General features: G+C 38.2%; 21 protein-coding genes and 1 non-coding gene across 29 annotated transcripts in view; 10 read left to right on the forward strand and 12 right to left on the reverse strand.

The window, feature by feature from the left end:
• Nucleotides 1-12,368: 12,368 nt before the first annotated feature.
• Nucleotides 12,369-17,110, reverse strand: LOC143463020 (collagen alpha-1(XII) chain-like). 3 transcript variants are annotated; one of them, XM_076961376.1, is made up of 10 exons: nt 16,953-17,110; nt 16,223-16,308; nt 15,540-15,641; nt 15,207-15,327; nt 14,975-15,037; nt 14,678-14,860; nt 13,949-14,060; nt 13,371-13,519; nt 13,044-13,207; nt 12,369-12,723 (listed from the first exon to the last, which is right to left on the reverse strand). In XM_076961376.1, exons 1-10 carry the CDS (start codon nt 16,996-16,998, stop codon nt 12,529-12,531), a joined length of 1,221 nt encoding a protein of 406 aa, XP_076817491.1. In that variant the 5' UTR covers nt 16,999-17,110; the 3' UTR covers nt 12,369-12,528. The 3 variants fall into 3 exon arrangements, with proteins under 3 accessions (XP_076817491.1, XP_076817492.1, XP_076817493.1); XM_076961377.1 differs by lacking the exon at nt 14,975-15,037 and having other exon boundaries at nt 12,372-12,723; nt 14,678-14,863; XM_076961378.1 differs by lacking the exon at nt 14,975-15,037 and having other exon boundaries at nt 12,374-12,723.
• Nucleotides 17,111-20,504: 3,394 nt separating this feature from the next.
• LOC143461703 (proteasome activator complex subunit 4A-like) lies at nt 20,505-27,491 on the forward strand. Its single transcript, XM_076959535.1, has 2 exons — nt 20,505-25,754; nt 25,887-27,491. The coding sequence occupies exons 1-2, from the start codon at nt 20,769-20,771 to the stop codon at nt 26,736-26,738; spliced, it is 5,838 nt and encodes a 1,945-aa protein (XP_076815650.1). The 5' UTR covers nt 20,505-20,768; the 3' UTR covers nt 26,739-27,491.
• A 66-nt stretch (nt 27,492-27,557) lies between these two features.
• On the reverse strand, nt 27,558-29,103 carry LOC143461704 (DNA-directed RNA polymerase I subunit RPA49-like). Its single transcript, XM_076959536.1, has one exon. The coding sequence runs from the start codon at nt 28,909-28,911 to the stop codon at nt 27,694-27,696; it is 1,218 nt and encodes a 405-aa protein (XP_076815651.1). The 5' UTR covers nt 28,912-29,103; the 3' UTR covers nt 27,558-27,693.
• Nucleotides 29,104-30,485: 1,382 nt separating this feature from the next.
• Nucleotides 30,486-33,151, reverse strand: LOC143463283 (sentrin-specific protease 3-like). Its single transcript, XM_076961724.1, has 5 exons — nt 32,426-33,151; nt 32,100-32,208; nt 31,591-31,981; nt 31,172-31,249; nt 30,486-31,097 (listed from the first exon to the last, which is right to left on the reverse strand). Exons 1-5 carry the CDS (start codon nt 33,120-33,122, stop codon nt 30,936-30,938), a joined length of 1,437 nt encoding a protein of 478 aa, XP_076817839.1. The 5' UTR covers nt 33,123-33,151; the 3' UTR covers nt 30,486-30,935.
• Nucleotides 33,152-36,816: 3,665 nt separating this feature from the next.
• LOC143462537 (beta-1,3-galactosyltransferase 5-like) lies at nt 36,817-38,185 on the forward strand. The gene is made up of 3 exons (XM_076960745.1): nt 36,817-36,920; nt 37,064-37,286; nt 37,354-38,185. The coding sequence occupies exons 1-3, from the start codon at nt 36,824-36,826 to the stop codon at nt 37,919-37,921; spliced, it is 888 nt and encodes a 295-aa protein (XP_076816860.1). The 5' UTR covers nt 36,817-36,823; the 3' UTR covers nt 37,922-38,185.
• A 5,149-nt stretch (nt 38,186-43,334) lies between these two features.
• On the forward strand, nt 43,335-47,734 carry LOC143463337 (beta-1,3-N-acetylglucosaminyltransferase lunatic fringe-like). Its single transcript, XM_076961804.1, has 8 exons — nt 43,335-43,918; nt 44,078-44,126; nt 44,367-44,409; nt 45,006-45,065; nt 45,166-45,295; nt 45,441-45,529; nt 46,139-46,313; nt 46,552-47,734. The coding sequence occupies exons 1-8, from the start codon at nt 43,577-43,579 to the stop codon at nt 46,702-46,704; spliced, it is 1,041 nt and encodes a 346-aa protein (XP_076817919.1). The 5' UTR covers nt 43,335-43,576; the 3' UTR covers nt 46,705-47,734.
• Nucleotides 47,735-48,854: 1,120 nt separating this feature from the next.
• On the forward strand, nt 48,855-50,967 carry LOC143462390 (4-galactosyl-N-acetylglucosaminide 3-alpha-L-fucosyltransferase FUT6-like). 2 transcript variants are annotated; one of them, XM_076960535.1, is made up of 5 exons: nt 48,855-49,128; nt 49,189-49,214; nt 49,528-49,713; nt 49,813-50,047; nt 50,166-50,967. In XM_076960535.1, exons 1-5 carry the CDS (start codon nt 49,000-49,002, stop codon nt 50,748-50,750), a joined length of 1,161 nt encoding a protein of 386 aa, XP_076816650.1. In that variant the 5' UTR covers nt 48,855-48,999; the 3' UTR covers nt 50,751-50,967. The 2 variants fall into 2 exon arrangements, with proteins under 2 accessions (XP_076816650.1, XP_076816649.1); XM_076960534.1 differs by having other exon boundaries at nt 48,856-49,214; nt 50,166-50,966.
• Nucleotides 50,968-51,182: 215 nt separating this feature from the next.
• Nucleotides 51,183-52,941, forward strand: LOC143462573 (alpha-(1,3)-fucosyltransferase 4-like). The gene is made up of 3 exons (XM_076960793.1): nt 51,183-51,363; nt 51,465-51,699; nt 51,784-52,941. The coding sequence occupies exons 1-3, from the start codon at nt 51,344-51,346 to the stop codon at nt 52,486-52,488; spliced, it is 960 nt and encodes a 319-aa protein (XP_076816908.1). The 5' UTR covers nt 51,183-51,343; the 3' UTR covers nt 52,489-52,941.
• A 285-nt stretch (nt 52,942-53,226) lies between these two features.
• On the forward strand, nt 53,227-55,692 carry LOC143462640 (alpha-(1,3)-fucosyltransferase 7-like). Its single transcript, XM_076960871.1, has 5 exons — nt 53,227-53,845; nt 54,118-54,198; nt 54,274-54,453; nt 54,555-54,789; nt 54,908-55,692. The coding sequence occupies exons 1-5, from the start codon at nt 53,727-53,729 to the stop codon at nt 55,490-55,492; spliced, it is 1,200 nt and encodes a 399-aa protein (XP_076816986.1). The 5' UTR covers nt 53,227-53,726; the 3' UTR covers nt 55,493-55,692.
• Nucleotides 55,693-55,706: 14 nt separating this feature from the next.
• On the reverse strand, nt 55,707-62,699 carry LOC143462641 (beta-1,3-galactosyltransferase brn-like). The gene is made up of 4 exons (XM_076960873.1): nt 62,540-62,699; nt 58,066-58,190; nt 57,022-57,250; nt 55,707-56,916 (listed from the first exon to the last, which is right to left on the reverse strand). Exons 2-4 carry the CDS (start codon nt 58,091-58,093, stop codon nt 56,451-56,453), a joined length of 723 nt encoding a protein of 240 aa, XP_076816988.1. The 5' UTR covers nt 58,094-58,190; nt 62,540-62,699; the 3' UTR covers nt 55,707-56,450.
• A 1,409-nt stretch (nt 62,700-64,108) lies between these two features.
• LOC143462644 (beta-1,3-galactosyltransferase 5-like) lies at nt 64,109-67,200 on the reverse strand. Of its 2 annotated transcripts, XM_076960878.1 has the most exons (5): nt 67,009-67,200; nt 66,852-66,887; nt 66,578-66,708; nt 65,580-65,802; nt 64,109-65,512 (listed from the first exon to the last, which is right to left on the reverse strand). In XM_076960878.1, the coding sequence occupies exons 3-5, from the start codon at nt 66,687-66,689 to the stop codon at nt 64,963-64,965; spliced, it is 885 nt and encodes a 294-aa protein (XP_076816993.1). In that variant the 5' UTR covers nt 66,690-66,708; nt 66,852-66,887; nt 67,009-67,200; the 3' UTR covers nt 64,109-64,962. The 2 variants fall into 2 exon arrangements, with proteins under 2 accessions (XP_076816993.1, XP_076816992.1); XM_076960877.1 differs by having other exon boundaries at nt 66,852-67,200.
• Nucleotides 67,201-70,054: 2,854 nt separating this feature from the next.
• LOC143462642 (alpha-(1,3)-fucosyltransferase 7-like) lies at nt 70,055-72,974 on the reverse strand. 2 transcript variants are annotated; one of them, XM_076960874.1, is made up of 5 exons: nt 72,834-72,974; nt 72,661-72,723; nt 71,866-72,045; nt 71,531-71,765; nt 70,055-71,311 (listed from the first exon to the last, which is right to left on the reverse strand). In XM_076960874.1, exons 1-5 carry the CDS (start codon nt 72,950-72,952, stop codon nt 70,727-70,729), a joined length of 1,182 nt encoding a protein of 393 aa, XP_076816989.1. In that variant the 5' UTR covers nt 72,953-72,974; the 3' UTR covers nt 70,055-70,726. The 2 variants fall into 2 exon arrangements, with proteins under 2 accessions (XP_076816989.1, XP_076816990.1); XM_076960875.1 differs by lacking the exon at nt 72,661-72,723 and having other exon boundaries at nt 72,834-72,972.
• Nucleotides 72,975-72,983: 9 nt separating this feature from the next.
• On the reverse strand, nt 72,984-77,740 carry LOC143462643 (beta-1,3-galactosyltransferase 5-like). The gene is made up of 4 exons (XM_076960876.1): nt 77,519-77,740; nt 75,704-75,873; nt 74,890-75,112; nt 72,984-74,783 (listed from the first exon to the last, which is right to left on the reverse strand). Exons 1-4 carry the CDS (start codon nt 77,638-77,640, stop codon nt 74,213-74,215), a joined length of 1,086 nt encoding a protein of 361 aa, XP_076816991.1. The 5' UTR covers nt 77,641-77,740; the 3' UTR covers nt 72,984-74,212.
• Nucleotides 77,741-87,109: 9,369 nt separating this feature from the next.
• Nucleotides 87,110-90,330, reverse strand: LOC143462645 (beta-1,3-galactosyltransferase 5-like). The gene is made up of 4 exons (XM_076960879.1): nt 89,726-90,330; nt 89,464-89,661; nt 88,996-89,218; nt 87,110-88,600 (listed from the first exon to the last, which is right to left on the reverse strand). The coding sequence occupies exons 2-4, from the start codon at nt 89,609-89,611 to the stop codon at nt 88,009-88,011; spliced, it is 963 nt and encodes a 320-aa protein (XP_076816994.1). The 5' UTR covers nt 89,612-89,661; nt 89,726-90,330; the 3' UTR covers nt 87,110-88,008.
• A 2,568-nt stretch (nt 90,331-92,898) lies between these two features.
• On the forward strand, nt 92,899-94,351 carry LOC143462648 (protein Hikeshi-like). Its single transcript, XM_076960884.1, has one exon. The coding sequence runs from the start codon at nt 92,983-92,985 to the stop codon at nt 93,598-93,600; it is 618 nt and encodes a 205-aa protein (XP_076816999.1). The 5' UTR covers nt 92,899-92,982; the 3' UTR covers nt 93,601-94,351.
• A 122-nt stretch (nt 94,352-94,473) lies between these two features.
• On the forward strand, nt 94,474-96,111 carry LOC143462647 (optic atrophy 3 protein homolog). 2 transcript variants are annotated; one of them, XM_076960882.1, is made up of 3 exons: nt 94,476-94,840; nt 95,074-95,239; nt 95,440-96,111. In XM_076960882.1, exons 1-3 carry the CDS (start codon nt 94,772-94,774, stop codon nt 95,832-95,834), a joined length of 630 nt encoding a protein of 209 aa, XP_076816997.1. In that variant the 5' UTR covers nt 94,476-94,771; the 3' UTR covers nt 95,835-96,111. The 2 variants fall into 2 exon arrangements, with proteins under 2 accessions (XP_076816998.1, XP_076816997.1); XM_076960883.1 differs by lacking the exon at nt 95,074-95,239 and having other exon boundaries at nt 94,474-94,840.
• A 263-nt stretch (nt 96,112-96,374) lies between these two features.
• Nucleotides 96,375-102,653, reverse strand: LOC143462646 (centrosomal protein CCDC61-like). Its single transcript, XM_076960881.1, has 11 exons — nt 101,944-102,653; nt 100,368-100,450; nt 100,049-100,218; nt 99,714-99,866; nt 99,311-99,404; nt 98,562-98,678; nt 97,906-97,988; nt 97,545-97,781; nt 97,346-97,453; nt 97,038-97,208; nt 96,375-96,840 (listed from the first exon to the last, which is right to left on the reverse strand). Exons 1-11 carry the CDS (start codon nt 102,095-102,097, stop codon nt 96,639-96,641), a joined length of 1,572 nt encoding a protein of 523 aa, XP_076816996.1. The 5' UTR covers nt 102,098-102,653; the 3' UTR covers nt 96,375-96,638.
• An 800-nt stretch (nt 102,654-103,453) lies between these two features.
• On the reverse strand, nt 103,454-108,923 carry LOC143462649 (E3 ubiquitin-protein ligase DTX4-like). Of its 2 annotated transcripts, XM_076960886.1 has the most exons (9): nt 108,792-108,923; nt 107,740-107,963; nt 107,316-107,545; nt 106,319-106,447; nt 106,099-106,234; nt 105,917-106,014; nt 105,633-105,738; nt 104,826-104,965; nt 103,454-104,182 (listed from the first exon to the last, which is right to left on the reverse strand). In XM_076960886.1, exons 2-9 carry the CDS (start codon nt 107,942-107,944, stop codon nt 103,964-103,966), a joined length of 1,263 nt encoding a protein of 420 aa, XP_076817001.1. In that variant the 5' UTR covers nt 107,945-107,963; nt 108,792-108,923; the 3' UTR covers nt 103,454-103,963. The 2 variants fall into 2 exon arrangements, with proteins under 2 accessions (XP_076817001.1, XP_076817000.1); XM_076960885.1 differs by lacking the exon at nt 108,792-108,923 and having other exon boundaries at nt 107,740-108,034.
• A 2,043-nt stretch (nt 108,924-110,966) lies between these two features.
• Nucleotides 110,967-111,048, reverse strand: Trnas-uga (transfer RNA serine (anticodon UGA)). Its single transcript has one exon. It is a non-coding gene; the product is annotated as a tRNA-Ser (tRNA).
• Nucleotides 111,049-115,148: 4,100 nt separating this feature from the next.
• LOC143463328 (oxidized purine nucleoside triphosphate hydrolase-like) lies at nt 115,149-116,889 on the reverse strand. Its single transcript, XM_076961792.1, has one exon. It carries the CDS (start codon nt 116,370-116,372, stop codon nt 115,818-115,820), a length of 555 nt encoding a protein of 184 aa, XP_076817907.1. The 5' UTR covers nt 116,373-116,889; the 3' UTR covers nt 115,149-115,817.
• Nucleotides 116,890-119,147: 2,258 nt separating this feature from the next.
• On the forward strand, nt 119,148-121,271 carry LOC143462389 (uncharacterized). Its single transcript, XM_076960533.1, has 5 exons — nt 119,148-119,438; nt 119,615-119,814; nt 119,977-120,055; nt 120,233-120,385; nt 120,516-121,271. Exons 1-5 carry the CDS (start codon nt 119,280-119,282, stop codon nt 120,915-120,917), a joined length of 993 nt encoding a protein of 330 aa, XP_076816648.1. The 5' UTR covers nt 119,148-119,279; the 3' UTR covers nt 120,918-121,271.
• Nucleotides 121,272-122,344: 1,073 nt separating this feature from the next.
• LOC143461768 (uncharacterized) overlaps nt 122,345-136,751 on the forward strand; it is an 18,440-nt gene continuing 4,033 nt past the window's right edge. The window contains exons 1-7 of the mRNA XM_076959632.1: nt 122,345-122,647; nt 122,791-122,931; nt 123,061-123,246; nt 132,692-132,823; nt 133,007-133,133; nt 134,156-134,368; nt 135,503-135,678. Of these exons, the coding sequence (XP_076815747.1) occupies nt 122,417-122,647; nt 122,791-122,931; nt 123,061-123,246; nt 132,692-132,823; nt 133,007-133,133; nt 134,156-134,368; nt 135,503-135,678 (1,206 nt within the window). The 5' untranslated portion in view covers nt 122,345-122,416. The remainder of the gene's footprint in view (nt 122,648-122,790; nt 122,932-123,060; nt 123,247-132,691; nt 132,824-133,006; nt 133,134-134,155; nt 134,369-135,502; nt 135,679-136,751) is intronic.

Raw genomic sequence — 136,751 nt, forward strand, 5'->3', positions numbered from 1 at the left:
GGAGGTAAATTTAACGCCATCTAATGGTTACAATTTGAAGTTTTAGCATCATTGGAAAATTTTTAGTCGGCAAAAATACTAAAATATGACTGACTGACACAGCATTGCAAATAAAATCGATTTTTTCCTGGAAAATCTCTGAAAATAACTGGCTAGAGAACTAACACAGATGCGTTCTGGGCGTATCTATGCAAAAAAGCAGCTTATTGAGAACCACAAACTCATTTATAAAGTAGTTCACTGTTTATACGTGGAGGCAAACTTAATAATTTATGACGCAACCGATCGCATGCTGCTATATTCTATAAACCGTCGTTGAAAATTTATAAACAACATTGTGAACGGAAAATATTTTTTAAAATTAATAATACGAAATCGAAACAAAACCTTTCAAAAATACTTCTGTATAGGAAGCAGTCAACAAGAAATCAAATAGCACTAAATATACGCGAACTGCGACTCAAATTCAGTAAACCGCACTAGTCAATGAACGAAAAGAAAAAAATCCGATCCTCCAATTTAAATTAATTCCTCTTGTGCTGTTAAAAGGCTTGACCTAAAAATTGAGCGCCATTGTCTTGATTAAATAAGAAAATCGAAATAAGACGATAACGAGAAACTTAACTTCGCGATTTCCCACCATTTAATGACATTTAAAAATGATTGAATTCAAACGATAAGTTGCTCGTTGCCCGGAGGCGTTTACAGCTTCATGACGTAATCGATTAAAGGCCGACAATTTAGACTGGGTTCCTCATTCGTTCATTTAATAACGTTAAGATTTCGCCATTGACATAATTACTTTTAATTGTCTGTAAAGTGGAGCAAGCCACGTTAAAACTTTAACAACTACTCTGCTGCATTCTTTCAAGAATGAATCGATCACGAAATATCTTGGTCATATATGGACTATTATAATATCCAGCTGAGTAGCCTACACTACAGACTAATGTATAACGAGAAAGAGCAGTATAAATTATTAAGATATATCAGCATCTCCACAGACATTTACCAAGAACTACAGTATAACCATTATTAGCCTTCATCAATCTGTTGACAACCGCGTTAAATTACATCACAAAAAACTTCTTTCTTGTATACGCTTAGCTTTCTGTTCGAACTATGTCACCTTTTGCATATGTCATCCACGTAGAAAGTAGGTAGGAAGGCAACATTAGACAAATTGCTTCAAAAAACCACGGTTAAAATAGCATCAGTTTTTCTTTAAACCAGTCCTACACAATCCTAGGCTCCTGGACGCGAATAGGCTTTGTGTCAGATGCTAATTCGCCGCTCAATAAAATTAATTCCGTTTTATCTCTAACTTTGGACTCGAGTCATTAAAATGGATTACCTCGCTAATAAGACGGCTGTCGAGCCTTGTTCATGGCAAGTCCACGAACTGAATGGTTTAGATCAGAACATCCTGCCACTACTAAATAAGCAAAAACCGACGATGTACTCTCGACTGCTCGGCGTGTTGTCTTTGTCCGTTGCTTACCAGCGGGTGCTATTGTTGGCCTTCGACGAAGCAAACGATTTTAAGAAGCGGGTTGGCGCTCTGTCAAAACGAAATGGCGTAAAAGCGCATTAATTTAAAACGATTTTGCCCGCTTTTTGACGCCCCGGGCAAAAACCGCTCGCGGATAGGCTTGGTAACTGTGTAGACTGGAGATAGGGCTTCACTAGTATTGCGGTTTTGTTTTCACGTTGTTCGACCATCAGTTAATTATGTCCTTCTAAGAAAACGGATTTTTATCTCACTTTTGACTTCAAACAAACTTCAATATTCTTATGCAGCCACATTTTGCCACAATGACGTCATGTAACAGCATTCTTTATACAGATCCAACAAACTAACAACATATGTTTCTCAACTGGTTCACAAGTCCTATAGATCCAACTGCGCGACGTGAGTCGAATTAGAGCAGATTTTACGACGCTGCCCCCTTCCAATGAGATCCATAAGATCAATGTTTAGGAGGAAATTTCTCTTACAGCTTTGCCCACAACTGGGTCAGAAATAACTGGAAAGTTGTTTAAGAAAACAAAGAAAAACTTACAGATTGAAGACAAGTTAAACCATACTTCTGAGCTCGAAAATTTGTTATTGCGCCGCACAAAAATTTAAAACTTTATGCTTCCCTCCCATTAAGATGCAAGAAAGTTATCGATGAGGTGACGTCATAAAACTTTAAATATTTCATGATCAACGTTGTCAGGCGATCACGCTTCCAAATATGGTAATATCTTCTAAGATTGGGAGAAAGTCCGGTATGGAAAAGAGAAATGCTAAGACATCATCCTACGCTTGCCACTTTACTTTACGTCACAATCACATGATTATTACCTCATCATTAAATCACCTTGAAGAATCATAAATAAATAAGAAAAAGGAAGTTTCTGTACAATAACGAAGATGAACTATGATGTAATGTAAAAGAAAAAGCAATTCTTGGTCATTGCCCTGAAGACAAAAGCTGGTCACGTGTTTACGTAGCATCAAGGTATCGCTAACCATATAACTACATGTAACTATATTAAATTACAAACGCATACTCATTGCAATTATACCTACTCGCCAAATACAAGCTATTTTGAAGACTTCATTTTCGGTGAACCAGTTCTATACAATTAGAAATTGAGAAACAGGTGATTATTTTCAAACATACCATGATTATATGCTGTAGGCCTTATACTGCCTGATAGAAACAAGACTGCAAAGTAGTGTTAATGATAAGATTTAAACAACGTGTGACAACGTCTCAAAGTCACACCCATAAACTATATATACTGTTAACCAAGACAGTCGATACGTTGTTGGTTATACAAGCTCGGTGGTTTATCCTCAGCCAATTCATCTCTGTTATTCAGATACAAATGTCTTATATTAACAATTTATCTAACCACCACATACAACATAATGAAATTGAGATTAAGGTTTTTAAATGCGGTTGTTAATTAGAAAAGTTAAACAACCAAATTAAATCAAACATCGACAGTCGCAATAATCAAAGGCCAGGGTATGTAGCAATTTGATCGATTTGAAACGAACTTGGAAACAATTGTGTAATTCTTTCAAACCCTGTGGCGAAATTTTGGTCAATTGTCAACCAATGATCGAAGTGTAAGTGTTTCAAGGAATTTATGTTCGCTCACGAATTGAGCTTATTCCCACGAGAATACGACAAATAGAGAATTATTCCTTGAGTCGATTGGTCAACAAAAATGTGCTTGGGATTCACGGTTTCACGCCGCCGGCTTCAATTTCACGTGGTACGCATGCTGGGAAGAAAAATAGCGCGTGACCTCCGGCGGACATATTGCATCTTAAAAGTTTTTTTTTTTATCGAGAATTACATTCTCAGACAAGACGAAAACATTACTCCATGTTAATCAACCCTATTTTCAGGATAAATATGGTTTTCATATGCAGTGCAATGTAAAATTACTCGATATGACCGATAGGCAAATTGTTTTAAAGCATTTACCGTATCAGACTAACACACAATTCCAGCGAACCGCACACAGAATGCAATTATATTTTTTAAAGCGATCGTCAGACTTTCTACAAGTCCTAACTGAAGCGTCGCAGTGCAAACGGCATCATACACGCTAGAGACATATTGACAGACCCGACTCTACAAAAGAATGTATAACTGCCGACATATTGAGCGCTGTAAAGTTCTATCCGCACAGCACCAAACGACATCAAAGGCAAATGAACTTCGACGTCAAAACACGTGGACCAGTAAATGCCTGCTCAAGGCTGTAAAACTCGTCCTGTCAAATCCTCACAAAGACTTCGTTTCTTCCAAATACTGGAGTGTTGTCTTCTGTCACAGCTTTTACGTCATCGCTAGTCCACTGGTTCAACTGCACTGACTCAAAAAAAGGCCCTGGCGTGGGAGCTTGTGTGGTTCTCTTTGGAACGAAGCACTCGCGGCAGAAGTGGGTCGAGGGTTCCTTTGTTGCAATAACCGGCTTCATGCTGCGAGCATTTTGCGACGGCGGTCGATTGAATAATAGACCAGAAAACGCGACATTGTTTTTCTTTGGTGACGTCATCTGCCTGGTGGACTGAAAATACTCCATTTTATAGCGAATATGCTTCCAAGGAAATTGCGTAATCGAATACATTAAAGATTAGGCACTTTGGAAAAAGCACTCAAATATGTTTCTGTTTGTGCGCGGCGCCCCGTAGTTGCAGTTAAAGCGAATTGAAGTTGTTTTCACTATTTAATGGACCAGGGAGGCACGGCGCCAAGTTATTTTTAAGCACGCAAGATATTGACAATAACTTATACTCTATAAGTTACAGTAAATTTAATTTGAAATATTTGTCGAAAATAGGCCAGAAACTTGTAAATACAAATGTTCTATAAATGTTAGTTAAAACAATATTTACAGTTCTCTAGAATCTACCAAATCTAGGTTTTTGAGAGAACATGATCGCGAACGTGACATTGTTGATGTGAAATGCGTCTTCCAGCCTCACCGCTTATGATGAATTTCCACTGCAAAGTTATACATTTTTGAATATCGATTTTTGACATCTGGTGTCATCTACATCTATCTACATATATATCATCTATACGTGACGAGCTATGTGCGTCATATGCAACTTGCGTGGACCGCGTACACTTCAACGAGGGCTATGGTTTTGTGTGTAAAGTGCAGTTTGTGTAGTTTTGTGCGTCAAGTACGTTACATGCCTTACGAGCACTACGTGCGGGCAATAGGGATGTCGAGTAAAGACCTTTCTCAGTCTGACGGTAAAAATTCCAAAACCTTGCTACGTTTCATAGCACTTGAACTTACATGTTCGTATGTTCAGCATTTTATAGTTTAGCTGCTTGGCAGAAAACAATCAGTCATCGAAAATGCACATTTAGTTTAATGTTAAACTACGGTTATAGCAGATTAAATGGTAAAGCTTGAAGCGCACAAATTTACGGATTAATACTGAAGCCAGGGCACATGAGTGGGTTCCACGACATATGGCCGCGGGAAAGTGGCCGCGAACAAACTCACCGGGGTCAACTGAACGTGACGTAAATTGACCGCAGACAAACTGACTGTGACATAAACTGGCCGGCGATCAAATTAACCGTCGATAAATTGGCCGGCGATCAAATTAACCGACGACAAATTGGCCGTCAAAAGGTCAAAATTCTAATTCACTATCTAGTCACTTCTGTTTATTTCAATAAACGTTTCAATGAGTATTGAAATAAAAAACAATTTTGTTAAAAACAAAGGAAATAGTTACAAACAAATATTTACTTTACATATCATATACTACCGAGTTTAAAATTTTGACCTTTTGACGGCCAATTTGTCGCCGGTTAATTTGATCGCCGGCCAATTTATCGACGGTTAATTTGATCGCCGGCCAGTTTATGTCACAGTCAGTTTGTCTGCGGTCAATTTACGTCACGTTCAGTTGACCCCGGTGAGTTTGTTCGCGGCCACTTTCCCGCGGCCATATGTCGTGCTCCCACATGAGTGTGTGGTGAAGTTGCAGAAAATTATAAGTTGTAAGCACTCGATTTTTGCAAAAATTAAAATTCTGAGAAGCCGCCATTAATTGATAAACACTATCTTCTATTGGAATTGAACCGTAAGATAAATTCATCCAGAAGTCGTCCAAAGAGCATTTTAGTCCTCATTTAGCCCAACTAAATCACACGGGTCTCTGCAGATCTGTTCCGTGATTTCAATCGCAAAAGCATCGTTCAAACTGCTAAAGCCTCCATCTACGAAAAAGTAACGATCTCCTGCTCCTGCGATGCTCAGAAGATCGTCTTCGATGTTAAAATCGACTCGAGCGCCTTCCGGCCGGATACCGATGGCGTAGGTCTGTGAAAAGCAAAGGTATCATGATCTTGAAAGTTTACTGTAAGTTCAAGTAACCTTAAACACTTTCCACGATCACTTGAAAAAGACGATATTTGGAATTTACAACAGTCGTGATATTTGTTATATTCGGGATTCGAACGAAGATTTACGATTTTAGATAAAAGGATTCTGTAAACAACCGTTTTGGAAATCTTTGTCAAAAGTTGAACAAAATTTCTTTTCGATTCCTATTTAGATCCAATATCCATAAAAAACCAACAAAACGGCTTAAACTTTTAGCTTTGCAAACAAGCGCTTCAATTTCTACTCTCACCGCCTATCTTAAATCTCAGGGACCGCGGAAATGAAGAGAAAAATGCGACCGATGTCGCGTGATTTCATACGTACCAGAGCCCCCTCATCTCGGAGGAGTTGCGACGGGATGGCTACGTCATCCTGGGATCTCCCGTCAGTGAGAACAACCACGAGATCGCGGGCAGAGGGGCGATGGCCATGACCTTCGGCTAGGATGACCTCCCTCGTGAAGTTGATCGCTTGCCCGGTTCTGGTTCCTATGAAGTTATTGTGACGTCATTATGACATTGATTATCTGCCCTTGTTCATCATGGTTATCGTCTTACAACATTTCTTATCGATCTGCTAATCATACAAATACTTGGTATAATGTTGTTATTAGATCTATTTCATATCTCTAGATACCTGATCCATCGTATGGCAAGTTTCTGATCGCGTTAAAAAGTTCAGTTTGGTTGTAATCATTATCAAGGTCAATTTCATTTACTGTGTCCACTTCTCTGTTGTATCGGATTACGGCAACCTCCAAGCTATCGTGGCCCAACGTAAACTTCCTGCGAGAACAAAAATGTTGTGTTTTAATTGCAATTAACTGACACCTAGTGAACGAAAATTTAGGAATAATATTGAACTTATAGTTAATAATAATGGAATAATAGAATAATAATTCCAGTTAATAGCTGTTGATAGTTAATGATACTGTATAATAATGTTCAACTAGTTAATAAAAGTTAATTTCGTGAGTCGTGTTAAAAGCGATCCTGACCTTGGTAGCTATTACACCCAGTTAATAGATTGCAGGCTTGCTGGCAACAACCTTAATTACATGTGCGTGTGACGTAACAAAGATGACGAAGACGTAAAATAAGAGGCCGACTCACGATATAAGAAGCTCCGTGAAGGCGAGCATCGTTCGCCATCCGTCTTCACCAACGGACGAGGAGGAATCGAGGACAATCACCATGTCAACCACAACTTGCTCCGGGCAAGGTTCTAGGAAAAAGCATTTTAGCTGATGTCGGAGATCCTATGCATTCATCTCACAAAAGCTTTGACTATGTTAGCTCCAGATTCAGTTGAACCAATGGGTTTAAACAGTTATCCATAAATTAGCACTTTAGCGGTGCCCTTATTATAAGACGCTGGTATCAACTGAACCCAAATTGAGGCCAGTTTTATGGTCAACGATGACGGAAACTTTTTTAATATGGGCGGGTCCAGTTAATGTATAACTTGGTAACCAAATTTCTTGACTTGAGTTTTGCTGTGGATCTGCCAATTTTGAACACGTATGGTTTTTAAAAATTGAATGAGCTAGCCCGACCTCTATCCTCCGATCTATACTTAGGGTTAAATGTTGGCATTGTACTTGCGCAACAGGGCGTGTCCTTGTCCCATCGTCCGTCGTTGAGACAAACATTGCTCACGACATCTGGCGGATAGATTTCGGACGGACTTTCGCAAGTGAACGTGCAACTGGACTCGAATAAGTTTCCGTTCGAACATGAAATATTGCCGTTTGTGTTGGCGCCTTGATCCGGGCAAGATATCCCTGATTATAAATAGTTGAATATCCATAAATTTGTGGTTGACATTAAACTACACAACTTATTTTGTGCAAACCAACACAACAAAGTCAGTTTCTAACATCCATGGCTATCCTAAAACGCTTGATTCACATCCTAGCAGTACAGGCAGGTCATGATTTATGAGTAAACTTACGGTTACATGAGGTTTCTCGTGGTCCGGTGGGAGTGTTAGTGCTCCAATCAGCGGCTTCAAAACCGTTTGGCTGGCAAGTTGAAGTTCTCGCTCCGTTCAAAGTGAAGCCGGGATCGCACGAAAATCTGAACATTGTGATGTAATGATATTAACAACCGCAAACGCTTCCATCATTCTTAACTTGCGTCTGTAACGTTTCAAAGGTTGTTCATAGTCTTGTACAGTAAAATCTTTTTAACTTCTACCGCCAAGCACGTCATTATTTACGTGCAAACGCTGTTAAGAATGTTGCGTCTGCTGCACGAGATCGCCCCGTTGCGGAGAGAAATATGCGGCGGGTTGCACAGCGCTTGGGCACAGCGAGGCGCTAGACTGCTCCAGGTCCCGTCATCGTCTATATAATTGAAAGTAAAATTCTCTAAAATTTTACCGAAACAACTTAGACCTGAACTAGCTGGCCATGACTTGCTTGAGCCAGACCAATGGTTCCCTAAGTGGGGTCGGGAAAGCAATTTGAAAGTTTTGCGAAGGTTTCCCCAATAGTTGGTACCGGCATAAAAGGTCCTCTTTTAAACTGATACATTAAATTTTATTGACTTGAAATTTAAACAAGAGTCAAATTTACTTGGTAATGGCACGATTAAAAATATTTTAGCTTGCAGCTAATTCGTTTTGGATTACACAGGCGTATGCAAATCATGAAATATAATTCCAGGGTCGGTAGCGCAAACTTTTTGAAAGCTTTGGGGACCACCGAGCTGTAGACAGACACAAGCAAGCGGATAATTTGAAACTTTTCACCAACTTACTACAAGTGGATGTGACTGAACCGACCAGATTGTAACCATCGGGACATGAGAAGGAGCACGCACTTCCAACTCTGTTGCGGTTCGAACAATCAACCGATCCCGGATTCGGTGGGCGATGACGTGGCCGGCATGCCCTAACTGTGACGTAACAGAAGACCAATTCACGAAAAAAGTTGTTTGTGGTTCAGGTCAGTTGATCAGTCGGATTTTTAAATCGATTTATCAATTAGCTATAAAATGTCGAAACAATGCAAACGCGGCGAAGACAACCAGTTATTTGTTTAATTCTTTCAACGATGGCTACAAAAAATTCAACTCATAGATTTTAAATAACGTCCCAGAAATGTAGGCCACACAATCCCACAAATTTTCGTTAACGCCCCACCTGGCTGTCTGCCAAAGCACTGATGTGGTCCAATGTTACACGCGTCAGACTGACAGCAACAACGACACACCATATTAGGAAAGTTGCTGTTGCATTGTGTTGGCCGCCAGGCTGGCCTGTTGTTCTAAAAATCGTGACGCAGGTTTAGTTTCAGTGGAATAGGTTCGACCGATATAATCTAAGGTACGTTTGTCGAACATTCTGTGACAGAAGTGTCGCTTATTACAAATTGTTTATTACGTTTTAACAAAACAAACAATTGTCAGAATCTAAGTCACTGAGCATCTCATGCGAGATGCGCGTCCTTTTACCTGGACTTGATTGTTATCGCAAGCCAGTGGTTGTTTGCAATGTTTGAAAATTATTCTTTCTGGTCCAAGGTTAATTTTTCGTTCTTCGATTGCGCAAGCAAGCTAAATGTAGAAACAACATCGACATTTTGATCTATGCCCTTTAATTTTCTTTTACTATAAAGTTTGGTTCTTTTACTAAGTTGTTTTCATCAAAAGTAAATGTAAAATAAATGTGAAGAATTACACAATTTTAAACACGGTGTCCTCAGTTTGTACTTAAACTTACATAACTTAATGGAACTTTATGTCTGCCGTGAAAATAAGCGTTAAAAACATGGGACACTTTACCTCGTTAGGCATGCATTCCTTCATCACTCCTCTGGTATCGCATTCTTGGTGAGATCGCGCATTTTCACAAGTCATACAACGAAGACCTAATACAACGAAATATATCAATCACGAATAGACAAAGAATCCAGTGTTATGCATCTATAATCTATATAAGTATATAAGTTAGTATAATTATGATACTAATACCACTATGCAGCTTTTTCATGTACGTTTATAATCATATGACAGTGACGAAAATAATTCATGAGTGACATTTTTACTGTATTTTCTAAAATTGAACAAAGCGTCTTACCATTTACATTTGTGATTAAAATAGTAGTGAATATTACGTTGACAAAAATCATGTCAAACCTTTTGCGAATCTATGAAAATAAATCAGAAATATTAATTAATTAAATGAGACGTGTTTACGGTAAAGAATTCTCATTAATAAATTAATTTCAACCAACAAAGTATTAAAAAATAAATGTATTTTTTCACCGAACAGTTTTAAGACTCCTCCTAACAACTACAAATTTAACGCTTGATTCAACCCAAATCTTCCAATGTTACTATATGAAGCAATATTATCAAGGTATACCGACGTTTTATAACCCAATACTTAAGTGGGGCAATTACTTTTTTCTCCTCTTTTTTTGGGACTGCGAGGTGCAGTAAAACCGGTTTTGCTGAACTACCGCGGTGATTTACAAGATTCTTTCTTTCGGAAATAAAACTTCACTGGTTCAACATTAAGATTTATTTCTTTGATAAAACTTTCCTCGCTTTTCTACATTTGAAAAATTCACTTTTCTTGACAGCTAATTGTACGCACTTGCTTCTATACACAACATGCAGTCTTGTTGTAGTTATAAGCACTACCAAGAATTCGTTGGTTGATCGAGATCTTTTCCGATCTTTTCTTGCGTTTCTTCTTCACCTCAGAGTGCATCAGAGGTTTTTTCTGAAAGGAAACAGCAAGAATCGTTCTGGGCAAATGTCGAATTGATCTTGAACATAACATACAACTTATAGCAATCTCATTGTAATTATTCTCAATTCTGCATGGTCTGATTTTCAGAGGACGTTTTGAAAAAGAATACTTGCAGTAAAAATGAAAATAAAATACAATATATATTATATAAGGTGGCACTCTTCAGGTTAACTTTAATTTTAGTTCTTCTACACGAGCTTTCGCAAGCATGAGGTTGTCTCTTCAGGTGTAGTAAGAAAGAGTGCATAGCAAAAATACCTGGGCATGTTTTCTAAAAATATATCGGCTTTATTTTAAAATGTTTTTAAAACCCTTTGTTTCATGTAAAGAATTATATTGATTATTAGCAAGTATAATGTCGGCAACGATTTTTAAAAAGGAAAAAAAATGTGAATTATTAGGTTGTTAGAATACTTGATGCTTACGTAAAAATTATTTTCGGTCTTATTTGTGACAATATCCCAAAAATGTGGCAAAAACGACGCCAACCTTAGTTGAGATTCAGTGTTTTCTGAGATGCGATACTTGATTTTTCTTGATATCTATATCCAAAGAAATAAAAGAGTAAAGTTCACTTACAAGAGAGTTTGGTGGTGTTATTGCTCTTATCAAACGATGTTCTGGTAATGTTAACCAATTTGTAACTTATATACTTTACGATTAATGAACGTTTTGTCCTTGTAAGTTTTTTTGTATCTACTTTCTTTACGGAATAATGTTACTAATTTCAATTTTTCGCCAACCAATCATTGGGTTGAGTTTCGTTTTCAAGTCGAGGAAGAGGCTGTTGTCTAAAAGTTCTAAAAGAAAACTTACTCTAGATGGGAAATGATGGCACTTTTCCATCTCAGATTCCTTCATCGCTACACCATTTGCGAAACATGAGCATACAGTAATATTTTTCTAGCTAAGTTCATCCGGTCAAGTTCTTCAATGACGATCAAGCTTTTCGTCACCCTTCCTGACTCTTAGAGAACACCGAAATTCATTTTATCGATTATATGACAGATAAAGCAGTTCAATATGTACACCGTGTTGCCTGATATATTTTCTTCCAGGTTGGTTTAACAAAACTATACCTGCATAAACTATAACATATATATACATATATACCTGCAGTGTGTATTGCGCTAATGTTTCGTTTCATCTGTCTTTCAGTTATGGTTAGTTATTCCTATAGGAATACCTTTCAACGCCATAATAACTCTAATTCCACAATAAGAATAAGAATCCTACAGTGACTAAAATATGGAATTTATTTTCAGATTTTTAAATGTCAATACTCAAGCTCAAAATTGTCTGAAAACTCTGAAATTATGGACAATTTTCCATTTTTAAATCTGCCACCTCTCATGTGTTAGGATTATTCACATCATCGAACTTTCCTTTAACTTTCGCTCTCAGACACAAAACGTTTGTTAGAATCTAAATTCAGAATTTTGAGACGTGTTCTCGAAGCCTCACAAGAGCGCAATGATATGAATACAAAGGCGTAATTGGCCGCTGGGTTTCCAGCTAAGCACAGACACACAACATTGATGTAACACACTTATTCAACCAAAACATTTAGGACATTTTTCGCAAAGAACGCTATAGTCAGTTTTCTAGTTCGGGGCGAGTCGAAATGGCTTCATTGCAGAACATTGCTTCGATAATAGCAACAAGCGCGAAAATAATGTTGTGCGTTGTTGTGTTACGTATTGACTAAGATGTTTCGGGCCTAAGGAAAAACAACTAAGTTTCTATAATCACTATCAGTTTATTATCACCCAAAGTAGTGCATTAGTTTGCACAATCCACATACACATATGACCATCGTTACAAGTTCAAAGTTCTTATTTATAAATGGGGGGTAAGACCGCATGGATCACTGCAGATCTCTCTCGTGATTTCCTCCGCAAAATCGGCGTTCAAACGGCTGAATCCGTCTTCTACTACAAAGAAGTGGTCCTCGGACCCGGCAATATTGAGAAGATCGTTCCTGATATCAAAGTTGTCAGGAGCCTGGTCGGGCCGGATTCCAATGGCGTAAGTCTGCAAAGTGATGCAACAATTCAATTGAAACGTATCGACGTCATCTAATGCAATGGCGATTATTCGTTTTAACGATTCAACCAAAGAACAACTAAACCCCGGAGTGATTCAACCCAATGACTATTCAAACCATGGATATTGGTTGGGTCGTTCTGGGTTTAATTGTCCGTGGGTTGAACCGACGTTTTATGTACACACGTATAAACAACGACTTGTAACTGGAATATTCCTAATTAATAATGTATTCTCATGTTTGCATGATGTCCATGGGCATGTGCCGACAACATGCAGTGGGAGAGTTAACTATATAAATGCTTTACCATAACTCCACGTTCACGAAGAAGTCTGGAGGGGACAGCGACATCGTCCTGTGACCTTCCGTCTGTAAGAACGACCACTAAGTCGTGCGCGAACTCTCTATGTCCATGACCATTTTCCAGAATGAACTCGCGCGTAAAGTTTATCGCGTTACCGGTCCTCGTCCCTGTCCAGAAACTTCTGTTGCTTCAATCGCATTTTCGCTACCTTGTGATGTCTGACTTATGTACTTTGAACGCTCATAATGCTACAAGCGGTTTGTTGCATGATAACTGCTTACGTCATAAAACACTGTCATGCTTTTACACTTCTCAACGATCGTGACTTACCGGATCCGTCGTAAGGTAAGCTCGAGATGGCAGCAAAGAGCTCGTCTCGGTTGAAACCATTATCTAGCGGGATGATGTTATCCGTGTCCACTTCCGCGTTATAACGGACAACAGCGACTTCGACAGAATTATTTCCCAGAGTGTAAAGTCTGGTAGCGATAAATTTATGGTGAAATATTCTATCGACAGAATAATTCCGTTGCCGAAACAAAATCACAAATAATAAAATATTGTCATCGCCAAAAGGAATTAAACAACAGCATAGTGAGGTAACAATAGAAGAGATGGACGAATTCATTTTACTGACGTGGTTAGGCTCAACAAAAAATAACATCCCTAAGAGGAAGTAAGGCTCTTAGCAAGCCTTGACGTGAACTTACTAAAGTAAAAATACCGGTATATAAGTCTTAACATATCACTCATCACCTTATAGCTGCAACTTATGATCCCTAAGGTGAGACTTAACGTGACCTTATATAGTACCGGCAATAATATTGTATAGTAGAATAGGTCTTAAACGTAACTAACTAACTCGTAACATGACTTTCAACCAAAGACAAGCAAGAAGCAAAACTCACGATAAAAGGCTTCTGGTAAAAGAAAGCAAAGTTTGCCATCCCGCCTCACCGACAGAAGAAGAAGAGTCAAGAATGATGACCAGGTCTACAACCACCAGTGACGGACACGGATCTAGTGACGTCATTGCCAAACAAATGTCAATCGTATACTTGCTTGTATGATATAGGTTGCATATAGACCAAAAATTATATGTTCTAGAGTCTAGACTACCGTGATATAGCATAGAATGGTTATCTACATATGCTTGTGCTAAGCGAGCTTTGTTGTTCGAGAGTGATAGGAAACAGACTACACCGCTATATATTAACATGCAGCCAGCTGATGAAACGCACATGGACCAGTATATAGGAAAAACTTAGTTATTTACAACATAAATTGTTAACGTTCGTTTCTTACTTACAACATAAGAAAGCTGTCAACATATAAAGGAACTCATATTTCTATGTCATCCTGCAGTTTTAACATTCGCAAAAAATGGAACATATCTGACTTTAAAATGTATCGTAATCCGTATACAAACCGAGTGAGATAGTTCTAATTTGATTTCTGTGTAAGTGCGCACAATGGATTTATTTGTTGTTCTCTTAAATATGTTCCAATTGGTGTCAGTGCCTGATACAGTATTTTCTTGAAACGCAGAACGAACTAACACCATATTATTTTGCTCCTAAGTTCTACTTTTAATTCTACCCAAGGGCAAAAAAGTTATTTATTTGATGTCTTTTTACTTGCACAACACGGCGCCGGTTTGCTCCAGCTTCCGTCTTCCAAACACACGCTACTAGAGGAGTCTGGAGGATAAATCTGGGCAGGAGCCTGGCACTGGAAGTCGCACTTTGATCTAAAACGGTTTCCATCGCTGCAGGTTGTGATACCGCCACGTACGACTTCTTGATTGCCGCAAGAGATCGCTGCTGAGCATAAAATGACGTCAATCTGACGCTAATTTTCTAAGTTATATAAGAAAGATATTTAAAGGCAGCAATCAGTAAGAAAAAATAAAGAAAAATCACGCAAACATTCACGTCCGCATGTGGGAGCTGGTGAGCTCCATAATAAGATTCCATAATTTCTGTACGTTTTCTCGTCTTTTGTAGCAATAAAAATAAAAGGAGGCAAAAATCAGTTCCTCTTTTTAAAGAAAAAAGAACTCAAAGAGTTAACGTAGCCAGTTATGGTCAGGTAACCACTCACAAAGCCATAATTAGAAGTATTATAATGACCACGATTAAACAAAAAGCAAAAAAAAAACTTTACCAGCTTTCCCAAAACATCTTTCGTGTCCAATGTTACATTCGTCCTCAAAACAGCAGCATCTGCAGACTGAGTTTGGAAACTTGTCGTTGCACTGTATGGGCCACCAAGCAGGGCGATCATTCTTTAAAAGAAAATTAACAAAATGTTGGCTTTAAAAATTGTTATGACACCTAAAAAATTTATGCAAGTTTGAATAATTTGTGATGGATTAAGTTTTACACACCAGAGTTTTCCTTTATTTTAGCATGAATATGATTATTCACTCAGAAAGTAAGTTGTTACAAAAAGTTTGCCGGACGTTTGCAGATTGCGTGCATTCAAACACCATTTTACCTGTATGTAGTTGTTGTTACACGCCAGTGGCTGCTTGCAGTGTTTAAATATCAAACGACCGGGACCGTAATTGACCTTTCTCTCTTCAATAGCGCATGAAAGCTGCAGTCATAATATTTCGCTAAGATGCTCGCAGCATGCATTTTGGCACGCAAGAGCACATGTATTTATAGGCCTACTTTGATCTGCTATACGCTGTGTAGATGTACGGTGGTAAGGGATGAGCCGCGAGGAAGATTATTCTGGTTCGTGCGAACCCGAATATCATGAAGGTCGACACGAACGAATCCCGAATCTATTCGTATTAGAACCAAACAATAAAATTTCCTCCAAAAGCTGTCAATTTTTTCTTCTAAAATGACGTAATCGATAAACAAATCGCTTTGTTTTGAAAAATAGTGCTTAAAAAACGATTGAAAAAGCAAAATCGTTAGGAACACGACCTTCATTGTAAGTACTATTGACTCTAGTTTAGCTTTGTCAGGAAACTAGATCCTCATTTTTAACAAAAGTTAGCAAATTTATAAGTAATTTTGTATTCGGGTTCGTCATTGTTGGTATTCGTGTTCGCCCAAATCTTCCATAAAGGCGATATTCGGCGAATCTATTCGGGTTCGGGTTCAGGTTCGTATAGGCCCATCCCTATACGGTACCATGGAATACTAATTGACTGCGATTATTACTTCATTTTCAAGGCATTCTCTCATTACTCCTTGGCTGTCGCAATCTTCGTGCGATCGCGCATTTTCACAAGTCATGCAGCGAAGACCTGGCAAAGTTAAAAAACGGTAAATGCATGAAAGTATACAGCAAACGGTTCCACGACATATGGCCGCGGGAAAGTGGCCGCGAACAAACTCACCGGGGTCAACTGAACGTGACGTAAATTGACCGCAGACAAACTGACTGTGACATAAACTGGCCGGCGATCAAATTAACCGTCGATAAATTGGCCGGCGATCAAATTAACCGACGACAAATTGGCCGTCAAAAGGTCAAAATTCTAATTCACTATCTAGTCACTTCTGTTTATTTCAATAAACGTTTCAATGTGTATTGAAATAAAAAACAATTTTGTTAAAAACAAAGGAAATAGTTACAAACAAATATTTACTTTACATATCATATACTACCGAGTTTAAAATTTTGACCTTTTGACGGCCAATTTGTCGTCGGTTAATTTGATCGCCGGCCAATTTATCGACGGTTAATTTGATCGCCGGCCAGTTTATGTCACAGTCAGTTTGTCTGCGGTCAATTTACGTCACGTTCAGTTGACCCCGGTGAGTTTGTTCGCGGCCACTTTCCCGCGGCCATATGTCGTGCTCCCACAGCAAACTATGCCGTCTAAAACCTTATGGGTAACGAAGTTAGAAATAAAGTTTGTTTTGATAATTGTAAGAGAAGCATTACCTTGGGCAGTAGCAATTAATGACAACATCAATAAAACGGTATTCATGCTTTATACTAAAGGCAGACAAAAATTATTCTGAAACACCAACCTAGAAAAGGATATTGCGATAATAATAACTATACCATCGTTTAACTAACCTAAACAATTAAGCCAACGACTAATAAGAATGAAGGTTAACACAGTAAAAACCAACTAACTATAGACATTACAAGTTGCCCAACCTGACCAACAAATTGAGTTAATTCTTGAGCAAACGTTGCTTTCTGCTCAGTTTTATAAGAAACTTCAAAAAAAGTTCACACCATTCTAAAAAAAATTTTGTCATTGTGTCATAAAATTATTTAACGCCGACCCACAATGACCTTCAGAGTACAAGTTTATAATGAAGATTATGGCCTTGTGTTTTAAGGTGGCCTTTTGGCCATGACCGAACTTTGATAAAGGTTGATTGATTTAAGGTTGCACGTGCTTTTATACTGCAAGTTTGAGTTTAGACGTTCACACCTTTAACGACCCATAATCAAGGTTGTAGGTTTCAATGACTTAATTGTTTTGTTGCTGTTATACGATATAAATTTTTAGTTTTGACAAATTTTACAAGCACATTTTTACAACTTTATTTACAATGACGTATAGATTTAGATTCTATAGATACCATACAAAACAATTTTCTTAAATTACCTCTAAATCTACGCTTTTTCAAAAGTGTCATCTTATTAGTGAAAGGAGGAAAAGTGTGCTCCGTTACTACAAATTTGTGCAGCTCGGTTATAAAGTGTTTCATTCTCAGCTAAAATCTGACGTCTCACACAATGCCATTTTTCTCTGTAGGCCATAACGTTACCCTTATCATCAAACGTATATCACAATGAAGATCACTTTTGCCGAATATTTTAGGCCGGTAATGGTCAAAATTCTGAAAACTTTGAAAGACTTAACAGTCATCCAAGTCTGCCGAATTTGATTCCATAATAAATAAAACATCAGAAGCAAGACCGGGTCATTTAAGCTACTACTCTTTACTTCGCGAAAACATAGTTGGCCTATTAAATTAAACCAATTCAACATTAATCCATTATCAATTAAATCAAGTTATTCCCGCTACAATCAACCCATAAGCAAATAAAAAAAAGTTTGGCGGTCCTCCAATTCGAGCCGGCGGCCAGGTCAGCGTCGAATCGCCTGGTTACCGAGCCAGCAACGACATAATAGAAAGTACTCAAGTACCTATGCTGAGTAATTGGTACTTGCCACATGGCATTGTACTCGAAAGTTTTTTTAAAATAACCTAAAAGTACCTGTGCCACTTATTTAATACAAGAAATTGGTATCGTGTAACTACTCGTATTAAAAAATATGTTTCAGATCTAGTTGTTTACAATAACACAGACGTTGTTACAATTTTTGTTAACTTCCTTGTGCAAACTACCCTATCGGTTTTGTCACTTTTTCCCGTTCATTGGCGCGTGTTAGTAACAACTGGATTGACTTTTTATCCCCACCGCAGTTTTGACGAAAAATAAATTACTGGTTGAATGATTGATACAAAGGCTTAAGAAAGTATGCTGAACAAGGTGCTATGATACCTTGCATGAACAGGAAAATATATATTCTTTGCGTTCTCACGTTACGCAACTGTTGCATTCAGCTTGTTAAGGGTGAGTCAGCTATAATGAAGGACGATAGACCCGTCATGAGTTCATTTTCGTCATATGCTAATGCAGGTTAAACCCCTTTTTAACCAGAATATTCTATCGTTGTATAAGTAAAGCGTTTTTTTGCTTCTAACTTCGAAGCTTGTGTTGTGCGAGGTTTGTGGAAACCCTATTTTTGTGTGTTATGGCGTGCTTTATCAGTTTTATAGGCTATAAGGCTGGTGCCCGTGATGGAAAGTTTGGCACTTGTACGTCCGAGGTTCATCAATTGGTATGATATATAATAAAAAACATTACACTACATTAAGAATATTAGGTTGCTTGAGCACCAAATTATGATATACAAACAAAGAATTAAAACTTCTGTGCATCGCCACCACGACGAAAAACGTCTGAATGTGTCTTTGGAAGCACAATCCAGGCTATCTCTTGAAAAATTGCCATTTTTTTCCGGTCGGGTGTAGGCTTGACATGATGTGCGCACTTTAGGTTTGTATATTGGTAGACCTTGTTGACTGGGACAGTCTGACAGAAATTCCGTGCACTCAATTCTGCAATTTTTAACTCATAAAGAGATTGAATCAGTCAATTTTTTTTATTTGTGCACTTTATGTGCGTCTGGCCATTTTTCTGCACCCGCACTTGTTATTTTTAGTTGTTTTATAGTTTGGTGCAAGCAAAATTTTGCTGAAAACGGCTATATTCTGCAGGCCGGTAAGCTAGCCTATGTCATCTGGATTTTTCCTATCTGACTGTAGAGAGGGTCAATTCTTCAGATCATAAAGTAGTAAACTTTTGTTAGTCAAAGGCCGCATTTCAGTTACTGGGAATTTTCCTTAGGCCTAGTTCATTTCTAAGCAAAGTTTGTGAAAACTTGTATTAAAATTTTTTCGAAATGACCATCTCACTGGCGTTTGTTTACCAAATTTACTGAATGGCAATATATTGACTGACAGATACTCACTTATGGATTTATCCTCTTGTTTTTGACTTCTATATAGTTGCTTACTAATAACATTTTTACTTGGGGATTTTACGTTGTTACGAAATAACCTAGGTACATGTGATTGTTATGCATAAGATATATAATTATAAGAACAACTGGTAGAACCCTGAGTTAGGTATATGGGGTTCCATGACAGTTGCAATATTAATTATGGGTTTTGCTACAGAACAGATTTGGAAAGGACTGTGCGAAACTGACCTTTGATCTTTAACCTTTGATGGTTTTCAGGACCTACTTACAGTGAAATAGTTGCTTGCTTTTTCTTTTGTTCCTTTTGTTTAAGGTAACTTGGTTCAAAATTGTTTTTTGATCACAATACAGTAGAACTTGCCGCATATATATTGCTTCGTTCTGGCTAAGATCCTATTGTTCATGTATTATCAAGTTTGGCTGATTGTGATTGGAATAATTTATCTTAAAGTTAATCAAACCTCTAAAAATTGTGACATTGCAAACTTTTAATCTGCTACAACTACACTAAACTTGTTTGCCAAGTTGTATATGATTATTGCTGATTTAACATAACTCCATCGTGCGTCACAACGTGTGTTTATAGACACACTATTTTGTCACTTTACACTGCTTTTATCAGTCCAAACAAAAATCACTTTCGTTTAAGACAATATTGCATTTGAGAGTTTAAATGAACACTACATTGTTGTACAAGAAATTAAAAGTGCTTTTTTGCATTACTCAAATCCCAAATATTGAGCTTTTGCAGAAAAAGGGTTTTTAAGTATGTGTAGGCCAGTGTATATCAATCTGTTGTTTGCCAAAGCCACCTTAACTTGGTGACTTTGGCAAATTCTACTGTAATTTATTAGGCTACCTTCTTAGCTTGGTATGCTGTTGAAATAATTATCCTCGGAAAGAGGAAAGATTTTGATTGCATTTGTTTACCAAGAATGCCTTTATGCATTGTTCAATAGATTTATGTCAAAACTGCTTTGCATAATTTTGAGTGGGACAATGAGAATTTGCTGCATGCAAATAATTTTATCCTTGTTCCAATAATTCCAACTAAACATGATAAATAACAGCTGATGGGAGTTCCAAGTTAGTTACAACCTGATGTTGTAATTTTAATGCATTTCAGCGCCTTAGTGCTTATGTTTTATGCTAAATAAGAAAATTTGTCATTACGCTGGTTTGTGATGGAAGATGAACAAGTCAGTTATTTCAAGTTACGTGAGAAGGAATTAGGATTCCGACCGCAAAATGAAGTTGTTTATAACAGCATCCTCCCCTATTCTGATCACATAGATGAAGAATCAAAATATGCCCTCACGGCCATCAAAAGAAACCTTACAAAAGCTGTCTTGCTAAGGGATTTAAGGCCAGGAGTTGCATACTGGACAAGCCAACTAATTAGATATATTAGACTGTACGGGTTAAAATTTTCAAAGTCTGATCATGTCCATTTTATCAAGTTATTTTATGAACTAGTTACGTCACCTGGATTGGAAGGTGTTTTGGTTGAGCAGATATGTGGGGCCATGGGGAAACTTCTCAAAAAACGCCATCTACTCAGCAGAAAAGATTTACTGCTGGATTGGGTCCCACTTTACAAGCTATCAGAACAATTGATTTACTCCAAAATGGAACCGATGGGCCTCGAATGGATTCCTCCAACTGTCGGCAGCAAAATAAATGGATTGATTCGAAACTGTCGCTCGTATTTTCCACCCGCGTCCACTCAGGCTATGCTGGATGAGTGGAGACCACTGCTTTGTCCGTTTGATGTAATAATGAGTAAAGCTTGCAAGTATTTGGATCTTTTTGTACCCACACTTGTCTTCAGCAGAGAGGAAAGTGAATCATCATGGCGTTTGTGGATTAACGAAATCCTTGCTTTGTGGAAATCTGCCCAAAACGGTCCCACTTGGGAAAAGAACTTAGTCCATCTTTTGGCTCGCTTTGCACACAACAACATTGGCTACTTTGATTGGGAACCGTTTGTGAGCCAACTATGCACTCGGTTATTGAGGTCAATGCAACTCCCAGTTGGAAAGCTACAGCACACATCATCATTAACCCACCAATTACCGATAGAGACTGCTAGCCTGTGGTTGATTTCGATGATGGGTAGACAATGCAGCAAGATTGTATTGCAGCATCTTAGACACTTCTTTGATGCAACAGGGACCTACTTTCATCCTTCCAACACTGGTAAGTGGTGTGGCAGCTTGCTGAACTTCTTGCAAAACATTGCGGCCAAATTTGCTGCGAGGGTACATCGGGAACGTTACAAGACTCAGAGATGGGAACCGAAGGTACCAGAGTCACATTTGTTACAAGACAGTGACATTGAAGAATTTGTTTTAATTTTAAAGCCCGTTGCACTTATGACCCTTTATAGTAAAATAGGTCCCACAATGGCTAGTAAAGTTTTACTGATTTTGTCGAATTTAAGACCCGATCTAATCCTGCCTGAACTCGTGGATAAAACTTATATTGCCTTGGGAACTCTGACGGAACCACACCAAGTGCGTTCTTGTCTTTCGGCGTTATCTTGTAGCATTTCACCAGGAATAAGGGAGTTTCCAGAGGTTCGTAAACACATCATCCCACTGCTCTTCCAGTGTCTTCCTGCACTTGATCCTAATGATCTGACAAAGTCGTTGCTTGCGTTCCAATTTATCAGCACCGCCCTTTCCATGATCCCGGTGGTAAATTGCAGCCGCGCGGTGCAACTCCGAACTGATCTTAACGAAGAAGAGCTTGAACTGTGCAACATGACTGATCAGTTTGAAGACTTTGCCAGTCAGTACATGGAGCGTTTATTTGTTCTACTCGAAGGTCTTAGCCAGGGTATTGAATCTCATAGCGTCGAATCTTCAGATGATCGTGATGTAAGAATCACTCAGTCTGAAGGAATATCCGGAATGATTCTTGTGACCTCGACAGCAATTTTGCTTCAACAGTCATCGACTGATATCTACAGATTATGTTTGGACAAAGTTTTTCGTTTTGCCACGACTAATCTTCTGGCTGGCTTCGTTGCCATGTCAACCACTGCAACGTTGTGTGCCGCAACAGTGAAGATCAATCCAGCAGAGGGTTATGCAAAGTTTGTGCCCTACTTATGTAATGAGATATTAGAATATTTTGCTGAAACTCCAGAAGCCAAAACAGAAGAAAAATTGGACAAAAAGCTTCTATGGGACTTGAAAATCTTGTCTGAAATCTGCCACAATGGAACCGAACATCTTCTTCAGTATAAGGACCTTCTGTACGATGTTGCCAGCCATGGCATTGAGATGACTGCAAAGGATGGTTACCAGACAGCGATTAAAATCATTAAATACTGCATCAGAGGCTGGACCATTTTCTTCTGCAGTGACAGAAGAAGCCTCTCTTACAGCATAGACCAAGACCCAGCTGAATACCTTGCCATAAGGGACTGGGGGAAGATTTCAAACCCCCGAGATTTAGACATGAAATGGCACATTCCATCGGAGAAAGAACTGAATGCAGCTTTTGAGTGCTTTGATCGTTTCTTTATTCCTGCATTGCAAGAGTTATCTGATTTCAACGCTGACAAGTGTGACTTAACCAAAGAAGAATTGCGTAAAATTCTGTACTTAGTGAAAGAAGTTCTTATGGTTGCCTCTGTCTTGCTCCCAGAAGATGATTCAGGTTCGGTTTGTCTTGAACGGGACTCAGTTGTTAGCCTAAGAAGTTGGCCCGTGCTCACAACAGAGCTGTTACCATTTTATAACTCATGTATTCTCAAAAGCGGCCATAGCAACATTCGGAAAAGAGTGTTCGAAATTACCCATGGCACACTGCAAAAACTTTTGTCCTGTCGCGAGGACGATGTTAAATCAGTCTGCTTCATCGTGGATATCTACAGTCAGTGTTCGCTGATGCATGAACAGCAGAAAGCAGAGTTTGATCAGCACTGGAAAGTTTTTACGACCTACAAAAATGCCATGAAAAATCCTCTAAGACAGAAAAAGCAACGGGAGAGATTATCTTTGATTGACAGGGCTGTATTACAGCATCAGATGAGGGTCCTGGCAATAGAACGGTCAAACTACACCAGTTTACATCATGGTGTTATGTTGGATCTGATTCAGCTATCGACATCACATTACATGAAAGTGAGAGGAAACGCCCAGGCTTTATTTTTTCACGGACTCACGTTAGTCCCATCTTCAGCTTACAGGCAATATCTTCCATTGATTCTAAAACATCTTGACAAGGCCAACACTGTTAGCCATCAGGAGTTAAAAGGTGCCCTGTATCTTCTTATCGGAAAGCCGAAAAGCAGGTCATTTCTTGGTTTTTATCACCGGTGGGATGCCATTGCAAAGGTCTGGCCTGCACTTATTGCCGTACCACACTCTGAAAAGCCGTCCATTGCTAAACTGTACGACAAATTAGCTTTAAAAATTCAAGCCTATTTCAACAGCATTGCTATAGAATCTGTTGTATCCAGCGAGTCTGTGCAAGCTGCGGTAGATTTCATTCAATCAAATGATGTTCCTGAAGCAGCAGACATAGATATCAAAAATGTCATTGAAGAAGGTGAAAAGCACTCGAGGTGTGTCGGCGCAAAGAATAAAGGCTTGTACGAATCCCTGGTAAACTCTCTTATTGACTTATATGAAACGGGAAACCTCACATGGAAGTACGTTGAGCTAGTGTTGGGAATGCTTTCACTGCTTCTACGACACGACATTCAAATACCACGACTTACCAAACTCTTCCTATCCCTACTGACTGACGATGTTATCTCTGTGAGAACTTTGGCACTTGCATGCGTCGGATCAATTATGAAGCAGCAGAAAAGAAAACACGCCGTGGAGATGTTGTCCCTCGAAGACATCACGGGCCACAATGATACCACCAGAGCTCAACCTCATCCAGGTGATCGGGTTGACAACAGCTGGCATCAGTATAACAGCAAGGATCTGCCAACCAACCAAAAGAAGTTCGACAACACAAAGTTTGTTGATAAAACGCACTGGGGTTACTATGCGTGGCCTAAATTGATAAAGACCTATGCTCATTATGAGAAGCAACCGAAACTTGACCGGGAAAGGGATGAACTGAACGAAGGGGAAGTTGCCGTTTATGATTTTTTCACCAATTCCAGCTCTGTGGAAAAATTGATCAACTTTTTGTGCTTGGAAAATGTGAAAGGAAAGGACAAGTTCGATGACAAGAGAATGGATATGTTCAGAGGTTTATTTCGAAATTATGGCGATACATTCGTTCCGTTATTTAAGCCAAACATTTTAAGGTTGGTTGAAGAAAAGCAAGAGAGTCACCAGCGATGTGCCGCCGAAATTATTACAGGGATTGCAATGGGTTCGAAGCATTGGCCTTTTGAAAAAGTTAACAACATGTGGGATTGGATGATACCAACTCTGAAGAAAGCCGTTGCCAATATTAGCACCGAGACGACAAAAGATTGGGACAAAACATTCACTCAAATTGTCCAGAATCGCGATCCACGCCGGATTTATTGGGTTTTGGATTTTCTTGCCAACGAGCCTGCAACTTTGAGCAACACTGTCCTAGTCGAATCGAGCAAGTTGTTCATCTTCCAGGGCGGTATCCATCAGCAGGAGTGGAGAGTGCCAGAAATTTTGCAAAAGATGTTGAACCACGTCGAACCACTTTTAGGTCACCAGTACAAGAGTATTCGCAATCGTATCGGGAGTGTTCTTGCGAGTATTTTTCTCTACGACGTAGAAATTCTTGGCAAGTCTCAGAAATGTCAACGCACGCCGTCAGCAGCTGAATTTGTTAAGCGCGTGCTGCCAAGGTTGGAAATTCTTTTATCGGAAGACACTCCCCCGTTAAGTAATGCTTCTTCAGAGACATCTGTTGGTTCAATTTCTGAGGCTGCAGATCAAGAAGAACTCGTAGAGGATTATAGCATGCCATTGGGGATACCAGTAGCAGGCGGTGCTAATATATCAGGAGTGGAAACTTTACCTCCTGAAATCATCCATCAAATTCAGGAAGGATTAAAGAAGTTGCTCCCACCTGGCTCACCGATGCCTGATCTGATGAGAGCAAGAGAGTTACAAGATCACCTTCCTGTTAACTTGGTACAGGGTTCGATGATTCAGAAGGCAAGGAAATCCGGTCTTCTCCGTCCAACAGTGGATGAATCAGCACAGGTTAGCCCTAGTTTGATGATGTAATAATGTATCAATTTAACATATATAGAGCAAGTGGAAGCTTTCAATTAATTGTGATTTGTTAAATTTAAGGGAATTTAGAAAACCTAATAATTTCTAACCATTTCATAGACGGGAAGTGATACGGAGCGCAACGAAACAATCCGAATCTACAAGACAGTAATGAAGTGGATAGTGAGCGCGCAACGCAGCACGATGCAACCATTTCGTTCGTGTTTCTTGCAGCTGCTTCCTTTGATATGCAAGTTGTATCCAGTGGATAAGCAAGGCTCAGATGAAGAGCTGCACCGGGACACGCGCCTCTGCCTATCCTGTCTGGCGCAAAGCATCGTGCAAGATGACGACATCTCAAAAGTTGTTGACACTATTCGTGATATAGTTGACATCAACTCCTGGCACGCTCGCCATACCATCCTCTCATATATACAAGTCTTTGTTTACAGCAACCTGTTCTCAGTCGGGCAAAATAAATCGATAATGTTGGAGTTGCGAGAAATCATCATAAGTCTCCTTCAAGATGATCAGTATGAGGTGTCTCGCATGGCTAGCATCACACTCAGCGGATTGATCCAGTGTGGAGCAATAGATTTGGACGATGAACTTCTCCAGCTCGGATACGACATGTGCAGCACCAAATTGAAGAGAAAGAAAAAAACAGGCGCAAATGATGTAGAGGACGTAAATTTTCAGAAGAGATTGCTGAAACGACACGCCGGAGTTTTAATTTTGAGCGCCTGCGTTCTCTCTTCACCCTATTCAGTACCTGACTGGATGCCCAGGGTAGTGATGAGATTGTCGGATCATCTCCACGACATCCAGCCAATACAGGGAACAATCAAGAGAACTTTGTCCGACTTTCGTCGAACTCACCATGATAACTGGCATGAAGATAAATTGAAATTCTCCAGCGATGAATTGGCCGTTCTCACGGACTTGTTGGTTTCGCCAAGCTATTACGCATGAATTTAGGATCGCGTTATTCATGAAGGACTGTGTTTTTATTTAATGTTTTTTTGTATCATCATCCTGAGCGCAATTGTCTCTGCAGTTGATGTTTGAACTTTGCTATTTTAACTTTGGAATCTGCACAACAACAAATCTAAATTTTCTGAATTAAGCAATTTTTCATAGAACCAAATCTCTTCGCTCAGTTATACAACAGCTATGTATTTGTTAGATGGAAAAGCAGTTTTGTGTATTTGATTACTGTCATATCTTCCTATTGTCTTAAATCTTAGTATTATTGGTGACGCTTCTTTCAAAACAATAAATTTTCTTTAAATGCATTACTTAGTTTTAATGGCAATTTAAATGACTGTTCGGCCAACAACACATTTGCACCTGAAGTTGTGGGAATTCTTTTTTTGTCAATATTTTAGTGGATTTATACCAGTCTATCACACCTTGCTGTAAACATAAGTCTGGTCTTGGTGATCAGTTTTTGTCATATTTATTGTTAGGCATATTATTCAATACATATATAGTCATACAATACATCGCGGGTCTCTAGTTAAATTGATCGATTGTGTTTTTCTAATTTTTTTCGCGTACGTTCACCGTCAAATTCCGATGGATATCATAATGGAAGGAATTGTTTAATTGACTTTTATCATTATTGGCAGTTAAAACTGATGAGCTTTTCATGTGCCGTTTTGTCGGATTTATTTTGCTGATGATTTTTATGGATTCTAGGAGGAATAAACACCCGCTACTCTGTTTAATTTTATGATTTTTAACGCTACGTGCATGACGCATAATATAAATGATATTTCACGCAGCCTATCACCAGTGTGCTAACTTTATTCAGCAATCGAATAGAAATCAAAAATGCAAGGAAAGGACTTTAGCAGAGTCAGTGCGACAATAAATTAAAACAAAGCGTGCCAGAATAGCACAAAAATCTAAGATAAATTTGTCTTTACTTACGACCTCTCGGCCCTCGTTCAGTTTTTGGAAATTGTAGTGGGAGTGACAACACAGCACTTTCTTTCCTGATCCCTCCGCTTGTGTGGACTTTAATGGAGCCACCTAGTGCTCGAACATGGAGTGACAACTTTTTACTTGAAATCGCAAAAGCTTCCTTAAACAATTCTGCGTCAGTAGCAAACGAATCAATGTTCCACGCTACGACCAGGGCCACAGCAAGCACTTTGTCTTTCATTCTTTGTGGCATTTTCCTCTCTCTCCCATGACCACCCAAAAAGAATTCACTGAGCAACCAGTTTTTCACAGGTTCTGCCATATCGCTGAACAAGTCACGACTACGTCTGAATTCGCTGCTTTTTAGTTTAAAAGTTTTAATAAGATATGCCATTAATTGCAAGCAGCATGCGTACTCTGTGTGAACATCCGGACTTTGCACAATGGCAAGAGGAGGATTTCTGGCATGTTCAGTGATCAATCGCCATGACAACGCTCCACCTTTACTTTGCCACTGTTTGATAGTTTGTAGAGTTGGTCGGATAAATTGTTCAGCTTCAGGAATAAGGGCCTTGCTCACCTCCTCGGGAACAATTTTTCCAAGAGGGTAAATGTCCTCAATGACATTGGCATCTTTGTTGCAAGGAATTATGGTCTGGGCGTCAGACGGGTCTTCTTCAGGCGACATGAAACCAGATGTCTCCATCAATGCTTCAACTGAAGTCTGGACAGCCTCTGTGCTATCCGCAACTTTGTTCCTCAGTCTTGTAACCATCGCTCGTTTTCGTTTGTGACTTCCGAAAACCTCCGTCAAATCATCCTGTTTTTCAGAAAATGAGCGCTCATCTTGCTCACTTTGCTTCTTAGTTTTTTCTTTTTCTTCATCGTCCCTCTCAACATCTGCAACCATAATTGGTCTCAACTTGAAATGATCAGCTTCAAACAGTTGGGCAATGCCGGTCCGTTTGTCCACTTCAGCGATTACATATTTATGAGCATAAGGATATTCTTCGCAAGTTTCATAATTGTTTCCAACATATTTCAAATGAAGTCCATCTGCCAGTAAAATTTTTCTCTTTTTAAGCTTCAGGTTGTTCGTCTGTTTGTGTTGAAACAACTCACAGCTTAATGTGGTCCCATTTTGAAGACAACCGTTGGAAAACTCTGCTATGAGTCGTTTACGTGAGTTTGGGTTGTGTTTAAGTACAAGAGACATTGCCAGACAGGTATCAGATTTTACAGTTTATGTAAAAATACGTGCTGACGTGTCTCTTATCCACTTAGGCTATAGCGTTGGTAAACAAGAAAGTTTAAATACATTTTAAGATTCAAAATATAACATTTCTATTTAACAACGTCGGTTAAAGAAACAAAACCGGGAAACTTGCCTAAAACGAAATTCGTCCAATTACACACCATTTTACAATAACTATTAGGATATGAATAAGTAGAGCTACTGAGCTACCCTAATAACCTATGTACTGTAGTCCTAACCTATCTCTTTCTCTTGCAATCAATAGTCGAAATAAGTCCATGCTGAAAAGACTTAAACAGTGTTGCCAATTTAACATTTCAGAAAGAGTTATTTTTCTTGCAAAATTGATTTTTGGTCTAAACCAGTGATTCTCAACCGTGGCTCTCAACTGTACATTTTGCGGTTCTTACTAACTTCGTGAAAAATTAATCAGTTGTACCAGAATTGCAACAAAGGAAGTAAAAGAAATCAAGAATTAGCGAATTGTCTCAGCAAAGATCCCGTGTATGAAGTATCAATGTTACCAGGTTACTACTGTTCTTCTGTGTAAAATCATTTTGAGGTTTGTGACGTCATAATATATTTAGTCCTGATCGTTAGCTGTAGCAATAAATGGCGATGACTATGGCAGCTCCTTACAAACCTTAGGTTTGAAATTTGGCTCTGGCACTAAAAAGGTTAAGAATCACTGGTCTAAACTCTAAAGTGTGCATTTTAAGAACTTGGTCACCCGAAGATAAAAAGGACGAAGTACTTTGAATAAACTAAAATCGCTGGGAAATAAAAAATATTTCTAAATCTATTGCCACAACTAAAACTCCAAATGTTATAATTCCGGTAGCGCGGATGCAATTTTACATTCTCAGCATGTTGCTTACATAGCATTAATATTGTTTTAGATAAATTTTGTCAAAATATTTTAGAGTAAGAGTTGGACTGCGAGCTAGATAAAAAAAACCTTGCTCATAAGTAACGTAAAAAAGAGTGTAATTGGCAAAACTAATTTTTTGTCAACCCGGATGGTGGATGATTGACAGATACACCATAGCTAGGGATTGGAACGCAAGGCACATTTTTCTCTGCATCCTTGGTATCATGCAGATACCTAGCACCTCGTTCAACACACTTTCGTAAACCTCGGTATAGTCTGCAAACGGCAGTTGATAAAATTGCTAAAAAATTTGTTCCATAATTTTCAGTGCTTACCGTTTTTTTCATTACGTCACGCGTTGTGCATCGTCGTATATAAGATTAGAATTTTAAGTATGGGTTAATTTTTCTTGCTAAAAATGGGCTGTAGCCTATGTATCCGCTTCAATACCGTTATTAAAACATGGAATTTTCTTACCCAAATTCTATTCCACATGAAGGTACATCCGAACATCAAAGTGGCAAAAAAGTTGTGTGGTGCTATAGTCTGGTCGAAGTTTAAGATGTCTAGTTGCAGTTAAACACATCCACTTTGGCCAAAAAAATCGTGTTTTGTCTATTTTTCACAAATCATACTTCATAACAGTTTCTTTACCCACACCAAGTTTTGCCTGTGCCAAGAAACATGTTCTATGGCAATAACAACTTTATTTTCCTGAAAACATTGCAATCAACGAATCTTAAATTTTACATAAGTTAAAGGGTATAACAGGAAAAGGACATAATAAACATAGGACTAAAAGTATAACATAAAATCCCACAACGCACCACTCCATACAGGAAACAGATTTTTCCCTTACAAGCAAATATCTTTCAAATCATTTAATTTTTATAGAACTTTAGCATTGAAACACATCACATTTAAGAACGGTCATTTATGCATGGAAATTTACCTTGACGACCTTATTACTATTTTTCTTGTAAATTCTTATCATGGATTTGAAAGCTGGTCTGAAAACACTTATGGTGTTAAAGCAAAATATAGGAGAAAGTTGACTGCAACAAAAATAATACTGGCAAAAAAATTAAACTATAATTATACACAGTTTTCAAGTTTATCTTTTAATCTTATTGTCGATGAGTTCTTGTCGAAGCCATTCGCGGAATTCTGTTACATTGGAAGGAAAAATTAATAAAGTCAAATTGTACAAAATTTTTCTTGCAAACATGCACACGTATACCCCACAGTCATATGCATTCTGCTGTTGAGGAAGGTTCTGGAACACAGAGAAGAAGAAACAAATGTACTTGAATGTATCGAACTAACAGAAAGAATTCACATTTTACAAACCGGTGAAGTTGAAATTGTCCATGAAAATTTTGCCTTAGTGATTTCATTGTATTCTTTTTCAACTGCGGTGAGTATCATCTGTTCAAAATATTCAAGCCAAATAAAAATTACGAGTTTATGAGTTAGGTGAAAGTTATTGAATTAAACCTAATGCTGGTAACTCACATGTAAAATCAAGTTTGAACATAATACCGAGAAAAAAACTATAACATGTAACAAGTTTAATTGTATGGTTGATTTCATCAAGAAATTATGAACTACCGTTATGAACGGTGGTAAAAAGATAGAAGTTTTAAAGTTAACTGAAGATTTAACAAACACATAATCTTTCACAAGCTTGCTTAGACACATGTGCAAAAATATTTCTGAACCTAAGCTATGATGTGCTAAAGCCGACACCAACAAAATATCACACTCACTGCAACGCATTCTTCTTCATCAGTGGTCATAGGCATTGAGTTATAAACCTCAATTGTATGACGATTTGGTCGAGCACAGAGAAGACTCCAATGTGAAGCGATACATATCGGTATGAGAACAAACGACTGCTTTTCCCAGTTTTGTGGCAAGGTTACTTTGTAATTTTTACGTAGTTCCTCGTAAAAAAAGCTGCTCACATAACAGGTGCTTGGCTTCTCCTTTACAAGCAGCTTCAAATACTCATTGATTATGACATCATTAAGCCATTCACCTGGACTTAGAGTCTGTAAATCAATGTATCGAATTCCAGGTCTCACTTCCTTTAAATCATGTTGAGAAGATCGTAACTTAGCTTTGGCGGTCTGAAGACATTGGGAAATTTCTTTAAGTCTGCAAAACGATGTTAGAAAACATGCACCGGTATGTTAAGAAATGACCTGTTAAACCTCAAATTGTATCAAAAAAGTGGAAAAATTCCTGAGCTGTTGTCAAATGAGCAATGCAATACCTTGGAGTAAAATCCTGATGATATAAGTTGTTCATTCGCCGAGCAACTTGCAGTGCAGTGAGGTTTTCCAAAGGGTAATTCTCGTCCATCATAAAGTTGTTGACAATATCTGTGATGAAATCAAAACTAAATATTTAAAGGAGTATTCATCAACTCCGACCAGTTCCATTGAAGTACAATCGAAATCTGCTATAAAACTCTTGGCTACAATTTGTACTACATGTATTTCTAATATCACAAGAAAATACTGGACGTTAATATAATTTATATGTATCAAGTACTTATCACTACTACGTAAGACAACGTAAAATACAACAAGTTCTTACTTTTAACAACTCGCTTAATATCCCAAAAAGTAAAGGTTACATTTTGGTCGACTTTGGACACAACTATTAAGTCGTCATCGTCATTATTCGTAGTTTTCTGGCTTTTAGGGCTCAGTTCTTGACGTAAAAAACGAAAAGCTTTCATAAAAGAAGACTCAGATTTATGCGATGATATTGTTTCTCCCTGAATGGAATCATGTGCTGATCCAGCACTGGTGTTTGGTCTATCACGGTCGCCTTCTACGGAATAGGCTAAAGTTTTGGGCTGATTGCCTAATTGGTTAGTGGATGTACCATTTTCTGTTGATTTAATGCAATTAGATGTATCTGTCGGTTGATTGTTATATTCAGGTGTGCAACTCATTTTACAAGAATCATTTGAACTGGGCTCTAAACAGACTAAGTTTGATGTTCCACCATTTGTACTAGTAGCGCTTTGCACACCACTTTTGATGGGTGAGATGTTGCCAAATCGTTTGTGTCGATTTTTCCTAGATTTCACTTTCAACCCGCCTTCTATTCCATCAGCAAAATGAGAGAGATCGGGTTGGGTGCTAGATTGTGCATGCAGTGATCTCCTTCCGTGGATATTGGACTGGGGAAGTTGTTTGCCTTTCAAATTAGGAGAGTATTTTTTGCATAACTTATTACCAGAGTTCATTATTAACTCATTGCTAAGTTCAAATGAGCCTATCATGATATCTTAGCTGCAGAAGCAGAACACATGGAAAAAGTTAACAAGGATCTCACTTAAGAGATTGAAATGATTAACAGTATATAGTTAACATATAAATATAGTTAATTTAGTTATACTGTATATACAGTTGATACATACATTAACCAAACTAAACATTACAGCTTGCATTACTATAATAACTTTAACCCCAATGGTGCTACACCTAAACAAATCTGAACAATCTTCATGGTCACTCTATGCATATAATTTCACTATCTGATTATTTGCAGCCATCGTATCTATAACTGCAGTTTCAGCATAAGTAATTATAAAAAAACCTTCGGTTTCAGTGATTTTTAGTGCAGTATTTTCAAGTATAACTATCGATGCTACAGTTCCAAAACTCCAATACTGTGCTAAACTGAAAATTATAAATTGGTATTCAAAAACTAGCATTTCTTTGTTTATTTATTATAAATTGGCGAAAGGACAAAACATTTTAGCGTGCACGTTGATGAATTGATTGCGTGCAGGTGCCATACTTTCCACTAGACACCAGGAACCGAGTTCTTGTCCATGAAGGGTGGGTTTCTTTTCCCACCCACTGATATACAGCACTGAAGCAATTTTTATTCATTAGTTGCTTCAACACACCACCTGCTCGTTTGCTTAACTTTCGTTTTTCAACTTATGTTTTATAGATTTAACTAATTATAGGTTTAGTGGTCGTGCTAGTTGTTACCAGCAAATATTAACGTTATTTGTCTTGCGCACGTTTTAAGCCTTTTCGACTTTGTCACTTTTTCTTGTTCATTGGCGCGTGTTAGTAACAACTGGCTTGATTTTTCGTCCCCACCGCGCTTTTGACGAGAAATAAAATGATTGTGATTGATTGAAATATTTATGACAATCGGAACTTGCACAAAGGCTATAGACTAGCTCGGTAACCGGGGCTCAAGCGATGAAGAATCATCGCCGGGTTTAAGTCGTGCAAAAACCATCCTCCGAAGTTGAACATTATAATACAATAGGCCTACCATAAAAAGCAGTAATATAATACCGTAGCGTATAGCCCACCAGCTTTAAGCTTAGGCCTACCTGAATTTTCTTCTAGGACAACAATAACTTACGGAATGAGGAAACTGAGAAACGCGCATAGACATAAACATTGTTCATATTATATTTCCGATGTCTATGGGTACGCGAATCGAATTTAAGGAAAGTGAGGTACTACAGAATATATTTTCATAATTTCTAGCGATTGAAGTCGCAAATATACTTGGTATTATTTAGCTTCGCCTGCTAACTATTAAAATAGTTTTATCGCAATGCATTTGAAACCATGTATAATATTCAGAAAAATATTTTTCAGAGCAGTGATTTATTTATTGTAGTTTTTACGGAATGAGGAAACTGAAGAACGTGACATTAATTTACGAAAGGTGAGAAATTACAGAATATTTTTCTTAAATATTTGTAGTTATTAAAAAAGCAAATATACTTGGTATTCGCGTGTCAAGTGTCAACTTTATGAAAAGTTTTTTTGTCGCAATGTATTTGAAACAATCTGCAGTAGAGGTCAGAAAAGATCTTTGTCAGTAAAATGATTTCTATAGCAGTTTATAAACCTACATGAATATAGCAACTTTTAAAGAAATTCCAAGACGACTTCTATGTTTTGCTGTGCGTTTTATGAAACACTTTGTGCACGTACGCTGTAATTATGTTTTTCCGAAATATCTCGAATGTCCTACAACTTTATGACAAACAATATATCGATTGTTATTCATGCCAAAGCCTCCATTGACCCTCCAAATATATGAAACGTCTTTTGTCGAAAATAGAATGAACAAATAATTGCGAGTTTTAAAAATTAAAATTACGTTGTCGTTTATAAGCCATAAATAAACAAAGTGCATTAAAGCCATCATTTCGCACATAATATTTATTACCACTACATATATGTGGCGAACACATCGCATTGCTGCAGTTGGTGAAAGTTAATAACTTGTTATTTTCTGCCGGTGGTCAGTAAGCCTTGGTCACACGAGGTGTCGCCCGAGCGAAGTCGCAGGTTTGATTATACGCTGAAGTGCTCACAAGCGATTACTATTCAAGTCAAATGGTAACTTACAAAACAGAAATTGTTGGCACCCCAAGTCACCAAACGTTCGTAAACTGGCACACTGCATTCGAAAGGTTACGGCGTACTATTCTACATCGTAATAGAATATACGGCGTGTAGTGATGTCAATTAACACTTAGTGAACCGGTGTGAAAGGTCTTTTACGGTCAACTTTGGCCTGTATAGAGTAACGAATTTGATTTCATAATGTTATAGCATACAGCTATACAATGTAACAGCATGTGCAGTATAAATCTTTGCATTGTGTTTTGCTACTTTTACGGTTATTAAAACAGCTGGTAATATTAAATAATATGTATTACATTCCGATACCGTATAGGTTAGGCAAAGGACTGTCATGGCCAAACAGAACCAAACAAAAAAATTTCTTCCCAAACCCAGATTACTAGCTTCATAAACCAACGAACTTATCGAAATGGGTAATCTTACACGGCTGGCTTCTCCACTGAAGCTTGGTGAATGTGATGTAGTAAGAGATGCTTTCTGTACTGTTTGCGTATTGTATAAAACCGTTAGCTGACCGTTAGCTTTAAACACTGATAAATGATTTAGATCACGGCAAGCCAGAGTGGTGTCCAGTATTTACCTGAACTTTTTTAAGAAAGTAATTATTTCTTCTAAATCAAAGGAAATATGAGAAAAATCATAACTGTACGTAACTGAAACCGTCAAAGGTGAGATGTGATTCATAGTCATAACAGAAAGTTGAAGAGATAGTGTTTAGTTGAACATGACTGTAGTTAGTCTAAATCAAGTTCTATCTCAAACCCAAGCGAGAAATAGGTCACTTTACTCGATCTGGTTCATACAAATAGGCTACAGTTAAAATTGGATACATTTTAACTGCATTAAACTTCTAATTAATCTCAAAGATAATAACTGCTTCACTGACGTATCGAAACGTTTAGGAAACTCTGATACGCAGTAAAGCCTGTAGCCTATAACATGCGTTGGTTGACAAAGCTTGCAATATAAAGGGATGTAGTCAGATAAATTTTAATGAAAGCTTCTTTCACAATGACTTCCAACGTCCTAGTTTGTACATAGTTGCTAGAAGGAGGCGAATTAACGAGACAATCATCATACCACTCCATGTCATCTGCAAAGCCCTTAAAATGTAACCGGGACTAAAATCACGAAAACCACAAGAGGAAGGAAAAGCGCAATTGCCTCGACCTATTAAAATCATCAGCTATTTTTGAGCGTATGATATGATCATATGTTTATTTTTATTGCAGAAGAAAATTCACAAAATGTTTAAATTCATTTTTCAAGGCCCTGTTTCGAGGCCTAAATACCAAGCCAAGAAGCGCCTGAGTTTGCATTTTGTTACTACTTTTATTTTTCTCACGTTCTTTTTCACATGGGTGCTTTTGTTTATGCTGATAACAACAGAGAGTACAAGAGAAGAAAATAAGAACAACAAATCAAAGGGGATGAAACCGACGTAAGTTAACTCAGTGTTAGCCGACTTGTTTCGCAAAATATAGGTGACTAAGGATAACAGGAAGATTTCTTTGTTCACAGCCTGAAAACAATGGCAGAGTCCACTACCCAAGAAAATAAGTGGAAGCAAATGACCATTGACAACGACAACAACACAAAGTTTGTTAAGGAGCCTGAGCTTTGGCATCAGATGGATAGCGGAGAAAAATCTTGCAACTTCAACGACGGTGAAGAAAAATTAAGCTTTTAGCTGTGTTAACCTTAGGTTAACTTCAGCCATTTAAATAACAGCGAACTTGCATTAAACGTACAAAGCAGCCTATTCCAAACGAAGAGGGCGTGAATTTTTAAAAACTTAATCTTTTTGCAGACTCAATTTGGACGATGGTAACTTTTGTTAAGTCTACAGCAACTAATTTCGATCATCGCAACTTACTGCGCAGCACCTGGGCATCGTTGAGAAAGATCGAGAATCGTTCATTGTTCACTGTCTTTGTCATCGGCAAAACCGACAGCGACGTCCAGGCTCTAATAGACGAGGAACACGAGACTTACCACGATATTCTGCAGACTACAGAGCCTAAGAACTACAAGTAAGTTGAGCGCATGTCCTGCTGCATTAATTTACGATGAGGTTTACTTGATGGTTGCGTTTTACAGAAACATCGGTTTAAAAACATTAGCCGGAATGAAATGGGCGGCAGAAAACCTTCCAATCAGCTACTACTACTCCACATCAGATGACGACATGTGGATTGATATGCTTAAAGTGAAAGAACTGATTGATCAATACAGGGGGGTTGTAGTGGAGAAAGACTGGCCGGAATTTCCCATCATTTGCACTTATAAATGGTGGAGAGGTTCTGCAGAACCACTCAGAAATCAATGGGATAAAAATAGTGTGTCCAAAGAACAATATCCTTGGCCTTATTGGCCTGCGTTCTGCTTCGGTGGCATGTACACCACCAGCGTTAACGTTATCAAACAACTTTGGGAGCTATCCACAAAATCTCTGCCGTTTTATAATGTTGATGACGTATGGATCACGGGGCTATTACGTCAGAAGCTACAAATGCCAAACGAGATGGTGATTCGACCAGACCAGCATGCCGCCAAACACTATAGAGAGTTTAAAAAGACTAACGCCAAAAAAGTTTTAAAGAAATTTACTCAACAATGGCGCAGTTTTTTGAAAACAATTGAAAACAAAAACGTATGTTGGTGGTAGAAAGACTTATTTGCACAGCACCTTGCAAAAATCTTCAAGTCCTATTTTAGACAACTTAAATTCTTTTAACTATGCGTCTTTATGCTGTAATAGATGTTTAGCTTTCATTTTATTCATCGCGACATCATTGTGCTGTGCATAAATTATTAAGATGTTTGTGCATTATGACTAAATTCATTTTTAATATTATACCTCATCAATTGCATCGAAGTGTTTTAAACTAATGTTTGCAACGTATTTGGTACAATTACAAGTGTTGTTTTAGTTTTAGTTTATGCCTTTTTTAGGATAAAGGTGGCAGGCTACTAAGTTCGCGTTCAGTCTAAGCTACGAGCGTCTGCTGGAGCAGGGAGTAGTTGTCAATTTATTACGCAAGATTACTCAAGTCAGTAATACCACTGCTTATAAGATGTCTATTGAGTTGCAAACACAATGACTAGCGTAGAAAGCTCATTTGCTTCTCTCTTTGTCTCTTATTCTGGTCGCTGGTAGAAGTGCGAGCTTATAAAACGTGAAGCGATGGGAGTGAAAATGATCGACAAGAAAAACGGAGCACTTCAAAACATGTGCAGCGAAGTAAACAATGTGTTGGCAATGGGACTCGAGAGTAACATGTAATTGAAGCTGACGTGTAGATAAATACAACCAGTAAAAAGTTAATGTGGCAAAATAATATTTCGCACCATTGTTTGTTTGTTTTTCGTGTGTTTTCCCACGCTTTTATTTTTGTTAGTTAATTATCAGTTAGCTTTTATTCTGTTTGTTATCACCATGATTTTTCTTGTCCACTGCTTTATTTTATGTTGTTTTCTTTGGCGCCTCAAGTGTTTCGATGTGGTCGAACGCGGAATCATTACGTGTCCTTTTTCGGTTGGTGTCCCGCATTGGCTTCAGGAGGGAGTGGTTGCCTTCCTAAAAAACGTGGACTTCGATTCTTCGAAGCAGTCTAGATACGAGCGTTCAGGACAAGGACTTGTCGTTTTTGTTGGTCTCTCGGATCTGCTCTGGTTGTTTTTATTATATTTTATCAACTTAATTTGAATGTGTGTCCTTGACGCTAAGCCTCGAAGGGAGAAGAATTTTTTTTATCTCTTCTGAAAATACAATCGAGCTTCATTGAAAAACGTTCGTTGGCTTTGAGTGGGCCGTGAAAGCGGTAGAAAACGTACCTGGCAAAAGAAAATCTGTAACATTAAGAAGCGGGCATTTGCAATAAAGATTTCTTATCAGCACAGGTACTGGAAACAATCTGGTGATGTACTAAAAAGAGTGTTCACACGAAGTTATTCAGAGTTAGTTTCCAAATATTAAACGACAGTTGAAGTGTTATCAAAAAACAAGTTCATAAACTTCAATCAGTAACTAGAAAACACTACTCCAAGAAATGATGTAATGGTATTAAAAATGCCTGCCAGGCCGCTACAACACTAGTTCCCGCTGGGATAATGGAAGTTTCCTTGACTTGAGTATTAGCGTCAATGTTTTCCAGATGATACCGTTGTATCTCTCAACTTGGGAATTTCCAGTGGGGTGATATGGGGTTGATGAACTTGTTGCAATTCCCAAGTTTCGAAGGTGAGTGCGAAGTTCGTGTGATATAAGAGAGGGTCCACGGTCAGAGTGATTGTAACTGGGTAATCCAGTGAGGGTAAACAGTTGATTCAGGCCCTGAATCACTGTTGTCGAGTTCATATTTGGACACGGCACAGCGAACGGAAATCGTGAGTACTCGTCGATTATGGTTAAGATATACTTGTTCTTAGAGGATGAAGGTATCGGTCCTTTGAAGTCGATGCTAATTCGTTCCATTGGCTTTGTAGCTTTTATTAACGTCGTCTGGGGAGGTCTGTAAAATCGTGGTTTATTTTCAGCGCATATCTTACAGTTCGAACATATCTTCCGTATTTCGTCGGTTGAAAAGGGTAAGTTCTTCATGCGAATAAAGTGAAACATTCTGGTGACTCCAGGATGGCCCAGGTTATTATGGATGTCTTTTAGTTGACTTGTTTGATTGATAGAGGCGCTAGTTGATCTTGAGAGACAGTCTGCGACCGGGTTCATTTTGCCAGGACGGTAGCGAATTGAGTAATTAAGAGAGGCAAGTTTCAAACGCCAAGTTTGGATTTTATTGTTTTTGATTTTCGTGCGACGACGATTGTCATGCATGTAATCTACAGATCGTTGGTCAGTTACTAGTTCGAATCTTTGGCGTTGTAAAAGATTTTTCCATGTCCGAGTAGCTTCGATGATTGCAGTCGCTTCTTTTTCTATAGCTGGATACTTCAATTCACTTCCGCGCAACATACGTGACGTGAAAGCGACCTTTGTTAGAGATGCTGATACAGCAACATCTGAAGCGTCGCACTCGACAACAAATGGCGTAGTCTCATCAATGGATTCTAACCAGGTGGTGGCCAGTTCCTTTATAAGCTGGTGAAACGCTTGCTCGGCATCTTCACTGAGGGGAAAGGACTGGACTGACGTTAGTAGTTTCACTTTGTCGGAAAACCGAGTCGAATAATAAGACAGGAAGTCAAGAAGGCGTTGTAGAGCCTTCTTGTTCTGTGGGAGAGGATATTCTTGAAGTGGCTGTAGTTGGTCAGGATCTGGTTTGATTGTTTTGTGTTGGACTTGGTAACCAAGAACGTTGATTTGAGAAACCGATTTGACAGTCTTGCTTTCATTGAATGTTAAGTTTCGGCGTTTGAATACGCTAAGCAGTTTTTGGACATTATCGTCATGTTCTTAATTGTTGTGTCCTGCCGCAGACCGTGACATCATCTTGGTATGCGAAAACGTCGTTCCGATTTTCTTAGTCAAAGATACGGTCAATTGCTCTCTGGAAGTTGATCCCTCCGTTTGTGACGCCATACGGAATTCTTTTGTATTGCCATAACTTGGGGTCAGTTTCGAACGCTGTGTAGACACGGTCGGTTTCTAATATCGGGAACTGATGATATGAGGATTTCAAGTCTAATCTTGAGTACTTTGCAACTTTATCTATCAGGTCATCTATTCTTGGAAATGGATATGCATCTACGTTTGTGAGTAGTCCACACACATTCGTGTGTTTCCTTCAGTGCGAACAACTACTATCTGTGCGCGCTACGGAGACCGACTGGGTTCAATTACATGAACATCTTGCATTTTTTTGATTTCTTCTCAAATCAATTGTTCATCAGGTTTGATATGTCGTCGTGATTTGACTGCAATGGGTTTGCAAAATTTTGGTAAATGTGGAAATAAGGTTGAATAGTGGCCGCTGGTAAGGCACAGACTATAGGTTTGGATAAGGTAAAGTCTTCCTCACTACCACCGTATTTGATTATGAGCCGATTATGCCGTTTTTAGAATGCTTGGCCAAAGATCACGTCGCTGCATAAGTTGTCCACGACACCTAGTTGACCATGACGAAAACGATCAACGACTATGTCGGTTGCGCAGGAACCTAACATGTTACATCTTAATTAAGCTGCCTTGTGCCATAGATACTTCTTGACGTGTTGAGGTTATTGGAAGATTTCATTGATTTTGCGGTGACGGCATTTAATGTAGTTATCGGGAGTCCAGAGTCAACCAGTGCGCATAGGTTTTGATCACGTATTGATATCATTAGCGTCGCTTCAAGTAGGTTGTGCGGATAAATGGCGCACAAGGTCGGTGTAGCTTTTGTACCGACGGTTTTCGAAGGATGTTTACTTTTACATACCGTATTTTCTTGAATAGAAACCGCGGCTACTATTTTTTATTTTTGAACGTTTTCTGCGGCTTCTATTCGAAGGCGGCTTCTATTTTTATTACATGAAGTACCGGTAGTGTTGATTAGGTGACAATAAAATTCTGCGCTCTCTTTTGACAAAAAGGTTTTATTCTTTTACTATCCGATCAGTACTGTAATGTGACAACTGCTGTTTTTCGCATGTGCAAGCTCTCAATGACAGCCTTTATATTACACTGTAGCGATTTCAGCATTGTCTTCTGCTGCTTCTATATGCGAGGGGGCTTATATTGTTTATTTTTAATCAAATCGTGTGGTTTCTATTCGAGGGCGGCTTCTATTCAAGGGCGGTTTCTATTCAAGAAAATACGGTACCTTCAGGAAATGTCCAATTTTCCCACATCTGTTGCACGTTCGTTCTTGCTGGACAAGATTTCCTCTCATGGAAATCATAACCGCAGAAATAGCACCATTTCTTAAAAGAATCTGCGATGCACGTCGTTGTCTCGCTAAGCTGCTTTCCTTGATCCTTTCTTTCATTTCTGAGATGAAGACTTTGCGTGTTTGCGGAGGCCGATGAGCATGTTTGAGCATGTTGTGCTGTATGCAGAGGCATTCTTGATCGCCATGTCTAATGCGTTAGCTTGGTCTAATGCTGATTCGAGAGAAAGGGTCGTATTTTCTAGAAGTCTTTGACGGATCGAGGGAGATAAGAGACCGTTAATAAATGCATTTCTACAGAGTTCTTTGCGATATCGTTTCCGCAGTAACATCTTTGCACTGGCAGTTTTTGCTGAGTATTTGTAACGTTTGCATAAACTGCGTTGGGGACTCGCTTGGTTGCTGCTTTGTAGTTGCCAATAAGTGGCGAGCAAAGATTTCGTTCGGTTTCTTGACAAGTAAATTCTGCAAGATTTCAACAGCAGAGTCGAATGTATTGAAATCTTCTATGAATTAAAATATCTCCGCGGAAACAAAATTCGTCAATAGTTGCAATTTGTTGATAGGAGGAGCTGTAGGACTTTGTTGTCGTGAAAGTTCAGCTAGGAAGTTATCAAACGTTCTTTTCCAATGCTTCCATAGTTTGCTGGCTGTTTCGCAGTTGATGTCAACTTCTAGCTTGGCAGGTTTCAGCGTACTTGTTTTAGACATGTTATTTAGCCTATAAATTACGTTTAATAAATTGTACTAAATGATGCCGTTATACTTAGCTTTATTAAACGTAAAATCATTCATCTGAAATAATAGAATAAGGATAAGCAAAGCAACACAACCTCACAGCTCAAAAGATGTTTGTTTGTCACAATGCAAACCGTGAAATTGTCGTGGTTTACAACGAAGAAAAACACACTTGCCCGTAGCAGAAACAAAACACAAGAAATAATGAAGATAAAACGAGGCGAATTAACAAACGAATTTTCAATACAAGTGCGTTCACCGATAATCAATGAATATGAAAAAGTGTTAAAGCGTGAAGGCTTAAAATAGAAATCTGTTAAACACAGTGAGGCTATGACGTCGGAAGGTAACAACGCAGTAAACCATTCTTACCAGCAGATATCAGCGATTTAATTGTACCGGTGTTGCTATCTGCTGTAGACTTTGTCAACAGTATATCGGCAAACCTGGATTTTAGAATTTGATTTACAATCACAGAATTGGTTTCAACTGTTTCTAGACATAAAAGTTAAGATATTTTTGTGAATTGAAGGTTTAGTTTAGTGGTGTCGTGGTGAAGATATAGCAGAAGCGTATATCCACTGCACTAAGCTATGTTACAACTATCAATTAGAAATTTTGTTTTCAATAACATCTTTCATTTGTACAGGTACAGAATATAAACCACAGGTAAAATAACACCTTGAACTACGTTCGTGTGTTCATTATTTGAGTAACTTTCCAACTTTTACGAAAATTAAAAGATCTGCATTTCAATAATGATCACCAAACATACGCAAGCTCTGTTTGCTGTACTAAGTTTTACAGGCTTGGTCGCCTTTTGCCTTATCGCCGGAAAGGGCCTATTTCCAACCAAGTTCAAGTATTCAGATCTTTGGATACCTTCAGGTGTTAGATATTTTCAAAACGAAACCACTTCAAACGCAAACGGCCAAGCCGTGGTAAGTACAAAACCATGGCAGCACAAAATCAATACAACTAGTGCAAGAGCCCCTCTGTCTTTTGAAGACGTCTTAATCACGATCAAAACAACAAAGAAAAATCATGAAGGAAGGATTAATTTGCTTCTGGACACATGGTTAAAAGCTGCCTTACCCCAGGTATCGAGTTTTGAATTATTCAATAAGGTTACTCAACCGGGTTATGATAAGGTTATTCTGGGCCATGTTTTCTTACTTCTAAGGGAACCCTATCTCTTGCCACAGACGGGCACGCAGCCAAAAATTATTGTATAATTTTCTTTTCACTATGAATTGCAGGTTTATTTGGTCACAGATGAACTCGATAGCCTCACCAGTGATAAAACAAGTAAGTCTGTGACATAGGACACAATTTAAATATAGGTAGCCTATAGACTATAGAGCGTTGCCTTTGTTGATTGTAAGTTGCATTAGATCTGACAAACTAATCGTCTTTCAAGGAGAATTAATGTCGGGTGTTATTTAAAACATGGAAAATCCAGTGCAAATGTATTTAATGGTACAATATCATCTTCCATGGTGTATATGTAGAACATAAAAACAAATCAAGTTGTTTTTTGTGGTGCAGATGGACACCTGGTAGCCACAAAATGTGGAAACACATATTTCAGGTAAAAGCTTCTTTAAAAATCTGATACTCTGCGCCTATAAATGAGAATGTTGTCTTCTGTAACTTATAAGCATGTTAGTCATACCTCACGAAAGCCAGTTCGATCCAGTACTGGTACCCTGGTTTCTCATTCGATTATATTTCTAATATCGATAAATATCTATATCCGAGATTGATAAAATGAATATAAATAACTCAATGGGATTTAACAATTTCCCCATGTAAACAAGTAACTGAATTAGAAACGACGTAACTGGTAACCAAGTACATGTTAATTCGGGGTGAGGGCAAATATCAAGTGTGTTTTCTTCCAGGCTGTTTCCTTCGTGATACTTTAAATGGTTTAACGTTTTTCGAAAAGCGATAGTCAGTTGGACAGCACATACAGTGCGGCATAGATATAAATCTACGTAGTTTAGGTTAATCATTAACAGCAAGATTGTTATTTGACTAGCAAAAAAAACTGTGTTTGTTTATTATAAGTTCACTTTGATCGTTTTCAAACTAAGTACAGCGCAAGATAGAAAAGATGTTGCTATACTCTGATCTATAATTGCAATTTCCATCCGATACGCTGAAATAATTTTCTACTTTTAGAGATCATCTTTGTTGTAAAACTGGAACTGAATTTGATGTTTTCCTCGAAAAACGCGAAAAGTAAATTTAAAAGTAAACTTTTTGGAATAAAATTAATTAAAATAAAATTTCTTAAAGTTTTTGTTTTCGTTTTACGTCACCCATTGCTTCACTTGTCCAGATGGTGGTGTCATTTCGACGACGACAATTACGTCAACACAGAGAGACTTGTGGCTTTGTTGGACAACTTTAACTATAGCGAGAGTTTCTACATCGGCAAGAGAAGCAGATATCCTAAAGATTATATGACAGTAGGGAGATTGATTGTATAGTGAGTAGTGTATTGTACATAGAAATACTTGAGAAATGCTTGAGTAGCCTACTGCTCATGAACAAAGCAGCTGTATTACCAAACAATGCTTATAGCTTGAACATGGAATATTATTGTTTTGTTAGTACAAAGGGCATCCGTATGTGTTTGGAACTGGAGGTGCCGGGTACTGTGTAACTCGTGTTTTGGCTCAATTAATGGCACCGAGTGTCAGGTAAATTTGCATTGTTTCTGACTTCTCTGCACATGCCAAAAACTTAATTGTTAGATGTTTGTGGATAGCCAGTATGAACTTGAAACTATAGGTCAAGAACACAGAGGTTTCGGCTTCTGTGATTGCCATTTGTTATGGCTCGCCGGCTAGCTCTCACACTTTGACTGACTTGAGCAAGTTCGAGATCAAGTAGACCTACCGCTGTAACGCCCTTGAGTTAGACGTTATAAAGACACTTATAAAGAGCTGTTTTGTGGTCCTGGTGAAGAGTCCAAAAGTCGGGCAGTAGGTCACGATACACAAAATAAAAAGAAACAAATAAAAATGTATGTATCTGTCGGGACCTGCGCAGAAGCTGGCTTGATAGAACCCATACCCGAGCGAACAGGAATCATCGCCGAGTTTAAGTCGTGCAAAAGACCTTTATCAGTCCGAGGAAAATGATTGTGGTGCTTCACCGTGCAATAACAAGATCGAGGAAGCCTCGGTGTGGACCCAGCAGTTGGGTTAGGCTAATATAGTTAGTTAGCTTTCTTAAAGCGATAGCAGAAATAGATGATTTGATTGATGGGCAATGAAAACATATTGACATTTGTACTGTTTCAAAAGTCAGGGAGGTCTTGTTAAAGCTTGCCAAGAGTCAAACGCAGCTGACGACTGCGCCATCGGATACGTCGTGAACTACTTGCTCAAAGTTCCACTCACAGAGTCACAATTGATGCATAGCAGTCCTAATTATGTGCCCGAGCAATCGGAAATATATAAACAAGACTTACCTAAACAGGTTCGGTTCAATTCGCCTTAATAAGGTTTTATTGCCTTTATGTGTAGCTGTGTATTAGAATTCTTGACATGCCTATGCCGCTGCCTCTTCATCAATAAGTTAGAAAGTTCCTTATTTTTGGTATTTTTGAAAGTACATTTATGATAAAAATCATTTTTATTATCTTAAGGCTCGTTAATGTAACGTTGTTTTGTAATTTAAAGTGCCTTTGAATTTATTTGTTCGTCTACAATGACAGGTCAGTTTTCACTACGGTATAAACCTGGGACTTTACAAGAACGAAACCTTCAAACCTCTCTTCAACAAAACAGAAGATCCAACCGGGTTTTATTCCCTGCACTGTATTCTTCATCCTGAAGATGAGATTTGCTCCAAGGATAACGCATCCTAGCCAAGAGCAGCGCCGGAGTACAGTAGTTTCACTATTTGCCCCATTAAGTTTAGCCCAGTGTCGTGATTCTGCCGATTGCCTTTGCGCTGGCACTACCCGGTGAACGATGTTGAAACACAGTGTCAAAAATTTAACATATTTGCTTGTGGCACGGGATTATTTTTATGCACCCATTTTAGAGTCATCACATTATACACTGTTTTTACGCACCACTCTTATAGGTTGATTTAGTATTTTAGTCAAAGTGTGGGCCAACTTCTGTTTTTATTCGCATTGTGTCATTTTTATGCATGCTCGTCAGGTTTTATGTTTGCTCACGTGCTGCCTTATTTTACTTGTTTATATGTACGCATATTTTTAGTCGATCTCTTGTGACGTCTCACATCGCTCCCTCTAGGGCCTAATTAGTATTCAGCGTCCCGCGTATTCTCTCATTGCGTGGAATTTGTTTTGGTGTGGTGTTGCGCTCGGCTGGGAAGTGCTGGGCGAGTGTTGATTTCAGTTACGTTTGGGTTTTATAGAAGAAAGATGGGTGCTTTTATCGAAGAAAATGCTATCAAAAGTTATTAAAGCAAAAAAAGCTAATTGACTAGCTGTCAAGCGGGAAGTTTCCTGGCTGAGAAAAAGTTTGGTTACACTTGAATGCTGCAGTTTTTTACTTGCATTGCAACCAATTATACCCTAATTGGTGATCAGGCTGAAATAACTTAAGCCTCAAAACTTTGTCTTGAAAATCTCGTTATATCTCACTCTTATTGAATCGTCCATCCGCATGTGCAGTAAATGTATGTTGCCTTCCACAGCTCATTTGACCAGCTTTCATCTTGTATCTCGCTTTTGTTCAACAAGTTTATTATAAGTTACCTTTAAGGGGTCATACATCAATATTTTGTTAAACCATTTTAATTTATTGCTAACTTTTTAACTGACTTTTTTTACTATTGCATTTGTGTTTGAAAACTGTTTCATGTTGTAGAAATAATGACTGCTGAGAACTTGAGAAACATTATAATTATAAAACAAAAATTTAGATTTGGCAGTGCCCCTTCGTCAACACTTTGTGCATCTGGTAACCAATTTCTTACTAAAAGAAGCAATTTGTCGAATTAGAAATACATTTATAGTCATTAGACATTGAACGCAGATAAGGCGGTGCCTTATCAAACACCGGTGGAGTTATCTAATCAAAATAAGGTACTAGCAGGACACAGCGGCCAAGGATATTGAACATAGTTAACGTTGCTGAACGTTAGGGCGGTTAGGGTTCAGTATAATGTAAAAGTTTTGGTCATTACTAAACCTGCGATGTGTTTATTGGATAGACGGGTCCTTAATTAATGCTCTGGTGGATTTGAATTCGGTGCAGGTAGACACGAAACTTGTGACCCAACGCAACTATTCTTTTTCACAGTACAAGACGTTGTTGTAAAAATTCACCATAGACATCTCAGACTTGATAAGATATGAAAAAAATTAAAATTAAAATATCATATGACTTTAAAGTCTCGTCTTAGTAGATAACAATGTATGGGACAAGCAACACTTTTTTGGTAAATAAAACTGTATTATCACATTGTTCTGAAAAGGACCCGTTTTTATTTGCGAAAAGACGTTTGTAGCTGTAACATACATGTGGAAAATAAAGCCGTTGGTTTTGTTTCTTCGTGTTTAAGAGGAGATAGAATAACACGATAAAAGAATGATACAATAGTAATCTTTTAAAAGAAGATTTCTATCTTAATTAAACAAGCGGCGAAGTCCCATTGAATCCTTCATAGGATCAAGTATCAAACTTTTCGATAAAGAGCTGTTATTTTAACACTGCTGAGTACAATTTGCTTCGCACTAAGTCTACAGCCAGCGCCGTCCTAAAGTTACAAAGTAAGAAATAAGTTACAGACTTGCGAAACGACAGATTAATTTTTATTCCAAACCATTATTACTGCGAGTAACGTAAAGAAAGTCATGATTTTTTCAGAAATGCAATAAACAAGCAAAATTAGAAACACCGTACAATGGGGAATAGAAAGCTAAAATTAGTCGAATTAAAACTTAATATGTAATCAAAGAAAATGTAGCAAGAAAGATTTGAGCAAGTGAAATCAAAAAGCGAATTTGACAAAGTTATAGGCTACAGTCTTAAATATTTATATCAATAGATATCTACAGAAGTATTTCTGTATTTCAACAGTTACTATCTACTTAGTATGATTTATATGGTTCTCTTATAAATAGGCCAACTGCGTATATGCTCAGAAAACGGTTACAAGGCGAAAATTTAGTTTTAATTTTAAAATGAGACTGCATAGGATGATGAAGCGATTCACAAAAAGGACGAAGTTTGTGCTAATCATCATCTGCAGCGTCATTATAACTTTACTTTATGTCAAAGAAAGAGACAATCTCTCGCAAGCCACTCAAGTCAAGCCACTGTCGCAAGCAAGCCACAAAGTGAAGCCACTGTCGCAAGCAAGCCACAAAGTGAAGCCACTGTCTCGGTTACGTGACAGGTAAGTCAAAGCTGAATTATTATTTTTAACTTCGTTCGTTTTAAATTTTGTTAGATTTGGAATCGAAATAAAGTAGGTTTTAATTCAAAAATTGAATATTGAAACTTAATTCAAAAAAATAAACAAAGCGGATAGTAGTAGGTTTTGTTTTATTGTAGATTAAAATAGGTCAGTTTATAAACAACTACACTTTCCAGAGGTCCCAAAAATGTTATTCACATTTATTGGAAAAACATAGTGAGATTTGATTTCATTTGTATTTTATAAACAATTCTTAATTACACTTTTGATGCTACGTATAACCGCTTTCCAGCAACCGGAAGTTCATACTTTTCTGGGACCATCCATGGTCTGTGCCAACTGAGGAATTTTCAATTGAAGGCTATGTCATGGATGGCTGCTCAGAAACATACGACCGCAGTAAGCTTCCTGAAGCTGGCGCTGTTGTATTCCACTACTCAAACCTGGACGAAGAAACCATGCCTTGGAAACATTATAGGTGATTTTTGAAAAAGCCAAACACAGATCAGTCAAAAGTAAAAAGTGGGTCAACTTTCGAGAATTTGTTTTAAATGATGCAGCGCTTGTTGCGTCACAGGGATCCGGAGCAAATATTTGTCTTCTTCTCTCATGAAAGTCCATCCTACATCATCCATTATGAGCATCTACAGGCAATGACTAAATTCGACAATCACTTCATCAACTGGACCATGACTTACCGGACAGATTCGGACGTGTTTGCTCCTTATGAGCAGTCCAAGATCATCAACAAAATTATTAAAAAAGGAAAGAAATGGGTCGATAGGAATCTCGCTAAGAAAAAGAAAGTTGCGGTGAGTAATTTAAACTTTTCAAAAAGTTTCAAAAGTTTGCCTTCTTCAATGAGCATCCCTTATTTTAGTTTATAATATTCGACTTACAGTTGCTTCCAATCGTTTTGTTTCTTTGCAGTTATGGGTTGTTAGCAACTGTGGTTTGCTGCCCGGTAGTAAAATACGGATGAATTATTCCAATGCTTTGGTTGAAGCTGGTCTGCCTGTCGATCGCTTTGGAGGATGCTTCAACAACAAAGATGATTTTAAAAAGCTTTCTGCCGATGATTTCGAAGCCTATAAATTTTACCTGTCATTTGAAAACGCCCAACACTGCAAGGATTACATGACTGAAAAATTTTGGCTGAATGCTATTGCTTATGGAAGAGTTCCAGTGGTGTGGGGACCATCAAAGGAGGATGTCGAAAAACTTGCTCCTACCGGTTCCTTCATACACACCGACGACTTCAGGACTCCAGAAGATCTTGCAAAATATCTGCTCTACCTGGACTCGAACGACACAGCTTACAGGGAATATTTTGAATGGGTTGAAAACCCAGATGAGAAGACTTTGGAACTTGCAAAAGCTTACGACCTGACTAATTTAAATAGACTTTGCAAGATGATGCTTTCTAATGACGGGAAGAAATCTTATCATTCTGTGACTAAATTTTATTACGACGAAAAACAGGATTGTGTTTCAACCAGAGAAACCGTAAGGTGACGCCATAGGTTTCTTTGGTCATTGTATGAACTTTTAAGGCGCGCACTGAATATGTCAGTTTTTTATTTTTAACTAAATGAAAATGCCCTTTGAGTCCCGTACTTTTATAACATACCGCAGTTTGTGCCAGAGCGAGTGTGGCGAAATAATATTTCGCACTATTGTTTGTTTGTTTTTCGTGCATCTTCCCACGCTTTTGTTTTCAAAAGTTTTGTTTTCGCTTTTTCAATTCAAAAAAATAAACAAAGCGGATAGTAGTAGGTTTTGTTTTATTGTAGATTAAAATAGGTCAGTTTATAAACAACTACACTTTCCAGAGGTCCCAAAAATGTTATTCACATTTATTGGAAAAACATAGTGAGATTTGATTTCATTTGTATGATATAAACAATTCTTAATTACACTTTTGATGCTATGTATAACCGCGTTCCAGCAACCGGAAATACATTCTTTTCTGGGACCATCCATGGTCTGTGCCAACTGAGGGGTTTTCTGAAGGCGACATCGGAGGTTGCACGGCCACATACAACCGCAGTAAGCTTCCTAAAGCTGGCGCTGTTGTGTTCCACTACTCAAACCTGGACAAAGAAACTATGCCCTGGAAATATTATAGGTATGTAAATGCCCTTTTGAATGATAAAAAGCTGAACGCAGCAAAAGCTTTATATTTTTGCTTGTGCTACAAAATTTTCATGTCTTGTATATTTTTCAAAGAGATCCGGAGCAAATTTTCGTCTTTTTTTCTCATGAAAGTCCATCCTACGTCATTAATGTAGAACATAGACAAACTTTGAAAAAGTTTGAAAATCATTTCATCAACTGGACCATGACTTACCGGACAGATTCCGACGTGTTTGCGCCTTACGGGCAGTCCCAATTTGTTCAAAAGATTTTGAAAGAAGGGAAGAAATGGGTTGATAGACATCTGGAAAAGAAAAAGAAAGTTGCGGTAATTTTGTTGTGCGGTTGAGATACAAATCTCATACTAAATTCGCTAAACATTTGATGATGTTGAACATGTTTTTCTTTACAGTTATGGGTTGTTAGTAATTGTGACGCCGTTCGGGGTTCCAAGATGCGAATGAAGTATTCCGACGCCTTGGTTGAAGCAGGTCTGCCTGTGGATCGCTTTGGAAAATGCTTCAACAACAAAAACGATTTCAATGAACTCTCTGCTGATGACCTGGATGCCTACAAATTTTACCTGTCATTTGAAAACGCCCAATACTGCAAGGATTACATGACCGAGAAATTTTGGCACAATGCCATTGCTTGTGGAAGAGTTCCAGTGGTGTGGGGACCATCAAAGGAGGATGTCGAGAAACTTGCTCCTACCGGTTCCTTCATACACACCGACGACTTCAAGACTCCAGCAGATCTTGCAAAGTATCTACTCTACCTAGACTCGAACGACACAGCCTACAAGGAATATTTTAAATGGGTTCTTGAGCCTGATAAAAAGACTTTAGTACTTGGAGATGTTTTGGAGCAAACTGGTCCAAAGCGTCTTTGCAAGATGATGCTTTCTAATAACTACAAGAAGTCTTATCATTCAGTGAGTAAATTTTATTACGATGAAGGCAATGCATGCACCTCTTGTAATTCCAATCATGTTTCGTTTCCACATTTTTATTTCTGTATTACACTCGTCTTATTCCTTGTTTTAATGGTTTTCTTAAGCACCGTTTTTAAATCGAAATTTTTTTTCGGCAACCCTGGATTTTGGCACCGCGAGTAGGCTATATACCTGTTACAGAATAGTTTAACAACTCAAGTGGAAAAGTATGGCACGATGTTCGAACTTTTTAGATACATTTGAAATTTTTCCAAGTTTTGTGAATACTGTAATTAAAATGAATTTCAAGAAATTGCCACAATTGCTTAGTTTGGGTTGTTATTACGTAACTTATTACATTAATCCGACGTCGAGAGTCGGGCATCCGCTGCCATCGTGGCTCACTTGTACTGGATAATACAATGTCACAGTCAGCCTACACGCCTGACCCATGCTGGTCATCGTGTCTGTCGCATTGAGAATCAGCGTCGGAAATGGAAGTACGAAACTTCAATCCTTTCCTACAATTAATAGATATTTTACCTAAAGGTTTTCTGCGTGCTGTGTTAATAACAGTGAAGTGTCTTGATTCTAGTAGTCGGACATGCTTACTGTGGCAAAACAAATATATCTTGGAGCAAATGAGGCAGAGCATTTATCAGGTGAGCAAGAGAAAGGGTATCTCCTTTCTGGTGACGCCTAGCTGGTAGCTACGTCAAGCCAGCTGGTATCCAAGCCACGCCAAGTCAAGCAACAAGATGATTGCTATGATGGGTAGATACAGAATACAGAATATATGACTAATACAGAATATGAATCAAAGCTAGTAACATAGAATAAGAACCAACCGTTCCATTCAAGTAAAACGTAGCCTACGTAGTATAGCGTAACATGAAACCATTTATCTCGGTCTCAACAGTACGAGTAACCTGAGAATGGGCGATCCATTTTGTATTCGTTTGGAGAACCGTAAGACCGTATCATTCGCTAAAACACCAGCATGCGACTAAAACGGTTGAGTTTGAAATAAAAATGCTAAGCCAAGCGTCAGCCTTCATCGGAATAGACATATAGCTGTACAAGGTTCATTCGCAGCAAGCAGTAGTCGTTGTAAGCTAACGTATTCGCTGTTGTCATCGCATATACCTAGCTAGATGAATATTACATAGATAGTGTGTTTTTTGCAGTTGCGAAAAACGTTTCGTGAAACAACGACTATCAAACACGTGGTTATTTTAGGCACAGGTAGCCTACGCCGTAGGTAGCCTGTATGTAAAATTACAATAAAGTTTTCGGGCTGTTACTTTAAAAACCAAGAGCAAAGTTAGTGTTTGAAAAATCTTTGTGTAAATTACAGCTGAACACTTTGTGTACGTTTTACAAACAATCAAATTTGAATGGATTGACAACATTTTAAAATTATGCAATTGTTTACAAAACGGAAGGCTGTCTTCGCGGTTTGCATCGTCACCATTATTACGACATTATTTTACATCTATCAGACTGAATTCCGGGAGAAAACAACGATATCAAAGTTTATGTAAGTCGGTTTTTTGTTCAAGAAATCTCATATTTGATTAATTAGAAAGGGTTTGATCAAGCTTTACTGTAGCTAATAGTATCCAGATCAAAACTTCTACAAGTTTAAACCAGTATCTAACAAAAATGACTGTGAAGTAAGTTTGTCGATTTGGGCGGGAAAAGGTTACAACGTCATGAAAAACAACAAGCGACTGCTTGATTACGTACAGAGGTGGTCTTTTTGTTTCAAAACCTCATGACTAATCTTAGTGGTGTTTGTGCATTTCACAGATCTCTGAAGCAAACATGGATTAGAAATCACTCAGTGGCGCATACTCGTAAAGTGACTCGGGAAAGAGGAGGGTCTCCAAAGTAAAATGAACTGAAACAAAATTTCTTACACAAATTTATGTCGAGCGAGCGTTAACTTTCATGGCAAAATTTTAGCAACAGGACTTGCATACTGTTCTGGGATCATCCATGGTCTGTGCCAACTGAGGGGTTATCTGAAGGCGACATCGGAGGTTGCAAGGCCACATACAACCGCAGTAAGCTTCCTAAAGCTGGCGCTGTTGTGTTCCACTACTCAAACCTGGACAAAGAAACTATGCCCTGGAAATATTATAGGTATGTAAAAGCCCTTTTGAATGATAAAAAGCTGAACGCAGCAAAAGCTTTATATTACTGCTTGTGCTACAAAATTTTCATGCCTTGTATATTTTTCAAAGAGATCCGGAGCAAATCTTCGTCTTCTTCTCTCATGAAAGTCCATCCTACGTCATCCATGGGGAGCACCGACACGCAATGACTAAATTCGACAATCACTTCATCAACTGGACCATGACTTACCGGACAGATTCGGACGTGTTTGCACCTTATGAACAGTCCAAGATCGTCAACGAAATTATTAAAGAAGGAAAGAAATGGGTTGATAGGAATCTTGCTAAGAAAAAGAAAGTTGCAGTGAGTAATTACAACTTTTTAAAAAGATTCAAAAGTCTACCTTCTTCAATGGGCATCCCTTATTTTGGTTTATAATATTCGACTAACAGTTGCTTTCAATCGTTTTATTTCTTTACAGTTATGGGTAGTTAGCAACTGCGGTTTGCTGCGCGGTAGCAAAATGCGGTTGAAATATTCCAATGCTTTGGTTGAAGCTGGTCTGCCTGTCGATCGCTTTGGAGGATGCTTCAACAACAAAGATAATTTTAAAAAGCTTTCTGCCGATGATTTGGAAGCCTACAAATTTTACCTGTCATTTGAAAACGCCCAATACTGCAAGGATTACATGACCGAGAAGTTTTGGCTCAATGCCATTGCTTATGGAAGAGTTCCAGTAGTGTGGGGACCATCAAAGGAGGATGTCGAAAAACTTGCTCCTACCGGCTCCTTCATACACACGGACGACTTCAAGACTCCAGCAGATCTTGCAAAGTATCTACTCTACCTAGACTCGAACAACACAACCTACAGGGAGTATTTTGAATGGGTTGAACACCCAGATGAGAAGACTTTGGAACTTGCAAAAACTTACGACCTGACTGGCTTTAATCGTCTTTGCAAGATGATGCTTTCTAATGACGAGAAGAAATCTTATCAATCTGTGACTAAATTTTATTACGACGAAAAACAGGATTGTGTTTCAACCAGAGAAACCGTAAGGTGACGCCATAGGTTTCTTTGGTCATTGTATGAACTTTTAAGGCGCGCACTGAATATGTCGGTTTTTTATTTCTAACTAAATGAAAATGCCCTTTGAGTCCCGTACTTTTATCACATACCGCAGTTTGTGCCAGAGCGAGCAAACAACGTTTACTTTGTGTATGGCGTTTAAAAACCTTACCGACATGGGATAGTGACTAATGCATTCAAATTTGTAGATTGTAAATTTAATACATTTATACTGATCTATCTGTTGAGAGTTTAACGTCCAAGTAGGAAACGAGAAAGTTTTTTCAATGGATAATGAACATCTTTTTATTCGTTTAATTAATTGCAACAGTTTAGTATAGGAAAAACTAGTTCATCTTTAACTAAGTAACCTTTGAAGCCCATGGCATGTAAGATATTAAGCAAACTATGAACGCTAAATCAAAAGTTCTTTAACATCTTTTTCTGAGAAACGCAAAGATGAGAATGAAAGTAGACACGCAGTCACTGAAAACGTGTGAGTGAACAATTTTCAAATACTTTCCTTCAGGTTTTTGAAAAAAAAATTGCCAGATTTCAACCAGAAGCTTATCATGTTTTGTCAGGGATTTGTGACTCAACGCAAATAAACTAAGCACGCAAGCACGCACATACGCACATACGCACCCACGCACGCACGTAAAACAGATAAAAAGTTGCGTCAGATTTCCTTCAGGAATGGAAGAAATGCAAAAGGAACATTTTACTACAGCTCCAAGTTGTAATAACCATAGATGAGTTTGGTATTTCGGGTTAATGGAATCCAATAAGTGATAAGTAAGATTTAATTCTCATGGAACGAGCAAAGCCCTATAAAGCCCCATAAAGCACCTATAAAGCACTAGCACCGACATAAACTTCTATTGTGCATTTGTTACAGCGTGTTTTTCCGTTCGATAAAATTCACTACTTAATTGAACTCTTCTATTCGGCAGTCAACGGTAATGCTTTGCGGCGTGCTCCTTCGGCCGAATCAGCATCTCATCTGGCATTTCAAGTTGATCACGTAACAATCCTGTAATCCAAACGTCGTTGGCATTGTAAAGTAGAGGCCGAGATATCGTGGATAGCTCCCAAAGTTGTTTGATGACGCTGACGCTGGTGGTGTACATGCCACCGAAGCAGAACGCAGGCCAATATGGCCAAGGATATTGTTCTTTGGAAACATGATTTTTGAAGTTTTTGTCCCGATTCGGTTCATTAAATCCAGTGCCAAACATACAGATGATGGGAAATTCCGGCCACTCTTTCTCCACTACAACTCCCTTGTATTGATCAATCAGTTCTTTCACATAAAGCATATCAATCCACATGTCGTCATCTAAAGTGGAGTAGTAGTAGTTGGATGGAAGGTTTTCTGAAGCCCATTTCATTCCAGCTAATGTTTTCAATCCATTAATTCTGAAAAAATACTTTCATCTTAATTAGCATTCAGTCTACAACAGAATGCAGTCTGTGATAGCAGCAATCCTAAAAAAACCTGGCAGACAAGACTGCAAAACTCACTGATAATCTTCTGGAGTGCTCATTTGAAGAATATCATGATGCAGTCGTATTTCCTCTTGGATTGTGTCCTGCAGCGTATCGTTCGGCTTTCCAATGACGAAAACAGTGTAGAAGTTGTTTCGATCAACCTTAGTCAAGGACGCCCACATGCGGCGAAGAAACTTTCGTCTCTCTATATCGCGAGCAGCTGATTTCACCAAAGTCACCATCGCCCAAGAAGGCGGCTCTGCTAAGGAATGTCAAACACAGACTGTTTACATTTCTTTATACAAGTGTAAAGGTAGCATTTGTCGTTAATACAACTAAATGCATTGTTACATCCGTCTGTAGTGTTGGATTTGTCATTGAAGTATTACAGATATGAATCTAAGTACACAAATTTTACGGATCAAATCGATTAAGAATGTAACGTATTGTAGATGTCTGATGCGCGTAGTATGCTGCCGAGCTGGCTATAGTAGCGGTGAGTGGCTTAACTCCGACAAGTCTCTGACTTTCTAGATGTACGTCTCCATCCCAGCTCACATGCGCCTTTTATCTAGTCAATCGCAAAGGTGGTCTATAGTGCTACCACAAGTGTAGTCAGTGTAATGTGTCCGATCTATAGTGAATGGGCGAGGAATACAATCAAGGCGCATTCCAATTACGTCATAATTACAACACAAACATAAACATCTTAAAATATACAACTAAATAACAGAGGGGTGGCAATGTACGCCACAAATTCAAAGAGTTCGAATCCTAATCGATCAGCCACTTACTCTAGAAACTAGAAATGAAAAACTTTTTCGCCATGTGGAAAACAATCAACAACATCGGAACATAAATATAAATTTTTATTCGTTTGATGTAAATGTCTCGTTAAATAAATTTTTACATGCGCTTGCATCAAAAATCGAAGTTGTATAGATGGAATATTTAATCACTGTATATTTCTGATCTGATTTTATCGTTCAAACTAGACAACACAGCAAATATATACGAGCAAGGGGAACGCAAACGGTTTAGGTTGCTGTAATTTAACCAATATTCTCGCCATCTTACCTTTATTTTTACTAGTAGCATCAGTCATTATGCAGTGCTTGTTACGAAACTGTATGTAAGGCTCGTTCAGGAATTCGATGCCGTGGTTGTTTCTCGGCTGCGATTGTTTAGCCAACTCTTTCAAACTTGAAAAAGAAATTCCATTACATTATTTTTCGTCTGGGAAAATAAACATTTACAGGTTTCCAATCCAATGGGAGAAAAATGCGTTTGGTAGTTACACTGTACACGATATTTGACTTGGTTTTGACAACCAAGATTTTCTGTCAAACGTATTACCAAATAGTTTAAGTTATAGATTTTTCACAACAACCTAACTATGGTAAAACGATTCGATTCATCGACATAAAGACAAAAGTTGAATCCTACTATACAGTATATTAGTAAGTTTTTAAAGCATATTTACTTACAAATCTTTAATACGAAATTGTTTTTGTGTCGCGCACTGCCTCCATATTAAAATAACAGAGCACACACAAGCAGTAATGAATAGAAAATATACTAAAGCTCTTTCGATTTTCATTCTTTTGAGAACAACAGACCCCTTCAAACAAAAACTAACCTGGTGTAATTTGTAACTTTGCCGCTACTACAACTATATACTGTCGAAAAAGATAAGATGATCAAGTAGGTCATCACTCTATCTCAGTAATTTGCGTCCTTTATTTAAAATACTGTAATGTTTATAAAATGGATATTATTTTTAAAGAACTTCAAGTTTCTATTCAATCAACCTTTGTATTTTTCAAAAGCAATTGTTTTTTTGATTTCAATATATCCTTAATATATTATAATGAATCAACTATAAACTTATCAATCAACGACTATTTGACAAATTTCGAAAACTGACCATTTCAATTTATCAAATTTCTTCTATTTAGGCAACAATTCTTTCAAAGTTTTTTGGTTCGTGACATCATGTAGCTGAGCTTTTCTAAGGTTTCAAACTTGTAAAATGAAGACTAACTGAAACCCCTTACTATAAGAATAAAACAAAAACCGGCTTTCAATATGGATTCCGGCTGTTAACTAAAAATGTAGCAACTTTATCAACTTTTTTTCTAGTCTAGTTAAGCTTTCAAAATTTCAGGTCATTCTGCGCAGGGGATTGTTTGAAATTTCCTTGCAATGTGATACCTAACCACCATCGTTGCCTTAAAGAATTGCTTCCTGTAAAGAACAGAGTGAAAGCAGACAATACAAACATCAGCTTGTAAATAAATATAACAAATCAAGTGTTGATTAAGTTACAACGGATCTCGTCTGAATAAAAGAACTCAAATTACAAGCTCATTTAAGAATGAGCATAATTTTTAAAATTAAAGAAAATTTCGGTTAAGAAAAGCAATACCGATTGAAAACACATTAAACATTTCGATCCATTGAATGCATTTGTAACTCTTGTAAAGATAAAAAATGTTCTGTTAAAATTGAATGAATGATTTAATAATACTTTACATGTCTCTTTGGTCGAAGAAAAAACCACTTTATATTTTGTGGTTGGCATTAAAGATTGACATATCTTTATAGTAATAGGTCTATGGGATACAGTCGCTGTCTTTGCGAACGCGTGGCCGGGTGAAAAAAATATTCGACAGGGGTCAATTTTATTAATTAATTTTCAATCTGTCTGAAAGCACACACAATAGCTTTAAAGGAATGCCCATGGTTTCAAATACTTTCACCTCCCAGTGACGCTGCTACATTTAAAACTCACAATTAAAACAATAAAACACGATAAACGAACGGGACAAGAGTAGCTAACTTGTGTGAGTTTCTTTCTTCCCATCAAAAGAGAGATTTCATTGCATCCTTCAGAGGGTCAAATATCATGCTAATTGCCAACTTATAAATATTTATTGTCTTATTCTTCTATTTAGCTATTTACCTCTGCTGTTATTACGTATACTATTCTATATATCGAATCGTCAACAACTAAATAAGGCGATTTTAGTTATTTAAATAAAAATTTGCGTTTAGCTGTTCATTTATTTTGCTCTTTTATTATCACTGATGGTTGACCACAAAAATGCTTGATAATAATTTACCTCCTTATTTTAAACCCTGCCAGCGCCACCTTAACGATGAAAATGAAACGAGAAGATACACTTAACGTAAAGATTATCTTTCGTTTAAAATTATTCCTTGTAGGCTAAATAAACAAAAATTAAGAAAAAGTCCTTACTGAAGAAACAATATTATGAAAATGAATACTATGTGGTATAATGCGAATTAAAAACCAAAATGGTTACAGTGCAAAATTAATGGTTAGAAAGAAACAAGAAGATTTAACAAAAAAGAAACAGGTTACATGATTGTTATTTGCGATAAAATGCCCTCATGTGGTTTTGGGAAAACCGTACGTAAGATGCAACACACTGGTGATCTCAAGAGCAGTACCTTAGCCATTTATGAAACGTTCACAACTTACAGCTGCACAGAAGACGAAAGCGTTTTTGAGCGAACTTCTTGATCCTGAGAAACGATCAAAGAACCCAAAGAAACAATCCAGAACTATGACGAAGGATACACCAAAGACAAAATCCAATGTCACAAAATAATCGGACGATACGTCCCGCACTGGAGAGGTTAGTCAGGAGCAAGTGCACGAGCGACCGGAAACTTCCGGGCATTCTTCGCGAGATGGAAACGTGTCTCCAGCCCCAGATATTTCTAACTCTGATCACGAAGAACCAGACGGTGAATCAATTGCTATCATGAGTGACGGAATGCATGATTCCCGTGGCAATGACGAAGACGTCGACTGTGTTTGGACTTCGGAGATTCTTGCAACAACTCCGGTGGTCAGGAACGCCGTACACCCAAAACCGTAAGTATTCGTTTCAATTCTTCCAATTTTACCTCTCGTAGTAGTGCATCTAAACCAGTTTTAAAACCTGGTGTTAAGCTGTTATCCCCATTTCCTAGGGACAATATTAAAGTTTGGTTTAGAACAGCCGAAGCTAATTTCTCTTATTATGGTGTGACTCAAAATGAGGACAAAGTACATTCTGTCCTTACTGCGCTGCTTAATGCATTAACGGCTGACATTGCTGATTTGTTGGATAAACCCCATGCAGTTATGTATGGTGTGTTAAAACGGAGATTGCTTAGCTCTTCTACCACACCGCTCTCTGCTCACTTTAATGCTTGTGTCGATGTCACGTCTCCTTCGTCAGAAAGTCACAGCATAATTTTACATAGAATACGTTCCCAATTGGATAAAGCTATGCCCAAAGTTTATATTAGGCAGTTTTTTATCGCCAGCTGCACCGGGAAATTGCCAATGCCATCGCGGTTCTGCCTCACTTAACGTTAAATGAACAGGCTGTTGCCGCTGATGCATTGCATGAGTCTCGGTCGATTTTGATGATCCCCTAGACAAGTGTTACTTTTCAGATATTCAGGTTGTTCAGGATTTGATAAAATTCTTCGAAGAAATGCGACGACAGAAACCGCGACCTCATCCTGAGTTGAACACCCGAACGTTTTGGGACCCACCGCTTGACAAATGTGACAAGGTATTACTAAGAGTAGACCGTCATAGGAACAAAATGCAACCTTTCAATATAGGCCCTTACCGAGTTCACGACCGATTCGACACGAGATTCGTGATCGTGATGAAAGATGGCTCCCTAAAATCAGTCGCAAAGAGCAGCCTGAAACCATACCACGAATTGTCGGCTGCAGCAACAGCCTGTCGTGAGAACGGAACAAGAGGAAACGCACTCTCCACAAACTCTTCGGCCTATGAAACGTTCCTAACCAAAATCAATTCATACTGACCATTCGCCGGCGAAACAGCCGTGCTTAATAACTTACCAATAACTCTGCTTCCCCTATGGGGAGGCTCCATAACAAACTCTGTTGAATCCTTACAGGTTATCTTATGCGGCGTGCAAACATCCTCCCACCCCTCCGTAAAACATTCGTTTTCCCGCCCAATGAACAACTTCTTTCACCCTTCATCACACCTTACACGTGGACGAATTGCTCAAGCTTTTCGTAACGACTGCGTTGACCGACTGTCATTGTGTGATGAAACTCGTAATCAAAATGCAACGTTGCAACAAACTCTCCACCAACTCTGCTAAGCACAATCACGGAGGAATTTATCTCTCTTCGGTTGACGGACTTCGCTTGCAGAATCTACAAACCACATTTACGAGACACTCTACTTCTCTTTATAGAACACACCATGCTAGCAGGTGGACAATAAAACCTTCGCAGACAAGCGTCGGCCGACAATGAAGCCACCTACTAATCTTTTAAAGACGTCGCTCGCCAAGCAATCCTCACCATAACCTAACTAAGTCACATTCGCTATCAGCGACAACCATTCGGGAACGATCAACAGCTCAATCCGTCGAAAGCAATCATTTGATTCCTTTTGTCACTCCTAAATGCAATTTGTGACGACATATGTATCACTTCTAACCTTAATACCTACTATTTCCAAACATTATTATCATACTTTTTTTTCTTCTTCTCTTTGTTGTAGACTTGCCCGAAAGTCTGCCACTGGAGATGTTCTCCGGAGAATACCTTGACCGCTAATGAATCACAATCTGAACCAGAACCTGACGAGTCTAGGATTGTCCGAAGAAGATGAATATTTCCTCGATTTCGATGGAGGCGTCTCCCAGAAGACACACCAGCAGACACGGGCAGTGCTTAACTTAATACAGCCTTATAAATAACTTCTCTTTTCTTAGTGTATCGTAATCTGTGTAATGTTTTTTTTCCTTAGTGTAACGTAATTGTACCAGATACCTTATTTCTATGTAACTGTAGCTTATTTGTAACGTAATCGTAATTAATTTCTTAATCTTTCTTCTTTGTAATCGTAAATGTTTTTTTGTGTAATTTCTGTTTAATTGTAACATTTTTCTCTATAAAACCAAACAAAAAAATTAGAAAATCTTTATAAAACCCTTAAATAAAAAATCTTGTACCCATTTCTTATTATTATTTCATTTTGTAATATAATCCGTTTTTCATTGTAATCAGATCTCCACTTACACCTACATTTTTTTTCTTTTATTGGGTTAATTATTTGTTCTGTCTCGATCTTGGGGTAGTGAAGGGATGTCGTAAGTCTCGGGACTATGCCATTCGACAGTACTATTTCATCGAAATCAATTCCAGATACCTTCTTTTACGCAACAAGTCACTGTTTACCCCACACGTCGCTCGACTTGTCCCTGTGAGCAGCCGATGGTGACGTTTTCAACCAGTACACCACGTGATCAAAACATTATGTCACCGGAAGATCATAGCGCACGTAAAGCATTGAAGCCACACACCTGTATACCCCCACAAGCGACGTCGAAGATTGCTCCAGTCACATGCGAGTTGCAAAACGAACATTTCACTCCAGACGTTAACGAAGCAGTGACGCAAGACTTAAACCGTATCGGTTCCTTAAAAGTGCATAACCGAGATCTATGGACACTGAACAAGCCAATGTCGTATCCAAGTCCAGCCATGAAATTGATGGATGAAGTGTGTGCCCGTTTGAAGGAAGCACACGTGATGCAAAAAAACAAACAATGTCACTTTACACGTTGCAATATTAATCACCATTTACCCAAGCAAACCATTACTGTTGATACGATGCCCATTGTGCTGTCACATGGGGTTCTACCGGGAGCATATTTTTTTGTGAAATGTCCGAGGGGCGAGATAGTGTGTTAATTTTCATAATTAACTCTTATTCCTACGGAATTCTCGTGCAGATCTGATGATATTGTAATGTTACTTGTGATTTATTTCGTGCGTTTAACAAAAAACGCGTTACTATATTGTGTTTAGTATGCGCGACCCAGTTTTGATTACTTCCGAATTATGTTATTTGTACTACAGCGTTCAACGCGTTAGTCTGATATTGACAGTCGGTAATTAACGGGGTTGTGTACAGTTGTTCATTATTGCTTCATCAATTGTTCGTTAATCTGACTCCATTGATAGCGCATTCATTAACCCTTGATAGCCAGTTAAGCATCACAGTACCAGAACCAAACTGTCAATGTCTTTGAATCATCATTTATTATAGGTATATTATATATTATCATCATAGGTTCTCAACGAAACGGTTACTGTTTTCAGCGCACAGAATAAAGCTGCGTTCGGTAGACTGTAAATTAACGACTGTCAATATCAGACTAACGCGTTGAACTCCGTAGTACGAATGACGTAATTCGGAAGTAATCAAAACGGGGTCGCTCATTCTAAACACAATATAGTAAAGTGCTTATTGTTAAACGCACGAAATAAAGCACAAATAACATTAAATCACAAATCATTGAGCAGCAACCAATAGCAGGGTGCTATTGGAAAACAGCAGGCTGCAGCACTCACTCTTTCGGTTAAAACCCCGACTCAGATGGCGGTAAGTGAACGATAGTTTGTAGGCAATGGGTGACAGTCAGTGAGCGAAAAAACGTTGGAAAGTTAATTGTTGGGCTATCAAGTATCAACTTACTTAAAGTAAAAGACAATAAGACTCTTCTTGTTTTCAAAAATCAATGCCTTCCAAGTAGCGATTGAAGCCAAACTACAAAATGGTTTCGGCTACATGATCACGCACAATAAATTCATCACTGTCATTCACGATTATAACGAAAGTTGCAATGTTTCGAAGTAATTTTATAAATATATCATGGATTAGTAGATGGAAAACAGCAAAAATTGTGTTACTAAAGCCCAAACACGAACAGTGAAAAGCTCAGAAACTATAAAGGAAACCTTAAGCGAAAGAAACATTACGATGAAAACCCCAGTGTTTGTCAAACTTACCACATTACAGGCAAAATTACAAAGAGAAGACAAAGAAAGTTATTGAGCGAGGATGTTGCTGCGCAAATTCAAACTCTGATTATAAGTAGCTATTGAAAATCAACAAGTGATGTTGTCAGTCTTTTGTCTCAACTCGTCCCATTGTTCAAAATGCGTCACGTTGACGTCATTGTTTTCGAAGCCATGATAATGTTTGGCGACGACTTGGTCTGGCCTGATCATCATCTCGTTTGGCATTCCCAATCGGTGACGTAATAGCCCCGTAATCCAAACGTCATCGGCATTATAGTATGTTTTGGAAAATGCAGATAGCTCCCAAAGTTGTTTGATGACGCTGACGCTGGTGGTGTACATGCCACCGAAGCAGAACGCAGGCCAATATGGCCAAGGATACTGTTCTTTGGAAACATAGTTCTTATCCGTGGGTGTGCGAATGGGTTGCAGGGACCCGTTCCACCACTTGTAGGTACAAATGATGGGAAATTCCGGCCACTCTTTCTCCACTACAACTCCCCTGTAATGATCAATTAGTTCTTTCACTTTAAGCATATCAATCCACATGTCGTCATCTGAAGTGGAGTAGTAGTAGTTGGATGGAAGGTTTTCTGAAGCCCATTTCATTCCAGCCAATGTTTTGAAACCGATGTTACTGCAAAACGCAAACATCTAACTAACCTCATCGTAAATTAACGCAGCACGACATGCGCTCAACTTACTGGTAGTTCTCCGTCTTTGTAATCTGCAGAATATCGTGGTAAGTCTCGTGTTCCTCGTCTATTAGAGCCTGGACGTCGCTGTCGGTTTTGCCGATGACAAAGACAGTGAACAATGAACGATTCTCGATCTTTTTTAGCGATGCCCAGGTGCTGCGCAGTAAGTTGCGACGATCGAAATTAGTTGCTGTAGACTTGACAAAAGTTACCATTGTCCAAGTCGATTCTGAAACAAAAACATATACTTGTGCGTCTTTAAAACACGCCAAGACATTGCATTACTACAGCACAGAGTTGTAAACGTGCTTCATATTTCTGGATTCTTTCTGAACCCGAAAATTTATTTGAAGCCCGATCCAGGCCCGAAAGTTAAATTGCCCGAATGAATCAAAGTCATTTTTTGACGTCATCCTTTTCGAAGTCGCGCTTTGCACGCATCGAAGCATGAACGCGCGCATACGCACATACATGCAAAAAAGTGACATTACAACGCAAATATGGCAGAATGTGAGTACTAATTCGGGCCGGATTTTGTCCCAAATATTTTTAAACTTAAACCCGAATCCGACCTCCAAAACCCCATCTGACTTACAATTAACTCTGTTTCAGCCGGTAAAGCGCACTTCAATGCATCATTCTATGAAATAAGTTCATTTTCAAATTACGTATGATCGTCCAGGTATTCTGTAGAAGTTACAGAATGTTACTGGACATAGGTTTCAAACTGGTTCCAGCTTGCACGGAGAAGTTGAAGGATAAGGCCTCGAACTTATAAATGCTAGTCGAGGGTTTCAAACCAGGGATATTTGCAGATTAAAATTCACGTGATGACCGTGTTGTCAAAATACTTTTTTGCTAAGGACAAAATTGGATTTACCACCAGTAGAATGTTAGCCTAAGGACCAAAGCCCATACCCGTCTCTGCATGGCGGACGTATCTGACAAGATATTTATAACGATTTTAGTTAAGTGTTAACCTGTTGATAACAGGATCAACCTACCCCGTCCATTGCTGCAATGGTGCTCTCCCTTGCCTGAAAGTAAAGGTTCTTTCAAGAAGTGTATGTTGTGGTCATTAGGTAAACGTAACGGCAACGGAAGCGTGTTTGGCATCGCCTCTTCGATGGAGGACCTTTAAAACAAGCCAAGCAAAACAGATAATCACCGTCTGCTGACGGCAACAGTAATGTATAGTTCTTCATGAATAACTACCCACATTATTGACCATAATCAAAAGAAGAATGAAATAGTGTTGAAAGCTGTTGTTTTGCTTACTTTAGTTTCGTCGCTGTTGACTTGTCATTCTCTTTCCTTGCCATCAACGTTAGTAAGGGAACGAGTGAAACGAAAAAAGAGATAAAAACAAACACAACAATAATTGGAAGTATATTTCTACGTTTCATGACATAGAGTTTCATTTTTCTTATTTTACTTCCAAAGTAACAGGATGTGTCCGTATTCGTTGGATCCAAGCTTCACATTTTCATCGCATTCACCGAATTGATTCGAGTTTTTTGCAAACTTCGTTCAACAAGGAGATATTTGCCAAGTTTGAAAAGTGCACCTACTGCATTTATTGGCATTTTGTACTTAGAAGTTTCAAACAAGCATTTTAAGCCTGAAAATGGCTGTCAATAAACAACAGAAGAAAGTGATTAAACCTAATACAGCAGGGGACTCAGAAGCAGAAACTTTCCAGGCGTTATTTTTTATTGCATGACGTAATATTATGATTTATGACACATACCTATAGCCTATAGGTATAATCTAATGCCTTGTTTTTAATCAAAAATACCGGTAGTCTGTATTACTCAATATATTTAACTAATAACCACTACCAATATATTTCTCAGCAGGTGTTTTTACTTTTATTACTTTTGTCTGACATTGGAACCTTTTTTGTGGAAAATAATTTTCCAGACTTTGTAAAAAAATACTTTTTTCAAACGTTTACAGCATTCGAGTTATAACAAAAATTCAAGAAATGACCGAAGTGTCATCGTCTTTCTATAAAGTACTTTCTTAAAAATTTTTATGCATTTTTGAATTTAAAATCCTCAAGTTGCTCAACTAAAACCAAAACTATTTTATAACTCTTTATACCGTGATAACTAAACCTCATAGTTTCGTCGTTCTACGGGACGATTTACTGAATTGAACGGTTTAGCATCAGATGCTATACACAAGCGACATCAATTGAATGGACTCCTTCGCATTGAATACGGATTCGGTTACAACGGATTTTGGTTCTACAGCAAGCTAACATAAGAAGTTGATGACGTCTTTACTTTATAATTGAAGGAACCTATCGCAAGGCGAGCGTAGGGATCTTAGACTTGAAGAGAAAACGCAGAAGTCGAAGCCCTGTAAGCATTGAGCAGAGGAACGCAATTTGCTTGTAAAAACAGAAGCATATCTCCACAAATAACAATAATAACATCTTACATGGCTCTTAAGCCAAATGGTACGATTTTTTGTAGGCTTATTAAAATGTGACACGACTTTTTGATACAATAGATCTAGGCTTGAATATGACCTTGCAAATATTTGATAAAGAAGTAAAACGTTGATGTGTGTTAATGTCATTACTTGTAGCACATGTATTTGATCTCTTACGGCCATTGAGGTCAAGCACCTTCGACCTCGAGTTTTATAACGGCGGTGCCACTGAGTATCGTACATCGGCCGAATTATTGCGAGACCCCGCTCTAATTGTAATATAATGTATTGTTCACGTAATTCGTCGTCGTCGTAATTCGTAATAAAACGTCAGGTAACGTAAGGTAAGAACGAACAGAGAGAGCCGCGCTCCAGCACTTCTTATGTCGAATGACGTTTTCGATCGGTCTCACGCTAAGGGCTGGCTTGCGCCATGTGCACTGGAGCATAGAATTAATTGTCCATAGACATTACACTAACCACACCGCAATGAAGCGGATAAAGCGAGCGTTCCCGATTTTATAACTTTCCGTTTATCCTATTTTTTTGTTTTCGATTCTTTGTCAGCTATAACCATCGCAATATTATAAATATCGGTAATAAGGTATGAAGCTAAGCAATAATTATTATCGATAATACAATAATAGTAATAATTCACTGGTCAACAGCCAATTTTAAACGGAGATGCGATTAGGTGATTCTAGAAGGGTTTTTGACGCTGATTCCGAAAATGCCCTTATTTTGTTTCTAGCACATCAGGTTATCGAGATATTTGCATTTTAAATGTTTAGTTGTTATCCTATAACAGCCTATTATAGGGAGAATCTTTTGCCAACCTTTTGCAAAATAAGTGGTATATTGAGCGGTTAATTCCACATGTAGATAGTGCTTATAGCACTGCAGCAGTAAAATTTAAAATAAACTGCTTGGTTTTCACAATGTTTGATAATGGCAGATTTTAATCAATATCGTAGTAACGTATACTGTTCAATAGATTTATTTTGCCATATTTTGATCGACTGTTATTCTGCCTTTGTTATGTCAAGAAAGTGCAAGATCAATCCCAATCTGATTTGTTATATTTGTGGCAGTTTTACAACCAAAGGCAAGCAACGAAGTATCACTTCAGATATCAAAAAATGTACAAGTTGTAATTTGGCTGCCCATTAGGAGACCAAGACAAAAAGTGGGCACCACATCAAATATGTAGGCTACAGCTTGTTCAACTGGTTTACACAATTGGCTACACAAACGAACGTCATCGATGCCTTTTGCTATTCCCATGATATGGCGAGAACCAAAAGACCACATTCAGGACTGTTATTTTTGCCTCGTCAATGTAAAAGAGTTTTCTTCAAAAACTAAAAGTAAAATTGCATATCCCAACTTAGATTCAGCGAGGAGACCTGTCCCACGTGATGCTTCACTTCCTGTTCCGCTTCCTCCTCATGGAGGTCTTGAATCTGTTCATGATGAAGTTGAAGATAGTGCTGCTGAAGGGAGTTCCACAGATCCCAGTAATTCTGCTGAGTCCGAATACGAACCAGAAGAAAGTTCAATTCTGTTTTCCCAGAAATGTTTAAACGACCTTATAAAAGATTTGTCTCTTTCCAAACAAAGGTCAGAACTGCTTGAATCGAGTTTAAAAGAAAACAACTTGCTTGAGAAAGATGCATTAATAAGTCAGAACGATTTCACTAGGACACTCAAGCTATGGAAGCTCGTTACCAAGGCTTTTGGAATGAGGGAATGATGGGGGACTACTGCTGGATGTTATATCGTGATGACCCCAGTCATGTGTACAAAAGAAAGTCATATGCTAAACATTTTTAAGTGCCATGTATCATAGCTGTGTAGGCTATTGTTTTTCATGCTTTTTCTGAAAACACGGATTCGACGATATCCTGAAAACGTGATGAGCTGAAGAAAAACCTATGGCAGATTCGGAATCAGAGCAAAAAATACATCTCAAATAATATACTTGCGTTCTGGTTTAAAAAAAAGAGAAATTTTGTTGACCTGTGTAATGATACGGTTTCAATGCTCCCTCCCCCCTGTATTCAAGTTGGGTTTAAAATCGATAACGGGGATTTCCCTAGCATACTGAATTTTTTTAACGACTAAGATAAATGTCTCTCGAGCTTCATGTTTCTGGTTATTTGTGACAGTTACATCTTTTTTATCCTGAATTGCTTTTGAAGCCTGGTTGGCTCCCAGAATTGAATATATTTTGCCTACCAGTTAAATATGGTGACTGTGAATGAAGAGATAAAAATAAAATGTGCAATACTATAATACCATAAAAACTTCAGACAACATTGTCACAAGCATGTCTTACGTAGAAAAGTAATCGCCATTGTCAAGAACATAATCTATTAATTTCAATTTCGCTGTCCAAATAAACAAATCGTCCATTGTAGTCGTTGATACGGAGTTGCTTTTAGATGAATCGAGTTGCAGAAACAATCCATTAGATTGTCCATATTTTTCGAGATTGACGTTGAGAAGAAAAATTATACAAAGCTAATCATCGCCTGAGTAAGCACTGCGCTTATGTACACTATGAGAATACATTTTGTTTAAGATGCGTTTCAGCGATTTTTGAGGAGTAAGATAGCAACTTTTTGGCTCCGGCGCTTTTAGCAAAGAGGAAATGTTTGAACTACAACTTTCAAAACATTTCATCCCATCCCCATCAATGAAATGAAATGTCAATTTATATCTTCCGTTGAGGAAACACAGTTCTGTTTTTCCTTTAGATAGAAATCACTCACAGAATGATAAGATTTCTTCTCGTCATTAGAAAGCATCATCTTGCAAAGTCTACTTAAAATAGTGTGGTCGTAAGCTTTTGCAAGTTCCAAAGTCTTCTCATCTGGGTGTTCAACCCATTCAAAATACTCCCCGTATGCTGTGTCGTTCGAGTCCAGGTAGAGCAGATATTTTGCAAGATCTGCTGGAGTCTTGAAGTCGTCGGTGTGTATGAAGGAACCGGTAGGAGCAAGTTTTTCGACATCCTCCTTTGATGGTCCCCACACCACTGGAACTCTTCCAGAAGCAATAGCATTGAGCCAAAATTTTTCGGTCATGTAATCCTTGCAGTATTGGGCGTTTTCAAATGACAGGTAAAATTTGTAGGCATCCAGGTCATCAGAAGTGAACTTATTAAAATCCTCTTTGTTGTTGAAGCATCCTCCAAAGCGATCGACAGGCAGACCAGCTTCAACCAAGGCATTGGAATATTTCATCCGTATTTTACTACCGCGCAGCAAACCACAGTTGCTAACAACCCAAAGCTAAAAGGTAAAAAAGCGTTGAAACTAAGATTACTTTGTTTAAAGCGTGGGACTAAACGTGCTTTTACGTGCTGACCCAATAGCTAAGCATAAATTGGCTTCACTAATAACTGGCTTCACTAATATATTGCACAAACTTGATCAGTTTGAAAGTAATGTTTGACACTGATCGTTAAGTTAGAGCTGGCTTTGTTAGAAATAAACATTTAAGTTAATTACCGCAACTTTCGTTTTCTTTGCCATTTTGCTATCGACCCATCCTTTTCCTTTTTCTATTATATGGTGAATGAACTTGGACTGCCCATAAGGAGCAAACACGTCCGAATCTGTCCGGTAAGTCATGGTCCAGTTGATGAAGTGATTGTCGAATTTAGTCATTGCGTGTCGATGCTCCCCATGGATGACGTAGGATGGACTTTCATGAGAGAAGAAGATAAATATTTGCTCCGGATCTCTTTGAAAAATATACAAGCATGAAAATTTTGTAGCACAAGGAAAAATATAAAGCTTTTGCTGTATTCAGCTTTTTATCATTCAAAAGGGCTTTTACATACCTATAATATTTCCAAGGCATGGTTTCTTTGTCCAGGTTTGAGTAGTGGAATACAATAGCGCCAGCTTTAGGAAGCTTACTGCGGTTGTATGTGCCCTTGCAACCTCCAATGTCGCCTTCAGGAAACCCCTCAGTTGGCACAGACCATGGATGGTCCCAGAAAAGGATGATTTTCCGGCGGCTGCAAACAATATACGGGTATCGGGTATCGGGTATATGTCACGCTACATTCTTCTTATCTGGCTCTCCCTGCTTATACAGCTGGCCACATAACCTATCTTGGCTCTTCGAACTCTTAATAAAATTCAATTTCTTCACTGGTGCACAATAAATACTATTCCTTCTTATAGAAACGTAAACGTAGATTAAAAACCAAATTGCCATCACCACCGCGAAGTTAACCATACTTAAGAAACAAGATAAGAAATTGCGAGACTCGCCGACAGCGTAACCTGCCTTGGGCAGGAGTTGTATAGGGAAGGGCGTAAACGTGAAAGGTACTTGTACCTGTACTTCCGTGTATCTAATATTTACTAAGAAAACAAATAAAAGACTCACAAGTGGCGCAAAACTTTGATATTAAACATTACGAAGTCACACATCGTGGGTGACATACCTCTGAATATAAAACTAAAAACAAATCAATAGTTCCGTGCTAAACTAATACGCGTATCGGTGTTGGTATTATGCAACGAATTATAAAACGTAAAGTTTCGTTACATGTACATATATTCAGTAGATATCCTGTTGGGTTTAATCAAGTTTTTCAACAACGTACACAAGTTTAAAATCTGACCTGGGCATGTTTGTTGCGTATTTCGTCAGCTTTCCGTTGCTGTTTGATATTTTTCGCATGAACCTGAATCAAAAAGGAAACACTTTATTAAATATTTGTCACCGTATCTGCATGAAAGTTTGTTTTTATGACGTTTTCATACAAAAAAATCTTGTAAAATGCTTTTGACTTACTCAAACTTCGAGATAGAAATCGTGTTTTGAACTTCTGTGATCCAGATGTATATTGTAGTGATAAGGGCAGAGGCCACACAGATGAAGAAAAACCTCTTCCATTTCGTACACAAGTGCATTGTTTCGCATTAACTTTGCTTACTGTAACACTGCAAGTTTTTACACAACCAGATATTACAACCACCTCAATTATAAAACAAAAATCATATACAAGCACAATTTTGCATTCCAAACAAAAATGCCGACTTCTCTCCGTCTATAATCTGCAACACAAGGCAATTAAAAGACGCATGAAAAGCTATCAAAGAAATCAATGGGAAGTTAATCGTCCACGTAATGGAAGGCTTTTAGTCTTGAATGATTTTTATCAGAGATCATCTACAACGGATAACTCAAATATCACGGTTAATGGCTTCAAGCGAAGTTGTTCATACAATTAGTTCAAAACTTTATAAGGAGTTGCAAAATGCTGCGACGTTCATGAGAAACTTAAATTAAAATGTCAACGTATAAATTAGTCTGAATAATTAAGTAAGAAATTAGTTATAGCGTTTTTTTTGGATTTTGGACATCTCACGATAGATGTGATATTTTCAATGAAATCAAACAACGCAATCATGTGCTGCGAGGCAGTCATGCGATGCAATCACGTAATCCTGTTCGGTCCAGGCTTTTTGTCCTGGGATAAGGACCTCAATGCTGAATTGTTAAGGTTTAGAAAGATAAAGATTTATAAAAAAATCATGAGAAATCTCCCTAACTGGATTCCAAATTCCAGTGGCATTAAGATATATCACTGTAAACCGTTTTTTGAACATAATATAAGGGTGTGGTGTTCCAGCAAATCCTGGACCGAATAGGTTAAGCACTGTACTGTGTGCCTTCTCTAATACACATACACAACCGCATGTAACTTATAAAAAAAGTTTGCATGCTGATTGTATAGTACATTTGAAAACAATAACAAGGAAATATTGCAACATTTTTGTTATAGCCAAAGAAGTATGTAAAAAACGTATGTAAAAAACGTCACAAAATAGAAAATATAAATTTTTACAAACATTTTTGGTAACGGAAAAAGAAGAGTTGTCCGAATTCAAGCTGTATCCAAATCTATCCGATATGGTTAGTACAAAAAGCAAGCATGTCAGGACGTTGTAACACAGTTAAAGTAAATATAATCATTTATACTGAACATTACTCAAATCAATTTATGTTCATAATATAAATAACCAAGACAATCTGCATCATCTGCATCTCACTCTTAATCTGTATGTTTTGTTCAAGTTTTGTTTTCCATGATCACAAACAACATAATGTGCAAAATACTATTTGCTGCCCTGAAAAGTCTGAACAACTGAGTCACAATGGAACGAGCCTTACCACCGACATAAACTTCTATTTTGCAATTGTTTCAGCGCGTCTTTCCATTCGATAAAATTCACTTCGTATTTGACGGTAGCTCCTCTACTCGCGAATCCGCGATAATGCTTCGCGGCGTGCTCCTTCGGCCGAATCAGCATCTCATCTGGCATCCCTATTTTATGACGTAACAATCCCGTAATCCAAACGTCGTCGGCATTGTAAAGTAGAGGCCGAGATATCGTGGATAGTTCCCAAAGTTGTTTGATGACGCTGACGCTGGTGGTGTACATGCCACCGAAGCAGAAGGCAGGCCAATATGGCCAAGGATATTGTTCTTTGGAAACATAGTTTTTATCCGTGGGCGTGCGAATTGGCTCCAGGGACCCGTTCCACCACTTGTAGGTACAGATGATGGGAAATTCCGGCCAATCGCCTTTCTTAGCTTGTGTCCTGTACTCATCGATCCATTCTTTCACTTTAAGCATATCAATCCACATGTCGTCATCTGAAGTGGAGTAGTAAAAGTTTGGTGGAAGATTTTCAGCTGCCCATTTCATTCCGGCCAGAGTTTTCATACCGATAAACCTATACAGAAAAATTAACCACCTTTCTCTTTATCGACGTCTTGTTGATATAATTAAACGAACGCCGTGGTATATATCCATAACAATTAACATGGTTTAAAACTCACTGATAATCTTCTGGAGTGCTCATTTGAAGAATATCGCGATGCAGTCGTATTTCCTCTTGGATTGTGTCCTGCAGCGAACCGTTCGGTTTTCCAATGACGAAAACAGTGTAGAAGTTGCTCTGATCAATCTTCCCCAAGGACGCCCACGTGCGGCGAAGTAATTTCCGATGTTCTATGTTGCGAGCAGCTGATTTTACAAAAGTCACCATCGCCCAAGAGGGATCTATATAAGAGTTGAAGAGACAAACACGTCTAACGTCGTTCACACATAAATTACACTAGACTGCTGTCAATAGCATTCGTTGCTTTGGTCGCTGTTCCTGTTCCCTTCCCAGTCTCTGGTGACTTCCACTCCCAACATGTTGACTGAAGATACATCATCCGCAATATCTACCTTTCTGGGCAATAACAACTTGACTTTTTTCAATCCAAGCGAAAATTTAAGCCCCATTATTTTCAGGTTGCTGGGGAACAGGAACACACCCCGACTTGGAATTAGTAAGCTCCGATGCTGCCAAAAATCTTCTGAATATATGTGCACTTGTGAAGTTCTTACAGTCAACGTACAGTACATGTAACTGCCGGTAGCTTTAAGCTTACCTTGATCTCATCTTATTAGCCATCGTTGTCAGTATTTGATTAACAACTAGTGGTAAAATTTCCAACTACTGATTACGTCATAATGCGAGTTATGTTTACTGCTGCAAGTATTACCTTGCTTAGGACGAGGTTAAATAAGATAAACAAAAATAAATAAGATGCTCATATTGTTCGTGCATAAATAGGCCATGTGCAATATGATATAACATTTTACCCCTGTCTTTGCAAGTGGCATCGTTCATCGTTGTGTAGTGCTTCCTGCTATATTCTATGTTAGGATAAATCAGAAATTCGATGCCATGGTTGTTAGGTATCAGTGGGGATTGATTTGTTCCAGTCACCTCGTTCAGATTTCTGCCGGTTCTTGAATTTGTATTTTTTTCCCTGGAAAAAGAATGAATTTTCGAATTTTCATGTTAACAGTTACACGTAGGCCGAATGAGCGCTGGCGTTGTGTTTCAACACCACGTTTGCACATTTCCAATAAAATTTCTTTTCGTTTTCTGCAAACCATCAAAATCATATAAACAAACATAATCAAGGTTTGGCACCCGCTGTGGCACACACTTTCTTTTGCGCACAAAACCACATAAAAAAGTAGTTGTTGAAGATGGTAAACTCTTTAAGGCGTGTTTGCAGTTTTTAACTTAACCCAACCAGCGTTTTACAAAGCTATACGCCACTTAATAATTAGTTATTCACCAAAATGGTTGTAACACCATGTTTAACCTTATTTTCACTAGGTGTGGCTTCTCCAGCACACAGTCACAGCAAAACGTGGCGTACAGTTGCATTGTTTGCTGTGGAAACTTGAAATTTGGTGACTTTTCCTAAAAAATGTTCAGCTATCTGTCCATATTTGTTTTATAAAGTTGGATTTTGTAATTTTCGAAATATTGTCATATATTCATAATTTTGCTCTCTCTCCGCATTGAAGCGTATCGTTTTCGTTTACTCATTTACGCACCACTAACTATTCTCTTGCGTTCTCTTCTCGCGGTCAGCTGGTTTTCCGTACAGCGGGGGCGCGGCGTAACAAGAAAAATTTCTAGAAATGTATTACTTTTAAAAAGATTTAATTTACACTAAATTCACTTTGTTTAGTTTTACAATTATGATGTATACAGGAAGCCAGATGTTTTTGCTACTAACCTGTAAAAATCCGATCAGCTTACGACGTAAAGTTTTTGAGTAATTAACGATTGAAAATGTGTGTGCAGTGTCGGCCACACCTAGTTAAAATAGTAATGTCGCGAGCCCGGTTTGGATAGGGTTAAAGATTTGAATATTTTGGTATGCCAAAATGAAAAACAGTTTACGGACTGCTTGTTCTGATGACATTTTCACTGAGACGATGGCGGCTTTGCAAATTGGCAGGTACCTAGTGGACCAAGATCACATTTTCATTGTTTGTTTTTACTTTCTGCAGTCCTGTGACGTTTCAGAAATGGCTATTTAAAGAACTGTGATTACACTTCATACAATTAAACTTAACGTTTGGAAAATCGTAAAGTTGACAAACGCCCGCTGTGTGATTGACTGCTTTTTGTTTGATTTCTAATAAAGCGTGATCTTGTGGAGACTGTATCTAAGATTTGGTGCGACAGAAACTTAATCCGTGTCCACTTGTAATTTTTTGGAAAATAGCTAGTCCTTGTTTTGATAAAAAAAACACTCATTTTGCACTGTTCTAAGACTGAGCTACGGATTTCGAATGGTGACTATGGGAACTAAAAATGATTTTCTTACGATTTATATGGGTGTCGACTAAAAGCGATTTGTAAACTTAGTTCATATAATATTTCATACGGCAAGTAATTATACTCTACAAGCGTTTTAAACTTTAATGTCGATTCGGCAGTGGGGTAGAAGGGTAAGTACCGAACAAAGGTGAATCAAGGCAGGATCAAGTAATACAATAACCTAAACAAAGTAAAACCTTTTGACTTATTAAAACAAAAACTTAAAGTTAGTTTTAATTTCGTGTTAATCTAATTACAGGTTTTTTAAACATTACGTGAATACTTACTGGACTCTTTCCCGGTTAAAACTTCGCTTTGTAACTTGCCCGCATAAAACTATTCTTAAACCAACATAACACAAGCATGCTGTGACGAACATCAAACCAAGATCGAATATTTTTATCCTCATTTTTAACACGCTTCAGCTTGAGTCTAAATAATTACGCTACTTGCCCTAAACGCACAAGTCCTAGAAACAGAGAAGCTAGTTTGTCTGTTACATTACCCGGTAAATAGGCCAACAAATTCCACATAAAGACGTTACCATTCATTACAGAGAGCTGCGTCCTCTTGCATGAGCGAGCCTAGGACGGTCGCGTTTGGTCGGCAAAGCGTGCCGGATGCAGGTCGAATTTCTACTCGCTAAATCGACACTCGCTACGCTACGTCAAACTACGTCATTAATTTGAACCGAGTAGATGTGACCATTTACTCGTGAAGTCGCTTTGTTCGTTTTTTTATTTGAAAACGAGAGAAATGGGTGAAAAAAATGGGTTCAACTCGTCAAAGGCGTCATGTAAAAGGGAGTGCTTAACTTATAATCCAAGAGTTAAAGTAATCAGCTTTATTGAGAAGATAACCGGTAAGACACAATAATGAATAAAACACAGGCACGTTTATTACATTGTTCATACAATCCTTGTGACGTATTCTTGAGATAGTTATGTAACTGATTAGAAGCTTAGCCTTCCCCGCATAATTAACTGAGCCCCGATTAAATGTAAACACAATCATGTTCGTCGCCTCGTACAATTAATTTGAAGCAATCGTCGCGCTGATTTGCTACTAGACCTACACATACAACTTCTTCATCACTTTATCAGAATGTTACAAAGTAGAATTCAAGCAGAGGCCAACATGTACACTTGGCTGCCCTGGCTTATAGAGCAGAAAATTTAGGGTCCAAGCGATTGTCCAAGACTGCGGTAGAATGATCGATAACGATGCTCCTTTGGCTGTCACCGACCAGTCATCAGCAGAAAGTTTGAAGTTTTTTGTGCTATAGGGTAGGGAGTAAAACCATTCCCTTTCGATTTTTGTAATATCGCCGAAATGTCACTTTTTTCTCGCATCATTGAATCTAATTAATTTCGAGTCTCGTCAAACTGCTGAATCGTTTGACGTCGGTCCAAAACAATGTTTCACACAGAGTCATGCACCACGAAACTTTTCCAGTATAGCTTAAAGGCCTAGTGGCGAGCGCTGATTCAATGAGTATAGAATGCAATCTTAATTGCGCTTTGTCAACACCAAGCGGTTAACTTTGTTTGTTGTGCATTGCTGCTTTGTGTTCTTTGCAACGGCATTATTGCTGAATTTTGGTATGCTAAGCTAATTATAACGTAATTAATAGCCAATCATTAGCCTAGTATAAGTCATGCAACTACCACGGAATATTCTACAATCAAGTTAGATAAAAAGGCTAATGTAATTACGTAATAACTCATTTAGAAGAAATTTGGAAGTTTGGTTATGCACCTTTTCGATGCTTGCTTCTTCCCTATTCTAATGTGCTATTTGGTACGAGTCATTCGTTGAAGTTCAGTTGTGTCGTTCAGTCGCCATTTATAAGGCATATTATGTTCAATATAATATGTTACTCAGACACTATTGTTGTGATATGTTACTTGCGCTTCACATGGCTTTAATATTTATGTTGGGTAATGTTTATCATTTTTCGCTACAGCGATTTCAGTGTTTTGTTTAGTGACTGCGTTACAGCGGTCAAACATTCATTCGGTCACAGCGTCTTGTGACAAGCGTACGTACTGCTTTCAGTTTTAGCTTTACCTATACAGCTGCCTCAGTTAAGCTTTAGTTGCTACGCCTTTCGTTGTGTAGGCGTTTGTCATAAATGAATTTTAGTACGTTAACCTATGATGCTGGGGAAAAACCTGAGGAAGACGTTTCATTTGATGTGCAAAATCATACAGCTTATAGCAATATTCAGACCAGCAGCAATGTTTACCCATGTTGGAATGCAGAGCCGTAAAACTATAATGCGAACAGTAAGACCTATTAGAAACCATGCGATCAACTTGTTTGTTTACATCAAATCTCTTTCTCCCTGCTGCATTTGAACGCTCTGAGTTAACTAGTTAACTCTTACAAATCTCGTGCAATGCGGATCATTGCCGCTTATGTCACGGATAGTGTATGGAGTTTTCAAACAGCACTGTTCCATCAAGTGTGTTTCAGTTTGTATATTAGACGTGTTATCATTAAAATTAGGTGGCTAAAAGGAAGTTAAATAAAACAAGTCAAAGCAATTTACGGCATTATCGGAGTTGATGTTTGAAAAAGGAACCGCGCGATGAGGCTTCTTCCTGTCGTCCTATGCCCACCTCCGCATCTAAACAGCAATTGGATAGTAATAGACCCCCCCCCCCCTCCCCACAGAACTCAGCATGATGGGAATAGTTTTTAGAATAGAGTGGAGACAAAAGAGTTGCTGCCTGCTAAGTGTAGGATTGGCTTTCAAAGGGTTTGAAATCTAAAGCTTGCAGTTCAGTTCAGTCATCAATAACGTAAATACAATAAATACAGCCACTTCCGGGAAATAAGCTGCATTTCCGTGACGCGACACCTGATCGAAAGACACTTTATCGAACGACACTTAATCGAACGACAGTTTATCGAAAGACACTTAATCGAACGACACCTGATCGAAACGACACCTGATCGAAACGACACCTGATCGAAACGACAGTTGATCGAACGACACTTTATCGAACCGACAGTTGATCAAACGACACTTTATCGAAACGACAGCTGATCAAAGCGACAGTTGATCGAATCGACTGTTGCTTCTCCCGCACATAGTCATAGCAAAATGTGGCGTTCCGTTGCATTGTTTGCTGTAGAAAATTAAAATTTGGTGACTTTTCATAAAAAATGTTCAGCTATCTGTCCATGTTTGTTTGATAAAGTTGGATTTTGTAATTTTTGAGATATTGTGATATTTATATAATTTTGCTCTCTCTCCGCATTGAAGCGTATTACTCATTTACGCACCAATAACTTGACTAACTATTCTTTTTCGTTCTCTTTTCACAGCGGGGACGCGGCGTAACAAGAAGAATTTCTAGAAATGTGTCACTTTTAGAAATACCTAATTTACACTAAATTCACTTTCTTTAGTTTTACAATTATGATGTATACAGGAATCCAGATGATGTTTCTACTAACCTGTAATAATCTCATCAGTCTACGACGCATAGTTTTCTAGTAATTAACGATTGCAAATGTGTGTGCGGGGTTGGCCACACCTAGTTTTTTTAGTAAACTCGCGAGCCTGGTTAGGATAGGGTTAAAAGGGTACTACGACACCTTATCGAAAGACACTTTATCGAAAGACACTTTATCGAACGACACCTGATCGAAACGACAGCTGATCGAAAGACACTTTATCGAACGACAGTTAATCGAGCCGACAGTTGATCGAAAGACACTTTATCGAAACGACAGCTGATCGAACGACATTTTATCGAACCGACAGTTAATCAAAACGACAGTTGATCGAACGACACTTTATCGAACCGACAGTTCAAGCAAGATTTTAGCGTGTTTCTCAAACATTGGAACAATGAGCCATTGTGATGTGCGGTCTTTGTAATGGTGTGCATTAATGAATTGTGATGTATATATCATAAAGTTGACGATTTATATTTTATATCTATATTTTATATTTGTATCATAAAGTGTTCGATTTCGCATGGCGGCCGGCCCGCCCACATATTAATAAGATATCACAAGAATACGCACGAGAATTACTAAGTACGAGATTGTCTGTACAGTAGACTAGACTAGTCATTATAGATACAAAGAGTAAGGAATTGAAGGCAAAATTTAATAGCAAGGGGCATGTCGCTGTCTGACTTTTACACAAAGTAGCTTCTTGAAAGTGGTCTTTATCCCAGCTTGACCGACAGCGCAAAATAAATGGCTTCGATGCTTGGTAGCACGTACACATGTGAATGTCTTCCACCGGGTTCAAGATGACCTTCCACGAACGAATAATAGCATTGAAGGATGGCACAATGCGTTCAGCAAGCGTGTCTCAATATCCCATCCGACGCTTCGCAGACTCGTCAAAAAAATTAAGCAGGAAGGTTCCAACGAAATGTTAATTGAACAATTGAGTGCTGGAATCGATGGCCCACCACGGAAGAAGCGCTACGACGCCGTCAACCAACGGCTGAAGAGCATAGTTGAAAATTATGACTCAACAAATATGGACATAAAAAGTTATCTTCGAGCAATTGCACACAACTTGTAATTAAATGAATGCGATTGAAATGTGCACTTCGTCAGTTGTCGTGCTTTTAACAGTGCATGTTGCCAGTTCTTTTAATAAATTGTCGTTCTTTTAACAGTGCATATCGTCAGTTGTTTCAATAAATTGTGGATCTTTTAACTCTATCCTAACCAGGCTCGCGAGTTTACTAAAAAAACTAGGTGTGGCCAACCCCGCACACACATTTGCAATCGTTAATTACTAGAAACCTATGCGTCGTAGACGATGACATTATTACAGGTTAGTAGAAACATCATCTGGCTTCCTGTATACATCATAATTGTAAAACTAAAGAAAGTGAATTTAGTGTAAATTAGGTATTTCTAAAAGTGACACATTTCTATAAATTCTTCTTGTTACGCCGCGCCCCCGCTGTGAAAAGAGAACGAAAAAGAATAGTTAGTCAAGTTATTGGTGCGTAAATGAGTAATACGTTTCAATGCGGAGAGAGAGCAAAATTATATAAATATCACAATATCTCAAAAATTACAAAATCCAACTTTATCAAACAAACATGGACAGATAGCTGAACATCACAATGACCCATTGTTTCAATGTTTGAGAAACACGCAAAAATCTTGCTTGAACTGTCGGTTCGATAAAGTGTCGTTCGATCAACTGTCGCTTTCATCAGCTGTCGGTTCGATAAAGTGTCGTTTGATCAACTTTCGGTTCGATAAAGTGTCTTTCGATCAACTGTCGTTTCGATCAGGTGTCGTTTCGATCAGGTGTCGTTCGATTAAGTGTCTTTCGATAAAGTGTCGTTCGATTAAGTGTCGTTCGATAAAGTGTCTTTCGATAAGGTGTCGGGTCACGGGTTAAAAGATCCACAATTTATCGAAATAACTGACGATATGCACTGTTAAAAGAACGACAATTTATTAAAAGAACTGACAACATGCACTGTTAAAAGCAACTGACGAAGTGCACATTTCAATCGCATTCATTTAATTACAAGTTGTGTGCAATTGCTCGAAGATAACTTTTTTATGTCCATATTCGTTGAGTCATAATTTTCGACTATGCTCTTCAGCCGTTGGTTGACAGCGTCGTAGCGCGTGATCTTAGCTTGCTTTTCGTGAATTTCATTGTTGAAAATATTTGTTCACATGTGTACGTGCTACCAAGCATCGAAGCCATTTATTTTGCGCTGTCGGTCAAGCTGGGATAAAGACCACTTTCAAGAAGCTACTTTGTGTAAAAGTCAGGCAGCGACATGCCCCTTGCTATTAAATTTTGCCTTCAATTCCTTACTCTTTGTATCTATAATGACTAGTCTAGTCTACTGTACAGACAATCTCGTACTTAGTAATTCTCGTGCGTATTCTTGTGATATCTTTTTAATATGTGGGCGGGCCGGCCGCCATGCGAAATCGAACACTTTATGATACAAATATAAAATATAAATCGTCAACTTTATGATATATACATCACAATTCATTAATGCACACCATTACAAAGACCGCACATCACAATGGCTCATTGTTTCAATGTTTGAGAAACACGCAAAAATCTTGCTTGAACTGTCGGTTCGATAAAGTGTCGTTCGATCAACTGTCGTTTTGATTAACTGTCGGTTCGATAAAGTGTCGTTCGATCAACTGTCGGCTCGATTAACTGTCGTTCGATAAAGTGTCTTTCGATCAGCTGTCGTTTCGATCAGGTGTCGTTCGATAAAGTGTCTTTCGATAAAGTGTCTTTCGATAAGGTGTCATAGTACCCTGCATTTCAGGCCCTAAGAGGTGGTAAGCCCAGGGCGGAACAATTTTGAATATGTTCGCGTAGAAGGTAATGTCGCCATCTGGTTTTGCAAAACTTGAAAATAATAATCAGAAGCGCATTCGAATCCACAAAGAGGACGATAGTAAAGCGATTGCCAGGCGTGCCAGAATACATTTGTAATACATTTGTATTTGCCATTACATTTGCAGAAGCATTACATTCTGCAAAACTCTTGGTGTATAAATCTAAAAGATATAGCCTGCTACTAAAAAAATATCGTATTACAAGCAAAATGCCTAACATAAATTGTTTCGGCAGTAACTTACCGTTTCCTCTGAGGTTAAATATTTATGCAATGAAGCCTATAAAACAACACGTACTGTATCGGACTCGTGAACAATTGTTTCGCTTCTGTCTGTTTGAAATGTTAGCTTGACAAAAAGCACAGCTTCAGGCATCTGAGACATAAGAATTTGTATTTGTGCTGTTAATTGATGAGCGGCTTTTATCTGAATAGAAATGCCCATCCAAAGCTGTAGCCAGGGCAGAGATTTTACCGCGGTGTTTAAATCAAGTACATCCCCAGCTAAGTTCCCTGTAAGCTGCGCGCGTGCGCAAATGCGCACTGCTCCCACGGTCTCCGCGCATAGAAAATCTGTGCTGCGCACAAGAAAAAAATCCAACCTGAATTGAAAATAAAATAAACGCATAATAATGGCCACAGTGCGCACGTCTGATGTTGCTCACAGTGGTCCAAGGGACCGATCAGGGAGTTAGTGTGTTTGCTCAGACTCGTGAAAAATTAGCGGAAACATTGATCCCCAGTTAGGTATGCTGCTAAGATAATTCCGCAGTAAAAATTTTTCAGCCACAATTCCACAAATATTAAGGAAGTTAGTGCCTCAGTATGGCTACGGGCTATGGCACAACCGATTTCAAGGAAAGCTTTCAGAGGCAGCAGAACTTCCTTCCTGGTAAGATTTGTTACTACAATAATTCAATGACATCACTGCTCTAGAAACGGTTTGGGCTGGCTGAATTTGTGCTGTATATGCGACGAACAAATGCGCAACCAAGTTTACTGCGGGAAGTTTAGTGGTGCTGTATCATTGGACACTTATCATCAAGGACAATATTGGAAGAGATAAGGGCCGAGAATTCAGTCAGATCAGTCAATCAGTCAGAAGAGTCAATTTGCTCCTTCACACGTGACTCACACCTGCTCTTCCCCAGGTACGTGTTTGTGTGGTCGGACGGTTTATTCCAATGACTATTCAACCGCAGATGTTGATGGGGTCGTTCGGGGTCGAATCGACCTGGAACCGTGTATTTGTGATTGTGTTTGATGACAGCCCTGCAAACGGGGATTCCCAGCAAATGAAACTACATTGCTTACACCAGTGGTTTTTAACCTTTTTCGTACCTCGCCCTTTTTAGCAACCCAAGATGACGGGACGACCCCATTCCAAAATAATGCAGTTATGTACACAAGTACAATTAAAAATAAGGCAAAAGTAATGAATGAAAAGGTCAAATAAATAAGTCTATTTATATTATATTCTACAAACACTGTACATCGCTTAGCAGCATAAAATCAATAAATATTCTTAAAAATTGCTAAGTGTCTTTCACGTAAGACTGTTAAAAGTCTGCATCAGTTGCTAGTCTTCAGAGCCGACCGTATAACAACGTTTTACAAGAAAAGTGCTACTTACTCAACTGACAATGCCACTCAAGATTATGGAAGAACAACTACCGAATGGGGCATAAACAACAAGTGAGCCTGGTGAACTGAAGTTCTGCTTACGCCTAGACTAACTGCAGTTGCCTCTCTGAGTACCCCTTATCTGCTAAAATATGTTGATCTGAGCTCTCATTTTAGCTGTATGAGACCTCTTTTTGCCCATTTTTTAAGAAAGAATAAAAAAAATAAAACTACAGTAGTAGTGTACTTGCAAAATTACAAAAGAACTAGGCTAACAAAGCTAAAATGAGATGGTAACAGTCCTTTACGGCTAATCTATACAATAATATTATGTAACAATCGTCTTCATCTTTTAATGATTAAACGCATTTTTCACTAATAAACCCAAACAATGCAAGTGGTCTTACTTAAACTGTTGCACAGCACTGTAGAGTAAAAAAACTAATCAAAAACCATTCATTTCTTTGCAAACCAGCTTTTACCCATTTCTTTCAAAAAAGTTAAAAAATACACCCACTCATCAAATACATCGCGACCTCCAGAAAAAAGGCTAGCTACCCCAGTTAGGGTCGCGACCCCTAGGTTGAAAACCACTGGTTTACACATAACGGTAGGTATACTAAACGATTCTTACGTCATGCTGTAAACGCAGGTGTATTTGATCACTGACGAAGCGGATGACGTCTTTCAAAATAAAACAGGTAGTAATTTATTGTCTTAGAGAAACAGTTTGAAACTGAAAACAAATCATGATGTTTTTGGTTATCACTTATCACTAGTATCATATGACATCGAAGTGTCATTGTGCAATCATGTGACATATGCATACGTGTAGTCATATGAAATGGCTTTCTTTTTCACAGGAAAAAGATTAACTTTTACCGAATGTGGAAGCACTTATGAAAGGTATAGTCTTGTTAAATAAACAGACTTAGTTACAAATAATTGATATACAGAAGCGGATTTTTAATCATGTTTTGCAGATATAATGTTTGTTGTAAAACTGGGGTGGAATTCGGCATATTTTTGTCACGTAAAGAAAAGTAAGCATCTACGCATTATTATCACACAAACGCACAAAGCTATTCGATTGTGACGACTGTCTTTGGTAACTGTATCTTCGTTTTACTATTTTTCCTTAAGTGAAAAATCTTTTTTTGCCGATTACTACTCCCTTTGGAAAGGTCTAGAATTCGATTAATGCAATGCTTAAAATATCGAAGTACATAAATATCTTATTGCATAATCTTTCCAGATGGTGGTGTCATTTCGACGATGACAATTACGTCAACACAGAGAAACTTGTGGCTTTGTTGGACAACTTTAACTTTAGCGAGAGTTTCTACGTCGGCAGGAGAAGCAGATACGCTAAAGATTATATGACAGTAGGTTAGTTTTGTTTTTTTTGTAAGATATGTAGTCGTTCGACTACTGTATTGCAGCCTTTTACCCAGCCTATCAGTGATTACAACCTGGATTTTTTTTTCGAGTGCCGTTATACTTTGCAACGTTTAAAAAGTAATAATACTAGTATTCGTTCTGTTCCTTGCATTGATCAAAGCTGCTTTACTCGAGTACCGTTTTCGTGGTACTTTGGCACTAACTTCCTATGACTCGGTTATGAGGTAGGGCTGGATGGCAAAAATAGGTTACAAAAGAATTTCAAAAAATCTTCCATAATTTCTATGTTTTAACTAAGTGTTCAAGTCCTATGTTGCATCTGGGTACTTGCTACTCCGCCTCATGGTCTATGCTTGTACTTGAAGCAAAAAAAAAATTATGGAGAAGCCTAAATAACTCCAAGTAATGATACAATTTCTCGAGCAAATCCAAATACTTTGAAATAGTATTCACTGTGGTATCTATGAAGCCATACTTAAGATAATTTTGGTCATACTTTCTCTTTTTTCCACTCATTTTGTGTCAATACAATTAGTTTAATTACTAAAATACCTGGTTATTAAATCAATACTAAATTTAATTTTTACTTCATTTTACGGTTTTAATATTGGCTGACGTTGGTTTTACCCTATTTAAACCGGGTGCGCGACATTACTATTTTTATTATGTGTGGCCGACACTGCACACAAATTTTCAATCGTTAATGACTCGAAAATTATACGTCGTCAACTGATCGGATATTTACAGGTTAGTAGCAAAAACATCTGGCTTCCAGTATACATAATTGTAAAACTAAAGAAAATGCATTTAGTGTAAATTAAGTATTTCTACAAGTGAAACATTTGTAAAAGTTTTTCTTTGTTACGCCACCCCCCGTTGTGAGAAAAAACAGGTCACCGCAAAAAGAGAACACAAAAGAACAGTTAGTCAAGCTAGGAGTGCATGAATGAGTAAACGAATTTAACGAAAACAATGCGGAGAAACACCAAATATTATGACGTAACAATTGACGTATTTCAGAATCCAAATTTCAAAAATACAATTGCCACCGTGACACACTTTAAAATTTTAGTAAAAATGAACCTATTGCGAAAGTCAAGAAAGCATGTTTTGACATAGCTTATAGATTAGAATAAACAGTTTGTCATCTCTCGCGCCCCCCTTATGAATCTTACACGCCCCCCAGTTTAAGAACCACTGATCTAAATCTTTACTGGATACGTATGGTGCAAATAAAACAGGATACCTATGGTGCGAGCAATAGCCTACTACAAAATATAGTGCGGACAAGTTTGATTTCCTCTGACGGAAACAACCTAAAGAGAACACTGTAAGCTGCATACAAATGAAACAGTTATAAAGGATAATATCAATCAAAATTCGCTGTCAGTTAGACGGAATTTTTTCATACAAACTGAATACGGCCTTACGTTAAGTTTTACAAGCAAATGCTCCCACAAGTCTAGTTTCCACTCCATGCCTGATGCAGAATCCGTTACTAAATCTACAAAATGTTTTGCAATTCGCTCCTTAGTTTCGACTAAAAGTTCGTTGGGCATTGCTAGTTTTTGGCGAAGCAAACCTGTGATCCAAACGTCGTCTAGATTGTAATATTTTTCTGTTTTCTGAATTAAAGTTTTCAGTTTTCCTATAACGCTGACGCTGGTCGTGTACATGCCACCTAAGCAATATTTGGGCCAGTATGGCCAAGGATATTGTTGCTTTGAAGCACTATTTTTGTCCCGTACGTCTCTGATCGGTTCATTAAATCCGGTGCCAAACATACAAATGATTGGAAATTCCGGCCACTCTTTCTCCACTACAACTTCTCTGTATTGACCAATCAGTTTTGTCACTTTAAGCATATCAATCCACATGTCGTCATCTGAAGTGGAGTAGTAGTAGTTGGATGGAAGGTTTTCTGAAGCCCATTTCATTCCCGCTAATGTTTTTACTCCAATTTGTCTAAAATACAAAACCCACCAGACCAAGTTACTATGTAGCGTTCACCACCATGTCCGCTAGATAGCAGCAGGACACCACATTTTTTTGCCCAAAGAATTATTGTATTTTTCCTGTTTGCATTTCGAGTCAGTCGTCGTAAGGTGGCGTACAGACGTTCTTTTGAGACGTCTCTCCGCGTCAAGTGATGCCCGTGCTTCAGCACGTGTTATTTATGAATTAAATAATATCAAGTTAGCAGTAGTGATGTACCAGGAACAGCTCAACAACATGTATATTGCGTAATGTCTTTCTTTTCGCTATCGCTATAACCCTATCCCGTTAATAGGTTATCAATAAGCAGCATTCCCATTCATCACAAAATATTCATTAAATTTAAGTAGCCTACATCAACTCACTGATAATTTTCCTGTAGCGATATCTGCAAGATATCTCCATATATTCGCTGTTCTTCTTCTAGTAGAGCTTCTTTGTCTGCATCTCCGACGCCGACAATAAAAATCGTATGAAACATTCCCCTTTCGATACGCCTGACTGATCCCCAGGTATCTCGAATTAGCGTTCTTCGTTTGAAGTTGTTTATTGTTGATTTGACAAATGTAACCATCACCCACTGCTTTCCTAAAAAGTTAAATAAACAAAACGATTGAGAATATGACTTGAAACTAAACAAGGTGAACTAAGTTTTGTTTTTCTAACAAAATGTCAAACCGTAAACTCGATTCTTTAATATGCTGAAGTGGTGTTGAGGTTAGTTTGAAGTTGCTACGAAAATATTTTGGCCAGGGCGTTCCAAGCACTCAATTCAAAGACAATACGCAACAATCGGTCCCAGTTCATTGTCAATGTAGGTTAATAAAGTTTACCATATTTGGGATCATTGTGAAGGTTTCCATAACACAGCTCTTCAAAGTGCATTTTGGGCGTTCTCACAAAATAATATGTCTTTGATTCGAGTTTGATTCCGGTGGAAAATTTCATGGGGGGGGGCAGGACCTTTGTTAGAATCGACATCGGTAATGCTGTGGTTGGTTGGGAAGATCGCCCGATGGCGATACCTGATGCTAAAAGAGCCACATTTTAAATTGAAAAAAAAACTAAATTCTCTTTTTGTCAAGCTTTACTTACATTATCTCTGGCTTCGGTAAGCTGTAAATTTTGGCAAAGAGTAGAAGCAAGCCAACGACAAAAAAACAAGGAAAAATTGCTGTCACTCGTCTGGACCTTTGCGTGGGAAAAGAGAATTGTGTAAATCTTGCTGTTTTGAGTTGGCATAAGACTAACTTTATTCGAGACAGAAGGTTCATGGCCTTTCAGTGCGTAACAGTCAGAGCTGTCTGTGCAAGTCTGGGTAAGAATGAAACATCCAGAATATTAGAAAACAGTGCAGCAAACCTTTCAGTTCTAACTTAAAACTTTATCAGTCAAATCATTATCATCGAAGTCATTGCCAATGCTTAACTTTTAAAATAGTCTTCAAAGATCTGTCAGTTTGTGTTAAAAATACGCTGAGCTTATCTCCAACAAACTGAAGGAAATGTTAAAGTTAAAGACAAAGAATAATTGAAAGTCAATAACTGAATACGTTGCATTTCTTTCAATTACTAACGGAAAGCAGGATGCTGAATCGTATCTCGCCCATCTAACGGTTTTGCATTAGTAATTTAGTCATGAGCTTCTAATGTGGTGTCCATCAAAGTTTTGCTGCAATCCAAAACACCTCTGTCCTGCTTAAACCCAACCATTCTTTGCAAATTTCTACTGAAAAAAGTTGAGATAAAATGAAGTCGCCAAAACAAATGTTACCAAGACTACTACACAACGGCTCTCGATGGCTTGATTCACAACAATGTTCAAATGGTCAAACAGTAATTGTCGATCTCTCTGTTTCAAAGTACGTAACTCGAAACTCTTTTGTTCACCAACGAACTAAGTTGTAGAAAAGCACATACCACAATTTACCACGTAAAAGTCGGTCGGTTTTGTTTCTGTAATGAGTAGGACGATGAGAATTCTGTAATAATTTCCACGGAATTCTTTTATACAAATGCAATATGAACTGGTAGAACTAGTAATTACAAGTAATGAATCAAGTAATTACAAGTAATCTCCAAAGTAATTACAAGTAATGAACGTATAACAGTTTCTGAATAATACTCTACTCTCCCTCATACCAATCGTACTTTTCCGAAGATATGAATTTTTGCAACAAGCTCTTGTTGGACTTCAAAAGTACATAAAATTTTCCATAAGACATGCTCTGTACTGAATTGTTAAAATTTCTTTCATTCTCTCAATGGTCATCTTATCTCTTTCTTAAATATCTTAAATCTTATCTTAAGAGGTAGTAAACAACTTATGTCATAAACGAGTTGCAGACAGGTTTAAAGCAGACAGTTTTGACGAGCTAAGAATGTTCACGACCTAGAAAAAGTTTGAAAAAAGGTGGCAACCTAGAAAAACTTGGACTAAAATACAATTTAAAGAAATCGCGGAGTTTTAAGTACATTTTAGCATTTCTCCCTGACGCAGATTTGAACACTAAATTCCCTGACATGTCAGGGAAAATCCTGACGTATGGCAACCCTATTATAGTCTCTAAGAAACAAGTTTGCGCTCTTCACAGCCATGAATGTGGCTCAGTAGACTTTAAGTCACACCCGGATGCGTGATTCAGTTGACTTCGAGCCACGAATCTAGCTTTTCTAAGCCACAGTTTGGCTCATCTGGGGAACATTCCTGTTCATGTTTGTGGCGCAAAATTGAAAGAAAAGTGTGGCTCAGACACTACAATCGCGTCTCTGCTCTGGTAATATTGAGTGACAACACCTTGAAGAGAAAAAGTACAATACAAGTCTGTGAGACTAATTTTTTGTCCACTGGCTCTCTGTCAAATGAGCCACATATTTTTTGAGCCAGTTTTCCAAAAGAGACTACAACCGAAAAATTACAACTCCGTCTCAAAGATAATGAAAACCTACTTGGTATATTTTTCAATTACGTCACACAGAACGCAGAGTGATTGTGTTGTGTTCGAAGGTGATCACTGATCAGACGATTCAACCCACGGACCATTTCAACAGCGTAGACGTCTGTGGATTGAATCGTCCTGAGTTGCACCTTTTTGCTCGTTATTTTTCGGAACGTTGTTCTTGCTAGGTTACATGCCGTAGTAAGTTATGATGGTAAAGATAAGGCGTATACTATCAAGTTGGCACATATTGACATAGCCTATCTCTCGTCAATTCGGACTAGGCTATATAGGACAAGTTTGTTTTTCCGTTAACTTGGCTAAAATCATCGTTGCCCAAAATGACCATATAACCATAAATTGTTGTTTTACATTTCCATGGCTTAAGTTTAAGCTTTAGATTTATTGCCACATTGCCATTATATCCAGCCCACTGAAAGCAAATTTTCCATCAGCAGGTCTTGCTAGGGCGTTGCAAATTATAGCAGGATTGTATCATGCAATATTAAACAAGGCTGCTAACTTTGCAAAGCACGCATGAAGCATTTATGTTAATGTAAATTTGTGTTCTTAGCCCATTTAGCAATAATCATGTTTGTACATAGGCTAGCTGTTGTTTTGTGTAAACTTAAACTAGGCTTTTTGTTAGCGATTCATTCATTTACCATGCTGGTACAATATTGTGCTATCTACTGTACTGTTCCAGTGTAGACATTACGCGTGCAAGAAAGAGTGTCACCTAACAAACCTGGACTTGTGGGGTCTAGTATATGAGTGCACAACCACAGGATGCCTTTGTATATACAAGACCCCAGCTACTAAATTGTGACATCACCTGGTTGTGTACTTCTATACAAGACCCGATTTGTGAATTGCAGGATAGAGAGGGGACATTTGCCACTACTTCTAAACAATCCAAGTGTTCTGAGTGATTATAACGGCTCAATACTCCACATCAATCTAATACTATGGAGCATACACTTCAACAACAGTTTACGTCAACTTTAACTTCTGTTATAAATCATAGGCTAGTAATTATCTATTGTGGGATCTGGGGCCTCTATCTTTATATAATCCATTAACCATATTTGCTCACTTTCAGTGGACCTGGTGTACAGTTCCAAATTTGGGAAATACAATATCAAAAAACCAAATTGAAAATTGGAACTTGCACAAAGGCTAACTGGGTAATTGGGGCTCGATCGATGAGGAATCATCGTCGAGTTCAAGTCGCGCAAAGACTTTCCTCAGTCCGAGGATAAAGACAATCATGCCATAACATACCAAGTGCCTTAAACAAAATAGGATTTTCCAGTCTTTAATATAAGTTTATGTGTTTTTGTTTATCAGACACATTTGTGACATAACTAAAATAGGGCACATTTAATATTGAATAAATTGCATTGCTGTCACAATGTTTGCAGTTATTATTGCAGGACGGCTTGTCCAAACAGATGCCACTCAAGTGAACGAACGCAAGTTTCTATTTACATTAATGGACATGGATAGCGTTAATCACATTGTGGTGTTCATGACTGGTCAAGCTGCTTTCCCTGATGGTCTTGGAGCCGCTGTTTATATAAACTGGCCATCAAGCAGCGGGGAAACTTCGTGGCAACTGATCGGTCATTTGACCAATCAAAAACCTTCAGCAATATTTAAGATATCCGGAATGATAAAGGATCAAAATTCTGCGTCCAATGTTTTTTCGGACATGGCCTCACATCCCCATCACGCACAACTTGGCATATCTTTGGAGCCACTTGCGGAACTTGCTCAGCAGGTCCCAGTGACATCTGTCAATCCCTCAGAGCAAGCTGCAACTTTTGAAGAGTTTGTCAACAACATGCTGATGAGTTTCTATAATTATTCGACGTCTTTCTCCAAATCTTTGGCAGAAATTGCAAGTATTGCTTCCACCATGGATGGATCTGTCGGACAGACGCAATTCTTACCTTTGTCGGTTTTGGAAAACTGGCAAAAACTATTCCAAGCTAAGCTTTCCAGAGATATAAACTTTTGGAAGAAATAATGATGTTTTATCAGACATATTTCTGATTCATAGATGCAGTCACGTAAACCGTTTCATGATATTTCGTTTTTGCAGAACAGAAGGATGGAGAAAACATTCAAATTTATTGTTGTTCCAACAGTTTGCACAAAGCAATTTTCATTGAAGCAAACTTTTGTTTATCTGTTACTGAAGGAGAGTAAAGTACATAATACAAAAACTTCATTGCTTGCTTAATTTTGCCGTTAAACGTTAATCTAAAACACATATCCCACTTTTCTTCCTTGTGAATGGAATTGCTGGGTAACAATGCATAACATCAGATAGTTTATGATTGTTGGAAGTTGTCTTAACACTTGGCTGATCGATTTTTTGTTAATTCATTAGTTAGAGTAGATTTATACGATAAGGTTATTGCTAATTATATACCTAAACAAAATGCCGATAAATTGATTTAGTAAAATACTTGCAGTCATGATCCATCTTAAAGCATCTCGTTGAGCTATCAGCAGAAGGACGAGCTGCTCTCTGTCATGCTTATGTTGCGTTGCTGTTTAAGTTTTGGCGCAGACTACTGAGCCCACAGCTCGTTGCCGTTAATAATATTTTACTAATTGCTGGTTTTGGTTTTCTTGTGTTTTAAGAAAATCGTGTTGCTGTGATTGCATCTTGCCGTTTCATTTATCAATCTTGTGCCATTTAAAGTTCAATCTGGTTGTTTTTCTTAGACGTTCATGATCTGCAATTCTATGTGACCTCTCATCTTTTGCAGGAGACAGTGAGTAAAATCATCACGGACCTTGTCAGCAGTAGGATTTGGTCAAATAATTGTGCAAAATAAGGAAAGAAAAGAATGAATGTACTTGACTGAGAGGTTAACTTGTTGGATCAATTGCAAGAGCATTGCGCTTCCATCTCGAGCGCTTGATAACATGTGCATGTTTTTTGCTTGCTGTAACGACTTAATTTGTTCAGCTGTTGACATCTTAGTTGAAATAAAATCTGCCAGCACTTTTACATAAAATGACAAAGTAATATTGACATCTTAAAACAACTGCAAATACGTGGTATATGGGCAGCTTGCATTAGCTGTGATTGGAACTTTACTGGTAATTGGTAGTCATGGTTCTGGGAATTCCCCTGGCTAAGCTTATCCCTGAGATTTTCAAAACTGTCACAAAACCAATGGTGAATGGACTTAAAAGGAGTGTACAGAGAAGCCCATTTTGGAAAGACAGAGTTTTTATTCCAATGGCTCAAAGTAAGCGACTGAATATATTTATTTTAATGTCCGTTAACACCGAAACCATATCCATTGCTTGAAGGTATTGTTTAAATCTGGTTTTGGATAATGTCGTGAAATCTATTTGCTGGATCGTGTTTTGTTTGTGGAATAACCCTGTCTTTAGGGATTTTATAATCTGTGGTTGTTTTAATTTCTGTTTGTTTGTTCAACTATTGCGATCAAGATGACTTGTTTTATGAACCATACAGCCAGGTTTCTTGTTAGTGAGGTGTAATATGGTGCTGGGGGTTCCATTTTTTAAGTTAGCACCACTTGCGTTTAAAATAGTGACGAATCCATTTGTCAACATATTGAAGCGAAATGTTAGAAAAAGTCCATTTTGGAAGGAGCAAGTCTTTGTCCCGATGGCTAAAAGTGAGTTAAGAAATTGCATCGCGACTATGTTGAACCAAACCAGGTTTAACTGAGTCAGTGAATATTGGAACTGTTGGAAAATTTTATCTCGCTTTACATAATTGACATGTTATGGCATAAATAATAGCACATTTCTACAGATACAGACGAAAACTTCACCACTATTGTCATGCTCTGATCTACTTTTGTTGTCGATGTAGGTTACAACAGGGCGTCAGTGAGAGTGCGACTGTGGACACAGGGAATCACGCGCAACAAGGAACAAGTTGAAAGGTCAGCGAAGATGAGCGAGGAAGCCGCGCTTGAACTTGGGGCGGAAATTGTCGCCAACTCCGTGACCTTTGCAATTGGTTTAATGGCCATTGTTATGCAACAAAGCATTGCTGCTGCCACTGAAAAGAAAAAGGAATTAAAAGAATCAGAGGAAACAGAACGTGTCGAGACAGGTATTCTGGAACTAAGACGAGATGTCCTCGATTTGGGGTTAACTGTACAAGAACTGGACGCAAGATTGCGGGAGTTGAATCGCACGATACTTTCAATGAAATCGTATAACACAGTTTCTAGTCAATCAAAAGGGGGAAATGATCGTTGATAGTTGTGTAAATTCTTCCTCAAAATTTTTAGCATCCTTGTTGCAGTTTCAGATGAAAATATTTCTTATTTCAAAATTAACTAATTAGCCAGTAATTATAGCAGCACGTTATCGTTACGTCTTTGTTACTCATTTGCTCCACCATGCTCGTAGTTAATCAATGAAGAAACTGAATTTCTTTTTATTGATTAATAATTTCGTTATGTATTAATTTATTGCGCAGCACTTATTCACATTTCAGTGCTTCATTAAAACAGCCTGGGAAAGGGCAAGGAAATTTGTAATGCTCATTCTGCATAGTAACAACCAATGCAAATGTTTTGGCGTTGCTGAAATTAGAATCTTTTATCAAGCTTAGTCTTAATATACAAGTAGAATAGAAAGTCATTCCACAAACTTTATGCCAATGATATGAAGTACAATGTTACAGCTTATCACCTCAATACCTTCTGCTTGAAAATGGAGCAACCGCAAGATTTGCATAAATAATTTTTATTCAAGCCTACCTTTGACATAAATACAATTCTAAAACATCTACATAAAATACTAAAAAGTAGAAACAAGGTTAAAGATTGACTTGGTCTGAATATTCAAATAAAAGTTTTCAATTAACCATGTTTTACTAAGTCAACTCACATTTTGGAAATCGGTTACTAGGCATATGATTGTGATATCAGTGAAATTTTTGAATATAATGTTTTTCATGTGGAATGTAATGCAGGGTAAAATGTATTATCAACGATACAAAGCTTTATTACCAGAGCATCAATAAGTTTTTATGAAGCGGGGATAGTGCCAAAGCCGCTACTTTTTCTCAATTTCTTGCATATACTGCTGCAACGCCTCTAGCCTTGCATCAATCTCATCGATGTCAGCATCATTCGTAACTGTTCGTTTTTTCCTTCCTGCTCTGCCACCTGGTGGACGTCTTTCCACATCAGGAGTGCTCGAAAATCGATGCCGGCGGTTTGAAACATAAACCGGGCTCTCCTGCCACGTTGGAGTCCTGAACAATAATAAACTTAATTTAAAGAACCAGCACTTTGCCATCAGTAATTCTTGGTGGTTTAAAAAGTCATAAACCCATTTAATCAACGACTACTAATAAAAATTTGCACAACGCCAACAGTGGAATCTTTTCAACATGGTTTCATTATATCACATTACCTCATTATTACATCACATTACATCATATCACATCACCTCCTTGATTTCAACCTTGTCATTGAGCCGTTGTCTGAAGAATTGCGACTCTCCACTGAACCATTACGATTGCGCAAACCTGAAGTGTAAGGATTGGTTGGAAGTCTGGCCCTACTTCTTCCCCTCGAGTCATTGGAAATTGGGACAAAACCGGCCGAACTTCTGCGTTTTCTGCCGAAACATAAAAACATTACAATTGTGATTTACACAATTGCGCAAATCAGTGCTACATGTCTTTCTGTAAAAATTTTTGCTAAAGTAAAGTCTTAAATGATATAGGGTTGAAATATGAGATGTTTTCAACGCACAATCGCTCCTGTGATTCCTGCAGCTTCCTCTTCTTTTCCTCGTTGTACAACGTCGGGTCAAACCGGGCAAATCGATTGGGCGTTGGTGTTCTGCTTTTGTGACTATTCCTGCGGAAAGTATCCATTCCATGAATAAGTTGTAAAAACTTTAGTAATAACAGAAGCTGAAATTTCACGAGAGTAGACATCATATTGCCACCTGGAAATGTTTGATTTTTTATCTCGCGACGAAGATCGATCTCTGGTGAGAGATGGGGGGCGGTCCTTAGATGAGGAGCGTGGTCGGTAAAATGAAGCCGACTGCGATCCGCGGGAAGCGGACCTTCGATGTCCTGACGAAGGTCTGGCTCCACTTTGTGGACGTAAAACGGAATTTCGTGAACGCAAGTTTCTGTCACCACTAGATGGTATCATTGAGGTATTCATAGGAGTTCGACTTTAGAAAAATATGGATTTCTAAGTTAATAACTGTACCGTGGATAAAGGATATGAAAGTGCTAACCACTCGCAAAACAGACATACAAATAGTTGATCAAACAAAATACACAAAGTTTCCGAACCTTCTTTTGTACATTGCCAGTTCATTGGTCAAACTTTTCACTCGAATCTGCAAGGTCCTCTCCCGAGAAGATAATTCACTTAACTTCAGGAAAAGACTTTTAGTTACTCCTTACGTCATAAGCTCATATCATGAAAATTATATTTATAAAGGCATGTAACTCCAGTCTCCAGTGGTCACATAAAGTCTGTTGAACCACTCGAAAATATTAATTCACACAGAGCTGGGCAGAAAGCGAGGCAAGGGTACACGCCAATTTAAAGTGAAGAGAAGGGGACTTTCTTGTAATTACGAGCAAGGCTTGAAGAGCCCTCCTTTTTTAATTGTCCACTCCTCACTCCCTTTCTTGATATAGAAAATGCTCTAATAAGTGGAAATGCAAATACAGTAGTACAGTAGTAAAAAAAAAACTTACATTTTTTAACTGCTTTGAGATAAAATCTCATAACTTTCATAAAAAAAATGATAAAAAGTAATTACAACTAAAATTTAGTTTTGCATTACATTGTACAAACGCAATTTGTTTTCAAAAATGTCCCAAAGGGACAATAACTTCGACTTGCTCCCATTTTATCACTAAGGAAAAGCTTTTTTTTTGTTAGAGAAAGTAGCTGCCCATCTCTGCGCTTACTAACAGAACTTGGCAGGCCGACTTACTTCAGATGCCAATCTCTTTATTTCGGCTGTTTTCTTTGAAATCTGTCGTTGATATTTATTTTTTTCTTTCATCATCTCAAGTTCAAGGTTTTGCACAACTTTCTTCAGTATTCGCACCTTTGAAAGTTTCAATATTTGTCTGAAGTTTTGCGCTTTACCAAGATTTTGTGCAAATTTTGTGCTACATTGACGCTTCAGTCAATGTAGCAAAAGCATTAGCATACACTTGGCTTATATCTAAGCCATCAAAAGGTGTAATAATCAATATTGATAAATTATACTATTCGATCAATTAGCATTATGCAGTGGGAGCTTGTTAACTTGACTTTCCTTAACTCAACATTTCAGACAACTCTGCCCCTATTGAAATGGCCAGAAACCATAACCCAAGTCTAATGACCAAAAGTACTTCTGTGGACAACAGTAGCACCTGTTATCTTGAAATCAGTCAAACAAACATTTACCGTAACATTATAGCGAGAGTGAAAATTTTCTGAACGAGCTTTACTGGCGAATTGCAATCAAACACTTTTAGAAAAGTTTCAAAAATTATAAGTTTACAACCCTTTTAAGGTGGTTCCCACCTTAATCCAATCTCATTTACATGGGCATTTGACACTAAATCTATCAACTTTAGAAAACTCAGAAGTAAATTAATTGGCCCATTAAAACCCAAGTTGGTAAACTCCCACTGTATATCGTCATTTAACAAGCAAACCACCAGCCACTGCAGAAATTCAGTAACTTACCTCTTTAGTAACGACTAACTTGTTGCCTCCTTGTAACTTCAAATCTTGGAAGGCGTGCTCCAGCTCATTTTTCTCTTGCAAGACAGTCTCATAGCTAGCAAGGGAAACAATGATATTGTAAAATTCAGGATCTCTCTATAGTTAAGGCCAAAGAGTGAATCTTATGATGTGTATACTGGTGTAATGGAAGAAAATGCAGCAAACGTAATAAACATAGTATAGATAAAACGAATTTTCTATATACACTTGTTAGACTATTGTACTGATGTTCTATTGGTGTGAAAAGGCATCATACATTCACCAACAAACATTACAAGGTAAATAAGTTAACAGCTGATATCATTACAGAAGAACAAACTTATCTTCTTTACAAGAAAGTTTGTCACAAAAAATGATTACTCACTCTTCTTTTAATCTCTGGAAGCCTTTGTCATGGCTGATATTATTCCGACCAGATTTAAGCTTTGTAATTTCATCGTTTAACTGACGGACAAGATTTTGTAAATGAGCCGGATCGGGCTTTCCAACATACGGCAGTGGAAGTGGATAGTGGATTCTTGTTACAAAACACATAACTTAAATGTAAACATCTACCGGTGATAAGTTTCATGTAAATAATCCAAAAACATTCATTATATAGATGTTACATAGGTTTAAAAACGTCTTAACTAAAAACACATTTAGGGAGGCCAACACATTATACACCAGGCATATTGTATTTGTTCAACTGTTTTAAACCTGTCAAATTCAACTGAGTAGACGAGGATCAAATATCTTTTATTTTCCTGTTGCCGTGTTGTTTGTCTCGGCTTTGAACCGACTCTCTGCCCACCGCTCAACGCTTTGCGATTTCTCAACAACTCCAAGTCAGCAAACGTGAGAAGGTCGAGTGCAACTGAGTCAGTTGTCTACAACAAAAAGTCAATGTTTTGGTCGATGAAGAACATACGAGATATCACGCAAATACAGTTGTTTAACAAATCAGTAAGTAATTGTTTATCTTACCAAGGATATTAAGTTATTTACATTAAGTTATCTCTAACTTCCAGCAGTTCACCTTATTAAGGGCGCTTTCCAGCATTGAAATAAAAACGTCAAATTGCTTGAAATTGCCAGTCTTATGAGTCAGTTCTTCAATATCTAAAAATAAACATATCAACCAACAATATTAACCTTAAACATATTACTGCGCAAACCCAAAGCCTGAAGAAGCTGACGGACAGAAAAAACTTTCTGCAACAGTTTTATGAATAAATAAAAATAACAAGGTTAAGACAATTGTATAGTGTCTGAAATAATTTGTTTCATTTGGATTTTTAACCCACTTGTTTCAAACTCATCCAAATATAACATAGCTATAAAAAATGCATTGTTGTTGCGTTATTCCCTTTTCTCCACCGTGATACTCTCAAAACATTTAAGCTGAATGAATATTCCTTCTTCTGACTAACAACAGTAAGATACTTTGAACACCAAAGTTACCTTTCTGCACCATTCTGTGCACCAGTTAATTAGACTGGTCAGGACGTTCCATGGACTAAACATTACTGTACATACAATGCAACTTTTGCACTTTCCTGCTGAATATTCATGTGCAAGAGCAGCAAGAAAATCCATAAACTGGAGCAAAGATTTTCAGACTGAGCTAACTGAAGAGAATCGAAGTTTTTAGCAAATTATGTGGGCAGAGACTAAAATTTGGCATGACAGCATGCATTGAAGCTCTAGTTGCCAAGGTGCATTCTGTGCCATGCCATGCCACGCGTACGCCGAAGGTCAGTTTGGCATACATTACCAGCAGGCAGAAAACATGCTATGCCATTGCCAACTGCAATCTCTAAAAAATAAAGGTCTTTTTTCCTCAAAACAGGAGAAACCTGAAAGAGCAAAGTGGATTTACAGTTGTTATGATTTCCATACGATTGTGTCAAGAGACAGAGGTCTAATTGCTCTGTGCCACACAAAGGTCAAACTGAATTTATGTCGCTAGACTGTAAGTGTAAGACATTGGCGTGCCTCACCAACTGGAAATATTGTATGATGTGCTGAAGAATTACCAAATTTTGACATTACAATTATTGGCGCAATTATCCAGCACACTGAAAGCTCACTTCCCAATAGAGACGTGGAATACATTTTTTTATCCCTGGCTTAGTTGTTAAATTAATTGACATTTAAACAAACACATTGCTTTGTTTCTTTTTTAATAGTCAGAGTGACCGTGCACCTGGATTGGGTTGAGTTTTGTTCGTGAGTATTTCACACTTTCTAGTTTCAACCACGGGTTGTTTTAATTAATGATAAATTATATGATTTTCGCCCTTATTATAGCAAATAGGCCAGGCATCATGACCCCATATGGGAAGAAAAAGATGTATCATACAAGGTAGCTATCTGGTGCACAAAATGGGTCATTCGATTAGTGGAAGTAATTCCTCATTCAGTGACATTTGGTGCGCACTTTTTGTTGCCTATACTGGTGCACCCAGCGCATCAACCTTCAAAAATTACGCTGTCCGGTGCACAAAAACTTAAATTCCAAACTGGATTGTAAGTAACCCAGGCTAGATTTACATTAGACTTGATTATAAGACTCTATGTGTAAAATACAAATACAAACAACTTTAACTTACAGCCAGATTCAAAATTGCCTTTCCACTGGTCGCCGGTAACTTTGTCTTCCACTTCAATCGTTAAACACAAATTTGATTTCAAAGTTCGAAATGTCACAACATATTCAATGCCACGAAAAACATACTCCCCGCTTATATGATAAGGTGTATCCATAACTAAAATATGCACTTAACCAATCTAAACAAACGAGTAATTTAGCCTGCCACTAACCTACCAACTAGCAATCGTGGAAGTGGTAGCCACTATAACCGAAGTGAAGCAAATACCGAATAAAAACATTGAAATAACCGCCAGTTGTTCGCACAAAAAAATCCCCTCCCACAATGTGGTAACCTGACGTTTAGGGCATCGACAAACGTTTGTTAAATGTTGGTAATTAGAATCATTTCTCGTTGGATTACCATTAAAAAAAAAACGAGATAAAGCTGCTCAGACCGTAGATTGGTATCTATTAGGCTTACGTAGAAGTTTATGTGTGATTAAATTTTACACGAAGATATCTTTCGTCTAAAATGTTTTTTGGTTTGTTTAGCTGAAATAATTTTATTATTTATAATCCAAAGTCAATGGATAATTAATTAAATTATCGGTGAGAACCAAAGAGATTTAAACACTGTTTAAATCTCTTGGTGCGAACATACAAACCATGATTCTGCAAAATTAAACAAATAACTTGCACGGGTTTAGTTTCAGCCACTGAACAGAAATAGACTTTTTTACGATACTACAACCAAAGCACTACGCAGCGGACAATAAAATTTTTTGTGTTAAATTTTGAAATTTTCTGCCTGAACCAATAAAAGAGATAAAAGATCATCATAAATTTGCACGTGCTTTAAAATGCCACCAACAACTACAACCATGAGCTGTTTTTCTATTCTTTAGCCTATTTAAGATTGTTTAGAACTTAAGATAATCTAATTTAGCAACTATATATAGATTAGCAGACTCCTTTTGAACGTTGACTGCCGAGTCTTTCTTTGCTTTCTATTGTTAGTTTTCATTCCAAGGGGCTGCACAAAATCTTGATTGGATCGAAAATATTTGTCTTCACAAGCTGGCACAGCATTTTCGCTATCATAGGTCAAATCTAGCGTGTTCGTCGTATCCTGGCTTCCTCATTGCTGGTTGTGGTTGTTCTAGATCGGGGATCTCCTACAAAGATGTTCTTTGGGCAAAATTGACTTGAGACATTGTTTTTGTTTCTGTTATTGTGTATTGTAATATATTATTGTAGCATAATCGGTGTATTCACTATGTAGCCTATCACAAATATTGTAGTTGAAGGGAACGTAGAGGCATGATTTCCCAATGACATTATTGTACTTTTTCCTGCTCGTTAATTGTTCGTGAGCATGTGTTTTATTGAGCTATAACTACAACGGTTAGCATCCTAACTTTCGCTCCGTACAGTTAATGGCAAAAAATAAACAATACAGTACACTGAACCTTCTTCTTTGCTGCGGGCATACTGATCACGACAGAGAAAATTTGATGAAGGGCATAATATACAACCAGTTGGGGCCCATTTATTGTACATGTCGTCGTACACAAATGGCGACAATGGTGGAATTTTAACACAATACGAAAATCTCGAAAAAATAAAACTTCACGCAAAAGGATACTGGAAAAAAATCCCATGGATCATCCACGCACGAAATCAAGAGAAAACAACAGAAACTGCAAAGACATTCACCATTACGCAAATTAATTAGCCTGGACAGAGGCTATGGGCACATATTAGATGCGTATAAATAAGTTTTAAAAAAACGTCATCAACCCTCAATATAATTTTGTTTCTTAGCAAAAACAATGAACGACATCGGGTTATATAGCCTACTGATATGAAGGTATCTACCGCACGACACGTACGTAAGTGCAATTAAGAAGAGTAATTAAATAGAGTAAGATCCTAGAGTAATCCTCCTTGGTATCTTTCCGTTCGTATCTACCATTACGGACTACGAGACAAAAAGTGAACAAAAATACTGAAATCAGAACAGAAAATAAAAATATAAATTATTTTAAATCAGCTTCAGTTACACCGTGAGCCTTCAGTTCTGCGACCACATTGGCGAAGTAATGCGGGTCTGGGTACCCATGCCCGCGGTTGTTTCGCATCTCCGTTTTGTGGTGGATCTCATTCCAAGTCACCACGTTGGATTGACCGGTTGTGACCGAGGTTCCGATTGTAAATGTGAGTCTTCTTTTCCAGGCAACATAGAGTAGCGATAGAATCTAAAAATCGATTTCTGTTTTACTCGTTTCGAAACTGAAGTTTAAACAAACTGTATATCACTGATACGTAAAATTGCCAAGGTCGAGTGTTAAACTGAACTGCGATTTAGCTGCAACTTCAGCATTTGACAATGCAATGACACACATTGTTGATCTGTACAATGCTGTCATGTTGCAATGATTGTTCAAGTTATTCATTATTATAATCCCCTCAACAAACAATTTTAAGTTGTATCATGTTTTTAAATGCAGTTCAGCACTTGAAGATGTTTAGCAAACTAAGTTCAAAGATATTTAATGGGCAAGTGTCCTTTGCCTCGGTGTAGCTGCGACCTAGAATCCGGGATAAAATATCAAATAAATAAAATAAGTCTTTTTAATCACAGTAATCACCTAAAGTTCATCACGACATTCACTGACCTTTAAAGCCTTTCCACTGACCCTAAGTTTAAGAACCCCTGTGGCTAAAATACTTTACCATACAAGGGGCCCAACACATTAAAAGAATTGCAACCATGACAAAGTTGTCATGCCCATGTACTTCTACAGCACAGCAACCACAAAAAAATTTCAATACAAAACTTATCACAAGAACAAAAAAATTAACAAAATGTTAAATCCTTTTAAATCACGTCAATCCAACCTTTCTCCCTTCTGAATTGTCTGGCAAATAAGCTGTTCTTGGAAAACTAGCACGAAATGGTTGACCAGGATTAGGATGTTCATCAGTTTGTATTCCAGGGCTGATGTGGTAAGTTATTTGGATTGTTCCGCATCTGAAGCCTGGTTGAATAAGTCAAGACAGGGGCATAGAGTGAACACTTTTTTTCATCAGTTCAGGTTCAAATTAAATTTAAACTATTGCCATAACATTTGCTAAGTCTGTACAAAAACAAACAAAAAAATGGCACAAATGTACAGCATAACTTAGGGATGGGCCAAAACGAAACCAAACTTGAACAGATTTGCCGAAGATCATTTTTGTCAAAGATTCGGGCGAACACGGCTACTAACAATGGCAAAAGTGACATTACTTAAAATTTTTACTGACATTGGTTAAAAATTATGACACAGTTTCTCGGCGAAGCTAAAATAGAGTCAACAGTATTTATAGTGAAGGTCATTTTCAACATCAATGGCTTTGCTTTTTCAATCGCATTTCAAATGTTAGTTTTGGAACAAAGCGATTTGTTTAGTGATTACTTTATGTCACCAATAAGATTTGGCAACATTTGGATGAAAGTTTATAACTTGGTTCCAACAGGAATAGATTTGGGATTCGTTCATGTCAACATAATATCGGAAAACTCAAATAAGCTTTCTTGCAGCATATCCGTAAAGAAATATATAATAAAAGAATTAAGGGAACTTCAGATGTCTATTGTATACTGCTTGCTTAGTTTTGTAGCGGTACTTAGAGAGGTCCTGGTATGACCTCACATTAACAGACCTGGTATATTTTGGGGAATCACCCTGTGCCTCATGGTCCCTGGTGGTTGGTTGCCCTCCTTCACTCCATATATGGTCTTGCAGTAAGGACAGGTAAATGATGATTTCTAGAGGACAAATTACAAGTTTTTTTCTGTAGGCTTTGCTTAATAACGAGCTCATTATTGATCCTTATCTATTGTTTGGCCCTTATTTATACTCAAAATATTAACACAATGTTACAATGATACTAAAACGTAAATATGGATTTAACAAGAAGTGTAAAGATTCATATTTCAATGTCACCTTGGCGCCACTCTTAAACGCAGCTTTCAGACAATCAGAGTGAAAAGTGTGCTTGCAAGTTTTAAGTTCAAGCACAGTGGCAAATCCAGAATGCGAAGCTGAAATTCCACAGTGAAGTTAAGTTCTAAAGGCTAAACATTTTAACAAGTTAACAGATGTGGACTGAAACTATGTCTGAATACCTTTAGAAGGGTCAGCAAATGCTGAGTCATCTCGAAGTGATGACATGCAAATGCAGCAGTCTTCATCATTGGGATCTGTTACGGCAACGGCAAATTTCTTCAACTCTTGAATTACTTCGGTGGAAAGATTTAGTTTCTAAAACACAGAAGTGTCTTCATCAAGGACCCTTCATGTAATAACACAGAAAGTTGACGTTCTGACCAGTCACTTTAGCCTAACCTTCTTCTTATTTCCAGAAGTCTCATCGTTGTTTTCAGCAAACGTCTTCGTTTTCGATTTGATGACAGGAAAGTTATGACGAATTTTTTCCCGCTGGACTGTGCGCTTATATCCTGTCGAGTTGTTCACCTTAGGATAGAAAGATTTATCGTATATCGCATAAATATTTATGACAAAGATAATAAAGATCAAGATGAACCATATGCATGTTAACATCATGAGCATCACACAAAATAATGTATTACAGAAAACAAGATTACAGTGAACTAAGTCAGCGTGGTCCAACTACTTTTGACTTACGGGCCACTTTGCAAAAACGTGACAACTTGCGGGCCATTTCCAATACTATTAACATTATTATTACTATTATGACGTAACACATGATTATGACGTAAGAAACAAATGGATGATGCTGTCGCAATTATTGGATTATGCCAAATTTCTGACTGTTGCGCAATAGCTAGTATTAGGGTTCCAATTTAAAAGATACACAACATGAAAACTGTGGAATATTTAAAGGAAACAAAAACGTCCGGAACACTAGGTACATATCAGCCTTTAAGAAGCCCAGTTATACTGACGAGACCTGATAGGTCGAAACAGTATAGGCCCTGTAGTATTGTCTACAACTTTGATAACAGTATTGTCTACAACTTTGAATTAAATTTTTTACACTTTTTATCTAAATGCTACACTTGTTCTAATTAAAATAAATTAATTCAATACTGTGAAAGCTCGCGGGCCGCAAAAATTGTATCGGCGGGCCGCATGCGGCCCCGCGGGCCTGTAGTTGGACCACGCTGAACTAAGTCAAGGTTCGGTTGTTCGGTTGTCAACCGGCAGTGACACTGAGAAGAGAATGTGATTTGGTTTGTTCTAAACCGTGCATTGTTTAACAAGCGGTAATAAAACGGCAAAAAGTAGCATAAGCCAACAATTCTTAGGTATACCATCACGCCAAAGTATAACGATATCCCTGTCACAGTGTGTTACATACTTGGGTATTACGAAGCAGGTCAATCGTGTAGTTCATGTCAGGGAACTGCTTGAAGAGATCAACTTGTGAAGTCTTGTCTTTACTGTGGTGTTCCTCGATGTAATTGCTGACGTCAGCAGAGTATGGAAAAAACTCATTCTGATGATAAACTTTCATATCCCATGACCATCTTACACCCATGCCCAACGCACTGTTTGATGGGTAGGTTAAGCGATGAACAGGCCGTGTACCTTAGAAAACCGTATATAATGAAGTATATTATTTATATTTATATATATTACTTAACAAATTACTATTAACATATGTCGCAAAAAAGCAAATTAGGTCAGAAGTGTTGACCTTTCCAATATAAGCAACTTTATCGTAGTTTACTAATTACTACATGAAACGTATCCACTTAATATTGTTATTCTTAAAAACGTACCATAATTAAGTTCTATTTCTTCCATTATTGAGAAATCAATACAGAAATAGTTGTCGAGAGAAAAAACTTTTTTTTTGTCATCTTTGTTTTCCACATATTCTTGGTACGCCTTCTCTATGTTGCAGCACACGTCGGCGTCATACATAAGCCATCCAATAATAGTTTCATCCATTTTTTCCCAAACGACTATCTGCGAGTCGTCCATACTTATTCTGCTTAAGAATCTGCAGCATACAAAACCAGTGTCAAGTATCTCAACACCTATCAATGCTAAACAGATCTGAAACAAAATTAAACCTTCTCTAAAAATATAGGAACTTGAAGAATGAACTGACAAAGGCCAGGTCAGGTCAATCACACAGTAATGTAAACAGTTTAACTGATTCAATCTTTAAATCAATTAAAAATTGAGTGCACAGAAGTTCTGTCTAAGTCCTTAAGTGCAAAATAGTGCACTGTGCTAATTGTCATAATTAGCGCTTATTCTTATGGAACTCTCGTGCAGATCCGATGATATTATAATGTTATTAGTGTTCTATTTCGTGTGTTTAACAACAAGCGTTGTACTATATTTTGGTCGAGTCAAGTATACGCAACGTATTCTCCACTACTTCCGAATTACGTCATTTGTCACCACAGCACTCAACGTTCTAATTCACAATGTTCAGTCTAGTATTGACTTACTAGTTTAGTCATACTGAATGCATCTTTGTGTTGTGCTCTGAAAGCAGTAAACGTTTCGTCGTAAATCAAATATATAACTATATTTAAGAGCACTGTTAGTTTGGTTATTGTACTGTGATGCTTAACTAGTCTATGAGTGGTTAATGAACACGCATATCAATAGAGTAAAATTAACAAACAATCGATCAATCAATAATTAATAGAAACCAGCAATTGTAGTCAGCACAGCACGTTAAGTGCGGCACTGAAGCTCATCAAAAGCAGTATTGAGTGCGCCTATGCCAAACTCTGCAGTCTGAAAAATATGCATCGATAATAATCTACATCGGTCGTCTTAAAAAATGGCAATTCAGCAATGAAGGAATTACCTTACGTCTGTAAGTTCAACTGTAAGCTAAGTATGTAGCCTCGACCAGTAAGCAAAGTTTGGTTTGAAGTGTTGCTCTAGGAGTCTAGGATATTTCGAAAACCTGTTTGCCTGTCGCCTCTGGAAAGCTTGCATTTCAGGGAATCCCCTGAAGAAAAAGTTAACTTGCTCGTTTCTAAAATAAGGTGCAAGACTGCAAGCAGAAGAATCATAGCCCTTTAGCGCCACCATCAACACTTGCTTAAAACTATTCGGCACTTTACCTGATGAGTGATGAAAATGGAAAATTGGCTGCACTGCTTGCATTAAATAAAACATTTTTCAATAAAATAAGGTAAAATATTTTATTAATTTAATCAAATTTGTACATACAATGTTTCTAAATGTAATATTTATTTATTTATTTATTTATACGCTAGCTATCGCCAGAGTTGTAACTTACTGAGATATTGTTGGGTATCCTACATGGACATATGCGACCTAATAGCGTAAACAATTAACTACTATTTTCAACATTATTAACAATAACATTACAGAAATAAAATAACTTACAGTGCAAATAAAACATTATAATGCGATACTATACCAATAAAACAATGTAGCCTGTATATTGTCATGGTGTTCCTAGTCTACAACTGAGGTTAACATATATATTCTTGTTACATGGACATGTACCAGCGCATATCTGGTCTAACTTGGCGTGCAGAGACGTCTCAAAAAAGCGTCTGTGTGCCACTTGCCTAAACGGCCATGGTTATAAAATAAAATACTCACTGAACCAAAATAAGAAACACAGAGATGGTTTTCGGCAAATAAATTTGGCGCCTTTCACTATCTGGTCATCATGACAGTGAATGCAATTGTCCAGCATAAAGAGTGGAGACTGGTATTAAATGACTCTGTTAGCTAGTTAGCTAGTTAGTAGTCTAGATGAAAATCAAGCTAACGTAGTCTAGATGAAAATCAAGCCAGCGTAGTCTAGACAAAAATCAAGCTGATTTCGTGACCTAGCTACGCCTACGTCTCCACGGTGATTTGAACCGTTCGCGCGTCACAAGGTTTTGTGGCGGTTAACATGAGCGAACCATTTTGTTGAATCACTCAACTAACGGTTAGCTAGTTAGCTAGTTAGCTAGTTAGCTAGTTAGCTAGTTAGCTAGTTAGCTAGTTAGCTAGTTAGCTAGTTAGCTAGTTAGCTAGTTAGCTAGTTAGCTAGTTAGCTAGTTAGCTAGTTAGCTAGTTAGCTAGTTAGCTAGTTAGCTAGTTAGCTAGTTAGCTAGTTAGCTAGTTAGCTAGTTAGCTAGTTAGCTAGTTAGCTAGTTAGCTAGTTAGCTAGTTAGCTAGTTAGCTAGTTAGCTAGTTAGCTAGTTAGCTAGTTAGCTAGTTAGCTAGTTAGCTAGTTAGCTAGTTAGCTAGTTAGCTAGTTAGCTAGTTAGCTAGTTAGCTAGTTAGCTAGTTAGCTAGTTAGCTAGTTAGCTAGTTAGCTAGTTAGCTAGTTAGCTAGTTAGCTAGTTAGCTAGTTAGCTAGTTAGCTAGTTAGCTAGTTAGCTAGTTAGCTAGTTAGCTAGTTAGCTAGTTAGCTAGTTAGCTAGTTAGCTAGTTAGCTAGTTAGCTAGTTAGCTAGTTAGCTAGTTAGCTAGTTAGCTAGTTAGCTAGTTAGCTAGTTAGCTAGTTAGCTAGTTAGCTAGTTAGCTAGTTAGCTAGTTAGCTAGTTAGCTAGTTAGCTAGTTAGCTAGTTAGCTAGTTAGCTAGTTAGCTAGTTAGCTAGTTAGCTAGTTAGCTAGTTAGCTAGTTAGCTAGTTAGCTAGTTAGCTAGTTAGCTAGTTAGCTAGTTAGCTAGTTAGCTAGTTAGCTAGTTAGCTAGTTAGCTAGTTAGCTAGTTAGCTAGTTAGCTAGTTAGCTAGTTAGCTAGTTAGCTAGTTAGCTAGTTAGCTAGTTAGCTAGTTAGCTAGTTAGCTAGTTAGCTAGTTAGCTAGTTAGCTAGTTAGCTAGTTAGCTAGTTAGCTAGTTAGCTAGTTAGCTAGTTAGAGGATTCGAATCTATGCGGGCAGAGCCCAACAGATTTCTAGTCTGTCGCCTTAACCACTCGGCCACGACAACTGTGCCTAATGTTCAATGCAAATAAATAAGATAGCACTTTTCTCGAATCTCTTATGAAAACATAATTTCAATTCCGCGTTGTCGGCAGGATTCGAACCTACGCGGGCAGAGCCCAACAGATTTCAAGTCTGTCGCCTTAACCACTCGGCCACGACAACTGTGCTGAATGTGCAATGCAAATAGATAAAATCCCACTTTTCTCGAATCACTAGATAGATTCCACCATGTCGGTGTTTCCGGAATCTTCTCCTGACTTTCAAATCTGACAAGATGAAAATCTAGCTAGCGTAGTCTAGATGAGAATCTAGCTAGCGTAGTCTAGATGAAAATCAAGCTAGCGTAGTCTAGATGAAAATCAAGCTAACGTAGTCTAGATGAAAATCAAGCCAGCGTAGTCGTGATGAAAATCTAGCAAGCGTAGTCTAGACAAAAATCTAGCCAGCGTAGTCTAGATGAGAATCAAGCTGATTTCGTGACCTAGCTACGCCTACGTCTCCACGGTGATTTGAACCGTTCGCGCGTCACAAGGTTTTGTGGCGGTTAACATGAGCGAACCATTTTGTTGAATCACTCAACCTAACGGTAAGCTATTACCACTTATAGGAATGTCAGTCAACCATAAAAATCAAGCGTTTTTGATAAAATTTGTTTCGTATTCTGTCTTGGCTATTTTGACATGTAGCACTAAACACGTTCACGTACTTAACACGACTGAACGATTGCAGAAATTTGCCACTATGTAATGGGTATGTGATAAATATATCACTTAATATAATATAAAATTGTGTACTACATAGAATTCTCGTCTATCGAATCAGCGAAGCATAACACTTTGTGACGTAATCGATGCTTCCCCTGTGCGTGCATTTTGATTTATTCAGTCCCTTTTGGTTTCTACGTTCAACGCCGCAACATGTCTTTGTGCTGTTGCTGTCACAGTGTTCTATCTTGATGTATTCGTTCAAAGAAGCTTCAAATATAATCAGATTATACAGTAGTCATTCCTGCGTCATTATTGCTGAAGTCTATCAAAGTTCACTGTTAAGTAATACACAAGGAAACAGACTTTGTAGTGTAAGTGGGTAAACCTTACAGGTTAAGGGACCATTATACCACGTTTCATTACAAACTGATGCAGCCGAGTGAGGACGAATTGACGATAAAAGAAGACATTTCCATTACAAGTGTGGTGGAGCCGAAATCGCTGAGAACTACGCTTTTCTTTTTTGAGCAACCTATGAACAATTAAATTTGAGGTTGAGAGAAGTCTAGTGATCTCAGACTAGAAGTTTCGAAGATATGTATCGTCTAAAACCCATGCAACACTCATTGGATCCAGCCAACGGACATCTCGACAATATGACATTCGAACAAATCAACTACAACGACGGTGACGAAGAATCGCCTGGACTTCAACCAACTTCGAATGCAAGAATGACCGACGAACAAAGCACTCCAGTGAAAACACTTTGTCGGTATTTGGACATTCAGTAATGATTTTTTGTTTGTTTTTTTCTCTATGTAGTATATATTATAGCGTTATTGTGTAGTTTACCTTAATTGATGGTGGCTTAGTGGCCATACTCTCTAAACGGTTTAAGTCATGCCGTGGAGAAATATTTCTTTGTGTTATTTTGTTATGCTTTAAAACATAGCGGTTGTTTTCGAAGGTTAAACAAATGCCCAAGGCTAACACCGATACACTATGTTGAATGTCAATTACAAAACGTATTTGACTAATTTTATATATATTTTGTAATACGCGTATTTCCAAGTGAAATATTCACACAGCTATACTGGTAAAACCAGTTGCTGAAATATTATTAAATGGTCTTGTGATGATAAGACGAGATTAAACTATGCAGAAGAAATAATGAATAGAGTTTTGTTTACGGAAATCAGCATCAAGAAACGTGAGATGAAAAATTTGCTGACGATTTCCTAATTTTGCGAATCTGCTCAAACAAGCTAATGCGTTGCGTGTCAAATGACATCCTGTGTTCTGTTTTCTATTTAAAGTCGTGACATTGTTTTGTTTTGTACACCAATTTTGCTTTCTGACTTAAGGACAACATATTACCATCTTTTTGCGAATGTATTGCCAATATGAATTGTATTGTAACTATGTTTCAACGTTTATTGTTGTGTGATCTACATTTTACGTGTTATATTGACTTTTGTTATCAACACTATTGTTTTAATTATTGTTCACCGAGAATTGTTTTTATCATGATCATAAAATATCGTGAGTTTTTTCAAAACTTACGATCTTTTCTTGGGGAAGGTTATGTGATAAATATATCACTTAATATAATATAAAATTGTGTACTACATAGAATTCTCGTCTATCGAATCAGCGAAGCATAACGCTTTGTGACGTAATTGATGCTTCCCCTGTGCGTGCATTTTGATTTATTCAGTCCCTTTTGGTTTCTACGTTCAACGCCGCAACATGTCTTTGTGCTGTTGCTGTCACAGTGTTCTATCTTGATGTATTCGTTCAAAGAAGCTTCAAATATAATCAGATTATACAGTAGTCATTCCTGCGTCATTATTGCTGAAGTCTATCAAAGTTCACTGTTAAGTAATACACAAGGAAACAGACTTTGTAGTGTAAGTGGGTAAACCTTACAGGTTAAGGGACCATTATACCACTTTTCATTACAGGTAAGATGTTAACGTTTGCTGCCTTTTGTTCAGTTTCTTGTTAAACTAGAGTTTCCTAGTTAACTATAAGCTAGTTTCAACTAAATTTCAAGCACTAAAGTAAACTTCTGTTATTTACTTTAGTTTGACTTACTGTTAACCTAAGCGCCTATATTTGAAAATATATCGTTCCGGTTCATTTTTATGCAGAGTTCAAATTAAATTCCAAAAGTTTTCAAAATCTGCCTTCAACAACATTACCTTCTAAAAGTATGAAACTAAAGACTTCCAGTAATTATATTTATTGTAATGGTAAAAGCTGAAACAAAGCAGTTGAATAATTGTAGCTGTCTCACAAAACGCGTTGCTTCATAACAATCGTGCACGAAATACAACAAGAAATGGGAGCGGTGAAATGATAACTAAACAAAAGTAGCAGTTTTTGTTCCTGCTTACTTGGCAAGTATAATATCCAGTTAGTTGGCGACCTAGCCAGGACCAACTGTTTGAGTGAAGCAGTTGAGCACCGAGGCAGGGCTGTTAACAAGTAAGTTTTTTTACTCTTTTTTGAGCCATTCCAGCACTTCCAGAAGATCCAAGCTATTGTTAACTATACAAGAGCAATGCCATGGGAAGAAATTTGAAAAAACCATTCACTTTAAAAAGTAATATTCGACAGCAGTGTTTTTGAAATGTACAGGGTAATCTGTAAAGTTTGCCGCCTCTAGAACTCTTTTTTCGGGGTGACGTTCTAGATCTAGTTTTTGGGCCCACATTCAGAGTCTGGCCTCCTCTACCGACGGCGCCAATTGCATCTTCGTTGGGAGTAGTTTCCAACGGTAACCGTGTGTCATCCGGGTGTTTTCCGCCGCGACGGGTCGACCTGCGGAGCTTAAGGGGTCACTTCCCAATAAAACGACAATTTTGAGCCGGCAACACAGTGATTGTGACCGTATCGCACTCAATGCGTCATATTAAAAAAAGTAAAAATTTTCCGGTCCAATGCGCATGTGACGTCGATGTGGAGTAGTTCGTCGTTGCTTTGACAACAGCTGGTTCCAGGTCTAGGCTAAGTTGTAAATTTTGTGTGGGTTTGAATTTTTGTTTTTTTGGAGTATTTGTCATAAAATTTTAAGCTAAAAACTTGTTGTAAAGTTTAGGCAATTGTTATAGAAAACTGAGTTAATGGATTTTGTCCAAATTAAGACTGCAGACAGACATAATCTAGGGCTCGATGGATGAGGAATCATCGCCGAGTTTAAGTCCTGCAAAGAACTTCCTCAATCCGAAGATATAGATCGTGGCACCATCGCAACAACAATCGAACAAAGTTACCGGCAGTTTTGCCTTCACATATTTACACATTTATTTTTAATACTTTTATTTCATGAGGTTTTAAACTTTTAATGCAGCTTTTTCCAAGCGACGTGTCACAATCCGTGTGCTTATGAGTTTATATTGTTTGTCAGCTGAAAGGATGCGTAGTGCGTACCAGTAGCTATTATAATTATTTGTGATTTCATAAATACATGCTTGTAAACATGTGTTAATGATTAGGTAAGTAATTTTAGGTGATGAAGATATGCTGCCAAAGACATAAAATAACCTTCCCTGCCAAGAAAACTTTTTATTTAACAGAAAAAATTGCAACCACATATGCCAGGTAGTTAACCAGCAAACCCAAGGCTTTAACAGCTATCACGTTTAGCTGCATGTTTGCAGGTGTAAAAACTAGATTGCAATATGAATGCTCTTTGGTAGTCTTCGATCAATATGTACATAGAAAAGTGGAAGTACTTTGAACAATAACAGAAAGAACTTACACAAAGCGCATGTTATTTTTGGTTCCGTTGAAATAGCATAAGTGATATGAAATTTGCATCCATTCTCAATCTAAAAGCATCCTATTTTGAGAAGATATATTAATCGCATTTATGATTGAAACTAAAGCAATTAAAGAGGACACACTAAAAAATTACACCCATGGATGCAATCATGTGTGGTTGTGATACCATGGCTACTGACCTATTGCTACACTTGTTGAAACGTAGAGAATTGCATAAAAAATACTACAAAGAAACTAGAATGCTATAAAAAAATTACTAAAACCATTAGCAAAATTATAAAACTGCTTAGCAAATTAACTACAGCAATCGGCATAAAAAAAAACAGTAAAAATCAAAACTTGCACACAACAGCCATGCATTGCATGATAATTAAAATACAGCCAAAAACAAGCATAAATACATGATTACATTCATTCATCTTGATATTGAAGAAATCATGTCATAGTATCAGCAGTTGCCTGAGCGCAGTTGAATGAAAATTGCTTTAGAGCTGATTGTTTCAGAGACTCCATTGCTATTAAACTTTCAACTTGCTGCAGATTTTTTGATACCATATTGTCATGACCTTTGAACTCCATGAAGCCATAAAACATTTCATTTCTAAACATCATTGGATACCAAAAAATGTCATCTGCCCACATCTTATCATAGGGAACATTTTCCTTCGAAAACCATTTCGGCGCCATTTCTTCTGATTCCATAGGCGTGCCAGTGAATTGCTCTGCCTTGAACACATTCACTTCAAGCAGGAAGTCTTCCTCGATGAAATTAAACATGAGAATCCCGATTTGGGTCAGATGATCAACATTGACATGAAGTCCACACTCTTCCTCTAACTCTCGAGCTGAGCATTGCTGAAGTGTTTCACCGCGCAACAATTTTCCTCCAAACCCGTTCCACTTGCCGACACCCAAACCTCTTTTCTTCATTCCCAGCAGGATTTCATCACCTTTCATGATTTGAACAAGTGTACATCTCGTGAAACGCATGACTGTAACATTCAAATAATGATCTACAACACTGCTACTTTCAATAGAATATTTTTATGTGTTATGACACTATCCAATGAGTGAAAGCTGAAAAAGGTTTCCAACAGTGCAACTTGATAAAATTTGTTTAATCCAGTTACCGGTATTACTGTAGTGGATCTATGCCCTATACAGACAGATACAGTAACGACGCCAACTAAAGAGTATAGTAGTTTTCCAAGAAAAATCGTGCGTGCAAAGGCACAAACTTTGGTGTGATGTAATGGCATGCACTGAAGTCTTAATTTCTTGTTTAGGCTATAGCTCCACTTGCTAAGCAATAAACTTTTGCCTCATTTGTTTATGATAAAACGGCGTGCAGGTCGATGAGCCTCGTGAGTGCTTACGCCACACTTTAGACAATGGGAAATGACTGTAGCTTATGCTGTAGAATATACTCATACTGTATATGCTTAAACTGAATAATACGCTAGGCCTAGTTAGCTATATACACCTCTGCAAAACATGTTTTTCATACAAGCATATTGCGAAGTTTTTATGCAAAAGCAAACGCACAACAGATGTTATATAATACACTGATTAAACTAATAAAATCCGCCACTTTCCTGCATTGTTTTTGCATTTCTCTGAGCAGTGCCTGTGCTTTAGTTAAGCCTCGCCAAAATTCCTGAGGTAACCTGCCGAAAATTCGCGCGTAACTTATAGACATCTTATCTTGATGCAGAACGGACGAACCCAAAGCTAGTAAAACCTCCAATAACAAATCTACTGTTGCCAGGTACAGAGGTCTCCATAAACATTCCGGTCAAACAACAGACAACTTGCTAGAGCAGCGATTAGATCTTCTTGCTCGGAAAATGCGAACTTCGATTCACAGTTGCGCTACCGTTGTTATGGCCTTGAGTGGTCCTAATGTTCCGCATTCGGATAAAGTCACAGAATGGATTTAGTAAAATAACAGATGCTGTTTGCTACGTGTTAGCTTTATTTAGACATCTTTTATACTTGTTTTTGCTTGTTTCAATCATTTGGTGCGTAAAATGCAATAAAAAATGTATATCTGGTCGCAATGTCTCCACCGGTCATTCAAAGTAAACTGGTCGGTACGACTTTAGCGCTTTGATGCGAACCGCAACCGAAGCTAAACTTTTGCTAAAACCACAAACGAAAAGAATTGTAATTGCTTCATTTTCCAAAAAGATTTTGGTCTTGTTCGTTGTCGACAAGTCAAACGTTATATCTATATGCATCGTTTTTGATATATGTTAACGTGCTAAACACTGTTTCTGGACATTTTTTCTTTTCCGGTAAAGCTGTTTGCGAGTGAAGCTGAAATTACTCATCAGCCATTGGTAAAATACATTGTAGCTTACAGACTCAAACGCCTTTTGAAAGAATGCACGTTTATTTGCGCAAAAGCACGTTTCTCGTTACTTTTATTGATGGCAAGCGAACAAACGGCTTGTTTGATTGAACTTCTTTGTGCAAAAAAACTTTTTCACATCAAAGTTGCAATGACCAAAGAATTTTATTGCTACTAGGTTATTGCGATATCACATTTCGAAGTAAATCTCCGCAACGGACCTACCCGGTACCGGTTTAACAGAAATTACTATTTTTATACCCGTGCAATAAATTTAATGACGCAAATTACATAATTCATAAATTCTAAACCCTTTGTGCTGTTTGTGTTGTCATAATGTTTGCGGTACTAGTTGTGCCGATCTATGCGTCATAATTAGACTATTTGTAAGAATTTCAATTCTTTTATGCACCCAACGCTTTTTCTCTTTGTCACGTGCCATACAAAACTTGTAGGCCATTTCGATCAACCATTACAGAAAAAGGCTTGTTAAGGCTTAAACCTTTTTAAACACAGGTCGCTGGCTATAGGTTAAAAGTTGATTTCTGCAGTCGCATGAGAATTGTAGTTAGTGTGAAAACAAGTAAACTCTATAAAGCAAAAGTTTTTATTTGAAAATATCTTGAAGAGTAGCTTATTCTTCTAATTTACTATTTTCATGCGCAAAAGATGTGCAAGACAAAGGGCTTCTTTCATATTAGTTGTTAGTTGTAGTCATAGTTATTGTTTCCGTACACAAGGTGAAATGGACATGAAAAATTAAGATAGTTTTTCTTTGTTCATTACATTACCACTGTAGGACTTTATTATAGCTTAATTGTTATTAAGATTTAACCGTTATTTAATTAATAACTTGCCAAATAGACATTTTTATTAATTCTCCAGCCAGAGGAATTCGGTTGACCAAGATTACAATAACTTATAAGATCATTAGGTTATGTTAATATTATTTATGAATTAGTTTTAATCTTATACATAGGTGGGGCTAGTTTTTGTCTGCTGTGATATATAACTTGCTGTAGATGTCATTCTGATACCACATCCAATAGTCGTGACAAGAAGTTTAACTACTAACATGAATGATTGCTACGAATTGGCAAGTGCTTTGTCAAAAATTGAATTCTCCCAAGCTATTAAAAAACTTACGTGACGTTTGACATAGGTGTGGTAAAATATATGTGTAACAGATATTTGAACTAAAGCCTTACTAGCCAGCAATGCATGAACTTGCGCGTTTCCACATCAAACAACAGGCAACTAAAATGCAATTTTCTTAGATCACCCACAGTGCCAAGGCGAGAACTTTCTATGAGAAAAACGAGAAATATAACCTGGCAAAAAAATATTAGCAGAGTATCTGAAATAAGTCCAAAAATTATCGAATAATATAATTACTATTATTACCATATAATTACTAATCGGGTTTTTACTCATTTTTTGTTTATTTTTTTACTTGAAATTCCACAACCAGATTTTTAGGCAAGATCGTGGTTATACGAAATTAAAGAAAAAATTTTTACCAAGAAAATTTTTTAACAAAAAACATGAAGTTATCAATCTTGTGCAAAATCGTCACAGGAATGCTACTTTTCTCTGGGCGCGGAGAAGCTCAAGCCCCAACCAACTGTGTCCGGCCGCCTAACTGGGCCCCTATTAACGTCACTAAAAGAATAGAAGCGGTCCCCAATATTGCATCTGTAAAGGTAACACACTGTACCTCCATTTTTTATTGTTGAGAATTACTACTACTGCCGTGTAGCAGAAAGTTTTTTGCAAACTGGATATAAAGTCTTTATTGCTCGATCACAATTAAGCTTTAGAATATTTTATTTGTTGCCTTTAACGTAATAGCTAACGTTAACAAAAAACTTTATTGAAGATACTTTCAATAAAAAATCGTCAGCCCCAACAATACGGCGAAATTTATGATGTCGAAGTAGAGCTTTTGTGTTCGATCAAAGCAAACAGGGGAATTATATTTCCGCCAGGATTTACGATCAAATACATGGGTGCCAGGCCTACGCCTTGCCCAAGCATGGATGTTGAAGAAGGACAGAATTACATCATATTCTTGGAAAGGTTACCACAACTGCTTATAAACTCTCCATCTTTTGCGGTTAAGGCTTTGCGCGAAAAAGTCACGGTATCATTAGTCACCTTATTTTCACTTATAATTAACCAGTGCAGCATACATATACCCTCTTCCTCTGACTAATCTTAATGCAATATGTGTCTTTGCAGAGAATCAACCGATGCATTTACGCCGTTGGAATATAACCAAGAGCAAGCCCTTTGGGAGTATAACTACGATAACTTGCAGGTATATAACTGATAAAGATAATAATGGAAAAATCCAATAGGCAATAAATTTCAGTTAGGTCTAGTTCAGTAAATTTTAAGTTAAGTATAAAGTTAACTATAGTTAACAGGTTTAATTCAAGAACACAATAAACTACAGCAAAAATTGTGTAACTTCATTCTGATTTGCATTTTACAGCCATTTGCAGGTCAGCTAAATCACTGCTATCTTCCAACTGGTTGTGTGAATTTACCCGACTCTTGGTTGCCCGTGGCTGAGGTTGAGCGAGCCAAGTTGGCACAGATTGTGGTCAAAGTGAAGGTGTTGAACATCCACTATTACAGCGTTCAGGTAATTCATTTTGTCTTTTACAAAATGATTTTGGGCTATTTGCTGCAGGTTCAATCAATACGTTGCGGCTTGTACATTTAATGATCTCATATTTAATTCTATTTAAACAATTCATGTTAAACAATTTCAGAAAGAGCAATACATTGCAGAGTGTGAGCTTCAATGCAATATGAAACAACCGCAAAACATAGCTCCACTTCCCGGCTATTTCAATGTCACTTCACTTGGAGTTTTTGAGGGACAATGCGCTGAAAAACTTGTCACAGCCAACCACGAATTTATCATGTTTTTAGAGACTCGCTATGCATTGCCGCCGCTACTCGACGCTACAGTGCCGCCTGAATTGATTGAAAGCTACATACTTGGCCCACAGGAGGTGAACTCTGAACAAGCGGTGTTTAATGTGACAGATGAGATACTAGGAACTTTCTCAGATTATTTACAAAGATGTAGCGGCATGTCTTCGTTTATGGGGGGATCTTGGTTTTCTTGTCTTCTTGCTGTTCTTTTTGGGCTGATGTTGCTGACATAGAATTAGCTTTCTGAGTATTATCACATTTCAATATTTCATGATCGTGTGTTGCCAGTTTCACATTATTCTATACGTTTAAGATTTATTAATTCGTTTATAAACAACAAGACAATTCTGCTGAAACTAATTACCGCAAAATCGTCAAAAAATATTCCACGAGTTCTTTCTGATTTTCTTCGTAGATTGCCGTTGTCGAAATGTCAATACCTTATCAATGCATCAATACGTTGCCATTGGTTATTAGTACAACTTTTTTATCATTAAATCAAGTCTAATGCCAATTCGAGTTTTTTTTGGTGTTCAGTTTTGTTGTACTGTGTACAAATTACTAAAATAAAATGTATATTTAAGTTTTACATATCCCAAACACACAAAATATTTCCAAACGTAAGACAGTAATGACTAATGGGTCAAGGCAAAAAGATTGTGTAAAAGCTTTCAGAGTGAGTGCATTTATGAACAATTTTATTCCACAAGTATTTTGTTTTAAAATTTGGTTTGGCTGCCAAGCTTAGAGTCTAAACCCAAAAGATGGCGTCAATAGCGCTCACAAGAGCTAGAGCGAGCGAGCTCGATTGCTGAAACAAAGAAAATGTCCTGTGTTTGACGTCACTTCACGCATCAATAATTCACACGCGGCTTGCTTTTTTCTCAGCATCTGATTGGCTGATGGTAACGAACAGCTGTAATAAAACAATTCTAGGCGAGTTCGTCTCTTGCTGAAACGGAACCGGCCTCGCTTGTGGAACGTAGACTGTTTGAAGAGGTTTAACAGTTTTTGGAACATCTAGGCTTATTCGTTGTGGCGTGTTAACATGTCAAAGAGAAGTTGGACTCGATACTTAGTAGTTTAACCATCTTTCAGAGTAGTATACTTGTGATATGATAGATTTATTAAAATCAGCATGGCAAGCAACAAAAGCTTTGGTCTTCGACCCTTGGTCAGGGTTTTGTCTTGGCATTTAATAACGGTAAGTCTGGGAAAAAGATGAAAGTAGTATAGTAAAGTAGCTTCTGGCTTTTTCGAATGTTCGGAAAGATTGTAATTGTGTGTAGTTAAATGGTAAGACCCACCATATTTACATTACCAAGGAGATAGGTCTGTAGGTAGGTAGGTTGTTAGTTAGTGCAGTAATGTTGTTACAGACTAGTCGGATAGCCTAGTACCCTACACTGCGTATTGTTCAAGGCTTTTTGGCTAAGATATGAAGATTGCAGTTTGTTTATCATCATTGTCAAACTTTAGTACTTGATTCTGGGAATACTTTTTGTTTCATGAAAATCTTATTTTTATGTAAATGCCTTCCTCTCATCGTCTAATTGCGATCCTTCATTAAACTGTCACTGAAGCAGTGAAGGCGTAGGCTGAAAGGCTTAATATCCATGTATATAGCCTACTACTGATTGTCATTATACCCGCACTCCACAATCGTTATTGTTTTCCTTTTAGCGTTGTTTTTATTTATTAGGTTATTGCCTGTCTTAACGTAGCCTGTTTTATGCAAGATTTAGCTGAACTAAAAATGCAAGATGTGGATGTTGACGCAAATAGTGAGGAGGCTCATAAAGGACCTATTTCATTACCATCCAATGAACCACAACATGTTACGATAGATTTTAGTGACATTACTTCACGATATCAGGATATATCTCCATTAGGGTGTGGCGCTGATGCACTAATATTTTCAGCAGTCGACCAACAATGTCGCCGCCGACTTGCTGTGAAAAAGGTTACACTGAACTCTTTAATTTTTTCCTCAGTGTTAGTTAATGCACCAATCAAGTATTTTTGCTGTTGATATCATTTTCTTGTATTCATTGAAGTTGGTATTTAGTGTGTATGTACTTACCTATTTCATACTTATATGTTTAGGTTTCTTTGAAAAAGTGCCACTCTTCAAATCTTCTTAAGCGCTTGTTTAGAGAAATTCGAATTCTGCGTCGTTTAGATCATGAAAATGTAGTTCGAATTTATCACACCCTTGTGTCAGCCAGAACAAGAGACTTTGGATCTGTAAGTATAATAAAGATTTTGTGAAATTGTCATTGCATAAGTTTTTGTTAAACAAATTAAACAGTGCAAGAAAATATTTTCGTTTTCCACTTTCTTACACTTCTTTTAAGCATATTTTTCTTTCTCTAGCCCTTGCACTTAAAAAATGGTTCAAGGCAAACAAGTAAGTTAAATACTCCTTCACAACCTCCATTGGATGCGGTCTACATCGGCATGGAATTAATGGATACTGATCTTCAGAATGTTCTACAGCATAGATCTCTGTCTCCCCACTATACCAGGCTTTTCTTGTATCAACTGCTACGTGGTTTAAAGGTAAGAATTGGAATCTTAAATTGAATTACTTGAAGCAAGAATTCTGTTGTTCAATTTTGCAATCGTTAGGAACTTAATTGTGTTTTCATGTTTTTCGTTTTTTGATTTTGTTTGGCTTGTGTAGTATTATTATTTCATCCCTATTGGATTAAGTCTGCAACTGAAGGAAGATTTTCTTCATAAGCGTGACGTAAATGTGTGAGTAGAACCACACCCGTCGCTTGTGTTAGATTTTAGGCAGTGTCATATATACCAGTATAGCTCACAGTGCATTATATTATAGGTGGTTTGAGCAGATGTGCTTTTTATCTAATGCCTATTGATTTTATGCATCAGTTCGTACGCGATAGCGCTACGGAAATTCGGCATTCGTTAATTTCTACCATAACCACGATTCCACGAATTCTACTTATTGTTCATTGTAGCATTCTAAAAATAGCGAACGTATTTTGTTACCCGGCCTATACCCGCTGCTTTCTATTCGCGATCCACCATAACAACGGCCCAATAGCGTTTGCCCGCTTTCAAACCATGAATGGTGGTGTCAGTATTTTCAGTCTCTGAGCGACCAACCCGATGTTTCTTATGTTACAAAACCCGTTGTTACTGTTTCTTACTTTAAAAAGCGTGGCTTTCGCTAAAGGTGTCGAGGTGAAGATATAATTTGCCGCTGTAACGTTTTCGATTCGATCGAGATGTTTGTTTATGATATCAATACGACGTCTGTGAGGGATTTATAGCCGCCATGAAAAGCGCGTTGACCCGAGATGTATCACCTGAGAACAACTCGCTGTCTTTGCTGGGTAGGAATTTATGGCCGCCATGTTGGCAAGACCTGCGTCAAAATCGTGCTGAGTAAAAGTAACTTTGCTATTTTTGGTTTATTGGAATTCCTGAATTGCGGGGCAGTATAAAGCCTACCTGATAACATATGGCCGGGCAACATAACTGAGTATACATTTTGCTTACGTAGATCCTACCGTATTAATAGAAAGCGCTGTGAAACCCTCACGCTGTTAGTGACGTGTTTCACAAACAATCCTCATCACCTCAGATCAATCTTATCCTTTGTGACGTCACAATGATATGTACTCAATTGTGTTCGGTTCTTATAATTGAGAAGTCTGGCAGTCAGGATTTTTTTGGTTGATGTGAAACAAAAGTTTTAAATTTAATTTTGTCGTTGCAAAACTGGCTGTTTGTTTGATATTAGCTTTCTAAAATTATCATTATTTCTTATGGGCGTCCGCTTTTGTAAGGTTGTTGCTTGTCATAAACGCGTCATAATTTCTTTTCCGACCCAACTAATTTTTTTTGAGCACTATGACGGCGGTATATGCTTCTGATAACATGGTAGCGCCGACGATAGACCACAACGCCCCGCTGTCAACATGATTGGCATCACCTATTGTGTAGGTTGCATAAGCATCGCTAATAAAACACACACAAGGCCAAATCAAGTGTTTATAGGGCTGCCAATTATTTTCTGGGGTAAACATGTTTTGCATCTGTTACATAAAAATGGCATAAAAATGCCCACAAGACCTACCTGCCGTGCCTGATAAAATTCATCAACGCTGATGCGGAAACACCACTTTCTAGCGTGACGGAAGGCTTGTGCAAAACGTAAACAAGTCGGTCTAGACAGCACGTACAACTTGTACGTAAATGTGCGGTGTTTTACTTGCGTTAACAAGCCGCGAACGGGAAATTTCGCCTTCATGTTAAGTTCACAGTTTGATGTATTTGACGACAAAACTCTCTTTCGTCGGTCAACAAAACCGGGAATGTGTTTTCTTTTGAAAGGGCGCAAACTTAGGACCAGGGCAATATCCGCCATATTGGTATTTGTTTTTTTTTAGCAATAACTGAACATGCTCTGCACTGACCATGCAAATGTTTTCTGTGCGTTCTATGTAAATTCTCGTGTCTACTTTGTGACGCTTCAGATTATGATAGCTTCGTTTTCTGTTACTGCTTATCGTCCCTATTTTTAACTGGAAAACACCTGTCGCTAGCATCGAACCAGTAAATATTGTGTCCTGTGAGTTGTTTTCAAATCACACGGTGCATTGCACCAATAACGTTGATTCGTAAAGTAGCATAATCAAGTTTTTTCAGAAGAACGCCGCACATTAATATTTAATGCGCTGAAATAATGTTGTCATGTTTGATAAGCGAAATTTGATTACTAGTTCACTAAATCAGACAGTTTTCCTTTTCAACCGACTCTTGTTGGACTAAATTTCAAGAAGTGTTTTAGTTAAAACGCACTCGACACAAAAGCGCCACATTCGATACATCCAAATCATTACGCGGGACTTCTGCGTTATCAAACAATTACGTAAAAATTCAATCTATTTGAAAGGAAATGGAACAGCCAGGACAAACGCAATGCTACGTCATGTGTCTGATCGTCGATTGTTTCGGATCTACTTGTGTAGAGCGTTTTAAGTGCAGCAAATTCCTAAAGACACCGCAAAGTAACCAACCGCACGCGTCACATGCAAGTGCTGCATCCGTTAATGCGTTCATTTCGATTTTTATTGATGTACTGTATTCACTTGTAACCTTGGTAGCTGCGCACCTGAAACAGCATATTTTTAACCACCAGCGCCCCTTTGCACCGTTCTATTACAACAGGTTGTTTGAAGAACGGCTCCTAATTGCTGTTGATCGGAACATCAGGCACTCGTGGCTCCGTGCTCTTCGTGTTAAAAAATTCCGCTCGTCTAAACCAAGCGTGCTGCGCAATCGGTATTTAGTCGTTTTTACGTCACTTCCGTTTATTTCATTTCCTCTTTCGGTGCCATCATTTGGGAGAGGCGCTGCCCTAATTTTTAATGTGGTCAATTCTTTTCCCTTATGTTTGCTTGAGGTTATGAAGATCGCTTTCGTTTAAGGAAGTCTGACTCATTAATTAGTAGCTGGTGGTTTTCCAATTTAACATCCGTGATAGATTTGTACACAGTTTTTCAATGACAATTACGGTCTATACTTTATACAGTATACGTCCATTTTGACCAATTTGCGAATGGGCGTGGATGCGCTTGAGTGCGTTTTAACTGAAATTCGCTCTAAGTGTCGCTGGTTTCTTGTTAAACAGAATTTGCACACCTTATCTTTTCAAAGCTACTCCGGCCGTAGTGTTTGCGTTTTAAGGTGATTTTTTTGAATCCTATTTCCTGGAAATATTGATACAGACCTTACGGTTTGTTTAAGTTATAAGGCCCAGCAACGTAGAAGCTTTAGTGCGATTATCGCTTAATTTGATGTAGTCTTTAACTCGGCCCGGGGTAAAAATTTGCGTCCGAGTCTTATGTCGGATCTGACACGAGAGATGACTCAAACGTAATCCCGGAACTCTTAATAAGTCAGCTTGTTGTTCGGAAAAAGGAAATCTCCGCTGCGGAATAGGGAGCTAAAAATAGACGGCTTCTCTAATTGTAGCACCATTGTATCTATGGAGTGGATACAAGTGGTCCTGGTCAGAGTGGTCCCACCGGTAGAATATGCGCGTTGCTGCATGACGTGTATGTGAAGCGATATCCGGTTACTCGCTGTATGGCTCGTCCTTGGGTACACTACACCGTATATACACGTTACCGCTTTAAAATTTTCCCAGAAATACAGCGAACTTTGCGTATGTTGTGTGCTTGTGTATTAAAAACTTAAAACTGTTAAAACTCCATTAAAAATCTTTGGTGCCAGTATTGGTAAGTGCTGTTTACTCGGTAGCACTAAATAGCAGATTCACTTTTCACTGAAGAGTTGTCGGTTTGGTGACGCGTTGTTTCAAATTTCAAGCCCCGGTTTTCGCGACAGTCTAATGGTCTCTGATTTGAATAGACTGGTTTACTTGAAGGCGACGCAGCAATCTGGATATCTGTTGAGTCATTGGTTTCCCACAGAACAAAGAAAAACTATTCCAATGTCAATATTCCACCTGGCAAACTTGTGCTTTTTATTATAAATCAGTAAACTTTAATTAACTGCCATTTACTGCAAAACCTCCATCAGAGCGCGATAGTTTCAATGCTTGTCCAAGGTCAATAAAAAGTTATGTAACTCGAACAAGTGCAAAGCAAACTCAGCACAACCCCAATTTACGACAAAGTTAAATAAGTTCATCGGGCTTTGGCCATGAGCGACTTTGTGAAAGTCACGAACGCACTTTGCGATTAGGAGCTCGTGTCATGGAATAGGGTCGTAAAGTTTGCCCGCCCTATGTAGCTCAGGTGACTTTGGACCCTTGCGAAAATCTGCACTGTTGCCTTTGATTCTCCTTTCGGCATTTAATCAATCAATCAATCAGTTCGATTGGACCATTGTAATGTTTTAATAATTCTCTTTTGTCACGTGATCTGTGGGGTTCAATGTTTTACATCCGGCCTTGAATAGGCGATAGTTAGGTAAGAAAAGACATGTTTTGTACTCGCTTTGTTTGTCGATGCAAGATATTCTGAAGCGAGAAGATTCGTTCAAAGGCTAGTTCTAGTATTTGTTCACTTTTCGTTCAGCTTTGACATCGTTGTATCAATATTTAGTCCTATTATTTATCAAAGATTTAATTGAACGGGCTGGTACGATGAACGCATCGCTGGAATTCCGATATTAAGTTATGATTATTGCTTCGTTTTCGGAATGGAGTTTTCAGTTTTTCCTACCGCTTGTCCGAGCTAACCAATGATTTCCGATTACATCAGGCATTCTTTTGCTTTGTGGATACCAACCAATGATGTGCATTTACGTCATAATTGCTTTCGAAAGGACTTATTATGACGTCTGGAATAAACAAGTTTTTCGAGTTGGAATGTTATGTACTCAGGAATTTTAAACGAAAATTTCACGTTTTGCTATTGGTAATAGGCCGCTAACAACGTCATACATTGCAATTCTGGAAATCACACTCGAATTGACAAATTAAACAGACCGTGCAATACGTTTTATGTGTTTGTTAGCTGCAGATGAAAGTAGAAAATTTTTTTCTATTAGATGACTCAAGTTTATCACGTCCCTGCATGACGGTGCACTGTTTACGACATATTACCTGGAAATACGTTTTCTCGAACTTTCGTTCGTAGAACACGAAATTGTGGATGAACTGAGTGGTTGCACCCGGCGACTTCCCCTTCGTTCCTGTCATCAGGTCGTTCCTGCTTGTGAAAATTGCATAACTTGTTTATCCCAGAACGTCAGAACAGGACATTTCCCCAACACAATGTGTGTTATGACATATCCCTGGTCGCACTTGAGCGGCGATTCTATCCAGTTCTTGATAAATCATCAGAAACATTAAATCCGTCCACAAATTGCTAATCAAGGGTATCTTGGCGCAATGTGTTGTCGATGATAGAATTTGTGAAATTGTACACCGCTAGAAATAACTTCGAAAGCCCCAATCCTATTGTTTCAACTCAAATCTCGTGCTTGTTGATGCCAGCTATCACGGTGCTGCGTGATTCACGGCAAGCGCCATGACTTGGCCCTTTCTTGATTGTTGTGAAATTTTGTTTTCCGTTGCGTTACATAAATGGGACTTCCCCCAAATGACTTGACTTGCATAACAATGATGTAATGCTTAACACATTCAGTGTCAGTATAATTATCGATCATCTTACTATGTGTTGAAATTGCTGCATATTTTCGCACTGGAATATTCGATGTTTCTATGGTGGCGAAAAGTATCTACAGCATTGGAAGCGTCATAAAACAATATTTCACCGGAGCCTCTGTTTTGCGACGAGATGTAAATAAACCATCGAGCGACTTAGGAAGTAGTGATCGTAAAACGAATGTAAACACAGGACAGAGAGATTTTTCAGCGAGCGAGTGAAATTTGTTTCCAGCACGAACACCGCTTAGGATTCTTCGCACGCAACCCACCAAAACAACAAATAATATCCTCCATACGAAACAGGTTATAAATGGTTAGAACGTAATTTTAATTGCGGGGCATGCGAGTTAAACATTAACTAGAATGATAACGGGAAATTTTCAACGCATTCGACTTGGTACCCATAAATCTTTACCGGTGTAACGATTTCTAGGAAGCAGAAAGGTTTGTTTACAGTCGAAGTTTTGTCACATTTTTCAGCGTCGTGATAAACTTACTGACCCTTTTTAAAATATTGCAATCGCTGTTGGACGTGCTGTTGTGCTGACTTTGCATTGCCTGTCCTAGATGGCAGAGTGTAGCTTGAAACAGCCCGCTATATTCGGTTTTCCGTGCGTGGCTAAAACGTCTGTTTCACTCAGTCGAAACATCAACATGGGCTTAGGCCAATTTCCATGCAAATATTGTCACGCAATTCCTTCATACCGTGGACCAATTTCGAGACAAGACATTTTAGGTTTGATGAATTTTGAACGTTTGTTTATTTTGTATGATGACGTATCCGGTGCAGTCGTTTGTGAGCTTGCATGAGCCCGAGGTCAGTTGGGTTTACCCCTTACGCGGTCGTCCTGCTTCGACAAGTAAACCTACGTCGACCATGTATTTCACACTCACTGCATGATGCCCATCTCATGTTGTACACATGCGTTGAAATAGTGTAGAAATCAGTGCTGGTACGTCATCATGGTTTTATCAACGTGACTGGGTAGCCATGTCTATTGTCTTCCTTATTGTGACATAACACTACCGTTTATATTTACCCTGTGGAGGTATGCTGTGATTTCGTACAATTTTGTACCTTTCATTTTTCCGGTTAGTATTAACGGTAGGTACTAGACGTGGCGCATCCGTCATGAGTAGATCGACAATTGGACGTGACGTCGTTAAGTTACAGTCTGACTTTTGGGGATATTTAATATTTATTCAGTTTTGTTTTATAAAAGCTTTATTTTTATTGCTGAACGAGATAATTGTAGTGGCCACCAATCATCTTTTTGTTGATCGCTTTGCTGTTTGTTTAAAATCTTCGTCCTGCAGTTACATGAATCACTTCAGCCACCGGTAGTGGAATGTTTCTTTCTTTTGTATTGTTTATTTCGAAGTTCGCAAAACAAGTCTGCGAATTTTCTTCCTCATGATAACAGCGCGTTTCTCATGAAGATTACTACGTCACAATGGTGTTTGTGCAGTCATAATATTGTAAACTGCGCGGAAAGTTCCGCAGTATGAACGTATTTTCGTCTTAATTGCGGCGATGGTTTTTCTAAAGTTGATTATGTCAGCTGTGTTTGTTGTGGATCACCCGACTTTTGCACGGAATTACTTCGTGTTTGACCACATGCTACAGTATTGCGAATATCTCGATAATAATATACAACCGGTCAAACAGGTTAACGGGTTGTCTCTCTACTTCAACTTCATATCACTAAAATTGCTTGCTTTTCTGGTCTTTAATGATTATGGGCAAATTCTGATTATGACGTAATAATTCCTAAATACACGTTCGTGACATGGGCGAACAATTGTTTACTGGACCCACAAATAGTTTATGGCAATGGCCGCGGTGTACACAATTTGAATAGATCGTCACGTATTTTGGCTTCGAAGTCAAGTTGCTTTATATTTGGCTTCTAGAAAATCTTTGAAAATCAGTCGAGTGTTTCTGAAGAATCGTCTAGGAAAGTCGTTCTTGGCGAAGATCAATACTTATTGAACGGGTTGCACTTCGCCGGCCTCTTAATCCCATTTATTAGGCAGTATCCACGCAACAGTTCGTCCGTCTCGATATTGTGTTGTGCCGACTATATGGCCGCATGGATGTTGTCAGCCTGTTCAAGCCTTATTGTGAGTCCAAGAGGTTCTGAAAGTCTTCGTGTCGTCGGTTTTTCACCTTACTTGGAAACAAAAGTTCCGCAATTGTCTCATGGCTAGCACTGCTGGTTTCACTTTGTTCTTATTATGTTGGTTCATCGACCAATGCTTCGACGATCGCTGCATTTCTTTCGTTTTCGTTTCACCATTTCGCAAGTCACGTGGTGTGTTCACGTGACGGCGTTTTAGGCGCGGTGCGAAATGACTCATTGGCGAAATTTTAGTCTTTGTTCCGCGCGCGCTCGTACAGGGCGAGTTGGTGTTAAGTGACGAACGGTTTTCGGTCGCTTCACTGCCCGAGTGGAATCTAGAACACCTGACGCTCATGACGGCTACAGACTCGAACGTCTCGCCCTGTCAATGGTCACACGCCCTTGATATCTCATACGTCAGTAATGCGTAACAATGTGATCTATCAGTTATATAACTGCATGGCTCGCTCGCCTTTCTAGATCAACAAACTTCTTGATAGGGTCATCGTCGTCGCAATTAACGTTTCAACTATGTGTTCGGTTTCCTGTAAAATCTCTGGTGATTTCGTGTTTAAAAATGTGCCAATTATTGCCGGAAGGCTTCGGTTGGCAGTTGCGCCTGGTGAAGAAATTTTATTTTTCAAATTGGGTTTATCTTAACCGTACCGACTTCATAGTGGCCCGCCGACATGGAAAAGTTTACAAAACTCAGCGAAGGTGTGGTAACTGTTCCAAGATTGCCAAACCGTTTTGGTTTATCGAATGCGAATACACGTGTGCCAGTTGCACAGTTCACCAATTAACCAATGCATTATTTGGCTAGAGGTGGATCAGTTGTGATGTCATAAAGGCAATTTTCACGTCACAAACATCCGGTTAAGTCATAAACGAGGCTTGTTGGGTATGTGTGGTGACAGCTGCTTTTAAACGGAGCTCTATTGAAATGTCATTGCTTCTAATCCGAACTTTGTCTATAAATAAGCGCTCTCATAGCTGAACACTATGCTTGTGCTGGTTTGACTTCTAAGCTTAACTGCCGTCCGAGTTTCTTCCATTCCCATTGCTTTCAGATCAATTAGGTTGTGATTGTGTTTGTGTTTTCTCATTAATTGTTTGCTCATAATGACCGTAACAAAGCAACAGGAAGCGTTGACGTTTTTCATCATTTAAATGCCTTTTATGCTTGGACCGCTTATAGAACACGGGCAGAAAGGAGTTGTGTTTGTATAGGAGCCTTGTGTACATTGGAGTTGGCCAGATTTAACACAGCTCCGCTTATGCTGGCTTCAGATTCCCGCTGTTGACACACACTCGACAGAATTTACAAGATCCCTGTCGGCTTTATCGCAACGGCATTTAACGTAAAAGCGCAAAAATGGCGATTGCGCGTCATAATGAGCTGACGTAACCGACCGAGGAAGTCACGATCATAATATGACTAAACTTATATCGCTTTAAAAGGTAATTTGTGTCTAAATTCGATAAATATAAAATTCCGTTTTATTCTTGTAAGCTTTGTATGGAGTTGAAAGGCGCTTGTATGGGACGAATCGTATCACTTTCTGCTGTTCCCGGTTCTCCAGTCTTTGATTTCGATTTTTTCTTAGTAACAAACCAATTACTGAGAATTCTCAAGTTAACGATCCTTATTCGTAATGACAAATACAATCTGGTTTCCATATTAAAGTTAATATTTTTATTCCAGTACATCCACAGCGCCAACGTCCTTCACAGGGACATCACACCCTCTAACGTCTTTCTCAACATCGACACGCTTATGGTCAAGATTGGAGATTTCGGAGTCGCCCGTGTATTTGACACAGACTACGATCACACAGTTAGTTGTTTGGTTTGGTCTTTACCATCAGATTAACGAACCACTTTAACCCTAAGTTTGCTTTCAGTTACGTTACCTATTAATTAATTATCAAAGCATTTTCCATCCACGACAATCTACCACGTATTTCGATCGTAACTTGTTTGTTAGAAAACGTTTATAATCCTCATCGTTGCGTCACAGGGACACTTATCAATGACGTCAACGACTACGAAGTACCAGGCCCCGGAGCTGTTACTCCATCCAAGGCATTACTCGAAGGCTGTCGATATCTGGGCCGCCGGCTGCGTTTTTGCTGAAATGCTTTCAGGTAATTATTACGCCATCAATCATTTGCTATGACACAAGACTTTGCGTCCTTCCCTTCAAAGTTTTCATTGGTCAGATGGTCACAAGGGTTTTAAGTAACTGTCAGGTGCCGTCATGCTTTGTTGATTACCAGTTCCGCTTCAGCGACCACGCTACGTCACAATAACTGCACATCCTGTTCGACAAGTCAGGCGACGTCTGAAAATTTTACCGACCCGAAACCGACTCTTAAAAAGCCGCAGAAAGTCGCCCTGTGCGCTGACTCACCCTAATAATGAAATCAGCGGGAAATAAATGGGCTTGTGGCGGGCTGCCATTGTGAAAAGAGACGGCTCTATCAACTCAAGCTGTGTAGTGCAATTCTTACATGTTGAATTTACAAGCCCTAAAGTGCGCGTTTGTAATTTTCTGTCACCTGTAGCGACGTACAATTGACATTTACGCGATCGTTGCTATTTGCTTTGAACCGGTTTTGAACCCAAGACGTTAACAATCAAACAGATTGAATCACGGATATGACTTGCCGCTGTTTAAGTAAAGCTGATAATACAAACAAGCGAAGGCGCTGGGGTTTCACGTCGATTTAACGAGAGCTTCCCGATGAGTAGGCACGACACCCTTGCTTAATTGTTTCCCAGAACTATGAAAGCTCTCAACGCTCTTTCATCCAATTCTATGCAAAGTAGCTCGTCCGAATGATGAACGATAGGACCGGGACACCCGGTAGTGGCGCTTATTGCATCGTTAGTGAGTTTTTTGCATTGGCATGTAGTTAAATTAAAACGACCAAATTTGAAAGGTTTATTGTCGTCCTACAAACTCTTTAAACATTTTATGGAGCCAGTTAGAGTTGTCCTATGTCGAAGGACGTTCAACTTTTCTTGATATGACTGATTCGTGGTGTCGGATTGCTTGGTTGGGTTGTCGATGAACCTGATCGATGCATTATATTAATGTAAATGAACTCATTTCCACTCGACTTACGGGCTTGAATTTAATTGGTTCGTTTTTATCCAATCGCAGGCAAGCCACTGTTCTCTGGTGAGAACGCCTCGGAGCAGATCGACCAAATTTTGAACTCGATCTCGGTGACCGAAGCAAACTGGAAGAGCGTGGCAATTTCTGTGTGCAAGGACAACAGATGCTGCCCCGACCCCGACGCATACGGGATTCGGGACAACGGGGGTCAACCTAGCCTCCCCCTACACGACCTCCTCCCCAACGCGTCTCCCATGGGTGAGCTTTGTTATTCAAAGTGGCGATTTTTTATCTTATTGTTTGCGGGGACAAAGCCTTTGTAGGGTGACGCTGGCTCTTAAACAGAAAGTATTGGTCGTTGTTAACCTGCGCGGTGACCATGGCAACGATGCGCGGTAGTACTGTGCGATAAATTATTTAAGCTGGAACGGGGTAATCGCCAACTTGTGTTGAATAGATCCAGTTATTATTGGCTTTTTATTCAAGTCGGCGAAAATCCCACGACCGTAATAAATCCTTTTTGGGACCGGTCAAAGACACCTTCAACACGCAGCTCACAATTCCCACCATACATACATATGGCCACACACCACCATACATACATATGACCACACACCACCATACACCTTGCATATACAGCCAACACCGACTATGGACAACCGTTGAAATCCGTTTTTTTGATAATTCTTTTGATGTAGTTACCTACCTGACACTTTACATCACAAAACGTTTGATTGTTATCGAAAGTAAGTCGTCACGATCGTAAGATATGCGTCGTCACAATGAACGCTTTAATCGTTATATTTAAATAAAAAGAAAAAAGCCGGATATCGACACACTCTCATTTAAATGTTGCTGGGAAAATTTTCGATCCAAAAATTATTTAAATATAGCAGATAACAGATGCTAAATATAGCAGGTTGTGGACGCTGGACACATGACGTCTTTCGATACTGTTATAAGAATCCACCAATGTGATTGCGTGTGCCACTTAGCGCTAAGACATGGTTGCTGGAATAAAATCTATTTCCACAAATCTTTTATGGCGATGTTAGCATTCTTTGGCTTGGTTTCAGCCTTGTACGTTTTTTACTCGTGCGCTTAGACACCTTTCTGTCGTGAACGGGTTCCATTTCCAAGTTTTATCTTTCATGACGGCGATGATTCATCGACTTGATAATCAATTTTCAATCTTCCCGTTATCGCTATATCATAGTGATAATGACGTCATAATGGTACGCTTGCTACGCTTATTAATACCAACAATCGCTTTCAGTGACACGATTAATGTGAAAATTTCTGGGGCGTTAATACAATTTCCCCACTCTTAGTTATTTATAGTTATATCATGTAATCCGAAATTTCAAACGTATGAATTATTTCTTTCTTCAGCTATTAACCTGTTACGTCAAATGCTGACCTTTGACCCGGAGGACCGGATAACGGCGACAGACGCGCTGATGCACCCGTACCTCTCGTCCTACGCCCAATCGGGCGATGAACCTAGCTGTGGCCGCCCGTTTAGGATTGAAGACGAACTGGACGATTTCACCGTCTCCAAGTATCAAGTAAGTGACGTCATGTATGGATAGATTTGTTTTCATGACGTAATGTCTTATTGGTGGTATGAAAAAGAGTGCATCATTTGTTGTCAATAACGTGAGAAGCGCGAAAAACATCCGTTTTTGTACATGGGTGGCACAATAACACACAAAGGCTAGCCTTAAAGCGGTACCAAGTCCCATATACAGAGGTGTAAGGCTTAAGCTGCTGTGAAGCCGTAGAGTTCCTGGAACAAATTATCGATTTGGTTCTGCAGAAGCTTGTTTAGCTCAATTTAACTCTCATGGGTGGTTTCGGACGAATTTTGCGTCAGAGTGAGTTTTCGTGGCGTTTTAACTTACGTAATACGGTTTCAAACTTCATTAAATATCTTCATTCACGGATTAGAAAGTTAAAAATACGGATAATTCGTCTGAAGTTTATTCTTATCTGCATTAACTCAGATCATGTGAGGAAGCAGAGCTCACTTGCGAAAGTTCTATTTTTGGAAGATCTTTTAATTCAATAAGAACTCCGGCCACTCTGCGCGCTTGTATCAGATTTGAACGACTTCCACGTTATGCGTCATTCCATACGTCATAAAGGGCGCAGTGTGTCACGTGGACGATATAGATCACAGGCAAACGATATAGCGTTGTATCCACTCACACATGCGATATTCGGCCCTTTAATTACATAAAGCTCTTGCCAGATTAAAGGTCCTTGTTCCTGTGATCTGCGGAAATTGCTTCATCGCCGTTTGACATATTTTAAATATCCGTCTAACAGTCAGGTTTGGGAGAAAGCGTGCTTGACATTCAAAGCGTTGTTTGATATGGAGCAGCCGAGTGGTGTTTAGAGCAGACCGCATCGTATAACGAGCGAGTCGATACGCTCTTCGTCGAATATGTTTGCAGCAAATTTGGATCTGCGATAGGAAGCACAGGTTAAAAGGTCAAATTCACCGTCGGCAGAGATTGGAAGAGATCAGTCTGTGCTCTACGTACAACTCCCACCAGCCACACGACCGCAAAAGCGTTGAAATATCGCAGCTAGCTGCTCCACTGTGACGTACGTGATTACAGAGAAACTACATCGC

Source organism: Clavelina lepadiformis, chromosome 6, assembly GCF_947623445.1.
Source record: "Clavelina lepadiformis chromosome 6, kaClaLepa1.1, whole genome shotgun sequence".
Classification (NCBI taxonomy): domain Eukaryota; kingdom Metazoa; phylum Chordata; class Ascidiacea; order Aplousobranchia; family Clavelinidae; genus Clavelina; species Clavelina lepadiformis.

Bases quoted from the DNA above. Each gene is read 5' to 3' on its own strand.
- LOC143463020 (XM_076961376.1), bottom strand. From the start codon at position 16,998: ATGAATACCGTTTTATTGATGTTGTCATTAATTGCTACTGCCCAAG. The intron at 14,061-14,677 runs GTAAAAAGACAT...TGACGTCACTAG, and splicing joins ACCGGCGCCGTGTTGTGCAA to ATCCGTGTCCGTCACTGGTG. The intron at 12,724-13,043 runs GTAAAGCATTTA...ATCACTTTGCAG, and splicing joins TTCGTGAACGTGGAGTTATG to ACTTACGCCATTGGAATCCG.
- LOC143461703 (XM_076959535.1), top strand. From the start codon at position 20,769: ATGGAAGATGAACAAGTCAGTTATTTCAAGTTACGTGAGAAGGAATTA. The intron at 25,755-25,886 runs GTTAGCCCTAGT...ACCATTTCATAG, and splicing joins CAGTGGATGAATCAGCACAG to ACGGGAAGTGATACGGAGCG.
- LOC143461704 (XM_076959536.1), bottom strand. From the start codon at position 28,911: ATGTCTCTTGTACTTAAACACAACCCAAACTCACGTAAACGACTCATA.
- LOC143463283 (XM_076961724.1), bottom strand. From the start codon at position 33,122: ATGATAGGCTCATTTGAACTTAGCAATGAGTTAATAATGAACTCTGGT. The intron at 31,982-32,099 runs GTATTGCATTGC...ATCGTTTTGCAG, and splicing joins CATCAGGATTTTACTCCAAG to ACTTAAAGAAATTTCCCAAT. The intron at 31,250-31,590 runs GTGAGTGTGATA...TATTTTGAACAG, and splicing joins ATGAAGAAGAATGCGTTGCA to ATGATACTCACCGCAGTTGA.
- LOC143462537 (XM_076960745.1), top strand. From the start codon at position 36,824: ATGACCATTGACAACGACAACAACACAAAGTTTGTTAAGGAGCCTGAG. The intron at 36,921-37,063 runs GTGAAGAAAAAT...ATCTTTTTGCAG, and splicing joins ATCTTGCAACTTCAACGACG to ACTCAATTTGGACGATGGTA. The intron at 37,287-37,353 runs GTAAGTTGAGCG...TGCGTTTTACAG, and splicing joins ACAGAGCCTAAGAACTACAA to AAACATCGGTTTAAAAACAT.
- LOC143463337 (XM_076961804.1), top strand. From the start codon at position 43,577: ATGATCACCAAACATACGCAAGCTCTGTTTGCTGTACTAAGTTTTACA. The intron at 44,127-44,366 runs GTAAGTCTGTGA...TTTGTGGTGCAG, and splicing joins CCTCACCAGTGATAAAACAA to ATGGACACCTGGTAGCCACA. The intron at 45,530-46,138 runs GTAAATTTGCAT...CTGTTTCAAAAG, and splicing joins TTAATGGCACCGAGTGTCAG to TCAGGGAGGTCTTGTTAAAG.
- LOC143462390 (XM_076960534.1), top strand. From the start codon at position 49,000: ATGAGACTGCATAGGATGATGAAGCGATTCACAAAAAGGACGAAGTTT. The intron at 49,714-49,812 runs GTGATTTTTGAA...GTTGCGTCACAG, and splicing joins ATGCCTTGGAAACATTATAG to GGATCCGGAGCAAATATTTG. The intron at 50,048-50,165 runs GTGAGTAATTTA...GTTTCTTTGCAG, and splicing joins CTAAGAAAAAGAAAGTTGCG to TTATGGGTTGTTAGCAACTG.
- LOC143462573 (XM_076960793.1), top strand. From the start codon at position 51,344: ATGCCCTGGAAATATTATAG. The intron at 51,364-51,464 runs GTATGTAAATGC...TATTTTTCAAAG, and splicing joins ATGCCCTGGAAATATTATAG to AGATCCGGAGCAAATTTTCG. The intron at 51,700-51,783 runs GTAATTTTGTTG...TTTTCTTTACAG, and splicing joins AAAAGAAAAAGAAAGTTGCG to TTATGGGTTGTTAGTAATTG.
- LOC143462640 (XM_076960871.1), top strand. From the start codon at position 53,727: ATGCAATTGTTTACAAAACGGAAGGCTGTCTTCGCGGTTTGCATCGTC. The intron at 54,454-54,554 runs GTATGTAAAAGC...TATTTTTCAAAG, and splicing joins ATGCCCTGGAAATATTATAG to AGATCCGGAGCAAATCTTCG. The intron at 54,790-54,907 runs GTGAGTAATTAC...ATTTCTTTACAG, and splicing joins CTAAGAAAAAGAAAGTTGCA to TTATGGGTAGTTAGCAACTG.
- LOC143462641 (XM_076960873.1), bottom strand. From the start codon at position 58,093: ATGACTGATGCTACTAGTAAAAATAAAG. The intron at 57,251-58,065 runs GTAAGATGGCGA...GACATTCCTTAG, and splicing joins TGCTACTAGTAAAAATAAAG to CAGAGCCGCCTTCTTGGGCG. The intron at 56,917-57,021 runs GTGAGTTTTGCA...GTATTTTTTCAG, and splicing joins AGCACTCCAGAAGATTATCA to AATTAATGGATTGAAAACAT.
- LOC143462644 (XM_076960877.1), bottom strand. From the start codon at position 66,994: ATGAAACTCTATGTCATGAAACGTAGAAATATACTTCCAATTATTGTT. The intron at 65,803-66,577 runs GTAGGTTGATCC...TTTTTGTTTCAG, and splicing joins CCATTGCAGCAATGGACGGG to AATCGACTTGGACAATGGTA. The intron at 65,513-65,579 runs GTAAGTTGAGCG...TGCGTTTTGCAG, and splicing joins ACAAAGACGGAGAACTACCA to TAACATCGGTTTCAAAACAT.
- LOC143462642 (XM_076960874.1), bottom strand. From the start codon at position 72,952: ATGCACTTGTGTACGAAATGGAAGAGGTTTTTCTTCATCTGTGTGGCC. The intron at 71,766-71,865 runs GTATGTAAAAGC...TATTTTTCAAAG, and splicing joins ATGCCTTGGAAATATTATAG to AGATCCGGAGCAAATATTTA. The intron at 71,312-71,530 runs GTAATTAACTTA...TTTACCTTTTAG, and splicing joins CAAAGAAAACGAAAGTTGCG to CTTTGGGTTGTTAGCAACTG.
- LOC143462643 (XM_076960876.1), bottom strand. From the start codon at position 77,640: ATGAGGATAAAAATATTCGATCTTGGTTTGATGTTCGTCACAGCATGC. The intron at 75,113-75,703 runs GTAAAATGTTAT...ACTCTTATATAG, and splicing joins TGCCACTTGCAAAGACAGGG to ATCCCTCTTGGGCGATGGTG. The intron at 74,784-74,889 runs GTGAGTTTTAAA...TTTTCTGTATAG, and splicing joins AGCACTCCAGAAGATTATCA to GTTTATCGGTATGAAAACTC.
- LOC143462645 (XM_076960879.1), bottom strand. From the start codon at position 89,611: ATGTCGATTCTAACAAAGGTCCTGCCCCCCCCCATGAAATTTTCCACC. The intron at 89,219-89,463 runs GTAAACTTTATT...TTAACTTTTTAG, and splicing joins TCACAATGATCCCAAATATG to GAAAGCAGTGGGTGATGGTT. The intron at 88,601-88,995 runs GTGAGTTGATGT...TTTGTATTTTAG, and splicing joins TCGCTACAGGAAAATTATCA to ACAAATTGGAGTAAAAACAT.
- LOC143462648 (XM_076960884.1), top strand. From the start codon at position 92,983: ATGTTTGCAGTTATTATTGCAGGACGGCTTGTCCAAACAGATGCCACT.
- LOC143462647 (XM_076960882.1), top strand. From the start codon at position 94,772: ATGGACTTAAAAGGAGTGTACAGAGAAGCCCATTTTGGAAAGACAGAG. The intron at 94,841-95,073 runs GTAAGCGACTGA...TGAACCATACAG, and splicing joins TTTTATTCCAATGGCTCAAA to CCAGGTTTCTTGTTAGTGAG. The intron at 95,240-95,439 runs GTGAGTTAAGAA...TTGTCGATGTAG, and splicing joins CTTTGTCCCGATGGCTAAAA to GTTACAACAGGGCGTCAGTG.
- LOC143462646 (XM_076960881.1), bottom strand. From the start codon at position 102,097: ATGGATACACCTTATCATATAAGCGGGGAGTATGTTTTTCGTGGCATT. The intron at 97,454-97,544 runs GTGGCAATATGA...TACTTTCCGCAG, and splicing joins AAAAAATCAAACATTTCCAG to GAATAGTCACAAAAGCAGAA. The intron at 97,209-97,345 runs GTGCGTTGAAAA...ATGTTTCGGCAG, and splicing joins CAGGAATCACAGGAGCGATT to AAAACGCAGAAGTTCGGCCG.
- LOC143462649 (XM_076960886.1), bottom strand. From the start codon at position 107,944: ATGGACGACTCGCAGATAGTCGTTTGGGAAAAAATGGATGAAACTATT. The intron at 107,546-107,739 runs GTACGTTTTTAA...CGGTTTTCTAAG, and splicing joins AGAAATAGAACTTAATTATG to GTACACGGCCTGTTCATCGC. The intron at 104,183-104,825 runs GTTGGATTGACG...ATCGATTTTTAG, and splicing joins ACAATTCAGAAGGGAGAAAG to ATTCTATCGCTACTCTATGT.
- LOC143463328 (XM_076961792.1), bottom strand. From the start codon at position 116,372: ATGCGTTTCACGAGATGTACACTTGTTCAAATCATGAAAGGTGATGAA.
- LOC143462389 (XM_076960533.1), top strand. From the start codon at position 119,280: ATGAAGTTATCAATCTTGTGCAAAATCGTCACAGGAATGCTACTTTTC. The intron at 119,439-119,614 runs GTAACACACTGT...ACTTTATTGAAG, and splicing joins CCAATATTGCATCTGTAAAG to ATACTTTCAATAAAAAATCG. The intron at 120,056-120,232 runs GTATATAACTGA...TGCATTTTACAG, and splicing joins ATAACTACGATAACTTGCAG to CCATTTGCAGGTCAGCTAAA.